The sequence below is a fragment of the Poecile atricapillus genome, chromosome 25 (assembly GCF_030490865.1).
Source record: "Poecile atricapillus isolate bPoeAtr1 chromosome 25, bPoeAtr1.hap1, whole genome shotgun sequence".
NCBI lineage: Eukaryota > Metazoa > Chordata > Aves > Passeriformes > Paridae > Poecile > Poecile atricapillus.
In genome coordinates this window covers 4,219,706-4,357,275 of record NC_081273.1, presented here as the reverse complement: position 1 = coordinate 4,357,275, position 137,570 = coordinate 4,219,706, and the positions used below count along the sequence as shown (strand labels likewise).

General features: G+C 45.9%; 3 long non-coding RNA genes across 3 annotated transcripts; all 3 read right to left on the bottom strand.

Moving 5' to 3' along the window:
• Window positions 1-13,229: 13,229 nt before the first annotated feature.
• On the bottom strand, window positions 13,230-28,609 carry LOC131588376 (uncharacterized). Its single transcript, XR_009279573.1, has 5 exons — window positions 28,449-28,609; window positions 27,910-27,991; window positions 25,819-26,002; window positions 15,889-15,981; window positions 13,230-13,439 (listed from the first exon to the last, which is right to left on the bottom strand). It is a non-coding gene; the product is annotated as an uncharacterized LOC131588376 (long non-coding RNA).
• Window positions 28,610-32,281: 3,672 nt separating this feature from the next.
• LOC131588375 (uncharacterized) lies at window positions 32,282-63,076 on the bottom strand. Its single transcript, XR_009279572.1, has 3 exons — window positions 62,963-63,076; window positions 42,530-42,591; window positions 32,282-33,301 (listed from the first exon to the last, which is right to left on the bottom strand). It is a non-coding gene; the product is annotated as an uncharacterized LOC131588375 (long non-coding RNA).
• An 11,201-nt stretch (window positions 63,077-74,277) lies between these two features.
• On the bottom strand, window positions 74,278-137,286 carry LOC131588280 (uncharacterized). The gene is made up of 5 exons (XR_009279547.1): window positions 137,009-137,286; window positions 133,595-133,644; window positions 101,789-101,980; window positions 74,626-74,697; window positions 74,278-74,382 (listed from the first exon to the last, which is right to left on the bottom strand). It is a non-coding gene; the product is annotated as an uncharacterized LOC131588280 (long non-coding RNA).
• Window positions 137,287-137,570: the final 284 nt, after the last annotated feature.

Below are 137,570 nucleotides of genomic sequence, written 5' to 3'. Positions count from 1 at the left end.
TCCTCTCGCTCTGTCTCCTTCTCTCTCACACACTCTCACTCCTGGAAAGCTTCAGTGTCTGGTTACAGACTCTTTTGGATCCTTCCCCCCCTCCCCAACCTCGCCCTTTGCCAACTATCCTAGAGATTCCTTGCATGCCTACTTAAATCTTTAACAGAATAAGGACCCGTCTCCCCCCTCCGCCAGCCCCGCACACACTCGCGCACTCACACACACACCATTGCCGGTCACCCTTCCCAATAATCTCTTAAGCTGCCGGGAGGAACCCGCCGGAGCATCCCCGCCGCATCCCCGGCCCCGCCGCATCCCCGCCGGGTACCAGCCCCGGGACCCTCCGGGCAGCCGCCCCCCCTCCGCCTTCCTAAGGGGGTGCAGGGGGCTGAAGGGGGAGCAGAGAGGGGGAGCGGAGGGGCTGCAGCCCTTCGCCTCGCATCCCTCCGGCTGGCTGTGGATTTTAAAACAATAAAATCCAGCGCTGGCTCTCGCGGGTGCCCCCCGCTCCCCCCCTCCGCCACGCCGCAGCCGCCCGTGGAAATCGCACGCCCCACGTCTGCAGTGAGGCAGGCAGACTGCCTGGCTCATGCCCGTGATGACTTTAGAGCTGACAACCTCCTCTCCTCGACCCCCCCTTCCCCTCCACACCCACCCCTGCGCTCAATGGCAGCGCTGCTGCCTCTCGCACCAGACTATATTTGCAATATGTGCTAATTTACCAGCTATATGCCCTTGGATTTTAAAATGAACTCATCAGTCAATGTTTCTAGTACCGATGCTCCCTCTCTCCCTCACACACACCCTCCGCTGCAGACATGTTACTCATTCTGCAAGCATTTCCTCCCCGAATGTCCGTCAGACGCATATACACTTCATTGATCAAACCAAATCCCCTGATAACAATAAATAATAATACAGACAGTTAACATCAGCGGGGAGTGGAGCGGGGGGGCGCGGGGGGAGAGACAAAGATGACGACTAAATCTGCATTGTGCTTCGGGAGGCTGAGCCCTGCCTTTCCCAGGGATGCTCCGCACAATGCGGGGAGCAGGTACCCCCAAAAACCGAGCTCACACCTCGTCCCGGGGCCTTCCCCAGACCCCCCACCCCAGGTTTGCCCAAACGCTGAGGATGGTGATGTGTAATACCTGAATCCACACAGCCTTCGGAAGGTGTTTGAGGGAACAGAAGGTGGTTCTGGCTGTGGAGGAGAGGAAGCACCTCACGCAAAACACACAGCGATAAATCCAGGCAGTTTCTTTGTTAGGCTGAGCACTGAACAGACGCTCAGGAATTAAAGGTATCTGGGCTTCCAAAGACACCAGGATTTCCAGAAACACCTTCTCAGCTCCCCCTGAAATCCGTTTCCTTTGTGCTGAAGGCAGGGAGCACCTATGCAAGGAGCCAGGTTGGGAAGAAGGGGCTGTTCACCATCCCTCCGTTACATCTGCTGGGTATCTCAGGGGCTTTTGGGCTGCCCTGGCTTTATTTCCCAGTTTTCTGGGGCTGAAACAGGGGAGGCAGGAGATTGGGATTGCCCCTTGGGATTTTGGCTGGTTAGACAGCTTGTGTGGGTCTGGCAAAGAGAAAGTGGCTGCAGTGTGAGTGTTCGGGAAGTTGGGGAGGGTGGGGCTATCTAGAAATCTTTGACTCACTGGGGTAACTCCCTGAGCACAGGAATCAAATTATTGCTCCAAGCAAACTGCATTTTATGAGCAGCAGCCTCAGAATGACATTCTGCATGCACACAGAGCTGGGGACAGCTAAAATAAACGCATGGAAATAAATATACGGTCCATAATTAAATTATTGGGTGCAATGCAGAAGTCTCTGGGTGATGGAAGAGGTGGGATTATGCAGCAAAATCAGTCTGGGGATCCACGGATACAAATTTTCTTATTTATACCGGCATAATCCTGATTGGCATCAGCCTAGATAGGGGAAGAATCAAACCCTGTGTACGGAAGGATCTAATCTTTGGGAAAAGTAGTCTGGATTAGTGACTGTATCTGCCAACCATCCTTTCACTCCCTTTAGAGTCCCCCACCACCGCTGTAAGACTTTGCCATCACACAGAGCATTTCACATCCATTGTCTCCTTATCTTCCTTCCCAATAAAAAAAAAGGTTTGATTTTTTTTTTCCCAAAGTTTTGTAGCAAACACATAATTTCTTTATACACTTTAGCCAAGCCTTTGGAGGATACTTATTTCAAGCAGTTAACACCTGACCCCAATTTTTGTGGGTAATTAGTGAGCTAGATAACCACACAAAATGGGTAATTATTTAGTACCCAAGGGTACTGTACAAGAGGGTAGAGGCTGGCGGTGTTAACAAAAGCACATCCCTAATTATTGCATCCACCCTGATGTTTTAAGAATAGTTACTTCCACCTAATGATCCATGATAAATCAGTAAACTCTTCTGCTTCCCTTAGCACGGGATAACCAAGGGCAGGATGGGAGGGCAAAGCCAACGGAAGGCACGACTTCAATTTGTGCAAGCTCCAGGAGAAGCCAGAGGAATCCCCTTGGAGAAGGCAGCGAGACTGGAAGTGCCTGATCTGGGACAGCCTGAAAATCACCCCCAACAGCCACCAGGTTGGTTGGGAAAGCTGGAAAAGCCACGTGGGAATTTTGTAGGGAATGCCTCAGGGTCTGCTCCTGGCTTAGGTAACGTGGCTGTGCCGATGGATCCTTGTGTACAACAACAACCTCCATTGGGTTCCAACCAAGCTCAGCCTTCCTCCTGGAAAATCCCTTTAAAGCACAAATGGGGAAGGTCAGAAATTGTGTTTGGGGAAGGTCAGAAGTGCCAGGCAGCTGCACTAGGCGGGGGGAGAAAAAAAAATAATCATATTTGGTGAGTTTCAATTCTCCGTCACTGCCGATATTGATGCCACAATCACATTTCTCCCATGGAAAACGCTGCATCCTCAGCAGGATTGCCCTCAAATTTAAAGAGGAAGAAATGGGAACTGTATTGAAATAGAAACTAAATAAGACTCAGTTGTTAAATCCACACAAATATCCCCTAGGCAGGTGTCAGAGGAGGGTGCCAGACTGGTTTTGGTGACAAGGCGAGGAGCAATGGCCAGAAAGTAAAACTCAAAGAGTTCCACCTCAACCTGAGGAAGAGCTTCTCACAGAGGTGGCAGAGCCCTGGAACAGCTGCCCAGGGAGGTTCTGGATTCTCCAGAAGTCTCTGGAGCCACCCCAGCCCCAGCTGGATGTGTCCCTGTCCCTGCTCCAGGTGAGCCTGCCTGGCCAGGGGGGCTGTTCTGGGTGGGCTCCGGAGCTCCCCTCCCACCCCAAACCCTCTGGGACTCTGTGAGAAAAATAATTTGGTTTTAATCAGCAGCAGCACGTGATAAAGAAGTGTTTGCTGGAAACAGATCCATGACCTGAACACAAGAGCCCCCATCCCCTGACCACTGCTGGAGCACTTCACACTCACTTAAGGACATCCTCCAACCAAGGCATTACGCTCAGAGGAAAAGCACTTTCCTCTTTTAATTGCTTTTATGAATCACCACCGACATCCGGACACTTCATTTACTGGAGTCCAGCAACCCTGTTTTGCAAACACTCAAATTCCAAAATGTTAAAGGCCTCCAGGCTGGCCAAAGGAAAAAAAATAAAAATAAAAAAAAATAAAAATAGAGGTGTCATTCTGTTTGATTTGATCCCAGCTTTGCATTTAACTCAACTGCTCTGGGCCAGGCACTACACAAAAAAAACCAAACCCACAACTGGCAGCATCACCTGGCCCTGTGACCACCAGGAACTCAAAACTTAAATAGAGAAAGTTTGAGGGGTTTCCACAACTTCTCATATTTCTCTATTGTTCTGTGGTTTGTTGGGTTTGGGTTTGGTTTTTCTTTTTTGGAGTGAAATAACCACAACTGAAAGAGGCCTGGAAATTGTTCTCATATTTAAAAAGGGGCCAAGTCTCTACAGTCCATTTATAAATAAATATAAATAAAATTGGTATCCCCTCCACTAATCCTCTCAGGGACATGGTTTGCAGGAAATTCTTGCAGAAATGGAGCGAAAGAAAGTTTGCAGAGAGAAGCTGGAAAACAGAAAGGAAGAATGAATTTAATCATGGACACAAGGTCAAAGGAAGGAGAGACCTTGGTAGGTGCTGTTATAGCAGAAAGTAAATACAAACTATTATGATTTTTATTTTTTTTTTCCTCAGATCAATTGGAATTAGCAATTCAAAAGGGAAGACACACAGGAGAAGGGATGTTCAGCCAGGGAGGAAGCTTTAGGGACTTCAGCATTAACTAAAAAACCTTGAGGCCTTTTTGAGACCAGTCAATAACTTCACTCTGGGCAAAACAGAGAGAGATCATTTAGGAAATATCTTTAAAATAATGGTTACAGCTCAGCTGTAAGGACAGCATATATGAGAATAGTTTCCAAATTAATAAAATGTCTTCAAGGGAGTAAAAAACCCATTAGGTAATAGAAATTAAGAATTGAAATGATGCGAGGAAAGGTAAAATTCAGAGTGTGGGGCACTCTGGAAAGCAAAATGGGCAAAGTTGTCATGATTTGGACATTTCCAGAATGGTGCTCTTGACAACCAAAAACTTCTAGTTTGAGCCTCACTGTTCTGCAGACCAATTCCACACCAAATCACTGAAGAAATCGATATTCTGTAAAAATACAGAACCATCAGGACAACACTTACCACGTCCCTGGAGGGCTGGGAGTCCTTGGAAGAAGCTGCAGTGTCCAGATTGCTTTTGTCACCCTCACCTGATCCTCTGGTACTCAGCAGAGAGGACAGCGTGGTTCAAAATCATCTCAGCCTCATTTCACCACCACTTTTCAGCAACTTTCCCCTCGAAACCAACAGATTTTGTCTCCCACAAGCACTAAAAAGTGATGGTTGGATTTTCCCCCATTCCCCAACAGGTTCTCCTTGAGCTCCAACTCCACTCCTCCCTGGCTAATGGGGAAAAATTGAGATAATAAAGGTGAGAAAGCCATGAAATGGTTGGATTTTAAGGTGGTAAAGCAAGGGAAAAGGAAAATGAGGCAGTGGGAAAGGCCCTGGGACTCTGCACTTACTGAACCCCAGGAGAAAGGGAGAATTCAACAAAAGGTCAGCCAGTGTCACAGAGGGATTTGGAGAGAAGGGAGACAAAGACTGATTCACCCAAAATCAGAGAAGTGGGACCACCATACCCAGAATTTATCTGTGGGGAGCTACCAACCCTCCCTGATCCCAAATTCTCCTAAAACAAAATGGATTCAACCAACTTGAAACTCGAGGTGAAGCTCAAAGTTTTGTGGATGAAGTCACACAAAGAATTATTGCATCCCTCTGGCATGATTTGCCAACTCCATCTCACATCAAGCACCCAAACCCTTCAGATTTCACGTGGGTTTGGGGCCACCAAAAGTTTAAGACTCAATTCATTCAGAACATAAAAAAAGCTCCAAGAACCTCACTCTTATTTCAGATAAATCTGACATGGTTTGGGGATATAATTTCGTAAGAGCTGAGGTTTCACACCAAAATCTGGCAAATTTTGAAATACATCGGTTACTAAGAGATGGAGCTGTATGAATATGTTACCCAACAAAGCTGTCACCAAAAAATGTCTGGTCAACATTTAATGCTTTCTTAAACTTTAACTCAAATTCCAATAGAATCATTGCATGAAAAGGTGGAGTCCCTCAATCAAATATTTCTTTTCTTTTCTTGTTTTTTTCTGAAAAAGCCAGTAAAAATAATACCTGTTGAGGCAACTGCTGAACCTAAATTCAACTTGCAGAAAGTTTAGGGACATTTTGGGAGTCTGAGCTGGCAGGAAAAGTGGAAAAATTAAATTAAAGGTCTATGAGACTGAGAGAAGAGTTAGAATGAATTGCATTTCAGTAGGAAAGGAGTGCTAGGGTCACTACAGAAAATAAAGATTGTAATTCCCAGATTGGAGGGCTGCAGTCCACAGATCCATTCCCATCTCCTCTGTGGAGTATTTTCTATCCTTGATAACATAATTATTGCACCTAAGAAAGGAGCTGGGACCCTGAGCCTTAATTTGTGTCTGGGAAGAGCCCTGAGGGATCAGAGGGACCCGAGGAACCTCAAATTCTTCAACTTCCCCCAGACCTCCTGTCAGACTCCTCACCCTTCCCACCAGCACTGCTTTCTTTTTAAAGAGAGGGTGGAATTACTTAAGAGATGAAACCCAGACATCTTTCCCAGGTTTTCTATTACCACACCTGACACAATTTCAAAAAGAAGAAAATATCCCCAATACATTTCTCACAAAAAAACCCAGAAAAGTCATGTTGCAGCCACTGCTTGAGAATGAAACCCAAGGGTAGGACACCAAAATATTTTCTCCAGCTGGTGGTGGGTGCAAGGCACCGCTCCCTGCACAGGGACAGGCAGGAGCTGGCACAGACCCAGCCCGAGGAATCCCAACCCAGCCCTGAGGATTCCCAGCCTATTCCCAGCCCTGCGGCTCCACACGCTCACTGGGACTCTGAGGCTCTCCATCCCTTCCTCTTCCCTGCCTGCTTTATCCAGCCAGGCTGCCAGCTCCTGGGGAAAGGGGATCTCTCCTCACAGGGGACACCCTGGGGTGCTGAGATATTTGGGTGCTGCTGTCAAGGAAAGGTCCTGGCTCTCCGAGCAGGGAATTCTGTCTGCGGTGGAGCTGGACTTCACACCCCAGCTCGTGTCCAGCCACTGCACTGCTGCTGGGAGCGGATTAAAAACCAGGGAGCCACGTCTGGAGAGGGATGTGACAGACAGAATGAGTGTCAGGACCTACTCTGGGCCCAGCAGACACCGCTCAGTGTCTGCGTGCCAGAAATAGCAGCGGGAGGCAGGCGCTGCTCCCGCTGCCCCTCTGCACTTCTGCATCGCTTCACTGCAGGCTCTGCTCCACCCTAAACTCACAGCTCCTCCTGGTCATAATGCAAAAAGACAGCCTTAACACTTCTAGGACATGCAACGTGAAGAGAACAGGCAGAAAAATCTGAATTGCAGCTTGTTTACTGTGATAATAAATCACGTTAGGTAGGGTTTTTAATGTGCTGTAATAACGTTCTAGAGCCGACAGCATAAAAATAGTTTTGGATGATTAATTTGATCAGTGTTAATTCTGTCAGGCTAAAAAAGGTGTCAGCACAGAGACAGCCCATCAGAAACATTTCTTCCTGGTGTGATCCTTGTAATTCCAACATGAGTGTCTCTGAACAGCTCATTCAGGATCAGTTCCTCTGCCTTTACAACTCCCCTTAGGAGGAACAAGGACCTCTATTTTATAGGCAGGGAATGGAACCAAAGGAAAATAAGTGACTCATCCCAGACCCCACAGGGAGTCCACAGCAGAACTTCTGGGCCTGCACCAAGGGCTTAATAAAGAAAAATAAATGGTTTCACTCAAAAGGTAGAGGCTGTGCAGTCTTTGCCCCATCAATAATAAACCAAGACAAGCCCCATGAGCTGCACAAGAGCAAGGGACAAGATTAAAATGACAACCTTCACCCACCCGGTGTCTGCAGGAAACCCAAACTGAATTCCCAGAGAAAGCCCTCCCAAGGCCACCTGTACCTGGGATAACTCAGTAAAAACCCCTCATTCTCCCTCTTTGACCCACATGGGTGGTCCCTGCTCCTTGCTGGAGCTGCTGGTCCACGTGGAGCCGAGCGCAGCAGCAGCTCCCGAGCGATTGCTTGATCACTTTTCCTGCTTAATTGCCAGTTTTAATTACTCGCATGGCAACAACAAAAAGTCAATCTGGCAACGGAAATCCATTCTTTGAACAACTTCTGCCTCTTCCCTCAGACACAAACTATTGCTCTATAAGCCATTCCTGATTAATAAGGGGCCCTCGTGGGAAAGCCACTGGATTTCATTTCCTTCAGCTGACAGCCCCAAGTCCCTAAAAAGCAAGGGCAAAAGAACCTTTATTTTATCATGGCTAGATGACACTGTTTTTCCCCTTGCCATTTTCCTTCAGGAAGATATATTAGCACTACATTTGCTCCTCCATGTGGTGGGATTTCTTAAATAAAAACGTATGTTCTATACGTCTGAGCTTGGAAGCAGAGCTGCATTAGCCTGTTAACCATCCACGTTTGCTTCAGACTTGGCCAGCCACCTAGAAAACCTGCCAAGACCTCTCTGGCAGCATTTTCCTCACAGTTCCAGGAAAACATGGAATATTCAAAGAATTTCAGGGCCTCCCGGCTTCGTTTGTCACCACTCTCCTTGCCCACTTAGAGCTAAATCACAGGCAAATTGCTCTAATGCCCTATTAAAGATTTAAAAATGGCCTTCTCCAGAGGAGGGGATCTGAGGACAAATCTCTGCTGATATATAATGCAAAAGCCCCGTGTTCAGATGCGATGCAATGTGGCAGGAGGCAGGCAGGGAGCTGCTTTACAATCCTGCAACTTCCCAAGGGAGTTCTGTCCTGTTCGGGGCTTTTAAACCTCCCTCAGCTACCCAGGAGAAGGAGAGGTTGGTTTTGTGCTTGTTTTTATTCCAGAAATGGTTTTAGACTGACACAGGGCAGGGTTAGATGGGATTTTGGGAATAAATCCCTCCCTGTGAGGGTGGGGAGGCTCTGGAATGGATTTCCCAGGGAAGCTGTGGCTGCCCCTGGATCCCTGGCAGTGCCCAAGGCCAGGCTGGACAGGACTCAGAGAAGCCCAGGATAGTGGAAGGGGGTGGAATTAAATGATTTTTAAGTTCCCTTCCAACCCAAACCATGCTGGGATTGTGAACCCATTGAGATCTCAGAGGAAGAAGCAAACAAAAAAGTGAATTTCCAGCAGAGCTCATCACTCCTGGGGCTGAAGGCAGCGCTGCTGAAGACAGGCTGAGTGTCACTGCCACAGCTGGACTGAGGGACACGAAGGTGACACAAATGGCATCGGTTCCATAACCAAAATTCCCAGCAGAATCCATGGGAATGGCACCTGGAAACATTTCCTTTGCAACTGAAGCCAGCAGCCAGCTCCTTCTAAAGAGGAAAATCCTGAGTGAACAAAGTCCCTCCTAACCAAGAGCAAATAGTGGCCCAGAGAAAAAGGATTTAAATAATTTTGAGAGGTTTTTTTTCCTTACAGAGAATAAAACCTCCCTGGGATTTCAGATGTCAAGCAGACTTTTCTTGATTCCCAGCACTAACTTATGGATTAAACATTTAACCCTTGTCTTGAGTATGGATTGAGAGTTCCCTGCTGCTGACAGCTGAGTAATAAACTAAATATAAAAACGGATAGAATATTAAAAATAGTGTATTTATAATATTATACACTATAACCCATATTTTCTTATATTATAAAGTTATTGTGATATATATTTTTAATATAAAAATAAATATGATATTTCTGAGCAGTGACTTCAATCTAGAGCCTCCAACCAGCCCTGATTCAGCAGCCTCACTACATCCCCACTAACATGGAATGCACTGGACACTGACTGCACCTTTTCCATTAACACCTCCCCTGATTAACTCCTCTCTCAATAATTATTCTCACATGCAAATGAAGGCAAGCACGTGACTGAACTATCTCAGGGCTTTTACAAAATCCCTTCCTTTCCCACTTCAGAAGGGAAGGGCGCTCTAAAATCAGCTGTAGATCTGCAGCAGAGAGCAGTGGAGCCTTCCCTTCTTCTTTTTCAATTTTCTTCCTCTTTTCCCTTCTTCCCTTCCAATTTCCTTCCTGGTTTCCCTTCTTCCCTTTCAATTTCCTTCCTGGTTCCCCTTCTTCCCTTTCAATTTCTTTCCTATTTTCCTTTCTTCCCTTCTAGTTTCTTTCCTGCTTTCCTTTCCAATTTCCTTCCTGCTTTTTTTTTTCCTATTTCCTTCCTGTTTTCCCTTCTCTTCCTCGCTCTTTTTTAGAAATCCCAGCCTCCCCATCCTTTGTGAGAGGCAGTGCAGAGCCGAGGGGGCTCTGAGGCACCTGCCAGGCTGCAAACACCACTGGGAGCCACTCTGGGATGCCACGGCTGCTGTTTGTTGTCAGAGGAGATGAGAGGCCACTTCAAACACAAGCAAAACAAACTTCTCACTAAAGCCACATCAGTGCCATTAATCCGGGAATGGGTTTGACCTGCTGCTTGCAGCAATTCCTTAAATCTCACTTAAGCTGAGGAGCACAAAGGGGCTGCCTGCACTCACCAGGAGCTGTGGTGACCCCAAATCTCACACCAACCTGAGCTGCTGCAGCACAAATCCCCAGCCAGGGGGGCTTGGGAGCGACCTCACAGTGAAAGGAGGGTGGGAAAGCAGAGCCAGGTGTGACCCTCACTGCTCCTGAAACTTCTGGGACTCCTGGTAATGCCAGGCTTACAAGAAATCTGTTTCTTGAGGAGGAAAAGGGCCACAGCCCATGTTTAGGGGCAGATCTGTGGCCTGGCTGAGCTGGGGTTTGTGCCCAGCCCTACAGTGATGCTCTGTCTGGCCTTGGATGTCCCTCCCCTCCCTCTGCCAGGAATTCCTTCCTCTGACAGGAATTACCCAGTGCCACACGTTTGGGGCATTGCCCTGGGCACTGCAGCACTCGTGTCCAGCCTGTGAGCCCAAGGGAAGGGAAACATCCACCCCCCCTTGGCTTTGATTTGGGAATTAGGTGGGAAATTGTGCATTCAGTGCTTTGGAGGAGCCATGAGCAGACTGGGCCATGCTCCAGACTTCCCCAGCCTTTTCCCCCAGTAGTGACCAGAATTAGCAGCTTTGGACAGCCCAAATCTGCCCTTCCCACTGGACTTTCCCTGCTCTTTGGTTGCTGCTTTTTATCCCAAATTTGATGGAGTCTAAGCTCAGTTCCAAAGTTATTACAATGAACGCCCATAATTCTGTGTATGGCTATTAAAAACACAAGTATCTGATCTGTTCTAGACTTGCAAAGTTCTCATTAACTTCTAAAAGCAATTAGGTTCCTTTTTCTTTTAATTAAATACTGGTGGAAAAAGAAATGCTTCATAAAACAGTTTCAGTTTGTCAGTATTTAATTTCACTACACATCTCCTTGCACTCACTTTGTGAAACTCAGAGATTCCCAGTCTTCCTCCTCAGCCCTTCTTTTCTTCTTTTTCCTTTTGCTAAAAGTGGCACCTTTTTAGCCACTTTTTGTCCTCTCAGATTTGGTGGAACAGCTCCTGTGCCATTTTAGTGTCTCTGGACCCAAAATTTTCCCTTTAGTGTCAAGCAGAGGTTTATCCACTCCCATTTTATAAGAGGGACGAGACCTAAAATGTCTATAAAAACTAAAATTCATGGCTTGAGTTATAAATCTACTGGACATGAGAAAAACAAGCAGCAAACTCTGGTTGCCCATCAAGAATTCAGTGATTCCTAGAAGGGGTCAGGAGTGGAGGTGATGGGAAGGAGGAGCCACTGCTTGTAAGACAGAAGGAAGAATTTCAACTTCTTTCCATGTCTGCCCCAGAAACCTGATTCTTGAACTTGTTTCACCAGGAAACAGGGCCATGACATTGCACAAAGAGGCCAATTTCACCCTATAGCACGTACAGATCATTTGCTAGGGGAAAATACATTTTATATTTCCAATGTACAAATCTAAATATACGCAAGTGGGACTGCCTGGAGCACCAGCAGAGCCAGGGCAACCAGGAGTTTTTGAGTTTAAAGAGCAAATTAAAAGGAAGGGGGGATGCATTCCCAAATATTTTGGATTTTCCTCTGCTATGGGAAATTTCCAGACATGAGATTTTTTTTCTGTTCCAGTTTGCTTTTATTGCTGAAACCCTGCTAGTCCAGCACTGGAGTTATGGGTTTGTTCCTGACTGAAGCCTGGGTGGACACAGAATTTATCCCAAAAACTCACACCAGAAATGCTGAACTTGGTTTCACACCTAAATCCCCAAGCTGTGAAGAGGGAAAAGTAGGAATGAGAAGGAGAAAGTTGGTTAAAAGAGAGAGATTCCCATCTATGCTGTGGCCTCTGTTCATCTCCAAATATTGAGCTGCTCCACACCAGCTCATCCTTTCGCTGAGAATTGCAATCAATGTCCCCATCTCACTGTGATTAAAATTAGAATTAATTTTTTATTATATTATAATATTATAAATAAATAATATTTATTTATATATATATATTATATTTATATTATTTATTATAAATGAAAATTAGAATTAAAAACAGATTAAAATTTTATACTTTTAAGCTCTGACACATGTACACAGAGAGAGAACTTCCCTCTCCTGGCATCCCCACGGGCGTGAGGAGCAGCCCTTCTGAGCTCTGAGCTCAACTGTCTTATTTTTAACTGTCTGATCAGCTTTCAGGCAGGAGCGTGTCAGGATCCAGATTAATTCATGCAGAACCCCATCATCATCATCATAATTTAGCTCCTAAGGTTGCTGTGCTTGGAATTCCAGTTATGACAGGAATTCTATAGATATTACACAGATTTAGAAATGGCATCAATAGAACACTTAGGGCCTTATTCATTAAACAATGAGTCATTCTGGCATTCCACTCCATCTCATCCCAGTCCTTACAGAACTTTTATGTACAAATCTGACTCTGCTTCGTGCATCTGATTGAGGAGGGTGGCAGCAGAGTTTCAGCTGGGTGTGGAAATAGATGGAATTCACTGGGTAAAAAAAAAAGAGAGAAGGGAAAAATCCCTCTAATGATGGAAGTTTCATCTTCCACAAGCACCAGAGCCATGTGAGAACAGAGAAGCAAGAGAAAATCTGCCATGAGCACTACTGTGAGGATCTTCTTGCTGCCCAGCAAGCCAGAAGAATAAAATATCTCAGAATACAACACTTGGGTAGCAATTCTGGGCAGATAATTTCAGTGGTGCTCTACAAGAGGCTTAAAAGCTTCCCTTAATATGCACTTTACAACTGTGGCGAACTAATGGTGGTGCAAGACCACAAAATATTTCCCAAATCATTTCCCTAATGACCTAAAGCTTTCAGATGGGCTGGCTTTATTTTCTGTGTGAGATTTAAATGAGGATTGAGTTGAAAATTAAAATATTAAGAGCAAGAGCTGTCACCTGTCTCTCAGGAATGCACCTGTATTAGTGCAGAATGCCTACACAGCAAATACAGGTTGATTTTTTGGGTCAATACTGACTTCATCTAGGCAGAGCACATCCAAATATCAGGTTTTACCACGCTCTAGAAGCTGGAATACAAAGTTTTTAGGGATACACTGGTTCCCAGACTGTGGGAGTTCAAACTGCTGTCATTCAGTCCAGGTAAACTGGGATATGCTACAAAATACTCTGAATTTTTTAACAGAGAGATCTCAGCACAAATGACTATTTTACCTTCTCTTTGTCCTTTCCTGGCTGCTGGATGCCTGGCTGGGATTTCTGGGTGTGTGGTTGGGATTTCTGGGTGCATGGCTGGGATTTCTGCAATTCCTGAAAAGCTGGAGCAGAACAGCCTTGGAAGTCACTGCTCTTCTGTCAGGTCTGTTTGGGATTAGAAAAGAGTCTCAGAAGTTGTTGGGAAGAAGGAAGGCACAGACACAACTGTTCATGAGGCAAACGAGCTGTCCTTTCATTGGAAACCATTCCAAGACCTCATAATTCCTTGGATGTTTGCAGTTTCCTTCACTACACGTGGAATTATCAGTGCCTATTTTTGGTCTCCATCCCTAACAAGTCCCAGTCAATTTGGGATCCATCTCACCACATTTCCTTGGGCATCTTCTCCCCCGTGGCAAGGAAAGTTCAACTCCCTCCTCGTGGTCCATGAGGGAGAAGAGGGATGGAAGTGGAGTGTCCCATCTCCTCTCCATGAATTCCCTCCCCAGGCTGTTTCTGGTCCTTCACTTCACGTTCAGGGACCCAAAACAAGGACAAAGTTCACATTTCCCTATCGCAGGACAAACACTTTTCCAGGAGGTGAATTGTTTCTTTCGCATTTCACATTCCAGTGGAAACATTCCCTGAAAAACAGTTGCTATCTCCCTGGCTATCCACAGGCTGAACTGAATAAAAACTGGGAATGGAACCCAAGGAAAACAGGACACTTTTGTGCCTTCACTGCTCGAGCTGAGCGAAAACAAAACCAGCAATTAAAGGGGGCGAGCCACCTTCCTTTTTGCTTCCTCCTCTCCTCATTTACAGCTCCTGAGTTGTTCCTTTCCTCATTGCAAAAGGTCCATAACTGTAACACTGCCACGTTCTCCTGGAAATCTTCTTAAATGGCACATGATGGAAGCCATATGATAGGAGCTTAATTACATAGGGGGCATATGGAAGGCATATGACATAAGGACATATGGAAGGCATATGATGGAAGGGCATCCGAGGACATATGATGGGAGTCTAATTAATTGACAATACATTCCTCTCATCAGGGGGAGAGCTGGAATGCTGTTTTGTTCAGAGGAAAAATATGCACATTGAATTATGCTCACCACTGACCATTCTCCTTTTTAATTATGGTTCCTCGGGTTTTGGAGTGGGATGGAGCTTTTTTTCATTTACATCTCACAGCATTAACATCAAGATGTGTTTGACAGGGTTATGATAAATTAGTTTTGAACCTCCTGAAGTTTTGAGTGTGCAGAGCAAATCTGAAATGTTGTCACCAAAAAAAAATTAAAAAAATAAAAATAAAAGAGCCTGTTCTTATTTGGGATTATTCACAAAGCTGCTCCTAGAGAAGTCCCAAACAGGTTAAAAAAACCCAACCCTCATGGAAAAAAAACTCTGCATTGGATGGGAATCAATGCAGCTGAAAATTTGCACTTCCATCTGCAAAAAGATTTATGGGGGGGAAATAAGGTAGTGCCTAGAATGTGCCAAGAAGATTCCTCATTTTTTAACTACCTGCATGTGTTTGGGGCATGTGCCTTCCTGAAACACAGAAGCAGCCTTGTGTTATCCCAGATCCTTTCCTTGTCCTGAGGAGCTGCAGAGCCATAAACCATGGCAGTGATACCTGGAACCCTTTGGAAAGCAAGATGGGATAAAATCCCATTAATCCACTCTTGGAACAACTCGTAAGTGAGCCCTGAGTAACCCTCACAGCTTCTCTTTGCATTCAGCAAACAGGGATTTGCAGCTATTCAAGTTTTTAAGGGCCATTTTACCAGGAAAAAACCAAACAAAAACAGTTTTCTGTGTTATTTAGATGCCTTGAAATATCATTATCATGTTCACACTTTCAGATTAACCCAGTGAAATTAACCCAGTGCCTGCTCCTTATTTTTATTTGCTAAATGAACAAGTTTAGGAAGAGACAGAGCCTGTTATTTCTGGGAACTCAGAAAACCTTGCCAGAATTACTCAGAGAGAGAGTGAAAAGATCTAAGTTCAGGTCCTGGGCCCTGACCAAGGGTTGTGGCCACCACCTTCACCCAGGCCCCCAGAGGACCTGAACCCTGAGCGCTGCCAGCATCAAAATGTTCACTTTTCTGTTCCAGTTTGGGGAGAGTTTCAAGGCTTGTTCAGGTCTCCAATATTAAAGCAAATAAAACCATGGATTTCAGCAGCAGCTGGGTAAATTGGATGTTGCCAATTCCCTGCATTTTAGACCTGTAAAACACATCAGAAATGGGGGGTTTGTTGGTCCCACAGCTTCTCCACAACGTTTGGGGTGTTCCCCAGCTCCTTCATCCAAAGTGCTGCGAGGGAGAAGCAAACCAGCCCTGCTGGAGGCATCAACCTCTGAAACACCCAACTCTGATGTACAAAACCCCTAAAAATCCCCATTTTAACTGAGTGTATTCCCCTCTGGATAGAGGAGGAGCTCTCCTGAGGGCTCTGTAGATTTAGGTACTTTCACCAAAACCCTCCAAGGCTTTATCAGGAAGCATCAGCCTTGTTTAACTCCCAGTGCAGAATTAACTGAGCCAGACAAAGACTGATGGAAAGGGGGGAAAAAAAAAAGAATACAGGATATTTTTACCTTTGGAGATTCTGCTTGCTGACCACGAAGGCAAGAACACTGAGAGGTTGCCATGGTGCTTTTTGGGAATGTTAACACCACGCTGCTCGAGGGCTAATGAAGGAAGACAAACATCACTGGATTTGCTAAAAACTCAATAACACAGCACCGACAAGTAGAGAAAAAAAAAACAAAAAACGCTGATAAGATGAACATTTTGATAATTCTAACGAGGCAGAAGGAAATATAAAAAGGTTTTTTCCAGCTTGTCTTACCTGCTCTTTCCTGTTCCACGTGTCCAGAGCAAAGAGTGCTGAGGATTTATGGTCGCTCCTGGCGCCGGTGTGTGCAAGACCCAAGGAAAGCTAGGAGGTTGTACAGTTATCTCCCTTGGTGTAATTCTAAACTATACAACCTACTACCTCAACCTGGATGCATGCAGTCAAAAATTCATAATCTCAGGGGCTTCTAGTTACAAAAAAAAAAAAACCAAAAAAAAACACAAAACCCCTCCAAATCCTCAGTGGTTTAATTTAGAGGGAATGAACTGCTGGGGGAAAGACACCGAGCCCAAAGTCAGCTCCCCACAATGGAAATGTGATAAGACACAACAAGCCAGGGCTGTTCCTGCTGGATTTGGAGCAGATCACAGAGGTTTTCCCATGAGATGGAATTTTTTTCCCTGGCTAAAAGAATGGTGCTCCCCTTCCACAGCAGATTCAGAGCATACACAGACATACTTATTTTTTTTTAATAAAAAAAGGCATTTAAAGAAGGTTTAGGGTAAAATTTGTCCTTTCTGAACACACCACACTGAGCCTGGATGTTTGAAGGGTGTGCAGGAATGGGCTTGGGAGAGAAGTGCAGAAATCCTGAGGTGAATTTGACCCTCACCCCAAAGGGTTCATTCTGGAAAAGCACCACGAGCCTCCCTCAGCCACGTTCCCTTCACAAGACACGTTTTTAACTTGCATTAATTCCCAGCTGGGATGTGATCCTTGTGACTCGCCCCAGCACCCACCAAGGTGGTGCTTAAAGCAGCAGGCTGTCTGCTTATTGTTTATTATTATTAGTATTAGTAATAATAACAATAATATTCATTACATCAATAATAGTATCAGTAATACTATTAATAATATTAACAATAATAATTTTAATTTTAATTTTAATTTTAATTTTAATTTTAATTATTTTAATAATTTAATAATAATACTTTTAATAATGATAATGATAATGATAATGATAATGATAATGATAATAATGATAATAATGATGATAATAATAAATTAATAATAATAATAATAATAGTAATAATAATAATAATAATAATAATAATAATAATAATAATAATAATAATAATTCCTCCCCAAATGTGCTGGTGGGGCTGGAGCAGGGCTGGGCTGGTGCCCCTCAGGTGAATCCAGCCCCTGGCACAGCAGCTCCCTGCTGGAAGGGGATTCCAAGGGAATCAAACCCCAGGAATGGGTGCTGAGCTCTGCTCAATGCAGGTGCTGCTCTGTTTTCCCAGGATGAAGCAGAACTTTCTGCTGATGTTGGAAAAGGCACTGCCCTGCCTTCACAGCCCAAGGCTGGCAGGAAATAAAGGAGGAAGATGGGAAAGAGCATCAGAATTCAGCCTGCAACAGCAGGAGAATACACTGGGAAAAAAGGAAAATAACCTCAGTGTGATGTCAGGATGTTGATGGGATCCCGGTTTCTAGTGAGCCCATATTCGGTAAAGTTTACTTGGACCAAGGAGTGGAAATCCAGCATATTTTAGTTAACAGCACACTGCAGAGTCGCTGTAACTGTTTGATGATTAGTTAGAGCAGTGACCAAGGCACAGCTCTGGATAAGGAAATCACGGATTTCTGGCCCTGGACTCCAGCCAGGAGCTTTTTCCTTGTCTAAAAGCATCTCAGACCCAACTCCTTGACATAAAATCATCATCTCTGTGCACTGAACAGCTTTTCTCCAACGTGAAATCCAATTAATTAACTCAAGCAGTTTTATGGGAGGGAGTGAACCTGTGTGCTGAGTCAGGCTGATGAAAAATCCCAAATCCTACCCAATCTCTGGGTCACAGAGCAAATTCCCACTCAGACTGCCAGGAACAACCTGGTTCACATCTTGCAGCTATAAATGAAACCACTGCAGCATCACACAGCTGAACCACTCGTTTTCTACAACTTGCACCTGCAAGTATTTTTCTGCACCTCAGTCTTGTAATACCTAACATTCCATAATTGAAAATTTTGAAGTTATTACCTATATCTGATCAGTTAAATGAGAAGGTGCTGTTAACACTGAGACTGACACAGGCACCCCTTGCACACCAGGCAATTAAAAGCAGAGCAAAAAAACTCAAAAACTCTCCAATAATTTGCTCTAAAATGGAAGGTAGGGAGAGGAAGAGAGTTTTGTTTCAGTCAGATACTCAATTCAGCAAAGATCTTTTCCTGGATAAATTCCTTACTTTAGATTTAGGCCAAATTAACCTAAGTTTTTCTCAGGCTGGCCATTGCTAATGACTCCCTACCTCTCTTTGCTGCTCTTCCATCTCCACAAAGAGTCCTCAAGAACTTTCTTAACACCAGAAAAATGTCTGTCCTAGGGTCTGACACCTAATTCACCCTCTGGGGTCAATTTTTAGGCTCCTCCCCATCCTGTTGTATGAATTATCCTGGCAAATTTCCCCCATTTATGGCACTCACTACAGGTGTTTTGCTCCCTCCAAGCTTGGACAGCTGAAAGTGCATTTGCATCCCAGAGGAACTGCAATTTCCAGCAGGAGAAAAAGTGCCAGGCATTTGAGTCGTGCTGCCAAATTGAATATCTGCTGGTAATAACAATAGGAAGTGCAGAGTTTAGGAATTGAGATCAAATATTCCAACAGGAGCTGCTCTCACTGCCATTATTTGTGTCCCTTCGTGTCCCTGCCCCGGGGCTGGGAGCAGAGCAGAGGCAGGCACAGCTCTCCTGACGCTTCCTCGTGGTGCCACCGAGCTCCCTGTTTGTTTTCTGGTGATTTTTGTCAATTATGTCTTTACCCAATTAGCACAATCATACCTAATTACGCAATTAGGGCGAATCTGTAATCTAATGACAATGTTCAATTGCGATACGTTATCGATGTCGGGAAGTTCCTGTTGAACATGTGGAGCTCTGCGTTCCTAAATCAGCTCATGGGGCCCCAGTGCCTTTTGTCTGGGACCCCTTTTAGGCCTCTTGCTGCTTCAGAATCCCAGAAATGATTTCACACTTCTGGGGACAAAAGGGAATCTCTGGCCTAGCCCAGCCCAGCCTTGTTTTAAAGCTACAGCGTAATTAAAAAATTGTATCTTTTCACTCCGTGTAACTCTGTGATTCCTGGAGGAAATGTGACTCCAGCTGCTGTCCTGCCACAGAAATGCTGGGGTTCACATCCAGGGAATTTTTATTTTCCAAAAGAGAGAGAGAATGCCCCTGGGGCAGCTCTCCTCAGGCTCTCCTGCTCTGAAGCTCCCACCTGCCCATGTCCCTGACCCCAGGGGACACCAGCTCCGAGCTTTAATCTGTACTAAAGGGAACTGTTCACTCCTCGCTGGTTTTATCTCCTCTTCCCTTCACAGGCTTCAGGTGAGAGAAAAATCCACAAACTTCTTCCCCTACCCACATTTCCTGCTGAATTCTCCCAAGAGTGAGGTGAGAATCCCAAGCCAGAGCTGATTTTTGGGAACTGCCTGGTTGGAATATCCCACTCCTTCCAAACATCCTTCAGCCTCCAGCAGCGATTCAGTCCCACAGGGGTGCAGAGGGCAGAATATTCCCAAATAATGACATAAAACAGTGCCTCATGCATTAATCCCCTGCACCACATCACACTTCCTATGCATTTACAGACCCACTGACTTTGGACAGGATTCCAGCAATGGACACTCACTACAGATGGTCAGAAAAGCTGAGTTTTGTCTCGTTATAATCAGGAAAATCATCAGCTGAGGTTCAGCTCTGAACCTGTTGGGCTGGGAACGATGCAGAAGAAGAAGGAAGAACCCACCTTCCCTCTGAGATCCTCCTTGCCAAGGAGGGGGTGGGAGAGCAGCAAATCCTCCCGAAGCAAATGCATTTCCTTAAGTCATTGAGCAAAAAATAAATACAAAAAACCCACAAATGCCATCGTTCCAGCTGGAGGGCTGAGATCCCAATTGCCAAATTTCAGCCTGGACTGACCTTGTATTTTTTTTTTTTTTTTCCTTTTTTTTCCCCAGCTGATTTTCATAAACCTCAGACAGGAGGGGGTCTCACCCTGGAAATGCTGACGTGATTCCTGCCGGTCACGTCACTCCTTCAGCTTTATTTGGTGAAACTTTATCAGAAGTTGGTTGTAATGAGGAGCCTCAAGAGGTTCAAAGGTTTACCCCAGCTCAGAAAGCTCTCCTAGAAGTCTGGCAAACACACTAAAAAGGGCTGGAAGTCCAAGAGGCTGCAAAGTAGGGGAAGAAGCCTCATCTGGGCTCAGCTGAAATACAGAACAAGTAAATATTTTGAAAGCTCTCCAAAATCGTTCAACGCATGACAAAAACCGTGCCTCAGCGTTTAGCCAGGGCTGCTGCAATCTGAAGGTTTGCTCAATAGAACATTTCCATCTCTGGGCCTTTCTAGGGGAAAGGTGGCTCTCACTCCTGAACCAAAATGTGACTTTTGAGAGGAGCTGGAGCATCAGCTCTGTGTGAGACAAAACCTGAACCCCCTGTGCTGCATCTAAATGGGGAAGGTGGCAAAAGTATTGACTCTGAATGACCCCAAATCTTTTTTTTTTGGGATTTTTTGGTTTATCCCAAGCCTGCTTTGTGACTGAAACCCTGCAAGACCTGGACCTGGAGCCGAGGCTGGCTTCACCTGCGTGCTGAAAAATGAAGGAGCTGACAGGAAGCTGAACCAAAACCTGGTGTCAGTTCCAGGGTGGATTTCTGGGGCTGGATTTCACCAGGAACCTGCAAAAAATACAAGCAGAGGCTCCCCAGCCCAGCTGGAGCAGCCCCAGCTCAGGGAATGCCACTCCTGCCATGCTCCTCAGCCATGGAGCATTCCTGGCTCTAGGGCAGGTGCCCAAGCCCTGGATCCCTCCCCTAAAAATCCTCTCCTGATTTTCTCTCTTGTCTCCTCCCTTACTGATTAGAAGCAAATAAACAAAAAGAGAGGGAGGAGAGGGGGGGGGGGGAATCAGATTACTGAAATAACCAGAATAGTGAAATTTATCTGCCTTTTAAGAGTTTAACCAGATTTGATTATCTGAATAAGGGTATTTGGATACGGTTCAAATTCCAGGGTACACAATTCCATTCTGCTTATCACGAATCCCATTTGCCACTGCATATGGTTATTCTAATTACCAGGGTGCTATTGTGTGCTCCTCACCAGGCTGGGAGAGGAGGGGACACACAAATAAATTCCCTTTTCATCCCTCACTGAGGACCACAAGGCATCCTTGTGTGCAGGAGACCTTACAGGTGCTCTCAGGCAGCAACAGGAGGGAGAAATAGCCACGAAATTTTGAGAGAGAAAAAGAAAATTTACCAAATATTAAAATTAAAAAAAAAAAAAAAAGAAAGAAAAAAGAGGAGATAAAGAAAAAAGGGGAAGCTTTGCTTCCTCAGAGAACTTCTGCTGCTTTCAGCTCTAGCTGTGGCCAAAGGAAACAAGCACAGCGAAACCTCCCCAGATGAAGATGCAGCCACACGGGAGGGTTGTTTTGTTACCTCTAAAGCAGCCACTCTGCCCATTTCCAGAGAAAGGAGCTGCATTCATTAAGGGACTGATTTTTGGAGAGGATATTGGAACATTTTGGGGTAATTCCCAGCTCTAAGGTGCTCTGGTTTGATTCCAGCAGTGCTCTCTGTGCATCAGTGACAGATGAAGGGAGCTCTGTGCACTCTGGATGGCAGCTGGATCAAAGCTGCTGCACAAATCCAAAACAGGAGGGGAAAATAATAATAATAATAATAATAATAATAATAATAATAATAATAATAATAATAATAATAATAATAATAATAATAATAATAATAATAATAATAATAATAATAATAATAATTTTTAAATCCTTGTAAGAAATGCACAGGTAGGAGCTGCACAGACTCCAATTATTCCCCTCCATCCTAAAAGGAAGACACATTTCAAGGTCCTTCACATCGCTATGTCAGGCTCCAGTTTCACTCGAGAACTTAATGAAGTGCAGTGGAACACAAGCAGCAGCAAAGAAATACAAATTCAGGCTGAATTTGAGAAACACAATGCAGTGCTTCTCAAAAGGCTGGAAAACAAAGTGGCAGGGGCAGAATATGGGAGGCTGCAGCTAAAAAAGAGCAGGGGGGCAACAAGAGACAAGCTGGAATGCATTTAAAACTCAGCAAGAGCAGGTTTAATTTGGTTTATTTATTAAATATTATATATATACATATATATCTAATAGATATATATAATTAAATAGAATTTATTGTTGTATTTATTTATTTGAATGGGTTTATTTATTCAGGGAAGCTGTGCTGGTGGTGCTGCCCTCCCTGACATCCTCCCTGCACAAGTCAAGAGCCTGCAAGAGGCTTCCTTGAACCAGTCCCACAAAGCTGAGACAAAACTCATCACAAAACTCATCCCCAAACTCACCCCAGAGAACCAGGAGCAATCAGCACCCACTCTCAGCCTCAGAAATAACTCCCAGCTCCTCCTCCCAGCAGCACAGGGCCTGCAGCTCACCCCACTTGTGTTGCCACTTCTCTAAAGTTTCCTTTCTAAGCATCCAGCTGTGTTTAGCCCAAGCTTCTCGCCAAAAGGACGTAAAAAAAAAAAATAATAATAAATCTGATATTGATTAGCAGGTCTCAATGTATTCAGAGAGAAATTGCACTGAAATGTTTTACAGAGAAGAAAAAAATATATATAAAAATAACTGTTTCTTCTTTCCTCTTTCAAGTATTGATTTCCTAATCAAATAAAAATACCAAACCAAATGGTGGTAGCTGGTTTTGGGACAAGGCTGACCCAATTCCCCTGCCAGGGGTCTTTTGGCACTCTCTGAAGAGCCAAAACACCCAGGACAAATCCCAGGCTTTTCTCAGCCCATTCTACCACAAATGGCTTTACAGAGGAGAGATCACCCTACAGAAATGTGGATTTTGTTGGGTTTTACCAGCTCATTTCTCCTTGGAGCTCAGACCAAAGGAGCCCACACTTCCCTTGGAGAATCCAACCTGATAAACATTCACAACATTTAAAAAACCATCCCCAAACCAGCCCAGATTATTCACAGATCTCCTGGGAAAACCAATTTTTTATTGTCACAATCTCCTGCTGCTTCCAGGGTGAGCCCCTGCTCATCCCATCGTGGATGGAGCAACGTCCAAGGAGAGCTCAACTCCAGCTCCCTGTCCTGGCTAAAACCCCACCACAGAACGGTCCAGGAGCAAAAGTTCTGCTGGAAACGACTCCTCAGCTTTTATCCCTTGATTTTCCCATCCAAACTTTTGGGGAATATTGAGGATCAGCTTTTATACCCAACTTTACATCACACAGGACACCAAAATGCAGATTTTTTTCCCTTTTTTTAAACCTAGCTTCAGCTCACAGGGAGAAAGAAGAGTGATTTGACTTCTCTGACTCCATTTTAATATAATAAATAGAAAAACTTCTATAATAAATAGAGAACACATAGAAAACCCTGGAAATTCAGCAAAGAGGGGAAAAAAATAAAAAACTTTTTTGGCCTACAGCAGCATGTGTCAAAGCAGCCAAGTTCAAACCCAGAGAAATTTAAAAGTGGAAATGCAGAGCAAATCGTTGGTGGAATTAACACTGAAAGCTGCTGGAAAGAAATATTCAGACTTTATTTTGAGTTTACAGCCTAATTATTTTCATATAGAATCTGTACATTGGGGTTTTCAAAAATGACTTCTTCAAAAATAATTGTTCCACTCTCCCAACTTTAGAGGTTTCTATTCCACAGCAGGCTTTGCACTGCCTGCTTCCATGGTTTTTCCCTGCCCTACCACTTCTTTTGGACTTTCCAGCATGATTATTTTCTCATAAAAACTATTTGAAAAGACACAAATACCACGAAATTGGGAGGAAAGGGGTTCTATAATAAACTGATTTTTGAGAGAGGAGCTGGAAGGCCTCCTGTGTCAGAGAAGGGATTCCAAGTTCCTGGATATGAAGGAGGAGAAGTGATTGTTCCTCTCACAAATTGCTGGGCTAAGCAAGGAAAGAATAGCTCCGTGTTATTTTATAAATGAAACGATTTCATCTGTTTCAGAACTAACACAAGAACGCTCCCCCATCACCAGAGCAGGGCAGGACATGGGTGGGATTTAATTTCTTCAGCCTGATGCCAGATAAACTCCCCCCATCCCTTTTTCCTCAGCACCAACCAAGCCAGCAGCCCTTTGCAGCAGGGGATTCCAGCAGGGCCCGGAGCTGAAAGCTGAGCTGATAATTGCAGGGTGAGATTTGCAGCTCCACTTTTATATTCCTCTAAATAAATAAATAAATAAAAATAATAAAAAAATAAAAATAAAAGAGGGAGGAGGGGGGGGGGAAAAAAGGAGGAAAGAGAGAAGAATATTTGGAGGTGAAGTGCAGCAGCACCCCAGCGTGCACTTGCCAGCCAGCCACAGACCTATAGATACAAGCTTGTGTGGAATATGAGCACAAGTTCGGATCTACGGGTTTGTGGCAGCAGGCAGGGATTTCTGCTCTCACTGCGAGGCTTTGGGGGTCACTTTTGGGGGGGTTGGAAAGAGGAAAAGCCTTTCTGCAAATGGAATTTTCAAGTTTTAGCCAGGAGACTTCGTTCTCTCAGCACCTTAAAGCACCTCCGTGGAGGGTGGGGGGCAGAGTTGTTGATTTTGTTATGACCTAAAGCCACAGATTCCTGCAGTCCCACGGGAGCCTTAAGAAAAATCAGCAAAATAAAATAAAATTTTCAACCAGCCAAAATAAAGCTGATCTGTGTTTCTTCCTCACAAGCGCTTTGCTGGACAGAATTTCTGGTGATTGCACAGCACTGAGGGTAACAGGAACTGAATTAACAGCATTGGAGGTATAGCACTAAAACAGGGCAAGAAATTATCCAACAGCAAAATTTTGGGATATAAACAGAATTCCAACACACAGCCATCCTCCCACCCTGCAAAGAGCTGTTTCCATTCTGGCAGCCTGGCTGAAGCAGGCAGGAGAAACAACTGCGGGAGAGTTGTTTTAACTTTCAGAGAAGTCATTACTGGGCTGGGGTTCCACTTTAATTCTATTTTTAAAGGCAAAAACCAAAACCCCTGTCACTCTGCTAACCAAGCTGGAAACTCCCCCTAACCCTGCATCTCCTCCACACAGACAAATGTAAAATTTCTTTGGGATTTTTCTAATAAAGCTTGAAAAGCAAAGTTTTGCCACCACAAGCTGGAGGCGTCCCCTCCTTCCCCTGAGGTTTCCAAGTTTCCTTTCCTGCATCAGGGATATTTCCCATTTTATTGGTGGGGAATCAGGCTGGAGAGAGCCTGGCTGTGAGCCCCACATGGAGCTGCTGGAGAAAATCCCCGAGATCAACTCTTGCTCAAAGTGCCACCAATTTTTCACTTCTCTTTCTTCAGGAGACAAACCATATTAATGCAAGTTAATATTATCCTCTGTAAAATCAAACAGGCAGCACTTGGAAAAGAATTTTGCTATTTGGATGCTGTTAGAAAATTCTCCTTTTTTTATGTATATATATATTTTTTTTAATATTTTTTTTGTGCAGGTTCTTAAAATAAATCACTTCAACCTTTCCAGCCTGGTAAATATGCAATTATAAAACACAATTTTCCTTTATTTGGAATCACTGGGTGGCAAGAAATTCCTGTTATAGATGTTAAACTTTCACCATCTGCCCAAAGGTTATCTAAATCCATCCTCCAAGTTTAGATTCCTACTCACCTCAGAAGGGTCCAGCTTTTCCCCAAAGTTTTCAGCAGCCAAAAAAATTCGTGCTGCAGCATCTTTGAAAATCCGGGATGGCTTTGCTGCTGGAATTTTGGGGTGGAGAAAACTCTGTCCCTGCAGTGGTCAAGGCTGGAGCGGGGCAGGGAGCAGAGGGATTGTGCCCTCCTTGGGAACAGAGCTGCAAATGGAACACAACAAATGTTACCCGGCCAAAAATAACCCCAGGCCTCCACTACAAAGCTCATTTATTGCAGGGAACCTGAGGTTAAAACCCAGGTTGTCCAACAGGGCCTAAAGGTAAAATATTGGGGGTCAGCTGTTGCTGGGTGCAGCAGGATTTCTTCCCCTGGCAGGGAATTCTCCCCTCAGTCTCACTGTGTTATTCAAAGCTGCAAAATCAGGCAGAATGTTTTCTTTATGGCCAGTACATTTATTTTAACCCTAATATTCTTTACATTCAGTTCTGTGGATGAAGTGAGCTAATTTCAATGGCTCTGGCAGAGATACACTTGATTTTTTCATGAGAGATGATCTCACTGAAATACCCAAGGTAGGGGGGAGGTTACATTTTCCTCACTTTATCTATTCCCAAAACTTTTATTTCTTTTTTTTTTTTCTCTTTGCCATTAACTCCCAAATCTCCTTTCCCTGGGTTAAATCCTCGAAGGACACCAAGCTGTAATATTCGGGTGTTTTTTGCACGGGACACGAGTGCCCAGCTCTGCCCGCAGGGAACACCCAGAGCCAAACCTGAGCCAGAGCTTCGAGGAGCCCGGCACATGCTCCAGGAAATGTGGGATTTGTTGGGATAAACCCACCCTGCTCTCCCTGCCTAAAGGAGGGCTGATCCCTGCTGCACCTCCCACTCCCCACCTGATTGGCTTCTCCAGCACAAAAGGGAAAAAGGAGACTTGGGATCCATGGCCAGAGGTGGGGGGAAAAAAAGGGGAGAAAAAAGGTGGAAAAGCAGCAAGAGCTATCCCAGGAAAAAGGATATCCCAAATAAATCCCCACTGTAAATCTGATTGTGCATTGCTGAGAGCCCTGGAGGAACAGGGAACAGGGATGGCATTCCATGGAATGGATGGAAATTACAAATATCCAGCTCCTTTCGGGAAACAAACTCATGGACAAGCTTTAAGACAGCAAACTGAGAAATGCAGCAGCAAACCAACAGTTTTGTTTGTTGAAAAATGCAGATTTTTAATTTTTTTTATTAATTAATTTTTTTTTTTTAATGAGCTCTGCTTTTTAAACAGGAATTTCACTTGTATCGAATATATTCAGGGGGATTGAAAGAGAGCCATGGATTTGCCAAGATGTGGGGTTGGAAACGTTTTCCCCCCATTGCTTGATCCCACAGCTCTTGTGAAAACCTGATGAACATACAGACAGTGGCAGAAAATCCATCAGAGGCAAACAAATCAATTGGCATCAGCCTGTATTTGCCTCAGACTCTAAGATTACAAATAAAAAGTTTCAACCTGTGCATTAAGGTATTTATATTTAGGGTTTTTTGATATCCTTGTACTGAGCATACTCATTTTTAATTTTACTCTATCAGTGATCACAGGATCAACAAGGCTTTGGTACGTGGCACAGCCGAAAATACAGAATATTTTTGTCAGCAACAACCTAACAGAAAACTGATATTTTAGAGATTTATAGCCAAAGGAATACAGAGGGAAATATGGAGAAATAAAATCTCTGAAGAGCTAACATTGGGGTTTGGTCTGTGGGTGGTTTTCTTGCAAACCACAAAGCAGAAATGCCCTGTCCAGGAAAATCGATCACTACGGAATGCATTGTGTGCCTGAGCAAAAAGCTGTTTGCAGCCATTTCGTCCCGAAATTCAGGCAAATAAGAAACACAACTGTGAAATAATTCCCATTCTTTTCCCCACAGTTTTAACCCCAATGTAATTAGGCCTATAAAAATATATATATATATAATATATATACATACAAACACGCACTCTTATCCTAGCTTTAAAGAGAAACTCTAAGGATTTCTGTGCTGGACTTGATTTTAAGGAATTAGAAGGGAAAGCAGAAGGAAAAGGCAGATACTGAGAATCCAAATTACCTCAGCAGCAGCAGCATTCTGCAGGATTTCCTATGGAACGTGCGCTGCCATATTGCTAGGCCCAACTCCTCTGGAACGTTTTCTGGAAGACAAAATATTTATGGATATTTTCATGGCATATTTTCAAGGAATGGATGCTGTTTTCCTACACCCAGAGGCTACAGCTTTAGGAGCAAAAGGAACAGCCAAGCTCCTACGAGATAAATTACTCCCCCCTCCCAATATCCTCATTTTAAATTGGATTTTTTTGGATGATTATTCCCCGTGTTCCACCTTGGATCGACCCACTCGCGCTCTGCCCCCCAGGCGAGGAGTTCAACCCGTGGAAATAAAACATTCCTTGGAGCACAACCACTCCAGAAGTTTGCCAGTCCTATTCCCACCAAACCCATCCAGGAAAAGAAAGAAACGGGGAGGCAAACGCCTTCCCTGGCAGTCAGTAACGCGCACCAACTCCTGAAAGTGATTAATTCTCATCTCCAGAGCCTTAAACCCAAAGTCCAGCTGGAGAAAGCAGAATGGAAGCGGAGCATCGTTACCTGCTCTGGAGGAGGTTCACCAAGCAAGCTTTTTTTAAGCTTGTTGACTCTTTTAACACTGATACAAGGAATAATTATTTCTCTGTGCCGACGCGATTGTTAAAAGAGGAGAAGCCCCGGATTGTGGTGGCTCCGTGGATGCTATTCTTTTTGCACCACAGCAGGATTCTTGGCTGCCAGTCCAAGCTGCTTTCACTTGCCAAGTTTTAAGATGCCGGTTTTGCCTTTCATTTTATTGTTCCTTTCGCAACGTTAAAGAGCGACTTAAAAAAAAAACCACAACAAAAAAAAACCCCCCCATGCACAGCTGCTATCGGGGAGGGGGGGAATTATTTGAATTTTGCACAAGAATGGAGATGAGGAAGGAGAGAGCTGTGATGTAACCACAACGACACCCACAGAAATATTCCCAATATTGGGGGGGACGGGCCGGCTCCCGATCCTGGCGTTTCCCCACCGCCAGGAAAGCGGGGAAGAGGAAAACCTAAAAGCAGCCAGACCCACGAGCAAGCACGGCAGAGCTGCTGCTTCTCCCCCCTCTCAGCACCACCACCTCGATTCTTAATCCACTCCAGGCTCTTCCTCCCCTGCCAGGGTTTCATCCAGGGGGTGCAGGCGTGGAGAGGTTGGGGAGCAGCTCCTGACAAAAGGATTCCCCCCCTGCACACGTCCTCCCACCCACCCTTCTTCCGTGACAGGATTCACCCATTCCCAAACATCCCGGCCTTTCTTGGATGCGATGCCACCGGGAAGAAGCTCCATGGAAAAACCTCCTGTCCCAGCTCCCTGCGGGGTCCTCCTCCAAACACATTCCTCCAGCGTAAGGAATTCCATTTTAACCATTTTTTTATATAATTTGCCAATAGATCAATTTTATTTTTTTTTCTGTTTTTATTTTCCTTTTTAAAATTTTTTTTTAAATTTTATTTAGATTTTTAAAATTTTTTATTTTTTTTTTTTTAACCATTATTATTTTTTCAATCCCCAGCTTCACCACCGAGGAGTTGATTTATTTCATTTTCCTTGACGTAGCTACAAAACTCCCGGGACTGGTGCCAAAGCTCGAGCGCATTTAAAATGAACAAACAGCAACAACAACAAAAAAAAAAAAATTAAGAAAAAAATAAAAAAATTGTTTGTGATCCTTCTCGGGCCGGAATATTAAAAGCATGATGGGGGCTATGCTCTGTGTACACTACAAAGTGCAGCACAATGGAACTCTGAGCAACCACTTGGTGCTGCAGATGTTGGAGGGACACAAACTCCAGATGTGGGCAGGGAAAATCCCCGCTCGGTTCCTCGGCTTCCCTGCGCAGCCGGACACAAAACCCCGCTGGACACAGCTCCTTTCCCACTGCAGAGGTGCTCGATTATCCCAAAAATGGGAGCTGCTCCCAGCCCACAACATCCCAGGTGCAAACAGCAGCTGCTGGGTGTGCAGAGCTTCTCGCAAGCAGGAGATGAAGCCACCCCCCAATTTCATATTTGAAGGGAAAACCCAGCCCGACTCCAAAGTTTCCACCGAGTCTCGGAGAAAAGCAGCAGTGAATTAATAAAAGGGGGAAAGAAAAACAGAAGCTTTGTTCTAAAGTGGAAGCAGAAGATGTGAAATTTCAAAATCAGATGGCTCGGGCTGTGATTTCTTTCATTTAAATGAATTGATCTGTTGCTAAACTGCTGCTCTGGTGCCAAGAAAACTTTTAACTCCTTCGGCTCAAAGCCTGCAGCGTTTTGCTGTTCCCTCTCTCCTCCCAGCCAGGCAGAGATTAAATCAGAGAAGTGAAAAAGGGAGTGGGGAAGAAAAAAAATGGGATAAAAAGGATGGGGGGATGAAACCCACATGCAGAGCACAAAGGAGCCCCGGTGCTTCGGGAGAACTTCTGGACAAACAAGGAGGTTCTGCCTCCTGCAGCGTTCCTGAGCCTTGGAGAGGAGGCAGAAAGGCCTTCGAGCTCCAGAACTCCGGGGTGAAACCACCAGGAGCAGGACCAGCAGCAAGGAAAACCCCAAAAATCCCTGAAATCCCTGAAATCCCTGATCTGACTCGTGGCAAACGTTCACTTACCGAGAACGCCAAAGCGCTTCCAACAGAACCCCCTTCCCTACACGTGTGAAAAAGAAAGACAAAAAAAAATGCTCTCAAAACCAGCCCCTCCCCCCCCAAAAAAATAGCTGCTTTGGTAAAATTTGGGTGAAAGTCCCTACTGCTTTTCCATTTGGTTTTGGGGTTGTTTTTCCAGCTTAAAAAAATAATAATAAAAAAACAAAATGGAATTAAAAAAAATTTGAAGAGAGACGCGCTGTAATTAGAGGTAATTCCAGGGGAAAAATATTTATGTGTTGAACAAAAAAAAAACCAAACACAAAAAACCCAAAAAAACCAAAACAACAAGGAAAAAAAAAAAACACCAAAGAGAGGGAAAAGAAAAAGATATTTCTATATCTTTATATCTCCCACTTTCTGCTGCAGTTTCCCCCTAAACTGCTGCTGCTTGCTCCAATCTGCTGCCTGCTTAACAACGGAATGACAGGCAACATCTGTTTGTATAGAAGCCAAGATCAAGCCTTCAAAATGTTTTTTGGCTCAGTTTATTTTTTTTTTCCCCCTTTTCTACCCCCTCCCCTTGAAAGAAAAAAAAAATATAGAAGCAAAAGAAAAAGTAAAAGCGCCCAGGAAGATTTTGAAACAACTCAAGTGAGGCTGCAACTCTTTTCTCCTTGAGTTATTTCAAGGTACAGGACTTGGAGGAGAACTCTGCTTTTCTCCACCCTCCTCCCCTGCTCTCCCCACCCTTCAGCCTGTCGCTTGCCCCATGCTATTAATAAAGTATCACACAAACTGGGGGGAAAAAAAAAATATAATCCAACGTACCTTGATCCCTAAAAGGCCACTCCCTCCTATGGGAGGGAGGGGGTTCTTCAGGAGGCAACTAAAAAAAATTGCACAGGGAGGGGAAAATGGGATTCAGGGACAGGCTTGCCCCAGTCCTCTCACCCTGGTGGGTTTTTTGTTTGGGTTTTTTTTTTTCCTCCTCTCCTCCATTTTATAGACAGTTAAATATATTGTTTGCAAAATCAAAGGGGTTGTGATGAAATTTAAGAAAAAAAAAAAATGTGGGTGATTAAAAGAAATTAAAAAAGAAAAAAAAAAATTAAAAAAAAAATAATAATCAGCCCAGCTCCAAATGCAATTCCAATGAGTAACAATGTCAGGCTACTGCCAATTCTGTGGCAAATCGGGAGAAAGCACAATAATTCCACATGCTGAGATGTGAACAACTGGACAGGAACCAACTCTCGGGAAGTCACAATGAAAACTGTCCCAGCGCCCCCACCCCCAGCCCCTCTGCCGTCCTTTTCGGAGGGTACAGGGGGGATTCTCTCCAGGGGGAGGGAAAAAAAAGATTAAAAAAAAAAATGGAGCCACTAATTTAACAAAAGGAAAAGGCAAAACAACACCGAGACCATCGGTGGAAGCGGTTTAAAAACTCAGGGAATGTTTTATTCGCTGGAGATTTGGGACAAGGCTGCTGCATGCACATGTATGAAAAAAAAAAGGAAAAAAAAAAAATGAAAATAATCAGACAAGTTGCTAAGGAGACTTGTGTAAACTGGGAATCCAGGCACATTTCTGGCCTTTCCCCCCATATTCCATCTCGTATTCCGATCACGCACCACTGCGGCACGATTGCACCAATGCACTGCATTAATCTTGGCCTTAAACGGGGCTGCCTGGCAGAGCAGAGCCTGTGTATGGATCATCTTTCAAACTTAACAAGTTAAAGGCAGCCAGGGTGGCGGTGGGTGGGGAGGGCTGGGGGGGCGGGGACCTCGCTGCTGAATATAAAATATAGGAGCCCAGCTTAGTAAGGGAATTTTAAAGAGGAAGCGTTATCCGGGCTGATACAGAACGCTGCGAGGCTCTCGCTGCCTCTCTCCCTCTCTCCCTCTCTCTCTCTCTCCCACTTCTCCTGACAAAATCCCCGTTCCCTGGCAGATGTCTGACTCCCTGCCAGATCTAACAGTGTCTGACCCACTCGCTGCCACCAGACACTGGGCTTGGTTCTCCCAGCACGCCGGGGTCATCTGTCCCCATGGAACACCCTCTCCTTCCTCCCCCTTCGGTGCCCGTGCCCAAAGCAGGCACTTGGATGTAATATTTTCACCTTCCACTTTTAGGAAGGGGCAGATGGAATCAAAGCCTGAGCTATTTGTGTGTGGTGCCTGCTGGCCTTGTCTGGGACAGGATTAAACTTGGTGGGGTTTTCTGGTTTTTTTTGTTGCTCCTTGGTTTGGGTGCAGGAAATCCATCTCTCTTTAATCCTTCCCTCTCTTCCCCATCCCAACTCCTCTCCTGCTGAGGGACAGCTCAGTGGGAGTGTTCAGCACCTGCTTCTCCTGCTCCTTCTGTGCCCTGCTTTGGGGGAGATGAGGATTTCCATCCTCACACAAGAATCCAGGAATCTGCAAAACCAACAGCAGCGCACACGGGAAAAAACAATTTCATGGGCTGTGCCTTGGAGCCTCATCCCACTGCCAGCTCCAAGGAAAAGTCTTCCCATGGCAGGGACCGGAATGAGGCGGGTTTTAAAGTCCCATCAAACCCGAGACCTTTCTGGGATTCTCTGAGTGAGGGGTGGTCCTGAGGGCAGCACATTCCAAAACAGGAACCCAAAGTTCCCTAAGGAGCGTCATCCTTGCTTTCTACCCGGGACAAAAGCACAGGAGAGGGAATTCCCTGTGCTCAGCCTCAGGGGGTTCCCTGTGGATGTCACCCCAGCCAGGAGAAGCATTCCATGAGGGGATCCATGTTTGACTCACCTGACTGCTTGTCTTGGTTTGGGAGAAACCACCTAAAGGAAAGATACCAAACCAACAAGTTAAAACTGTTCGTTTGAGATTTGCCTTTTGCCCTAATGGTTAAGGAAAAAGCAGAAATCATCGCAAAAACATGATTTCCGAGTGCTTCTCTGAGTTAAAGCACACAAAAGAAACATTCCCCCTTTCCTCAGCTTGCTCAGTTCCTTTGTACAGGTTGGTGTTTCTGTCCCAAACCCAAAATGTGGGGCTGAGGCACCTCCCTTGAGGTCCACACACTTAGAAACAGCTGGAATGAGGTTCAAGGGGTTGTTGAAGAAGGGTTTCCCTTCCACAGCAGAGGAGAGGGATGAAGCAACAGCTCCTCATGTCCACGAAAAACCATTTATTTTAACTTAAAATCAGTGAAATTGGTACCTAAGTGGGCTCTGAGCTGGGCTGGGGCTGCCCACACCCCCCTGTCTCCTGGGGGAGCTGCCTGCAGACCTTCAACCAGCCCAGGAGAGCAGGGAAAACATTCCTTGCCTTTGCCTCTAGCCAGCCACCTGCAGCTCTCCTTTGAAAGCCTCACCCTGCAAAGCAGAAACCTCCAGCTCTGCTGGGGCTGGCTCAGCCCTTCCGAGCCCTGGAAAAGCACCGAGCCCTGAGCAGCCCCAAAAAGGAGCCCAGGGCAAAGCTCCCGACTGCAGAGAGCTTGAAAGGCACCACTATGGAGAGAAAGCTGAGAAACAGCAAGAAAATTCACTTTGAGCTGACAGAGAGGAGGTTTAGTTGGGAAATTGGGATGGAATTGTTCCCTGGGAGGGTGGCAGGCCCTGGCACAGGGTGCCCAGAGCAGCTGGGGCTGCCCCTGGATCCCTGGAAGTGCCCAAGGCCAGGCTGGACGGGGCTTGGAGCAGCCTGGGACAGTGGGGGGTGTCAGGATGGAACTGGATGAGCTTCAATGTCCTTCCCAAACCATTCCACGATTCTCTGACAAAAAGCAGAAGAGGTAAAAAGATGCTAAACCCCCCTGCAGGTGCAGCACCAGGTGCTTTTCACACCTTCCCACTTCGGGCCCTGAGGTTTTCAGAGGAATTTCTGCTGCTGAGGTTGACTGAGCGGGGCTACATTTCTGTTTTGGTTGCCAATTGGAAGCCACTATTTTTATCCACAAGTCCCCCAAAGCATCTGTTTCCCTGGAGCTATTTAAGATTTCCTTTTATAAGACCCACTTAGAGGTGTATCATTATTTTTAAACGTTACTCCATGCAGCCACACTCCCATTTTATCATCATTACAAGTGTCATTATCCGTGCATTTGAACTGGGTAATTTAAAGGAGAGATAAAATCCTTGCAGGGGGGCTGAGAGTTGCTTCCCCTCCAGCAAATATTTTGGGATGATAGCTGCCACTTGGAACAAGCTGGTGCATCCCAATGAAAGGAAAAGCAATTCCAAGTTTTCTAGGAAAAAAATCAACAACTGGAGGCATCCATGGAGTAGAGAAATCCCCAGAAAAAAAAGGAGAAAACCCCACTTAAGTGTTCCTATAATGTGATATAAATGGAGCTCAGGTTATTTAATTTAGGGAGCTTTTTCCCTTCTGCATTTTCCCTCTCGGATCCACCTTGCTGCTGCTGATGGCCATGGGGGTTTTTATTGCCTCATCACCAAGAAAATGAGATTTTATCCAATCTCTTCTTTACAGCAGGCAAAATACACTTTTTTTTTTGTTTTTTTTTTTTGTTATAGGTACCACATTTTGGGCAAAGAAGCACAAGATCCAAACTCTGGGTTCAACCTGAGGCAGAGCAGGAGCGATGCCTGAAACTGTAAATACTCAGGTGAGCCATGAAACACCACCAGGATATGCAGAATTCCCATTCCTGACAAGCAATAGCCCAAATTTGACCTAAGACTGCTGATATTTGGAATAAAAGCTGACTCATTGTCCCAGAGCAGGTTAAATGCATCAAGTGGTGAAGAGAATCACGTGTTATGAATGGTTTGGATTAAATTTTTCACACCTGTCAAGGCTTTCTAGCAAGAAATTTTGACCTCTATATGCCCTGTTCTAGAAATTCCACAGAGAAAATAAAATTTACCTTCTTGCAGCTTGAAGTTAAAGCTGTGACAAAGAAACCAAAGGCAAATTTTAACACCAAAACGGGGCAGCTGATCCTGTAAACTCTTCTAGACACACAAACCTTCAAGTACAAATTAATTTAGCAGAAGATAGATGTTGACACACCTAAAGAAAGCGTCCAGAAATTGTCTTTCCTTCTTCCCTTCCCTCCTGACATGTCAGGGACCAGGAGGACAAACCTTCATCAATCAGATTGTGACTCTGGCAAAGAACTTCTTCAATTAAGTGTATTTCAATGACCAGAACTTACTAAATACAGCTTTGGAGGTACAGAATTATCTCTTCTTGGCGCTGATCCTTTCAGCATTGCTCGTGGATGCTCATTCCTTGGGAATCTCACCAAAGCCAGGGAAAAATGGACCCTGCCTTCATTTCCTGGCCTTGCCACCCCTCACTCACCGGTCCTGGCTGTTCCTCACTGTTGCTGAGGGAAGGATTAATTCACTTCCTTCAAACTTTCAGAGATTTCTGTCCTTCATTTCCAACTTTAAGCTGTTTCCACCTCGTAGGCACACGGGGATGGAACAAAATTTTAACCCTAAATGTAAGGGTTTCAGAAAATTATCTGGATTGTCAGTTCAGTTCACTGCTGGAAGGGTCACAGGAGGAGGATGGGAGCAAGGGGAGCAGCAGAGATTTCCAGGACAGAGGAAGTGAACAGCAGAGCCTGGAATTTATCTCACATCTCTTGGTTCCAGTCCAAATGCTTAAACCACAACATCATCCTTCAGGCCTGGGACACCAAAAAACCTTTAACCCTCGTGCTGGAACCTCCTGAAGCATTTTCCATCATTTTTACAGCAGAGGTGGCCTCCAGGCTGGGGCAGGATCCTGATCTGGCTGCTCAGGGTTGGAGGAACCCAGCCCAGTTTGGGATCTCAGCCCATGCTGGGTTTAATTTCAGATTTGGGCATTTCATGACAGAGTTCTCCACGTATTTCTGCCTCAGCTGGGCTAGGGCAGTTTGCTGGGAGCTGAAAATGGGGAGGGAGAACTTTCCAGCTGCAATTTCTCACTGGGTGAGCATCCCCTGCCATTCCCTTCCAACTGGGGAAAATATTCAGGAAAACTCGATAGTAGTGAGAATAATTTTAAAATAATCTTTAAGCACAAGCAGACAAATTTTCATGGGGAGGAAAGAGGGAGGTCTTCTACTGTCCAGAACATTGTTTTAGTAGGCATAAAACCACTGCCAGCCCAGTGCCCTTCAACACTGACCCAGTCAAAGAATTAAGTTCAATATATGTTGATTATCACAGCGAGAGTGAAGGCTGGGGGGGAAAGAAGGAGGAGGAAGAGAATGTCCATTTTCTCAAGCTAGGTCACATCAGTCTGTGGCTGTGCTGCCAGGGATACCTCCATGATTCCCCAAGGTTTGGAGCACGTCAGCAGCGATTTTGGGAATGTTAAAGAGCTGACAGCACCCAGTGAATGAATGGAGGGGGCTCCTTATAGCCCAGTCACCACAGGGGATGGATCACCAGCCTTGGGGATGATTCACTCACAACCAAAAGCCAGAAAAACTCATCTCCTGGGCTGCTGGACACAGCCAGAGCAGAGCCCATGGTTCCTCCCCACCATCCTGGCTACAAAACCCGTCTGTGGTGAGAGGGAACGGGCTGGACCAGGCTGGGGAAGCGCTTCACACGCTGCTGCCAAACTTCCTGCAGGTACCCCGAGGTGTCTCTTTGCAGATCTAAGAGCAGCACGACTGAATTGAAAACATAAAAGCTGGAATCAGCCCTCTCAGCTGAAAATGAAGTTTTTTTTCTCTTTCCTTGCTCTTGTGGGATTGTCCCTTAGAGGCCCTAAAGGCTGAACACGTAGAAGTCGGTCCTGTTTGTCAGAGCAGCATCCATTGCTGCAAACCGGGAGAGGGAGAAGTGCTCCAGCCCTGCTTTAGATTAGGAAGAGACAGGAGAAATAAAAAGAGCATCTGACACCAAAATAAAACTGTTTTGGTCACTGCCATCTCTCTTATTCTAAATGAAGCAATTGTGGGCTCCGTTTGTTTTGCATTCTTAATTAGCAGACGGAACAGATGGCAAAGGCGTCACTTAAAGCCACACGTCCGACAAAATAACCCAGGCTGCCAGTGCTGGTTTTCTCTGGGAAAAAGGAATACTTTCCCCTCTTCTTCCCATTGAAAGGCATCCTGAAGAGAGGAGCCAGCAAATGTCTGCGTGGAGCAGGGGATTCACCGCAGAAAGGAACCCATTGTGTTGGGAGTGTGCCGAGGGAGGGAGGGCAGGGCGGCAGCAAATGGGTTGCAGAGGGAACAGAAAACAGGGATGGAAACGAGCAGAGCGCTGCCAGGAACACAACGAGGGGCTCAAAGAAACATTGAGTCCCTCCTGCCCTCAGTTCTGGGCTTCAGGACGAGGCTGGAAGGTCTGGGTTACAGCTCAAAGACGGCTGGATGGGAGATGTTCTCCACGAAGGTGTTGTCCCATACCTGACTCATCCTCTCCACACCTGGAAAAATCCCTGAGAAACTCCTCAGAGCACAGCTCCCCATCCCTGGAAGTCCTCAAGGCCGTGTTGGGCCAGGCTTGGAGCAGCCTGGGAGAGTGGAAGGTGTCAGGGTGGAACTGGGTGAGCCTTAAGGTCCCTTCCCACCCAAACCATTCCGGGATTCTCTAAAACAAGCAAAGCACAAAGCTTCAGGCACCAGCCACTGCATGAGGATTGTTCAGAGCTACAACCAGGACACAGTATTTTCCCAAAAATCATAAACCACGTGTGGTACTCACATCCTATTTCCTCTGCCTCGAGCACAGGGAAGGAATGGGATAAAAAAACCCAAAAGAAACCACACAGAACTTGCTGAAAACAGGTCTTGGTCTCTGGGTAGTGCTGTACTCGTGACCCAGAACACAGGGATGTGGCATCTCAGAGGGAGAACTTCCCTGAGGAATCTCCTGGCAGCTCTAAGTCCCTTTATTCAGTCCTCCACCTCCTACAAAGCAATTTAATCCCTGTGAGCATCCCCTGCTTCTTGGAAAGGAGAAGGAGCCACAGAGGCTGATGATGGAGTTTTGTTCCTTTCACAGCCTGGTGAGGTGCTCTGACAGCCCTGCTGATGGGCTACAAGAGGATTTTGGCATGGCATTCCACGGATAAGCTGTTCCCAGCATGGATGAGTGAGCAGGATCAGGGCACGGCCTGATGGGCCAAATAACAAACATCAGGAGCCTCACCTCGCTCCTGCTGCAACGTGCCAGCAATCCCCAGCTCCCTCAGCCACTGTGGGCTCCAAAGCTCCTCTCTGGTGCCATGAAAATGCCAAAAATGGTGAGTCCTGCCCAGCTCCTGCAGCCAGGGCTCCATGCTCCCAGCGTGGTGTGTGCTCTGCCCCTCTGATGTTGTAAAGAGATCAGCAGTGATGCTCAGGACCTGCTCAGCTGAGCCTCAGCCATGGAGCAGAGCCTGGAGAAAGAGCTTGGGTCTCCAGGGAACAGCACAGGCTGAGGGGAAAAGGAGAGGGGCTTTGGGAAGAGCACAGAGCTGGAGGAAGAGAGGTAAATCCCTAGGGAAGGAGGGACAGGCAGGACCCAGAGCTGCTGTTTCCACCTCTCCCTCCTGGTCAAAGACCCCTCTGAAAAGCTAAAACCTCTCTGGGCTGGAACACACTGACTAAACCCCATCTATGTGTGGGACATCATCTTCCTCCACCGGCTGGTTCCAAACATTTTGGACACTTTGCTCCTCATTCCTCTCTGTTTTCACTTCATTCCTGGCTTTGTTTTCACTTCTCTCTGCAGCTCCCTGACCTTACACGAGCTGAGGGCACTGTGCTCTCCCCAAGCATCCCTGTGCCATGCCCCTGCCTCAGATGACATTTGTTACCTCCACTGGCTTTAATCTCCCTGCTTTTCCCAGCTGCTCCATTATCCAGGAGAAACACCCTCCCCATGCCAAGGCACCAGGACAGGAGCCCAGGGCCGCAGCTTAATGCCCTCCAAATTTAGAGCTGGACATTGGCACAACATTTCAACATCCAGCAGCTGCTCTAAATTCAGAAACTGCTCCACAAATGCTCTTTTCCCTCAGCTGGGAATTCCCTTTGGATGTGGAGGAGAGAGAATTGCTGTCAGAGCACTGCCCTCGCCTTTTCTGGGGCTCACAAGGTCCATAAACACCTCACAGGGGCTGCACCTCCTGCAGGTAAAATTCACACCCTGAGAAATCTGCCTCAGCCATCTCAGCTCGCTCCACAACACGGTTCAGGATTCCTTACACAGAAATTTGGGGATCTGAGGTGCCCAAAGTGTCAGACTCAATTCCAGCCCCCAGCCCTGTGCATAAAACGCAGTGACCATGGCAAATCACACAGAAAGTCCTAGAGAAAAAATCCATCTCTGCACCAGGGCAGTGGGAAAAGACCAAGGAAACAGAGAAGGATGTGCTGCCCATCCAGTTTTAAACACCCAGCTGCCAGCTGCTTCCTCATGTCCTGACTCACACAGCTCCTGCTGAAGTTGTGGGGAAAGAAAGATGGAATTTTTATGTTTTCAGTGGAAAAAAAAAATGGATTCAGTGCAGTGAAAATTTCTCACTGTTGTGCTGCCTTTGGCACTCACCTGGCAAAGGGGAAACCTGGGCTCTGCTCCCTGCTCCTGCATTAAAGAATCAGCAATTAAAATGCACAATGAGCCCTCAAGGCTATAATGTCATTAAAAATAAGGGCTGAAATTAAGCAATTCACCAGTCCAAGTCTTCCTAGGGCCACTGGAGGAAGCAGGAAGGGGAATACCTGCAGTAAGACTCTGCCTCTGTCAATACTTGGTTATTCATGCAAAGCAGGGCAGCATTAATGCAGGCTGGAGTTGAGCACACATTCCTGCAGGCTGGATGGGGTTCAGATTTCCTGGAGGAAGGGAGGGAACCAGAGCAGCCTGTCCCACATCTGAGGTGACCACATGGAATGCTGAGACAGGCCAGGGAAAGGAGCTGCTCCTGCTGCCTCCCACTCCTCCCTCATCCTGCCAAACCCAGCCCTGAGAGCTCTGAATTTCCATAAAATCCCAGAATGGCTGGGCTTGGAAGGGAGCTCAAAGCTCCTCTAATTCCATGCCATGGGCAGGGACACCTTCCACCATCCCAGGCTGCTCCAAGCCCCAGTATCCAACCTGGCCTTGGACATTTCCAGGGATCCAGGGGCAGCCACAGCTTCTCTGGGAAATCTATTCCATCCATTCACCACCCTCACAGGGAAGAATTCCTTCCTAACATCCCAACTAAACCCCCTGTCAGTTTAAAGCCATTCCCCCTTGCCTTGTCACTCTCCTATTTCACTTTGGGAAGGCTCAAGGCAAAGATTTTATGTATGAAGGAAAAAAAGATGGGGTGAGGGGAAAAGATTCCCTTTTGGGGAAGATTTTTATCTCTGAACTTCCCAATTCTCCCACGGATCCCTCTTCCTCCCCCTCCTTAAAACACCTCCAGGAACAGATTAACCCCACTGAAGTCAAGGGAAGTTTTAAGACTTCTGAAAATTGGGGAGCTTCTAATTTGGGCTGAGTTCAGCAGATTAACAGGGGGCAATATATCCATGCCCAGGGCTTAATCAAGGCCAAAAAAAAAGGCATTTGCAGCTGGATTTGAGCAGGACAAAGCTGGGATGGTAATTCCAGGAGCACACATGGCTCACAGGATCATCTCCATGGTGTGACTCACTGAATATTTAACTTGGGGACATCTCTTAGACCTGTGCCACCTCTCTTAGGACATCCAGGAGTGAGGAAGGAGGGACAGAGCTGGATCTCAGTGCTCACACAGAACATAAAATCTTCACCTTGATCCTTCCCAAAGCGAAACAGGACAGCCCTGGCTCAAGGGGGAACGGCTTCAAACTGAGAGTGGGTTTCTATCAGATATTAGGAATAAACTCTTCCCTCGCAGTTTCAAACCCCCCAAAGTGAAGCCCTTTACAAAAGGATTGCCTGGGTTGTTCACCTTTGTGCATGGAGCTCCTGGAATTCTCCAGATTTTCCTGCTGAGTGGTGTCCTCCCATTTCTTCCCTGGGATGTGCAGCACCTCTCCCGTGCACGGCATTAATTCCTGCCCACAGGCAGGGCTCTCACAAGTGCCATGAAATATGCACTTACCTCACTCCTCATCATGATCTCAGGAGAATGAGGTAACCCAGCTCACCCACCAATAAACTCATCATCACTCTCCAACTCGAGTTTCCCCCCTTTTTTTATCATTATTAAATTAAACTTATTCACATCCCTGCTCCTGCATTAATGCATTTATGGCAATTTGAATAACGATCCCTTTGCTCTGAATTCCATCTTGAATTCCAAATATCCCACTCTGACTTGGGAGGAGATATCTGCCTCCTCTTCCCAGCTCCAAAAACAAAGGGGATGTGCACCAGTACCAAACTCCTGGAAACTTCCACATTGGAAGTGCCCCAGGTTTGTTTTTCCCACAACTTTTCCAAGCTCAGACAAGGAGACTGAGCTTAGGAATAGCTGAGCCATTCCCACAGCCCCTGGAAAATCAAGCTTTTTATTGATTTTTGCATCTCTGAGGATGCTGGAAAGCCTCAGAACTCCGTATTTCCAGTGATTTTGACAATGACTCTCTGATATTGCTTGGGGCTTGAAGAATATAGATATAGAAGTACCCTGATCTCAATATTAAGACATATTTTCTGATAACAAGTTGAAGGTTCCTTTGCCCTTCTCTCCTCCTGTTCCTCTAAATTCCTGCCCAATTTTCTCAGGAGGGCAGAACTCGAATCCCTTCAAATGTACCCATGCAGCAACAAATAAAATAAAAATTAATAAGTGGCTCAGATAAAGGCTTTCCATCTCAAGGCAGAGGAAAGTATTAGCTAATTAATCATCAAGTTGGCATTAACTTATCTTTTGGCACCCCCAAGAAAATGTAAATCTGAAACGAGTTGGGGGTGGTGGTTTGTGGAAACAAAGGAATAAGAAGCCAACAATAGTTTTGGAAATGGATGACAAAATCCAAATGTTCTGCCTGACTGCTGCTAAATTAAGCTCTGTGTTATCAGTGCAAAGATTAGGGAAAGAGAGATTTTCCTCTGAACCTTAAGTCACACTTTGGAGCTGCACAGGACACGGCAGCAGGAGCGGAGACAAGAGGATTCACTCACCCTGAAAATGAGTGGAAATAAAAGAGGATCTGCTCAGTTCTTGGTTTGCCCCAAACACGGTTCTGTGGAGGAAAAGAGGAAAGAAGGGAGTTAATTTTTTGTGTAGGAGATGAAGAAGTGATGGCCACCCTCCCTCCCATCCCAGGCTCCATCCAACCCACCTTTGCCTTCAGCCTTTTTTGCCCTTTTTGCCCAAACTGCCCTTTTTCCCCCCACTTTTAAGTGGGAAAGGTTCCAGTGCGATCCTACCTTGAGCCAAACGCTGTTCTGGGAATTATTTCAGTGCTAAAACAATGAGGAAAATTTGTTCTCCCACCTTTCACCAGAGGCTCCCAGCTGCTGACCAAAGATGGAACATCATCAGATGGAATTGTGTTTTCTCCAATTGATTTTTTTTTTTTTTTGGCTTCCTTTGAGCAAAACTTCCCCTTTTCAGGGCGAGGTCAGCTCCACAAACACAGCGCAGCCCTCGATGGATGCACCAATTACTGCTTTGTCAAATTCTGCTCGAATTAAAACCATCCCAGCTGGCACTTTTACCCCAAACCCAGACGAGAAGCAGCGAGGGAAATGATTCCACACGTTCCTTCCTAAACTCCAATTAATAAATATTCAGCTCAGCTCCAGTGGCAAAACGTTTTGCAACCACCTGTGGGTGTTTAATGGGATCAAAGGAGCTGCATTCCTTCCTGCCCAGGCACAGATCCCTTCCCTGCCTGCTGCAGGAGGCAGAGGGATGGTTGGGCACGTTGCTCCTCCAAAAAGCCATTTTATTCCCAAAGGACTGGGAATAAGGGAAGGTGGAAAGGTTCCCTCGAAGTATTTTTGCCTTTAATTCAATATATCCTAACCAACACTGGCCTCCAACAACCTCCCAGGAGTCATCCAAGTCTGTGCACCAGAAGGGGTGAAGGCACCTGGCACAGGGCAGCTCCAGGAAATCATAATATTCCACAAATCCTGCTTCAATACCCCCAAAAATCAATATATTCCTAATCAATGAGCCTGCTCAGGCACAGCAGAGAGCCCACAGAGCCTCTGCAATCCATCCAAACCCAAACTTACTCCTTCCTAACACTCTCTTCCCTTCTGTTCTCTTTCTGCCCCCAAAATGACGCGAAATCCAACAATTCACCATGTGCTGATCAAATGCACAAAAAGTCACCAGGACCTGCCTTTAGCTGCATCAAAGTCCAGCAGGGGCTGCATTTTCTCCCCCAACTCATCCCACCCCAAAGAGTTACAAACACGTCAAAGGGAGGTAAAAGGCTTTTGGATTCCTACAGAAAGAGAAGATGCAGCTTTAGGTGTTGCAGGATTATTTTTTTTTCCCGCTAAATCATTCATCCATTAATTTCAAGAATGAAGTCAAGATTTTTTTTTTTCCCTTTTTCCCCTTCTTTTCTTTTTTTTTTTCTTTTTTTTTTATTTTTTTTTTTTTTTTGTGAACGTGGCTGGTTATTTGACGAGTGAAGCATTAGATTTGCGAGTTGTTCTTGCAAGCCAAAACACGCTCCCTTTTCATTCATAACACTGAGCTGCTCGGCGTTAAACAGCCGATTATCATGAATGAAGTGGGTGTAACTTCCTTGAAATCCTCCAAAGACCTGTCAAAGCACAGCTACCGCAGCTCGCTTTTCTCCTTCAAGCACACACATCATCGCTTTAATTGTTCCCGATCCCCCCAATGCGCTCCGCTCAAAGCCAGCCTTGGGTTGGGGTTTTTTGGGGGGATGAAGAAGAAGGGGAAGGGTGGGGAATGGTGCCTCGGGATAGGAGAGGGAAAGTGAGGCTGTGTCTCCACCGTCCCATTTGGATTTTCGTGTGGGGATCTAAATTAGGCTTCATCCGTTTAAAAGTGTGGCAGACAAAACCTTACAAATCAAAGCCCCGGCCTGTTTTGCATGGATAATCAAGAGCCTCTGGCTCTCCTATGAGGAAACATTTAACCCTGAAGAGAAGAGGACTTGTGGTTAAAGGAAAATTTAAATTTGGCTCCAGCTCTGCCATTCTCCACCTCCTTCCCAAGATTTTTTTTGCCCCAGCGTTGCCACTTTGCTGCTGTTTGCAAACTGGGATGGTCTTTGAGCCGAGCGGCTGAAAAACCGCTCTGATAAACACACATTCCATCGAGGAACTGGTTTAATCACAGATCTTTCCAAGGATGACCATTATCCCAGAGAAAGACCTGCAGCATCTCAGCCATTCCTCTTATCCCACTTCAGGATACCGATCTTGGCCAGCAATAAATTGTGATCTCACCGCTGACCCACCAAATATTTCATCCTCTTGCCTAAACACTTTTACAGCCTGGAAAGCTACAAAAAAACCACTAAAACAACCCCAAACCCACAAGGATTAACACACTTAACAAGGTTTAGTCTCAAGAAACACTGGGGAAAGTGAAACCAGGGAAAAATATTAAAATTTTCATATTTCAGCTCAGATTCTCGGCTAAATCTCATTATCTCGCCCACAACCAAAACATCAACAACAGATCTTGATGGTGCTTTCACGACAACAGCTTTTTCACATCCCTTAACAGCTCTAACACTAACAAAGGCTGATGTTTGGGGGAAAAAAACCCATAAATATTTGTCCAGCAATTTGGAAAACTCCAAACTCGCAATGCATTCATCCCAGTCCGGAGACAGCAGCGCTTCCCACCTGCTCCCGATTTTTATCACAAAGGGGTGATGCCCACCTGGGAGCATCCACTGGACACTGGATCCCACCCAAAATTCCAGGGAAAATACCGGATCCTCCAACTCCATCTTATAAAAATGCACATCTCTCCCTTATCAGCAAAGGGAAATCACAAATCCCGAGGGATTTCCCTGCTCCCATGGAAGCCAGAGGGAATTTTGACACTGGTTTCAAACGCAGCAAGAGCTGGCTGACACACGAGCAGATCTGACAGGTTGCATTTCCATTCTGCTGACTCTGATGGGCACGAGGATTCACTCCTGTTTATCTTTGGCTGATACTCAGCTCTGGTTCCAGCTGCCTCTGTGGCTGCATTGCTGTGAAATGCATTGCTGTGAAATGCATGGCTCGCTCTGACTCACCCTGCAAAGGACACGTTTGTAAACTGACCCACCAGTGACAAAATCCTCTCTTTCTTCACTTGGAGGAGGCGAGATGAGGCATAGGTTCCTCGTCTGATTCATTTCCTGGGGAAATTTTTACTCCCTGCATCCTTTTTTCAGTCCTTATTCAGGCAGCGAGTAGTGAAGTGATTAATACAAAATCCATGCTTGACACAGAGTAGAAGGATTCATTCAAATTCTTTTAAAATCAGTGCTTAATTAATCGCTTAGAAAAACAACCCATTGCCAAAAATGTGGGGGGTTGGTTTTGCTTTTTTTTTTTCCCCTTTCCTTTCCTTTTTTTTTTTTTTTTTTCCAGTTGAGAAAGCTTTTTCAGTTAAGAAACTAATTACAGGCAACGGCACACAGCAAAATGCATGAAGGACAAAACCTGGCACCTTTTTGATATTCAGCCCCTCGGAAGGAAGAAATAGGAACCTGGACAGAGCTCCAGGGCAGCTCCAGCTCTGCTGCTTCTCCACTTCCATCCAGCCCTGATCCTTCCTCCCAGCCCTGCAAAAATCCTGTGAGGATCAGGCACGACCACAGTGAACAGGAAATTCAAACTGCCAGAAATAAAAGCTAAGGCAAAGAGAGCCCTGTGGAAACTGCTGTAAGTTTCTTGACAATTTTTTATCTCCCTGATTATTCATACCAAGGCAGTACTAACCAAGTCCAGATCGGGATGGGGATGGGAACAATCCCTGGGGCTTGCAAGGCTCTGCAGGGCTTGGCATTCGGGATCAGCCTCATTTCTCCATCCTGCCAAGGTGGACAAGCTTAGCCTACAAGGTTCAGGAGAAAAACGAGCGTGTCCTTTCCCTTCATTTCTTCTCTCTGTCCCTCTCCCTCTCTCCACATTCTTCTCCTCTCGCCTTTTTCACGGCGAGCACTGAATGATGGGATTTTTGACATCAGAGGAAAGTCATCCCTTCTCCACTCCCCCAGCTCCTGGCCGTTTCCTCCTCAGCCTCTCTGCTCGTTCGTGTGCTCCATCCTCACTCACAGCCCGGGATCAGCTGATCCTCCACGGCAGCACCTCCCTGAGCATCCCAAATCCTGCCTGAGCACCACAGCATCTCCCTGAGCATCCCAAATCCTGCCTGAACACCACAGCATCTCCCTGAGCATCCCAAATCCTGCCTGAACACCACAGCATCTCCCTGAGCATCCCAAATCCTGCCTGAGCACCACAGCATCTCTCTGAGCATCCCAAATCCTGCCTGAGCACCACAGCATCTCCCTGAGCATCCCAAATCCTGCCTGAACACCCCCACAGCATCTCCCTGAGCATCCCAAATCCTGCCTGAGCACCCCCACAGCATCTCCCTGAGCATCCCAAATCCTGCCTGAGCACCACAGCATCTCCCTGAGCATCCCAAATCCTGCCCAGACACCACAGCATCTCCCTGAGCATCCCAAATCCTGCCCAAGCACCACAGCATCTCCCTGAGCATCCCAAATCCTGCCCGAGCACCACAGCACCTCCCTGAGCATCCCAAATCCTGCCTGAGCACCACAGCATCTCCCTGAGCATCCCAAATCCTGACCGAGCACCACACTGAGCATCCTAAATCCTGCCCGAGCACCCCCACAGCATCTCCCTGAGCATCCCAAATCCTGCCTGAGCACCACAGCATCTCCCTGAGCATCCCAAATCCTGCCTGAGCACCACAGCATCTCCCTGAGCATCCCAAATCCTGCCCAGGCACTCCAGACTGACTGATCCACTCTCCCTGGCAGCCCCGCTCCCAAGCAGCCTTCAAAGCTCGTCCTGGCTGCTCCGGAGCTGGCAGCCACTATAGCAAAGTCATTGTTTAGGCAAGGTAAAGTGACCTCTGTTTACTCGGACAGCTCAGCCGCCTGCAGGGAATAACTGGCTCGGAGATAAGTGAAAATGTGGCTGGGAAAGCTTCGCGTTCTCTGCCACAATGAGCTGAATGTTCGGGCAGTTCATGCCCTCTCTCCTGCAGTTTCTCCAGCCCTTTGATTTATTATCTGCAGCCAGACAGCCAATGACCCCATCCCGCCGCAGCGAGCCAAGGACAGATGAGAGACTTGTTCAGCTCAGCGTATTTTCTGATCCCAATAAATACCCCGTTAATTATCATAAGCTGCCAGGCACCTGCCATAAGTTGTTTATTAAAGAATAGCATTAACCAAATCGGGCCTTTTTTTTGGTTTGTTTTTTTTTTTTTTTTTTTTTTTCCACCACGCATTTCCTCCTCCAGTAAGGCCAGTGAGTTCCAGCTGGACCCGGGGAATGGTGAGCAGGGCTCGGCAGGGTCAGGAGCGGAGCGCAGGAACCGCGGCCGCGGTGACTCAGGAGCGGCTCTGAGTCACGGAGCTGCTCCGGCTTCCTCCGTGCTCCGGGGGGGTGGAGGTCGGAATTTCCTGCTGGCCCTTGGCCTTGTAAATCACCACGTCCTGTTGGAGCAGCGCTGCTGGAAGGTCAGGGAGCGGGAGAGCTGCGGCTGCTGCCCAGTCCACCTGCTCGGGAGAGGAGAGGTGGGAACGCGCTCCCGGTACCGCGGCAGCGCCCCGGCTCTTCTTGCTCCGCACAAAATTCATAATTCAGTGTGCCCGGACACCTTCAGATTCCTGACAACCTCACTGGAGCCACACATTGCCCGTCCAGCAACGCACAGACCCAAATCTCCTCCTACATGAAGCGACAGAGCCCCAGGTGATTTCTCTGCCTTCCTTCAAGACAATCCCGAAAATGAGGAGCCCTAAAAGCCAGCGTGGCATCAATTACACATATGGATTTCAAGGTGAAAACCAAAATGTTGGGTGGAGGTCCTGGGATAAATCCAACCCTGGGAAAGTCTTCTCAGCTGAATTTAATTTGAGTTGTGGCTGGAAAGATTTCACTGTCCCAAAGAACTCATGGATGAGCGGTGCCACAATGAGCGAGAAAAGCCAGTGGGTAACTGAGACAATGGACCACGGATAATCAGGAAGGGAATGAAGCTTTCTAGCCATGTGAAGATCACCTTGCAGAGCAAACCCAACTGGCCAAAACCAGTGTTTGAGGTAGGAGGCTGAATGCTGAAAAGGAAAAGAAGGATGCTGATGGTGCTGAGCAGAATTCCTGGTCATCCCCCAGGGATGGTGACAAGTTTATTTTACACCAAAAGCATGTCCAGGAGGGAGAACAAGCTCAGCACACCTTGGCTTTTCTTCCTTCAGACTCCACAAAAAGACAGATTTACTCCCAGGCTCACCTGGCCATGTTGAACAGCTTTAATCACTCCACTCAGAGGAATTGTTAAATATTACACAGTGACAAAGAATCTTACACAGCAACATAACAGCCCCTACCACCACGGGGTTATAATCCCTTGCCAACAAGTGGGTGGGACTTTTAAACCTTTATTTTCAGCCCTGCACCTTCACACTGCTTTCATTTCATCCCTTCTAGCTGAATTTGCTTTAATTATTCAAGGAAAATTGTCCCAGTGTCCAGCCAATGGAGACACAGAGATCCCCAGCCCAGCCCAGGACTGCTAAAAGCATTTGTGACACTGATACTGCCTGGGGAGTTTGTGGATGGTCAGACCTGAATGGATTTTGACACATCCTAAAAATATTATGGTTTTTGAGAGAGATCAGCTGGTTCCCATCAGACTTTCACATCTTATCTGGGAGATGATGGCTCTTGGAGCATATTTTGGAGCATAGCATTATCCAAGGGCATCAAAGACTTGTACAAAACATTTCCATGAGAAATACAGACAGGTAGAACCACAAGGAGATTAAACCTGAGTAGGTTTTGACCAAAACCAAGACACTCATCTTTATCAGCCAAAGGCAATTCCCCCCTGCAGGCGCTCCTGAAGGACAGTGGGTGGATTTCCATCACTCAACGTTTCAAAATCAAGGCTGGGTATTTTTCATCCAGCCAGGGAAGTCTATTGGCCAGCAGTGCCCAGAAGGTCGGAGCAGGCTGTGCTGAGGATCCTGGCTGGCTCCAGGACCTCCCCAGAGCTCACCTACAGCAGCACTTGTTGTTCACAGCCAGCCTGTTTCCCCACGGATGACCAGACCTGACCCTGCTTAGATTACAGAAGTTAAAGGGTCCAGAAGTGAGGAAAACAGGAAATCCAAACAGTGAAAATCTCAGCAATAACGTTTCCTAACAAAGACCTTCAGATCTCGCTCCGGGCCAGCAGCTGTGTCTTGGTGACGTCCAGAAAGGGCCATGTTCAGCCTGGTCTTTCTGCCATTTCTTTTTACCCTGTTTATTTTTCTATACTGTGACATTTTCCTCCTTTTTTTAAAGGTTTGGTCATAAACCAGGGCTCTAATCCAGACCTAAGAAAACAGACATGAATGCACGTACCCCATGTGCTTCCATGGCATGGAATTTTCCCTACAGAAAATCGAGCCTGTGCACCACTTAAATCCCCTTTTGGGGCCACAAAATTGGGATTGGATCCTTCAGGAATCTGAAATGAGATGATCCACAGCTTAATTTATTGCACCACAACCTCCAGGGCTGCAAAGCAACTCCAAACATGATCCTGGTGAGGAATTATGAGCTTCATTTTGAAGAATAATATCATGTTTGTTTGTTTTGGTGCTTCTGCATTTTCGACCTCGCCCAAATCTCCTGACCAAATATTCTGTACAAGTTTGGCTGTGGTACAGCTGTGGGCCAAATCTGTGGGTGGCACAAATTGGCATCACTCCTGTGCCACTGGGTCATCAGTGAAGAACCTGTCTTGGTTCTTCCCAGAGCCCGTTGTGGGAATTTCAAGAGACTGGAGAGGAATTTTTAAGGTCTGGTTGTTTTGTGTTCAAATCTTAAGTTTCCTGCCGGGTGGTTTTGGGGGTGAAATGAGCCTTTTCCTCCCCGGCAGGGCAGGGTTTTTGCCATTACACTGCCATCTAGTGCTGCGAGCTCGCAAGGGAAAAGAGCCCAGAGCTGGAGGGGCCACCACCAGCAAGAGCCAAGCTCGGAAAAGGGGGTCCAGCAGCAATTGAAACCCAATTAAATAAACACAATCACCAAGTGCACAGCCAGTGGTGGCCCTCAGCCATGGTAAAATAACGAAACACTTCCAACAGAAGGAATTGCATAGAAGCTCTTCCATTATCCAGTTGTTCTCCATGCCTGGGGACATTCATTTGGAACAAAAAGTCTCCAAATCCAGCTGCTCACCTGGTACCAGGTGTTCTTCCTGCCACCAAGAAAAAGGATTTTTTTCATGAGAAGAACCCTCCTGAAACCCCTGAATGCTTCCAGCCATGTATTTTCCAGCTTTCCTGGATCTCCTCCTCAGCCCAACTCCCTCCTGCCTTCAGCTCAGTTGTATCACAACATCTGGGCCAAATTTATTCTCTTTGTAATTGATTTCAGTGGTTTCCACCATGGGCTTTTTGCAGTCCCTCTCCACAGCCATCAGTGTGATCAGCATCCAGAAAGGATTTTCTAAACCAGCACTTCACAGCACTCAAAACCCTCCCCACGCTCAAGGACCGGGCAGCAAAGTTCAAACTCAACATCTGAGCACTCCCAGAGTGACCTTTACGAGTTAAAAAACCTCAATCCTGAGGTTTTACTCACGCAGAGGATATTTGTCCTCAGTGGAATGTGTGTCAGAGGGCGTGAAAGTGAGAGTGTCTTGAGGTTACTGATTGTTCAGCCTCATAGTGGATGAATCATATGATAACACCACAGCAACATCCTGCAGCATTGTCGGGAGCCTCTATTTCTGGCACCGTGTCCCTGCTCTGCCTCGTGAGCAAATGTTATTTGTGCTCTGCCACAGAAAACCCAAACCAGGCATGCTGGACGCTCCTCCTGCAGGCACCAGCCCAAATCCCAAGCGCCTCACTGAGCCTCCAGACACCCTCTGGGGTGATGGGTGGTGCTAACGGGGCTGGGATGGGGACCTGAGGAACAATATTTGTGTTTCCTTGGCCACAGCTGAGCTCAGTGGGAATATCAGGGATCTTGGGAGGCACTGGGTGCTGAGGGAACGAGCTCAGCAGTGCAGGTCAGATTTATCTTTGCCCGTTTTCCCTTCTGGATGACCACGAGAAAATAATTTCAGCTTTTTTCCCTCCTTTTTGTCTCTCCAGAGCCGCAATCCACGGCTCTGCTGCTCTTTGAGCACACTCAACTTCCTTTGCCAACCTAAACAGGGAATGAAGATCTTTTAGGTCTTTTCCAGCCCAAACCACTCCACGATTCCACCTGTGGGAAGCCAAACACGGCGTGGCACAGCAAAGCGGATTTTGGGATTGCAGGAAAAAAAAAGACCAAGGATCTGCAGGATGAAAATCCAGCTGGGATCCCAGGTTGGAATTTCAAGCACACATTTCCAGCTCCTAAACACCACAGGTGGGGCTCCAGGGGTACAGACATGAGATCTGGCTGCTTTGGGGTGCAGATCCAGCTGCTCCATGCATCCCTTCCTTGGGAAAGGTTTGCTGTAGGAATTCTTGGAATTGCCACACTTAGGGCAGAGGCCCTTCCCGAGGTGATGGCAGGATTTTGGCCTCTGGTTTGGGATTCTGGTCCCAAAACATCAACAAATGGAGCTCATATTTCAGCCATAATCCCACAAGATTCCAGGGAACCGTGATGGAAACACCCTGGGAAAAATCAGGATAAGGGTGCAACAACATTTTTGTGGGGAATGACACCAGGAAAAACCTTTATATCCTGTAAAACTCCATTAAAAAATTTTCAAACAAATGTTTTATCTCTCATTAGAAATTACTTTTTGTGTTTTACTTCTGCGTAGTTTTCATATTTTTTCATATATTAAAGAAAAATCCAATGTCAACACAGAACCCTTTTAATCCATCCCTTGTGAATATACATTGCCTTTTAAAAACTGTCAATATTTTGATGAAATGGCAAATTCTGATCAAATCTATTTTTTCAGGAAGAGGAAAACCTTCCTTCAGAGAAAGTCTGGGCCTGTTTCTGAAAAGAGCTAAATTTGAAATATTTTGCAGGAATTATCTTCTGTTTAACTCTAAAACCAACAAATTTCTCAAACACCACTAAATGATCACCATTATTTTTTTTCCATCTCCACTGGAAACACTTGCAGGGTTTCAAGCACTACTTGCAGTAGGAATTTCCAGGATATTCCCCCTAATAGGAAGGAGGTTTTTTAAAAATCTAGGGGATTAGCCACACATCTTCCATTAAAACTAAAGCACCCTTGACTGCTTTACAATCTCATGAGATTAATTTGAAGAAAATCTATTTAAAATGAATGTAAAAGTGGGCCAATATTAAAATGTGGGAGCTGAATCCCTTTTCAGTGCAGTGAGATCGGATGGGAATTTCCACACGTGCAGCACCCTAAAGGTGCTGCTCTGGATTCTGAACAGAATTAAAATGATTCCATTTTAATTGAAATCATTTAGCTCCACGTCAAACGCTGAAACCAAAACCATCCCCAAAAAGAAAAAAAAAATTGGTTTAAAGTCAAACAAGCAAATGAGGACGTCAGCAAGGGAAAGCAGAGACTCTTTATGAGGTCATGTTTACTATTTTGGCTTCGAATCTTTGGATCATTTGATCCCATTTTTCTGCTTTCACATCCCAAACCTTAACCCGGCTCTGACACAAGCCCAGAGTCCAACACGACCCCAAAATCCAGCAGCACCTCCTTGGCTTCCAGCACCCCCCTGAGCATTCCTTGCTCCGAAGAGAGGAAAAAAAAAAAAATCCTGTCAAATTCAAAAAATATCTTCAGTGCTGCCTCCTCCTCATTTCCTGACTGCAGGCAGAGCGGAAATAGCTACATTTCCTGAGCAGGGCTGTTCTCCAGGGCATGGCAGGCTGTCTGTCTGTCTGTCTGTCTGTCTGTCTGTCTGTCTGCAGCAGCAGGGGCTGGGGCTGGGCTGGGCTCAGGAGAATCCCTGCGTTTCCAGAGGAGCTGGGATAAAGGCACTGAGGTGCAAGGGATACCCAGGGTGCTGAGGAGGCAGGAAAGGGAGGGGATGGGAGGATAAAAATGTGTTTGAAAGGGGAAAATAGGGGAGAGAGAGTGAGACAGAGGAGAGTTACCAACACCCAAACTGCAAAGCCCCCCAGATTTGTCTGTGCTCTGTATATCCTTAGGCTACACTCCAGATAAAGGGAATCTCTTTGGTCCTAATTCCTTTGAAGGTTTATAGATCCTTATTCCATATTCTGTATTTAGGGAACCTATTTGGCCCCAATTCCTCTGACAGGGGTGTTTATATAACCTTATTCTTTATCTTTATTCCATATTCTGTATGTAGGGGATCCATTTGGTCCCAGCTCCTCTGAATGGGGTGTTCATATTATTCCATACCCTTAGTCTGTCTTCTTTACACAGGAAATCTTTGTGGTCCCAATTCTTCTGAAGGGGGTACAGGTACATCCTTATTCTATACCTTGATTCCAAATTTTGGATATAGGGAATCTATTTTGCCTCAATTTCTCTGAAGGGGGTGTTTATATACCCCCTATATATTTTATATATAGGTGTTTATATGATATGTTTTATTTTATATCCTTATATTCTTTATGTAGGGAACTATTTGGTCCCAATTCCTTTGAGGGAGCTGTTTACATACCCTTATTTTATATCTTTTGTCTATATTCCATATATAGGAATCCATTTTGGCCAATTCCTTTGAAAATAGTGTTTCTATATCCTTATTCTACATCTTTATTCCATATTCTGTATATTGGGAACCCATTTGGCCCCAATTCCTTTGAGAGGGGTGTTTATACATCCTCATTTTTTATCTTTATTCCACATTCTGTATATAGAGAATCCATTTGGTCCAAATTCCTTTGAAAAGGGATGTTCATACACCCTTATTTTATATCCTTATTCTAAATTCTTTATTTAGGGAATCTTTTTGATCCCAATTCCTCTGAAGGGGGTGTTTCCATACCCTTATTCCAATTCTGTATTTAGGGAATCCATTTGCTCTCAACTCCTTTGAAGGGAGATTGTTTTCCTGCAAACCTCAGTCACATTCAACAACAAAAAAGCAATTTATAAAGACAACATAAAAGCTTGGTTGTAGCAGGATGGGAAAGGATTTAATAGCCCAGAGGGAGGGGGGAAGATGGATGAACCCAGATAACTCCTGAGAAACTCTGCAAAGAGCAAGGCACAATCCAATAAAGCCCGCAGGGAGAGCCTGATCTTCCCTCCCCTCATTGGAAATCCATCCTGCCTCGGCTCCTCGTGGCCAGGAGAGTCTCTGATTATCCAGGGGAGTGTCCAAAAGAGCCCAAACACCTTTCAGGGAGTGATCCTGCTCTGCTCTACTCAACAGCATTTGGGGTTTTTTTCCCTACTTTATTGTTGCAATGTCTACAGAAAAAGGGGCCGAGAGCTTGAACCTGATTCATCTTTCAGCTGTAATCTCCCAAAAACTGGGTCCTAAAGGTTGGGTTTCCCAAAAGTTGAGTCCTAAAAGCTGGGTTTCCCAAAATTTGGGTTTCCCAAAAGTTGAGTCCTAAGAGCTGGGTTTCTCAAAAGTTTGGTTTCCCAAAAGTTGGGTTGCCCAAAAGTTGGGTTTTCTAAAAGTTGAGTCCTAAAAGTTGGGTTTCCCAAAAGTCTGGTTTCCCAAAAGCTGGGTCCTAAAAGTTGAGTTTTCTAAAAGTTGAGTCCCAAAAGTTGGGCTTCCCAAAAGGGGATTTTCCATTCTCAACTCTTTGTTTTGGTGCTTTAAATCCCAAATAATGAGATTTAGGCAGACCTTGGGGTAAATCAACCAACCCTAAAGTAGAGGAAATGATGGACACTTCCAGTCTCAACCCTGGATTTTAAATTATTTAAATTAGCCAAGAAAATCTCATTCACAGACGCAGTTTGAGGAAAAATAATAAAAAATTACAGGTATAAGAGCCTAACTTCTATTCTAATTAAGAAATAATCTCCAAAAATGGCCCTCAGTGACCTGAGGTCACCCCATGGCTTTGCCTGGTGGGAAACTGGTTTGGACTTGAGCCCTGCATCATCTCTCAGAGAGGATGCCAGCTGAAAAAACTGATAAAAAAGAAGTTTACTTGCTGAAAACATCACCTCAACCCAACCAGCATCAAACCCAATCAATCTGCTGAGCTGCCCCATTTTTCACCCACAAAACATCTTTGCTGTGGTAATTATCAATCACCCTTCTGCAGAAAGGTTCCTCCAATGTTTTTTTTTTTTAACTACTCAATCCTTGGAGAGACAGATGAATTTTAATGATTTAGATTATTAACCTAAAGGTTGATCCAGACTGGGAGGAACAGAATAATTTGTTTAATCATTATTATTATTTATAATTATTTAACATAGGGGAGAAAAATATCACCTTAAATGTCATCATGATGCTTTTTTAATTGCCTCGGATGAAATTCAGAATAATCATTACTCTGTAAATGTATACAGATCTAATTTTAAATACCCTAAGATGCTGGATATTTCTATGGAAAATGCAGGGGATGCATATTCATTACCGAGGAGGGAATTGCAAAGACAGAAAAGAATTGATCAACCAGTTATTGAAAATTAATTCTTTTCCCAATTCACAGCTGGGCTGTTATTTGACATGAGGAAGAAAAAGAAGCTGAGCCAGGTAATTTTTCTTTTTCTCTCATTCCAGAACTTTAGGATGTGCCCTTTAGGAGGGAGGATGATTTGTGGATTCCTACAAACGTGCTTTTAATTTGTAATATTTGTATTGTGGACTTATCTGCACTAAGAGTGGTCACCCTGAGGGATGCCCAGCACAAGGAAAACTTCCATCTGTGAGGAATATTGGAGCCCAGCCCCACATGGGGTGTGCAAACACACAAAATTCAGTAATTTCAAAGGAATTATTGCTGCTTTAGTTTGGTCTGGTGTTTGTTGGGTTTGTTTTTTTTTTTAATTCATGCTGCTTCTTTTTGGAGATGAACAGCATAAAAAGAAATGTTTTGGGATGGAATAGATTTCCCAGAGCAGCTGTGGCTGCCCCATCCCTGGAAGTGTCCAGGGTCAGGATGGGGCAGCCTGGGGCTGTGGAAGGTGTCCCTGTCCCTGGCAGGGGTGGAAGGAGAAGAAATTTAATGTCCTGTCCAACCCAAACCGTTCTGGGGTTCAATGAAGGACAATCCTGTGCAGGACCAGCATCTCCAGGGAATGAACAGCAGAAAAATGGGATAAGGGGCTGCAATCCTTTCCTGTGCCCCTACAAACACTCCCTAAACCAGGTTCAGTCCAATGGAGTGAAATGGATTCATTGCTATCCAGAGGAGTGAAATGGGAGCTGGGCCCACCAGAGCCCATCCCCGCACGTTCTGGGAGTCTGGGATCAGTTGAAGAGCTCAATTTTCCAATAACACCCACCAGCACCGCCCAAGGGGCTGCAGGGATGTCCAGGGCACGATCCTGACAGGAAAACTGCACAGATAAACCAAAATCTGGAAAGAGAAAAGCCAAGGATCCCCCAGCCCAGTGCCAGGCAATGCAAAGCTCCTGAGTTTGCTGGACTTGCAGCAGGCAACCCTGCATTTCTCCCTGCTCACATTTGATTTTCCAAAGCCCTTAGCAGGTAACCCTGCATTTCTCCCTGCTCACATTTGATTTTCCAAAGCCCTTAGCAGGTAACCCTGCATTTCTCCCTGCTCACATTTGATTTTCCAAAGCCCTTAGCAGGTAACCCTGCATTTCTCCCTGCTCACATTTGATTTTCCAAAGCCCTTTGTCCCCCAGAGCTGAGTTAGGGCAAGGCCTGCTCGTTTCCCAGCCCGTCCCTGTGTCCGTGCTGGGGACAGGCCCCACGAGCCCGGGCTCAGGGAAACATTTAAACATTTGCATTTTCATTGGCACAGGTACAGCATTCAGAATTCTTTCAGGCCAGGCCAATTAAAACAAGCTGAAAACTGCTGAGTGAAGCAGTTTCAGGCAGGATCTGCTTACATTCCCCCTCAGAGAAAAGCGGGGGGCCCACTCGCTGTAACTCTCTCCCTCTCTGCACAGCGTGGGTTTTGCGCTTTTTTTCCCCTTTTTTTTTTTCCCTTTTCTTTTTAAGGTGGAATAACTTGTGCCCTTTACACAGGGCCTCTAAGAGATGGGTGGCAGGACTTGAGAATGTGGCTTCGTTTTCAAACCAGGCTGTAAAACCAAATCGAGGCATGGGAAATTTTTTTTTTAAAAAAATACAAGGGGGAAAAAAATAAAGAAAAAAACCACCAACCCCAAAATTGGTAACTCTGCACAGATTAACACACTTTACCTCCTTCACAAACCTTGCATGGTATTTTCTTAAAAAGGAATAAAGCCACATAATTAGCAATCAGTTGAAGCCTAAGGCTTTTCTGCCACCACAGAGACTATTCAATGCCTACTGGCTCCCCTAACACACTCCTATTACTCTTGGGTTTCATTTTGGACAGCCTCTTTCAAACCTCAGCTGTGTTGTAAATGCAAACTGACAGGTTAAAAGATACCATTTTTAAACCCCTGAGCAAATAAAAGAAAATAAAATTAAAAAGCCCGTCCTACCAGGGCTGCTTTATTTTACAGTGATAATCCTCCAGCGCTGCAAGAAGGTTGGAGGAATGATGAAGGGTCCCAGGGATGGAAGGATATGTGGTCCAAAGGGTCAGGATTCTGCATCCATTCTTTTATCCTGAAAAAACCCCTTTTATTGGCAGTGCCCTTTCCAGAGTGGCTCTTCCAAACCCCTGCATGCCAGGGCTGCCACAGAGAAAACACCTGCACATGCCCCTGCATCGATCCGGGGGGAAAATGGGCTAATCCAGCAGAACAAACCACGGCACAGGGATTTGCATTTGTTTTCATGGCTCTGAATGAGGCTGTGTCACTCCTGGGCTCGGGCTGAATGGGGGGGAATGTGTATTGCATGTAAAATTTGGGTCCGTTTGGGGTCGAGCTGTGGTTTCAAGCGGTGACAGAAGCCAGAGGGGTCCGAATCCAAATTTCTTTTCACCTTGATGAAGCAGCACTGGGCTCATACAAACACCAACAGTTCCCATCAATGCCTGAGCACCCAGAGCAACCAGAAACTAAATCATAAACCTGCCACGTCATCCCTCACCTAATTGTCACCAAGATGTTAATGAGAGGCACAGGAGGAACAAAACAGGTGACAGCTGGAGCGAACAGAAAGGATTTGAGACAGCAGAAACACCAGATTCCTTAGATCATCCCTGAGAGGAGACAATTCTCTTCTCTTTGCTTTCAGAGCCCTGCTCTAGGAACAAGCTGGCCCTAGGGACTGGGAAAGTAGGACATGAGGACTATTCTGGATCAAAATCCTTTTCTTTTTCAAAGGCTGCCGGTGCCCTGCTGAACGACCTCGAGCAGCTCAGCTCGTCACCTGCCACACAGGTGCCTACAAAGGCATTTATTGATTCCATCAGGGCAGACAAAGAACAGACAGCACCAATCCCTGAAGCACACAGAACGTGCCATGAGCATCCTGTGATCCCAGCTCTGCCTGCACAGAGAGCGTGGGGTTATTGATCTCTGAAAGGGTGAGTGGATCCCCAAATTTAATCATAGAGGGCAGTGTGTGACATTCACGTGGGGACTTTGATGCTGCAGTGTGAGGCACTTGAAAGGACACAGCTGATCACCTCCCCTTCCTGCCCTGCTCCACAGCCCCACCTCCTCTCTCAAACAACGCCTCCCATCCCTCTCATCCAGAAGCAATAATGTCTTTTATCTGTCAGAAATTTTTCCTGCTGTCTTCCCCTCACCGAGGAACCTCATTTAGTGTCCACCTGGATTCACCTCTCCACAGTAAAAAACAAACAATGAACAAAAAACATCCTGCAGGCAGAGATCTCCTCTCTGGGTGTAGGCAAGGATTGGACTGAGCAGGTGATGGTCAGTGGAAATCCAGGTAAAAAAGGAAAGAATAACAAGAAAATCTTTGCAATGGGCTACCTTGAGGTGGATCAAGGTTCCACCTACCTGGGACACTTTCTAGTGACATTTGCCAAGCTCATCCCCCAAGCTGGGATTCCCTCAGCCAAGCCCTACTAGGCAGCTTTTCCTCCTGGTCTTCAAGAGGGAATAAAAAAGAGGCAAAAAATAAAAGAGAGGATCAGGAAACACTCACTTGGCCACGTCCTGAGCAATTCCCAAGACGTGAGCGAGCCCAGGTTTCCTGCTGTCCCCTCAAAGATGGTATTTTCCACTCCCACCTTTCTCCCTCCTACTTATCTCCCTCCCCCTGGCCCCCTGAGCCTGCCTGAGTCCAGCAGTGCAGATTAGATGCCGAGCAATGCACGGAGCCCTGACTCCCCCAGACAGCCCAGAGAGATAAAAGCAGCCAAACACTGTCCAGAGACAGCGAGGGCAGAGCCGGGCTGCCAGCGGCTCCCTCTGGGTGATGTCTGGAACTGGGGACACTCCAGCAAGCTGTCCTGTGAGTCCTAGGAGCAGAAACACTTCTTTCTGCTCCCTGTGCTTAAATATTAATCAAATTTCCCAAAATATCCAATGGAAACCTTCTTTGAGCATCAAGGGGTGCAAAGGAGCAGCCACTGCCAACCTGCAGGAGCTTCACACACCTCAAATGAGCCAACAGCACCTCGTGGCATTATTAGGGTTCGTCCCATCTGTGTCCCCACAGCTGAACCCAAGAGCAGAGGCCCAGCAAAGCTGTCCCCTCTGTCCCTCTCTGGCTGTGCTGGCAGAGCTGGGGGTGGCACAGCGATATAAACACGAGTGACACGGCGGGGACGCGCTGGGCACCGCAGTGCCCGGGGGATTCTGTCACATTTGTCTTGGAGCCATCAGGCAGAGCACACAAAAGGACCATTCAGGGCAACCCAGCACCAGAAACAAAGCAGATGCTTCGGGGAAGTTTGCAAAGGCCCCGGCACAGAAGGTTGGCAAAGCTCCTCTCCCAAATCAGGGCCCATCTCCTTGGCAGCACCCAGAGCCCTGGAGCAGCCCCGTGCCAGTGGCACTGTTCGGAGGAAGGGCAGCCTGGGGGACAAAGCCTGGCAGGGAGCAGGGCTGCAGAACTAAACCAATGCCCAGAGGCCACCAGAGCTTTTAAACTCTTCCACCACGTTTGGCTGGTGAGGTCTATTTGGTGCTTTTGGTTTTTTTCCCCCCTCGCTGTTTTGGCAGATTAAGGAGTGGAAAGGGACAGCAAAACCTTCCATCTGACCTGCTGGGAGCTTTGCTCTTGGTGAAACACCCGAGAGGTCAAGGTGCAGAGAATGTGTATTAGAGGTGAGGTTTCAGAGGCTGCAGGGTGGCACTGAGTGGTTTTGAAGCTCTCCTAAAAGAGGATGCAATAAATCAGGTCTAAAACCAGGGACTGGTCCAAGCAAGGTCAGTTTTCTATCTGGAAAGCATAAGGGAAGATTCAAAAGCTTTAAATGAGGAAAAAAAAAAACAAACCAACCAACAAAAACCAGTTTGTAATGATCTTCCTACTTATTTAAAGACCAATCCAAGCTGCTTTTTTGCTCCTAGCTGGTATTTCAGGAATGAGCCTGACCAAAGGCACCTGGTCTGGTTTTACAGACGGAACCGCTTTTGGAAAGGAGTCAGATGGGATTTGGACAAAAACAACGGAGGCCCAGACACAGAGGCTGCCCTGGGAGAGCAGTACCAGCTGTCTGCTCAGCCTCAAACCTCTCATCATGTGCTTGCAGGGAAGGCAGGGGGACCTGTTAGGGGTGGCTCAGCTCCGTGCTCGGGGCCAGCGGGCGTCGGAGCGGCTCCATCGCCTCGGACGGAAAACCCTGGCTCCGGGGAAACTGCAGACTCTGAGCAGAGACTGTAAACAGCAGCATGGGCAAAGATGGATGTTGGAACTCGGGAGAGCAGCAGGAGGAAGCTTGGCAGGGCCTGGATGGCCAAAGCACCTGCTGGCCCTGAACTGGGAGGTTTGCAGTGTGTCCCAGTGGTGTCCAGTATAAACCAGCCCTGCCCTCACCACCAGCCTGGCACAGCCCCATCCAATGCTGCCATGTGCAGGATGGGGAACACAGCGATCCAGCACTGCCTCAAAGCAAAACAAATCCTGGAAAGAAACGTGTGAAAAACTACTGCAGGGCCCTCCTTGAACTCTTGAAACCCTCAGCCCTGCTCTCAGACAATCCAGCAGGATTTAGGAGCTGGCAGACTGCAATGCCTGCTCTCTGTGCATCAGTTCTGAGAGCCTGGGGTTCTCAGGGCTGTCCTTCATTGAATGCCAGGATGGTTTAGGTTGGAAGGAACCTTAAAACTCATCCAATTCCACCCCTAGGACACCTTCCACTGTCCCAGGTGGCTCCAAGACCCGTCCAGCCTGGCCTTGGGCACTTCCAGGGATCCAGGGGTTCTCTGGGCACCCTGTGCCAGGGTCTCCCCAGCCTCTGATCATCTCCCTAAAATCTCATCTAAACCTCTCCTCTTGTCATTTAAAATTAACAACATTTAGTTCTAAGATGAGCAGCACCTCCTGTTCATCACCCCATCCACTCTGGGAGCTTTGTGCAGTGAATTCACTCAGGCTCATGCACGGGAGGCTCTGATCTCCACACAGGGCCTCTTGCTGCTGCCACGAAGCAGGAAAATGCCAAACATGGCTCATACCAATCCCACCTCTCACTAATCTGTTTTGTCAGCTCATCAGAATCTTGAAAGCAACCTTTAAGTGCTGGGAGGCATCCTGGTTTCTAATTAGGCTCAGTCAGATTTTGTGGTTTAGTCAAGCCAACCTGGCTCACTGCTGCAGCTTCAAACATGTGCACTTGAAATCAGTTTTTCCACTCAGAAAAAGATAAGGTCCCCAGTTTCCTCCCCTCAGATAAGCTGAAGGAGAAAGGAACATGAAGTCATGTCCCTGCCAGCCCAAATCCGTGTGGTTCTGTGTCCCATCTCCACAGCCCCAGCTGTGCTTTACTGGCATCCAAAGCCAGAAATGGAAGCACAGGATACTCCAAGGGGTGGAGAATAAAAGAATCCAGGGATTTCCAAGCCATCAGAAAAGGTTTGATAAGCTACTGTTCACTGCCACTATTATTTGTATTTTCAGAAGTGTCACAGTGTTCTCAGCACTTTGTAAACAACAAGCCAGAACTCACAGATTTCTCCAACCAGCTACAAAATGCAAAAAAAGCAGAAAATACAGTACTGACTCGCTCTGCCTGATTATCAAGCACTTTCTGAAACTTTTCATCAGCCATTTGCTTCCTATAAGAAAAAAACCTGATCAAATACAATTTAGTGAATCATTTCAGCCTTGCAGCTATGTAATTCCTGATACCAGGGAATTTCCACTGTGCCATTTTGATCACCCTTAGAGCCATCTGCAGAGCCTGAGCGATCAGGGATGCTCCTCAGAGCTCTGGCAGCGAGTCCAGGGAGAAGGCACTGACCTGGTGTAGAGGTGCCACACAGAACTCGTGTTCCCTTGGAAAACATCTTGAACCTTGGTAATCCCTCCTTGGCAATCCCTCCTTGGCCATGGCACTCCCTTCCCATCCAGCTGCCAAAAGGAGATCTGAAATGAAAATAATTAACGTCAATCACTCATGGTTTTGTTGTTTGGTTGGGGTTTCTTTTTTGCCTGCTAAGCATCCAAACCCATATCTTAGATAAACAAACAAAACAAAGCGTTTGGCCCCAACCAAAGCCTGCCTCTGAACAAATCTGGGTAAGATCCCCGTGGCTGGGCTCTGCTGTGTGGAATCCTGTGAATTCATTCACCTCAGACGTGCTCATTATTCTGGTATCCAGACCCCAAACCCCGACTGTTCCCATGGACATGCCCTGAGGCTTGGACACATCTCACTTACCTTTAGGGGCTGCCTGAGGAAGCTGAAGGTGAGGGGCGTCCCCAGAGCCCTCCCACAATGACACAGGGCCTCCTCTGGAGGCTCCATCTCTCAGCATTAGCCACAGTGCCTCGGGGCAAGGCAAACCAACTGCTGGGAGCCAGCCAGATCCAGCTTTTCCTGTGCTCCCCCATCCTGGCTGCTCCTTGGCTCCCACCCAAGACTGATCCCAGCCAGGAGAGCCCCAGCCCAGCCCCAGCTGAGGGGGCACAGGGGGCTGCCATCCCATCTTCCCAAACTTCCAGCAATTCCAGGGAACTGCTGTCCATGCGGGGCTTAAGGGCAAGCCAGCACTAAAACCCACCAGGGTGAGAAGCTGCAGAGCTCTGCCTTGTCTTTGCAGCTCCAATTTTGCCGAAAGGGGATTAATTAATGAAGAGTGGACAAGCCCCCAGCGATTCCCTGGCAGCTCTGTCACTATGGAGATGCAGCACTCCAGGGCTGGTCCCACACGTTCTCCTGGCAGGAACCCACAGCGAGGCAGGATCCCACATCCCGCTCTGGTGGAGCTCCGCCAGGGTTACCCCGGAGCCACGGGGAGGAGAGAGCTCCATCCTGGCGTGCAGATGGTTCCCCCTCTCCTTTGGAGAGCCTGAATGACTTTGCAAACCTTTGATTCCTGATGTATTCACTTCAGGAGACACAAAAGTACAAAATCTCAGCATGGATTGACTCCCTCACTTGCTTTATTTAATTTTTTTTTATTTTCCTTCCCACACTCCCCCACCCCTTGTCTTTTCTTTCCTTTTCTTCTCTCCCTGGACAGTTTTATAATTTTGGCCCGTGGCCAGAAAGTCTGTCCTGATTAGACTGGGCTGGCTGTGAAACACCTGCAGCCCATTAGAGCAGGAGGAGGGGAAAAAATCTCTTGTCATAGGTGAAGTAATGACCACTTCTTCCTTTGTTTTAACACTAAAAGGACAGTCAGGAGGAGAACCAAAAAAACCACGGCTCTACCACCTCACCTGCCATTGACTGGTCTGAGCTGCAGCCACTGGGTCACTTTTGTCTGCAAGTGACTCCAATAATTCGTTGTCACTTCACCCCGGTGAGATTTACGGGTTATTAAATACAGCATGCACTTGCTGCACTTCAACTGTGCCCCCTGCACCTTATTTTGTGTCTTTGTGAGGAGCTGACCAGGAAGAAGCTTCCCTCTGGGCAGGTTACAACTGCATTGGCTTCTGGAATGTTCCTCCAGTGTCCCAGCTGGTGCTGCCTGCAGCCACTGCCAGGGCCAGCAGAGCCTCCAGAGTGGCAAAAGGCTCCAGGAGGGGACAGACATGAGTCCCATGGCCCCAGAAGGGTGACCAGGGCATTGCAGAGATGCAGAAGTGGCTCTCCAGGTACGGCTGAAGCTCCTGGCCCTGGCACAGCACAATATTTTTTATAATAAACACAGAAAGTGCCATGGTCGGGGTACACGGTGACACTTGGGGACAGTGAGAGGTGACAACTCCCAGCTCAGCTCAAAGCCCAGCTCACTGAACCCCTGCAGGACTCTCCACCTGCAGAGGAGCCCCACTTCTGATCCCAAAACCCTTCCAGAGGTGTGTTTGTGCATCAGGATGGCCATTCCTCCAAAGAGGGGCTTGGTGCCTGCTGAGATGTGGCAGCAAAGAGATCAAAACATCCCTCAGATCCCTCCTGTTCAACGGGACCACAACTAAAACACAGCTGGGCTGCAGGAAAGGACACAGTGAGACCCCAAAACACACCTGGGCTGCAGGGAAGGACACAGTGAGACCCCAAAACAGACCTGGGCTGACAGGAAGGTCACAGTGAGACCCCAAAACACACCTGGGCTGACAGGAAAGGTCACAGTGAGACCCCAAAACAGACCTGGGCTGACAGGAAGGTCACAGTGAGACCCCAAAACACACCTGGGCTGCAGGAAAGGTCACAGTGAGACCCCAAAACACACCTGGGCTGACAGGAAAGGTCACAGTGAGACCCCAAAACACACCTGGGCTGACAGGAAGGTCACAGTGAGACCCCAAAACACACCTGGGCTGCAGGGAAGGACACAGTGAGACCCCAAAACACACCTGGGCTGACAGGAAGGTCACAGTGAGACCCCAAAACACACCTGGGCTGCAGGAAAGGTCACAGTGAGACCCCAAAACAGACCTGGGCTGCAGGAAAGGTCACAGTGAGACCCCAAAACACACCTGGGCTGACAGGAAGGTCACAGTGAGACCCCAGAACAGACCTGGGCTGACAGGAAGGTCACAGTGAGACCCCAAAACACATCTGGGCTGACAGGAAGGTCACAGTGAGACCCCAGAACAGACCTGGGCTGACAGGAAGGTCACAGTGAGACCCCAGAACAGACCTGGGCTGACAGGAAGGTCACAGTGAGACCCCAAAACACACCTGGGCTGACAGGAAGGTCACAGTGAGACCCCAGAACAGACCTGGGCTGACAGGAAGGTCACAGTGAGACCTCCTGGGCTGGGGACACCCCTCTGAAAAGCCCTGCCTGCCACAGGGCGCGCTGGGGACAGGAGCTGAGGGGACAGCAGAGGTACAAACACTTCATCCTGCTTCACACCTTGAACTATGACAACAAAGTGGGAGCTTAAAGGCAGCTCCAAGAGTTCTGCTGCTGGGAGCCCCTCTGAGGACTGGATGGTATTTCAATCCCAACAGCCCATCCAGCCAAAATGCCGCTGCCAGGATGTCAAAAAACCCAGAGTTCCTCCCCAAACTTGCTGTGTTTTAATCAAAGTTTTTTATGTAGCTGCAAGGCACTGGAGACATTTACACCCCAGCAGCTGAATTTTTTTAGTTCTGCATCCAGTGGAGTTCAGCCATCAATAAAAAAGGGAAAAGAAAAACTTGTGACCACAAGGGGCTCTGTCAAATATTCCCATTGCTGTCCTGGAGCATGGAAAAGCAACTCTGCTGCTGCACACAGGTCTGACTATTTGCATTTTTAATAATTCAAGAGTTTAATTAGTATCATGCCCTTAATCAGAGGCTGAAAATACAGCTGAAGTCATCAGAGCTTAATTAGTTTAAGAAAAAAAAAATAAAAAAATTCTGCAGTGAAAATGTCTCGACCAACGTGGAGCTCTGTCCTCAGCTTTGGGCTTCAGAAGAGCTTTTACCTGTTGCTTCTGATTTTCAGTTCCAGCCCACCTCAGAATAACTTAAAATCCTCAAACAAATCAGTTCACTTCCCTGTTTATCCCTATGAACTCTTCCACAGCTTTCTTGAACTGGACTCAGGAAAAAAAAACCAAAAATTGACAGTTTGAACATAATAAATTTAATTAAACCCCAAAGGTGTATCCCATAAACAGCATGTGAAATTCCCCTCTGCAGGAAATAAAACAGGTTTTAGAACATCCATAAGTGTCTCTGGGTCTTCAGTCAAGTCAGCAGGAACACATTCCTGAGGGGGATCGCTGCATGGCCAGAAAAATCCCCTTTTAGTGGGATCTCAGACTGGTCCCAGTTGGTCACTGGGTGCAGACTGGGAGGTTTGGTCCTGCCTCCCTTCTCGGGTGCTCTCAGAGGAGTTATCCCAGTCTGGGGTGAGCAAACCCAGAACCCAGGCAGGAGCCAGCCCTTCCCTCCCTGGCAGGTCCATGGTGCTGTACAGGACATCCTGGATGGGCTTTCCCAACAATATTTCATTTAAAATGCTGGGATTCGTCACTAGGCCGTGGAGACTGAATGCATAACCAGGTTCCAAAATGGATTAGTGAAATTCATGGAAATTAGGCCAATCCCCGGCAATTAAATATGCTAATCCGGATGCAACTTCCAGTTCAGGAAGTCAGGCAGCCTCGTGCCCTTCCACCTCTGATTTACTTGGAAAAAGGAAGCCAGAAAAAGTCCTCCCCATGCCAAAACTGTCCTTTGGCTCTGAGCATTAGTGAGAATCGCAGTAAATCCTTTTTTTTTTCTGGCAGGGGGAGTGGGGTACATTTTCCTCCAGTAATGATATCACAGGCTGCTGTTTCTTTCCCTCTGCTGCTCCTGAACCTCTGGGTAACCTCCCAGCTCGCTGTCCCCTCAGGAATATCCCAAATAAATTAGTGAAACCTACTGGAAGGTGATAGCAATCACAGATAGCACTAAATTCCATTTAGCATGGAATTAAGAATCCAATCACTTAGGTACCTAGGAAAGGTCTGCCTGGCTCAAACTGTAAAAAATTGGTTTTTGGGAGCACTGGGCCAGAGGAAGATGCTGAAAATTCAAGATGGAAAAACGGAGGTTGTTTTGTCCACAAGGAAAGTTTTCTGTAGCCTCAGGACAGTTTGATTTATTCCTGACACTCCAGTGGGAGTTTATATATATAAATAAATAAATATAAAATTGCTTTATACATATAAATAAATTTAAAATAAATAGATTTCCGTTCCCTTTGAACCCTGCTCAGCTCCTGACCCAAGGAGCAGCTTTTGGCATGGATTTTCTGCTCCCTGCTCCCCTCACCTGCCGCATGAATTTCCCCCTCTGCCTGCTCCTGAAGGTGTTCAGGGGCTTTGCTGCAGAGCAGAGGACAAGATGACAAATGAGCCAGCACACAGCACAGGAATGTAAGTGAGTCTCAGCTATTTTTAATTAAGAAGCGATGACAGCTGACTAAATTCCCTGACACTGCAGTGAAAGGCTCCCTGACCCAGACATTATTGGGCACCCTGCGAAGGCCGATACCCATCGGTCCCGACGGTGCTGCTATTATTGTCCCCACTGTCTGCACACACGCAGGGCTCACCAAAGCCAGGCTGCCAGCAGCGTGCAGATCCTGGGAGAGACCTGGGGATGCTGGGCTGGAGGCAGCAGGTGAGGGGAGGACAGCGAAGGTCACCGTGCTGGAAGTGCCAGCGCTCGTCTCCAATAAATGTTCCCGAGGTTTGGACAAATTCAGCTGCCATTTTCCTTTTTAAAGCAGTGATAGATTGAGCAGGGGAGAGGCAGAGAGACAGAAAGAGCAGTTCCTGCTGTAAGGCAGAGAAGGGGCACGGCAGGATGGGCTTTTCTCAGCCCACAGGTCACGGGGAGAGTTTAACTGAGAAAGAGCAAAGTGACCTGGATTGTGAAAGGCAGGGATTCACCTGGCTTCATGTAAGGACTCTTTAGCAGAGATGGGAACACAGTCCAGGTGTCCAGCTCCCACTGGCACAAAAGTGGCTGTTTGAGCAGCAGACAGCCCTGGAAAGGCATCAAGAGGAAGACACCAACCACAAAGAGAGAATACGAAACTCCCTTTTTGTTCTCAGGGCTCCCACAGCACCGAATCCAGCAGCTGATCTCTTTACCTTGAGCTCACTTGTTGGTTTTAGCAGGAGAGATAAAGAAAAGATTCCCTTCTAGCCTTTCCAGAGGGCCACAGGGAAGAGGGATGAAGCGGCAAAGTCACCCAGATCACGTACGAACTTGGCATGAGCGAGACAAATACATTAAGGGACATCATCAGGAACTTTCCAGCCTGCTTGCAGGCTGGGAGGGGGCAGAGCTGCTCTCTGCTGTTGCTAAGACAGCCCCCCCAGCCCTGCTCTCTCCCAGCCCAATCCACGGCTTCCTCCTCCCATTGGCTCTGCAGCCGCATCGAACGATCGTGACAGGTTTTCCTCCTCCTCCTCCTCCTCCTCCTCCTCACCCTGCTGCCTTCTGCCTATGGCCTATTACCAGGGGAGAGCCAGCCAGACACGGAATCAATAGTTTGTGAGAGGGAACGGGGCTGTGCAGGGCAGCATTTGCATTCCAGCCCTGTCTGGCCGTGTCTCTGCGCTCCCAGCAGGGAAGGAGCCGTGCCCACAGAGGCCAGGATGGGTGGCAGGTTGGTACCTGCAGTGCCACAGCCTGCAGGGCTCAAGGACCATCAGATCCTGCCTGGGCACTGATCAGAGCCAGCTTCTTCCCAGCAGCCTGGCTGAACTGGTGTCTGCTGGAAATCAGGGAAAGTGTCCTGAAAAATATAAAGTATCACAGCTCCTAAGTGATGCCCTCTCCAGTGAGATTTTAGGAAGTTTCTCGGTCTGAAGGGACCTGGGAGCCGCCTGGGGCAGGCAGAGAGTGTGGGAAAACACCCCAAAGCCAGAGAAAGCTTCCCTGGCTGGACCAGGATGGCTGGTGACTGTCAGTGCTGCTTGGGCACGGCAGAAATTCGGGACCAGTGGCTCCTTCATCCAGTGAAACCCTGGTGGTGGGCAGTGAAACACAGCAGCACTGGGACAACTCATCCCAGAGCAGGCCAGGATCTGGGAGCAGGCACAGAGGAGTTGGGACAGGTTTGCAGCTCCCAGCAAAACAGGCTGGAATTGACACTGGGCATCAATGGAACACCAACACCAAACACCCAAATATTGCTCCTGGCTTTGGAACAAACGGAGAGAAAGGACTTACTCAGGGGTGACAGAGACCTGGGGCACCAAGAGAGGGCTGAGTAACTCAAAAAGCAAAGCCAAACTGTCCCCAGGCACACTGGGACACCAGTGAAACTCCAGCCTTGTGGCTGTTTTCTTTCCCCACTCAGGTGAGTCAGCATCCGGACTAAGGAAGAAAAACTGGAATTTCCTTTTCTGTCCAGGACAGCAAGAGGTCAATGAACCCAGCAGAGCCATCCATTGGATGGACACTGTCCCCTAAATACCAGATTTTCCCATCCTGGACATTCCCCTTGCTCTCTGTCCTTTGTATTACACAGTTAGGCAGAGTTCTAACCCGCACTGCTATAAAATAACACAAACTGTTGATCAAGACAGAAAAATTTCCTCAGGAAATTTCCACTGCTAAACCTATTTATTTGTTTCAGGGGTGGGGGTGGCTGGACACAAAACACCAGGTCAGCTAAAAAAAAATTGTCTGACCTGAATGAAACATTTTTATGAAATCCCCAGGGATGGTTTCTTTAATATAAGATGGAACTTGGAGTTGAAAGGAGGAGAGAGAGAAGAAAAGAGCGTCCATAAAAATCAGGTTCAAATCCCTGCTTGGCCTCACTCGGCAAAGAACTCTGAATTAGGTCTACAGTCACTTAAACAGCTTCAAATATTTTTTGGGATCTCTGTGCAGTTCCTGTGATCTAAGTTTCATCCTGAGGCAGAGCAGCAAGAATGTTCAGAGTTCCCAAAACCAGCCACGACTTTGGACAAATGCGTTAAACCCAGCCTGGAAACAAACCCGCTCTGGTTTGGAGCTGTGATCCCTCCCAGTTGTGTGCTCAGACTCCTGCAGAGCTCCGTGGAAGAGAATTCATGGGCTGGAAGGAAAGCTACACTGATTTTTCTGTCTCTGCACCATGTGAGGCTTTCCCTGTTACCTTTAAGAGAAGCATGAAATTAAGCAAAACCCAGGATGATAAAATGAACTCGAATAAGAACTTCTACCATGAGTTAAACCTGTTGTAGCTACCCAAGACAGAGCCTCTGAGAGAAGCTTTTTTGATCAATAAAAGTATTTTAAATAAAATGAAAGCTCTCAGAGTAATTTTAGGATGGAAAAGCTTCCATCTCTGACAGCCTGGCTCCAAATTTTTCTCCTTCCTGTTACTTCCTACAGGAACATTTACATGGACATGTTAGATTTGCTGTAGTTGGAAAAAATAATCAGATTCTTACCAGGAATATGGAAAGATCCAGCAGAAGTCAGAGCTGAGATGGAGTGCCTGGAGTAACAGCAAGAAGAGAAATACGAAATATGAGGAATAATATGATGGATCTGCCAATATCCATCCTCTCTGAGGATACCTGACAGGAATCCCCAACCCAGCAGAGGGAAAATCGTGCCCATGGCTCTGTTTTCCTTACCAGGATGGAGCTGCCTCTAGCCCAGGATTGCAGGATTCCACTCCCCACCTGCCTGGCACAGCTGATGGAGAACAAGGAGCCAAGAAACCTGAGAGCCATTCCCGAGCCAAGGACTGTTCCCAGATCCCTTCTGCTTTCAGGTTCCCAGTTCAAAAGATAAAATCCCCACTGTATCCCTTTTTAGATCTTCCTTGCCTCAAAAGCCGTTGAAGTATCAGCTGTCTTGTCTTTTTTGTTCTAAGAAATGGTTTTCCATGTGCATTTTGGAATTTTTGACAGGAAAAATCAAGCCAGGGCTGGAGCCCTCCTTGCTTTGTTGTATAACTGCCTGTGAAGGGATTTGATCCCTGCCTCTCTGCTCCTGGTTTGCTTCCCAGCCCCATTCCAGGGATACAATTCCTCCAGAAGCTGGGACCTTTAATAAAGCCAAACCACAGGAATAGCTCTCATAACTGCTCTGATCTGTTCCTCTGATGCCAAAAGCTCTCCAGACTTCAATTTCATCTTGAAATAGTTCAGGGCAAGGTAACTCAGCGTTACAATCCCGCTTTGCTGTTAAACAGAGGCGCAGCAGAGTGCTAAGGATTGTCCCAGGCCACAAAAACAGCAGGAAAAAGACAACCAAACCCCTGATTCCTGATCCACAGCCACTTGCTCCATCCCAGTGGACAACATTCTTTCCTAGGATGACTAAAAATATTGGGATCTTCTGCAAAATCGAGTGGGATGCCTAATTTTGGAGGTGAAACAAGCAGCCCAGCATGGGAAACTGTAAAAGGGGATATAATATCCCAACTTCCTGAGCTCTGGTCCCATAAACAGCTTCACAGCTTGTTTCCCACACAGGCACCTGTATTTTGGGGGCAGACAAGAAGTGACATGTGTTTGTGCAGGGTCCTGTTTTCCCTTTCTCTGGCTGCACTCCTGTACATCCAGATGTGAGCAGAATATAAAATCCAGGCGTATAAATATCCATGTGCATTTCAAAGGTATTAAAATTAGAAAGGACTTTGATGTTGGACTCGGAAAAATGCTCCTGACACCACGTAGAGCTGTGGGAATGAGCTGCCTGCTCAGAAATCCAAGGATTTGGAGGACAGACCTTTCCCTCAAGGTGCTTCTTCCCACCCATCACCTCTTCAGGAAAATAAAATTCCCATGGTTAAGCCTTGACCCCTTTCCCTGGGTTTGTGCCACCCCACCAAACTGTCCCAATATCACCACAACACCTCAGAATAATTAGAATTTTGGTAATTAGTGACATATCTGAATTAGCCAGGCTAGATGCCCTTGGTACCAAACCAATTCTCTCACAAATAACCCTTAAAGCAAAAAAAAATCCAAAATAATAAGCAAATTAACAACTCCCTGCACTCATTTCTTTAGGATGACAGATCAACAAGCACAGGCATCTTATTTATTTTGTTGGGGGTTTTTTTCCCCAAACAGCTTTTTATATCTCCTGACCCAAAATAAGCCCAGCCCCAGCTGTGGTGCCTTGTCAAACAGTAATTACTCTATAAAAGGCTGACCAAATGGGGATGATGGTGGGCCAGAGGCATGGAATTATTTTAGGACTCGCACAAACTTTCTCTGGGAGTGGTGAGAGGAGCTGTGGGCACTGTGGTGCACCTAAGAAATGAGCAAACACCAGAGGGGTTTGGTTTTTTTTCCTGCTGGTTCCAAGCCTCACCACCTGATGTGAAATGACTTTCCCAAATTTCAGCTCGAGGGAAAAGGGAAAAAAAAAATAGGTAGAAGCGAGATTTGTTTCCTCCTCCGTAAGAGAGGCTTTGCTCTGTGACAGGTTTGGAGATTTTCTCCCCAGGAATTGCTGCTGAACCACACCAAAACATGTAGCAGTAAGACCCTGGGCATATTTCATTATGCTGGGAGGAAGCAAAAAATAATTAAAAAATAAATCAGGCATCATAAAATTCCCAGAATGAGTTGGAGGAGACCCTAAAGCTCATCCAGTTCCATGGACTGGAACACCTTCCACTGTCCTGGGTTGTTCAGTGCTTCATCCAGCTCAAGGATGCGCTTGCACTTCTGATATTTTTGCAATATTTGGCAATATTTTGACAATATTTAGGCTCCCTGAACCCCTCCTGCCGAGCCTAAAGGAGCAGCAGCCCCTAAATCCCAACTCCCTCATCTTCTCAAACCTTCAGGAACCTGAATCCTTTCCCCTGGGTCCTGCCCTGCCTGGTAGGAGGATGGGGAAGCTCTGTGGGGAACCCTGGAGTGGTTCAGAGTTTGAGGGTGGCAGTGCTCGGTTCAGAAACCCTGCAGGAAATGGTGGCACTTTTCCAGCTTCCAAAATATCCCTCCTCCTCCTCCTCCTCCTCCTCCTCCTCCTCCTCCTGCTGCCACGAGGAAACAGGGCGAAAAAGGAAAGTGGTTTAGCAAGTAGGAACACAGCAAATTCAAAATAGAACCAGAGGGGATTAAAGCAAATAGCCAGACTGTCCCAGCCTGTGTTTACTGCCCAAATCCTGTGGCAATTCCTGGTGTTTTCAGGGGGTTCTTCCTGTGCTGTAACTTTGGGATTAAACTTGGCCCTGTGCATCATCAGGTCCCAGGAGGGAGATGCTTCTCAAAGCCATCCTCCAATCTCAGAGCCCAAGGCACCAAAATGCACGTGGATTTTTGCTGGAAGGGCTGGGAGAAAGTGACAGCATCTGCCTGACATGAAATTCCCATCCTTAATTAGGGATTTCAAATAGAAATCCAGTTTTCCGAGCAGCGTGGTGGGTGTCAAATAAAATAAAGGGAGGTTTTAATGATCTCCGTGAGAGTCAAGGCTGTTTTCCACTTAGCATGTGTTTTTGCACCCAGGAATTTCAGAGAATCATGGAATTATTGGAGTTGGAAGAGTTCTTAAAGCTCACCCTTTTCCAATCCGTAATTTCAAGTTAAAAATGTGTGGCAGCAATGGGTCTGTGTGATACATCACAGCAGAAATACACAAATAAATCCGAGTTTAGCATTTTCCTGAGCTCTCAATTCTCGGTGCAATTCCCAACTGGCACAAGGAAAAAAGGCTCATCCCTCCAGGTGACAGGATGGAACATCTCACCTGTAAACAGCTCCTCCTCAGGCTGCTGCCAGGGGGAAGGAGCAGCTGGATTTGGGATGGCAGATTTTCCGTGTGCTTCCCAAAAGAGACTTCACCAGCACTGGCAGACCCTGGAAAAGAAGGGAATTCATGGTGGAATTAGAAATTATCTCCAGATTTTTCTCTGCTGCTGAGTGCTGGAGAGCCCAGCTCTGGTCACGTGCTGGGAGTGGCCTCAATGTGAATATTTCCCTTAATTTCTTCCTCTTTGGATATCCCTGATTCTGAAACATTCCTCTGAATATAACTGGGGTAAGCATAACACAGAAATGGCAGGATAATTAAAGAAAGCCATGGAAAATAAATCTACATACCCTCTGTTCCACGGGGTGGCTTTAAAATGCTGGGGTTTATTCCTTCTCTCTCAATCTGCCGCCAGCACTCGGCTACATGGGAGAAAAGGGATTGAAATTAAATTAAATTCAATTAAATATTGTGTCTAGTTCGGTATTAACACCTCCTAAACAGTTCTGAACCTCTCACTTTGTGCCATCACCCAGATTTCAGGGACTATAAAGCACTGGCAGCAGGCTCAGACCTGGGCTAAATTCTGAATTAAGCCATAAAAACAGCGACCAAAACCCCAATTTCTGTAAAAGCTGCCCCAGCCCCAAACGCTCCTGGCAGACTTTAAAGGTGAGGGATGTGACAGATGGCTGCTCCTGCAGCACAAGTGATGCAGCACCTCTGTACAAATATTGTACTGTGCAAATATTCATCAGCTCATTGCTGCCACAACCGTGTCAGGTGAGATCATTAACACCACCCCTAATTTCCCTGATAAGTAGGCTGAGACAGGAGGGTGGAGAGCATTGTCTAAACTCAAGCAGTGAGTAACAAAGAGAACTCTGAGCCATCCTCCCCTCTCACAGTCCATGCAGGGCTTTTTTTTTTTAATTTTTTTTTTTTGGTTGTTGTTTAATTCAGAAAATGAAATCTTTGGGACAGTTTGATCCCGTGCCAGCTCAAAAAAAGCAAACAAACAATGGATTTCAGCTCACACCAGAACTAATGAAGCATTGATGTTACACTGAAATGGGGCTTAGCTTAAGTATCCATTTTTAACTCTCAGCTGAAGTGAAAACATTAATTCATGCAAATCAATGTTCCCTAAACAATAATTTTCCTCTAGAACATTTCTTCTTTTTTAACATAAACTCTTATCTAACAGAACCCATTTAAAGGATTATATCTGCAGAGTTCAGCAATTAGCTCTGTAAATTGTTTTCCTTGAGTGTAGGGAAGGTTCCATTACACAGTGAAATATAAAGTGTATGCTATAGTCCATGAAAACCTCTCTTGGAACGATGATTATCCTTCAAAAAGGCTGGGATGGGGGCCAGATTACCAGAAAGAACTCAAGTTGTATTTGTACACCCAAATTCCTGCTTTATTTCATACAAGTATCCACTTTCAGCCCATCTTCAGGGGTTTTGAAAGGTAATTGTTTCTGTGGAATGCCCACAGGTGGAGTTTTCCCTAAAACACAGCCCTAAAAATCCACTCAGGGGGATAAACAAGGAAACAGGAAAGGGGTGCACAGAAACAGGGGAGGGATGTGCATCAAACAGCCAAAAAAGGGTGGGAAATGGCACTGAGGGCACTTCAGGTGCTGCTGGAAGTGAGGATGAGGATGGAGAGGCTCATCCTCACCTGACTGCAAATCCAGAGAATCTCAGGAGAGCCACAGAGGTTTGTAGAAGAAAAGTGCAGGGGGTGTAAAAGACGGCTGGAAGTCACCTGAACCATCACTCAGATCGTGGCTGAATTAAAAATGGAATCTGCTGGTGTCCACACGAGCTCTGAAGATCTTTAGGATTGCAGATGCCACAGCCTCACTGAGCTGCACCACCCTCCCAGCTCTGGGGCTCCTCCTCTCCTTAAATCCAACCAGAATTTCTCCTGGAGTCACAGCAGGGCGTTTTCCTGTGGTCTGAAGGCAGCTTTATTCAATCAGGTCACCCACAGTGACACCACCACGACACCCTGCCCGCTCTGCTCCTGAGCCACAGGATCCTCCTTGGCACAAAACACAGCCCCTTCTCCTTGTTCTCCACGGATGCCTTTGTCAAAGAGTTGTATCCATCCATCCATCATCCATACATCCATCCATCATCCATCATCCATCCATCCATCCATCATCCATCCATCATCCATCCATCCATCATCCATACATCCATCCATCCATCATCCATCCATCCATCCATCATCCATCCATCATCCATCCATCCATCATCCATCATCCATCCATCATCCATCATCCATCCATCCATCATCCATCCATCCATCATCCATCCATCATCCATCCATCCATCCATCCATCCATCATCCATCCATCCATCCATCCATCCATCATCCATCATCCATCCATCATCCATCCATCATCCATCCATCATCCATCATCCATCCATCCATCCATCATCCATCCATCATCCATCCATCATCCATCCATCCATCCATCCATCCATCATCCATCATCCATCCATCATCCATCCATCATCCATCCATCCATCCATCATCCATCCATCATCCATCCATCCATCCATCATCCATCCATCATCCATCCATCCATCCATCATCCATCCATCATCCATCCATCCATCCATCATCCATCCATCCATCCATCATCCATCCATCCATCCATCATCCATCCATCATCCATCCATCCATCATCCATCATCCATCCATCATCCATCATCCATCCATCCATCATCCATCCATCCATCATCCATCCATCATCCATCCATCCATCCATCCATCCATCATCCATCCATCCATCCATCCATCATCCATCCATCCATCCATCATCCATCCATCCATCCATCCATCATCCATCCATCATCCATAATCCATCCATCCATCCATCCATCCATCCATCCATCCATCCATCCATCCATCATCCATCCATCATCCATCCATCATCCATCATCCATCCATCCATCCATCATCCATCCATCCATCCATCATCCATCATCCATCCATCCATCCATCATCCATCCATCCATCATCCATCCATCATCCATCATCCATCATCCATCCATCATCCATCCATCATCCATCATCCATCATCCATCATCCATCCATCCATCCATCATCCATCCATCCATCCATCCATCCATCATCCATCCATCATCCATCCATCATCCATCCATCCATCCATCCATCCATCCATCATTCATCATCCATCATCCATCCATCATCCATCATCCATCATCCATCCATCATCCATCATCCATCCATCCATCCATCATCCATCATCCATCCATCCATCCATCCATCATCCATCATCCATCCATCATTCATCATCCATCCATCCATCATTCATCATCCATCCATCATCCATCATCCATCATCCATCCATCATCCATCATCCATCCATCCATCATTCATCATCCATCCATCATCCATCCATCATCCATCCATCCATCCATCATCCATCCATCCATCCATCATCCATCCATCCATCCATCATCCATCATCCATCCATCCATCATCCATCCATCATCCATCATCCATCCATCCATCATCCATCCATCCATCCATCATCCATCCATCATCCATCCATCCATCCATCCATCCATCCATCCATCCATCCATCCATCATCCATCCATCATCCATCCATCATCCATCATCCATCCATCCATCCATCATCCATCCATCCATCCATCATCCATCATCCATCCATCCATCCATCATCCATCCATCCATCATCCATCCATCCATCATCCATCCATCCATCCATCATCCATCCATCCATCCATCATCCATCATCCATCCATCCATCATCCATCCATCATCCATCATCCATCCATCCATCATCCATCCATCCATCCATCATCCATCCATCATCCATCCATCCATCCATCCATCCATCCATCCATCCATCCATCATCCATCCATCATCCATCCATCATCCATCATCCATCCATCCATCCATCATCCATCCATCCATCCATCATCCATCATCCATCCATCCATCCATCATCCATCCATCCATCCATCCATCCATCCATCCATCCATCCATCCATCCATCATCCATCCATCATCCATCCATCCATCCTCCATCCATCTATCCATCATCCATCCATCCATCCATCCATCATCCATCCATCATCCATCATCCATCCATCATCCATCCATCATCCATCCATCATCCATCATCCATCCATCCATCCATCATCCATCCATCCATCCATCCATCCATCCATCCATCCATCCATCATCCATCCATCCATCCATCCATCATCCATCCATCATCCATCCATCATCCATCATCCATCCATCCATCCATCCGTCATCCATCCATCATCCATCCATCCATCATCCATCCATCCATCCATCCATCATCCATCCATCCATCATCCATCATCCATCCATCCGTCATCCATCCATCCATCCATCCATCCATCATCCATCCATCCATCATCCATCATCCATCCATCATCCATCCATCATCCATCATCCATCCATCCATCCATCATCCATCCATCATCCATCATCCATCATCCATCCATCATCCATCATCCATCCATCATCCATCATCCATCCATCCCAGCAATCCAGAGTGAACACCCTTCCAGCAAACCCTGATCCAAGTCCTAAATCCTGAGACACCAATTAAATCCAGGTCCTGGGACACACACAGGTGGCGCCAGGAGCACAGAGAGGGGAAATTTCCCAGAAGAAAATACAGGAACCCAAATTTCCCATGTTCCCTATTACCCGTGAGACCAAACACCTTTTTGTGACGCCGCAGGGGACAAAGAGAGAAGCAAAGCTCCTCACACAGAGCAGTCCCACGGGGTCTCAGCTCAGCTGATCAAATTTGGTGACCCCCAGAGCTCCCACCCTTTCCCCCTCACATAGCGAAAGCCAGCTCGCAGCAGCTACGAAATACAACCCTGATTTATTCCAAAAACATCCTATTTAACGCTGTCACTTCTCTTTTCCATGCCAACATGCACACGCTCAGGAGACAGACACATTTCCATGCTCTCAGCTGGGAATCGTGTTCCTGCAAGGCTGGTGGATGATGCACAAACTGTCTCTATTTGTGTCCCCCCTTTCAGATGGCAGGGTGCCCACCAAACAAGCTGATTAGCACTTGCCCTGGGCTATCAAGGCAAGGCAATGGTATGTTTAGATCAGCAAACTGCATAACAATATAAATGTCATCTATTCCACAAGAAGCTTTGGCAGGATTTTGCATCTTGTTCCTCTTTGCGGGGATGTGCCAAAAAAGAAACACGAAGGCTCGCAGGAGGAAAGGCGGGCACGGGGTTTGCCACCCCTTCCTGGTTGCCAAAACACGTTGTGCTGCGCTGGGTGCCTCGCTAGCATCCCCCAGGAGCACCCCAAGGTGTCAGATTATCCATGAACACCCCTGGGACAGATATAAATATACAGAGAGAGCTCCTTTTCTTGTTCAGCCAGGCTGACGTGAAGAAACGAGGCACAACCGGCGTGTCTGGCACAGCTCAGGACACGATCTGTGCCCCTGGCCAGAAAGGATGGCACCAGCCCGAGGAGAAGAGCCCTGGGTGGGCACTGCCTGGGCAACATCTCTGCTGCCAGGACCAGGCTGCAGCAATGCCCAGCAGCTCCGGTGGAGAATGGGCTCAGGATGCTGGGATTGGGACATTCCCATGGAAAATGGGCTCAGGACACTAGGATTGGGACATTCCCATGGAAAATGGGCTCAGGATGCTGGGATTGGGACATTCCCATGGAAAATGGGCTCAGGATGCTGGGATTGGGACATTCCCATGGAGAATGGGCTCAGGATGCTGGGATTGGGACATTCCCATGGAGAATGGGCTCAGGATGCTGGGATTGGGACATTCCCATGGAGAATGGGCTCAGGATGCTGGGATTGGGACATTCCCATGGAAAATGGGCTCAGGATGCTGGGATTGGGACATTCCCATGGAGAATGGGCTCAGGATGCTGGTATTGGGACATTCCCATGGAGAATGGGCTCAGGATGCTGGGATTGGGACATTCCCATGGAAAATGGGCTCAGGATGCTGGGATTGGGACATTGCAGCTGGCCTGGCACTCTTTAGGATCTGATTCCTACTGGACACCTGTGTGATGTGGAATGAGGGCTGGGGGCAGCTCCTGGTGGAGGAATGTCACCATTCTCATGGAGAGCATCCAGCCCTGAGGGCTTGGAGAGGGAGCTGAAGGGGTAAAAAGCTGATCCATGGCTCATTGCCAGCCTGGGGACTTCCAAGACACGGCTGGGGACAACCAGGAGGGTTCTGAAATTTTGTCCGGACACGTCATAGTTAAATCCTCAGCAGGAGACTGACATCTCCCATAGCCCAGGGTGCTCAGAGCTCCACCCAGCCTGGCCTTGGACATTCCCAGGGATGGGGCAGAGAAAAAGAGCAGGAAAGATGCACCAAAAAAGAGAAAAAAGTAGGAAAGAGTAACCAGAAAACCATCCTGGCATGGTGTGCTCAGGGCAGCAGCAAACCCAGATCACCACACACAGAAACTGCATCGTGAGTTCACACCTGAGCAGGACACTGACAAATTCCAGGAGTTTTTATGGATTTCACAGGTCTTTCTCTCCAGTTTATGTTTTGTTCCCACACCAGGAACCAAGAGCACGTCACAGGTAAATTTTCTGTGCCAATTATCCCCAGAGGGTAAAGCAAAGCTCGCAGCAATCTTCCAACACTTTCCTCCTAGAGCAAACCCAAGAGTTTTCAGCACAGTTTAAATAAATTCACAACAAAATCCTTTATCCTGGCTACTTATTAATGACTCTCATTTCCTTGATTGAAGTTTGATTTTCACAGCAGACACTCAAACCTCTTGAATGAACTCTCCCAGCCCATTCCTGAGCAAGGTTCCTTCTCTGAGATGCTCCTCACTGCTCTGTACAACCTCCCTGCATCTCAATTTCTTCATTCAAGCCTTGGGTCAATGCTCTGGAACCACATACAGAAAAACTCCAGAGGGCCTCTCCTAAGGAGATTATGCAAAATGTCACTTAGCATAAATTCCTATTTGAAAATGGAAACTTTTTTTTTTTTCCTTCATTATGCTAATGAAAAATCAGAAAAGATATTTTGTATTTCTGATATTGAAGAGAAGCCCTGAACTTTTCTTAGTCATGCCCTTCTGCTATTGCATATTCCTCATAAATTCATATTTACAATACCTTCTGTTACCAATTTCTTTTATTTCTGAGAACAGAAATGGCTCTGAAATGCTTTTGTTTGCTTAGCAATATCCAGAAGCATTAAACTTCTCTTACATAAGAGGATTTGTACTTTACATTAAAGTTTTCAGGGGAGAGATATTTAAAAGATTATGAAATATGCTTGCAAAAAGAATAAAAAAAAATAATTAAAAAAAAAAAAAGAATGTTGGAACATATCCATCAATATTTCAGTATAAATTGTTGAAGCACCAGAATTACACGGTGCAATTATCTTGCAGAATGTATAGCTCCTAGCACTGATCTTTATGTTCAACAGAAAAAACGGTTTAATACATCACAAATGAATGTTCATTAAGTTGTTGGGGAGAATTCTGTCATAATTGAATAATGAAATGACTGCACCTTGAGCATCTGCTTAAAAACTCTGCTGCTCTGACTGGATCCAGCACAAGGGGACTTTTATGGGATATTTCTGCCAACACCAAGGTTTGGATGAAGCCAGATTTTTTTCTGGTTATTGAGCACAGATTTGGACTCTCCCTGTGAGCAGTTCAGAATATTGAACAAATCAGTGGCAATTCTGATCCTTGGGGGTCCCTCCCAACTCAGGATATTCCAGGATACCTCAGATGAGGCAGACAACAGGCTCCAAGGAAAAAATTGTGTAAAAGGGCTTGGATTTCTCTCAGATTTGTTTTTTTTAAAAACAAAAGAAATCAGTGAAAATTGTATTAATATAATAGATAGTATATATAGTATATATATAATATATACTAATAGTATATATAATTATAGTATTAATATAACAGTATTAATATAATAATAATAATAATAATTACATAGTCTAATATTATTAATATAATTATTATTGTTATTGTTGTTGTTGTTGTTGTTGTTACTAGTCTCCCAGTGAGCAGTGCCACGCTGCACATGGAATATTGAACAAAATCAGTGAAAATTCTGATCCTTGGGGTTGCAACTCAGGATATTCCAGGATACCACAGATGAGCTGGACAACTGGGTCGAAGAAAATATTTGGATTTCTCCCAAATTTGGGGGGTTTTAAAAGAAATGAGTGACAATTCTGTTGATACATCGCAGAGTCTTTTTTCAGTATTATTGGGATGATGATGATGATGATGATGATGAATATTATTATTATTTTCCACTATATTCTGCCTTTGAAGCAACAGCTCCCATCCCCTGACCCTCCCACTCCCCAAAGTGTTTGGTGGCTCAGCCTGGGCTGGGACCCCCCACCCTGGGCCCATTTTTTTGCCAAAGAGGGGCAGATTTTGGGCTGAGGGGGGACACGAGGAGAACCCGGCCAAACCCCCCAGTGCCAGTTTGAGCTGCTGTGGATGTGCAGCAGGGCCCAGGACGGCTGTTCCCTGGCAGTAAATATTCCAAGTTCCCCCCTGGCACACAAAGGGAGCAGTTTTCCGCTGCTGTAGATCACGGGCCGTGGATAATCAGCCCGCTATTCACTTCCCCGGCGCTGCGGAAGCGCAATCAGGAAAGCATTATGAGCAAAAACCTGCCCTGCAGGGATAGACTTGCTTTAATAATGTTTATGACTTGTCCATATTGTATTTATGTCTGGAAGTTGATTCCTTGGGTTTTCCCACCCTTCCCCCCCGCAACTGCCAGCCCCCAAAAGACAATTTGCAAGCTGGATGCTCCGCCAGGAGAAAAAGGGGGAAGTGCTGATGGACACTCTCCTCCCTCCAGGCTCAAGATCCCAGCCAGAAATAACACTTGATTTTATTTTATTTTCTTCCTAACCTCACCTTTTCCTGGACTGCCTGGTTCAAAACCAAGCCCATGTTTCACACATTAACAGGTTTGGCCTCAAGAAGTGCAGCACTTTGGGCAGGTGCTGCCCTCCTGTCCTGAAAACCAGCCAGGATTGATGCCACAAGCAGCAATAATGGGAGAAAATGATTGGAGATTTCCCCCAGTATATCGTAATTTTCACTGAGTTCTTTTCAAGCCATCCATCTCAGTCACCCAAATCCATCCCAGGAAACAAATCCCAGAGAGGAGCCAATCTGCAGATAAATTGCAGGGACACGGGCTGGGAGAAAACCCAAGCAGAGAATTCCTTCCTCTCCACACTCCCAGGCAGGTTCTGCAGCAGGAATCTGCTGTGTTTGCTCTCCCTGGGTTATTCCAATTGGATTCCACCTCTCCCTCCTGCAAAATCTGCCCCAAACTTCCCAATTTTCCAAGGTTTTCAAGTCACCAAGCGCTGAAGCTTTGGCTTAATTGTGGCAATGTGATTGTGATGTGATGGCAAAGGCACACACACAAACTGAATCTCCAGGGAGGAGGGTACACGAGAATTCCTCAATTCCAGGGATTTCCTGGGTGTTTTGCTGCATTTCCCTTTTGTCCAAGCGCTCTCACTCTGCTGGGAGGCAGGAAAATCCCCAGGCACCTCTGACTTTGTGGATCCAGAGCTGGATGCAGGGATGGCTCAGATCTTCAGGCACAAAACCTTCCAGACACATCCCCTGGCTGAGGGACGCCTGCCCTGGCAAACCATCCCCTCCCCAGAACAAAGCACAGCCAGTTTTGGCACAAACACCCCAAAATGAGGTAAAACCAGTTAGATAATTTTAGAAGCCAACAAGAAGGAGTGTCTGGGCTCCCCAAACTCCGGCAGATCCTCCCAAGCCCCGGAGCAGGGCTGGGTTGAACAGAGAGCAGGCGAAGCTGAGCCTGGGGGAGCCCTGAGAGCACAGAGGTCACCACCAAAAGGAGAAATACGGATTTTACCCCTGCCCTGGGGGCTCTCCCTGGGGAGATGGAGAGGAGGAATCACTTGCAAAGGCTCTGCTGACCTCTCCCTGGCAGCCTGGGCACGCAGTCAGGGCAGGTGGAGGTGAGCATCTGTGGCTCCTGTGCCTCGCAGCTGCCCTGCGCTCAAAGCTTTGTTCTGTTCTACAGCACTAAAAGACAAAATAAACAAGTCAGTCATGACTTCACTCTCCTGTGTGCCTGTATTTGCCTACAAGAAAAGCCCCCAGAAGCCACAAGGTTTCCTTTTTATTTACCTCTTTTATCTTTGCTTATTTTCTCTGGTGAAAAGTAACCCAACCTTGGCTCGGTATAAACCCAGGCAGAAACAAAAACCCTCTTGAATTCCTCTTCATTATAAATGGATTGTCAATGTGTTAAATAAATCAGTGAAAATGGAAATCCAAAAATAAATAGCCATCCTGCTGTTGCCATGACAACTCAAATTTTTTACCTGGACAGAGATTTTCTGTTTCACAGTTTGTAATCGCTGAAAAGGAGGGTCACATTTATTTTATTTTTTTTTTTAATCCTGGCACATTTCACCACCTACCCCCAACATAAAAAAAAAAGGGGGGGGGATTATTTTTGGTTACTTTTTAGCAAATGAGGGGAAGATCAAAGAGAGAAGCTATTTTTCACTGCAGACAGGAGAAAGGAGACACATTCCATTTACAACAGCAGAGCTCAGAGCATCGACTCAGCCCAGAAAGGACAGAGAGCACGAAAAAATTCAGGATTTCAAGACTTTCATGTGGCCCTGCCATGCAAAAGGCAGGGCACATATAGAGCAAGATTAGCATATCTTAAAAACATATTTTGGCTCATTGATCAAGGCAGTTTTACCATGGGGAAAAAGCAACCTCGCCTCAGAACATCAATAAATGTTTTGCAGCTTGTGTCACTGTTGATGTCAGTGAAATGTGTGCTTAAATGACCCAGACTGCAAAATTCATGCACTTCCTGGTCCTTAAAAATGGGAGAAATCAACCCAATTCACCCCAAATCCATGTGGGAAAGGTCAAAGCACTGAAAAATCCCATTTTGCAGTGGAATTATCTCCTGATCTACCCCAGATGCGAGAGCAAGGAACATTCTGGGGTGGGAAATTGAGGGGAATTCACCAAGAGCTACCCCAGCTGTCACCTGGGACTGCCTGGCCAAGGCCAGCAAAGTCACACCAAGGTCTTTTATTCCATTTTACCTGCTTTAAATAATCTATTTGGTATCTGCTTGTCTGGAGCCTGGTGGGTGGATGATTCACAGATCAGAGAACACCTTCATCTCTTGGCTGGCAGACAGGCAAGAAGCCTTTCCTTCACCCCAAGAGGTAACAAAAAAAGAAAAAAAACCACAGCCAAAAAATACTTTAAAAGTTCAGAAATTCAAAAAGGCAGCTAAAGAAATCCCAATTGAAAATAGCATCACTTTGGTTTGCTTCCATTGGCCAATGGGAGCGATTTCTTCGTTAAATAACAAATTTCTTTGTTAAATAAAATGAATTTTCAAAATGGAGCCTTGACCAAAATATTTTCTTCAGGTTGAAACTTAGTGACTTGTTAAAAAAACAAACAAAAAAACCAAATAAAAACAAACAAAAAAAACCAAATTCAAACAAACAAACAAGCCCTGAAACATTCTGAGTTGGGGATAGGGAGGAAGCAGCACAGAAGGAAAATGCTCCCAGTGAAGAATCTCCACAAATTGGCCTTTTCCACCAAAAAAATACCTTTTGTCACAAAATGTCTCGACTTGCATTCAATGGAATGAATTAATCTTGGTCAAAATCCAGCCCAATGGCAACAAAATGCTAAATACACCCCCAAAAAAATCAGAGAATCCAGTGAGAAATTCTCATGGAATCATAGCCAGGATAAAGAGCTTCTGCACTGAAATGTAGTTTTGTTATTAATATATGTTCCTCCCATTTGCTGGGATTTTTATGGCTCTCTACACACACATATGCAACACACACAGGGATTGGGAAAGTGCTCCAAACAAATCTGGGTGTTTGCATCCTGCCTTGCCCGAAAAGCAAAGCAGACTGTTCAAGCAGCAGCCGCTGAAAGCAAGCATTCAATTCTCCTCAGAGGCTCGTTTTCCTCTAAATGGGCCTCTCAGACTCGGTGACAACTCTTAGCTGCCTGAGAAAAAAAAAAAAAAAAACTGGAATAGAGAAAAAAAAAAAGAGGAAAAAAAAAAAAAGGAAAAAAAAAAAAAAAGAACCTATTTTCCAGTGCAAAGTAATCCCTGCTCCATTGCCATGGCACCAGACATCCGTCTCTTTCTTTCATTGACCAGACGAGGTCCTCCTCAGCCTCTAGCTCCTTTTTTTTTAAAAAAAAAAATAGATTTTTTTTTTTTGTTCATGCATGTGTGTGTGTGTGTGTGTGTGTGTACGCTCCTGAATTTGTTTCCTTGGTAGGAAAAGGAGTCATTAAAGTATTAGTTGGGGTTGATTGATTCTTCAGGGAGGGGAGAGGGGTTTGTGGGGTCTTTGTCATGATCTCAAAACAGAGGTGCAAGGTTGGGATAAGAAAAGGAAGATGCGGCTTCGCCCCTTGGAAAGCCCAAGAGCCCCCTTTGCAGGCTGGAAGTTGAATCCTCTCCAAAAAAACTCGCTGATTTCTTCAAGGTATTGTGAGCATCCGTGAAATAAAGGAGGAGGACAGCGTAATCTCTTTTTTGCTTTTAACTTCAGAGCAGTTTACATGACTGTGCCATGGCTGAGGAGCTGCCTACAGACTGCAGCAAAAATATAAAAAGGGGAGAAAAACAAAAAGCAGCAACTGAGACAGATTAAAATGAATAAAAAAATAAGAGAAAAACAATCAAAAAGAAATATATACGTATACATATATACACTCAAAAACAAAGCAGTGCTGGAAATCATACAGAGGTTACCAAAACCACCTTAAATCTGCTCCCCCCTTATTTTTTTTTCCATGCCCTCCCATCCTCTCCTGCTTCCCTGGTTAAGGAAATCCAACCCAGTTGCAGCTTTTTGGGGTGAGCACGGTGCTGTAAAAGTGCTGCCTGATGACTCAGCATCTGTTGCTTTTCTTTTCCTCCCTGGGAAGCTGGAATTGTCTCCGTGTGGGATGGGGGATGTTGCAGGTGCCCCATTTTTTGGGGAATGGCTCAGCACCTTGGGGGATGTGGCTCTTGGCTGGCTGGAAAACGCCAGCAGCACATGTGCAGCTCTGATTTCTCCATCAGGGCAACAGAACCTGATGGGTTTTGTAGGGAAAACAAAGGAAATTTTCCCTCACGCAGAGGAAGAACATCCTCAGCGCAGTTTCTGTGGATTTTTGCTAATGAACAACCCCAAACACCCACCCCAGCCTCCAACAGGAGCCCTGACGAGACAGACAGCTCCGAGCTGCCTAACGCCACACCTTTGGATTTCATAAAAAATCCATTTGCAGTGGCCAGGGCAGAGGAGGGAGCAGGGCCAGGGGACAGATGGATGCTCAGGGCACACCCTGTGCCCACGGTGGACGCGTCTCCAGCGCGCTCCCGACGCCCGATTGATCCCCCCTGGCTCCTGCAGTCCGATCAATTCTGCATTCAGCGCAGAGCCAGAGGGAATTTATGACTCCTCGGAAAGTTCCCAGCAGAAAGGGAGGTGGATCTGCGGGGCAGAGCCCAGGGCTGCAGAGGTTTTTCACTCGCCCCTTCCCACGCTGCTTCCCCAGAAGGTGTCGAGCGCCTGATTTAGGAGCAGCAGGTCCAGCTCTGAGGGTGACACGAGTGCTCCTGGCACGGTGGCATCTCCCAGAGGCACCATTTGGCCCAGATTTCGTTATTTAGATCGCTGGGCACGGAAAGGGGAAGGGGGAAGGAGGAGCAGAGGGGTGAGGTGATTTCAAACACGCTCATGACATCATCTCATCACCCTGAGTCCAAACCATTTATCAACCTGGAGCTGATTCCTCCCAGCCAAGGCCAAGGGGACGCTTTTGTTGGGCACAGGGGACAAGGTTACCTTGCAGTGCTCTGGATGCTTTGGCACTCACACATCTCAAAAATCATCTCCCATTGCATTAAGGAAAACGTGTCTCCCCCAGTTGGCACAACTGTGAAACCCACTCCTGTCTGACACCTCCCTGAGCGCCAGGAGCAGCCTCCTTCCATCCCCATTTCAGGGTCAGCCTTTCCTGAAGCCCTGATAAACAGAGACTCCTCTATTCCAGAAGAATCTGGACTCCAGGAAGATTCCCTGGCTTGTTTTATACTCAGAATATTCTGATTATATCAGAATGTGGGTCCAGCACCCACATTCAATCTCTAGCAGCAGGAACTGCAGGAAATTGAGCCCAGGAAGGACAAAAGAAGAGAGGAAACTTCAGCTCATGGCTCTCCCTGGAAAGGATGGATAGCAGTAAGGGAAGGCTGCTTCCTTAAGCTGGGAAGAGAGGGAATGATGAGATTTTAGTTCTCTCTTCCATCCAACCCCAGTTTGTAATTTAACACCTTCCCCAGAATATTCTCCTGCCTCCTCTAAAACATCTGGGCAGAGGTTATGAACTCCAGCGTGGCTCCTGCTGCAAAAAGGAAGGGAATACCAGGGAGCAAGATGGCAAATGTTGGACAATGAGTCAGGAACACGTTTGTGCTTAATGACCTTTATGATCCGGCTCAGTTTCTGGAAGATAGAGCTGGGACATGGATATAAATATGGCTTTGAAATTGCTTGCAAATAAAATCTCCGTTCCTACACCCAGAAAAATACAGCAATAATTCCAGCCCAGAGGTTCCAAACCTGATTCCTCACCCCGCATTCCAAATTCTTATCCACAGCACCTGACGGGATTTTTGTTCTTGCTTATTTTGCTACTCCTGCCTCACACAGCCCCTCCTGAGGGTGTGCTGGGATTGGCTCTAAAACTGCCTCCTTCCCACCAGGATTTTTATGCAGACAAATAAAACGTAAAGCAGGACCAAAGCACGCGGGCAGCATTTCACATTTCACATTTCACATTTCACATTTCACATTTCACATTTCACATTTCACGCCTTGACCTCTCCCAGGCACAAACCAGTCCCCCCCCAGCTGCAAGAGACGCTAAAAATAGAGTCAGGTCAAATATAGCTGGGACATCTCACACAGAGCACATCTCACACCGGGCTGAGTCCAAAACACAGCAAATTCACATCCTGCTCCCTCATTCCCAGCAGCAAAATGAAAATGATGGGATTCGCCCAAATCCCATTGTCTGTGCTCGTCTCCACTTCCCTCCGCATCCAATTCCGCAGACAGCCAGAAGAGGGGGATCACATACAGGACTGACCAAAAGGTGACTTCAGCACCAGCAGTTCTCCTTCAACAGATTTTTTTATTATTTCAAATTTGCCCTTTCTCCATTCCAATTCCCACTGGTGACAGGGGGAAAAAAAAAATTTCCCCTCCTCTCCAAGAATCCCATGTGAACAAAGCTGCAGTCAGTGAGGCAAGGTGGTAACAGAGTAATTTATGGTGGTTTTAGAAGGAAAAGTGTGGGTTTAAGTGAAACCACACTAAATTAAAAAGGAAAAAAAGTTTAGTTCCTGAGAAAAAGAAATGCTGGAACAACAAGGAATAATAATGGAGAATAATGGGCCTCTGAGCAGCTCTTGTGGACCTGATTCGGGTTCCACAAGTTCCAATAAAGCAGCAAAACGCTGACAAACAGCCTGGCTGGGGGGGCTGGTGCAGAAATCACACCCATTCCTATTTTTCTTAATTTTGGAGAGAGAAACAACAACGCAGCACACAGAGAGAACAGGGCAGAAACTTTCCCAGTCCTTCCTCAAGCGGGGGAGAAGCCGAGCCCTGGACTGGCCTGGATTTCACGTACCCCACAAGGAGCAGAAATCTCAAATTATCCTGCCAAAATCTTGGAATTCAAGGGAAAACCTTGAACTCTGAAGTCATTGGGAGACAATTAAGAATTGATCAGCTTTCCCTGCCCCAGGCTGCAGCCTCACAAGTCATCCTTCTCTCTCTGCTGCCCAGCACCTGCCCCTGCACCCATTTTCCTCGCTCTGACATTCCAGGACACCCTGGAGCTGCCAGATCCCTGCTTTTCCAGCATCCCCCAATCCTCACTTGCACCTCCAAAATCCCCCAATGCCCTAAAGGCCACAAAAGAGTGCAATTCCTGGTTTAGAGGGATTTGTCTTTCTGGATTTGAATGCTGAATTCAGCAGATTCAGGCAGCAGAGAGAAGTGGATCAGGCACCCAAATCCTGTAGGCTGCCACACAAATCCTTGTCATTGTCCCTCAATTTTTCCCCCATCCCTTCTGGCAGGTTGATGCAATGCATTACCACACAGCAAATAAAAGAAATAAAAATAAATAAATGCTCCTCCAAAAAAAAGACAATTTATTTAGATGTTGTGGGCCAGATTTACACCAAAACCGAGGAGGGATTGATGCCGATTTAGCCAAGGTGGGACCCAGGTGCTGCCCAAGAAACCCCTCCAAAAAAATTAAATCTATTTTCCCCTGGCTTACTTTCACAGAAGAAAGAAACCAGCTTCAGAAATAATCCAGCCAGACCCCTGGGGAGAAGGAGGAGGAATAAAAAATAAATAAAAAAAAAAAGCCCAAAGTAAAGCAGGCTCCTTCTGGTGTTCCCAGACTGGGGGAAGGAGGGGCAGAGTCTGGCGGGGAAGGGGGAGCCGGGGCGGGACGGGGCACACCCGCTAACCCCGGACAATCGGATGAGCAATCTTTGTCAGGAACAAAAGACATCTGCTGAGCGCACCAGGAATTGCCTGGGAGCAAGGACAAAGGCAGGGAGCATCACACGGCGGGCCGGGCTGCTCCGGCCAGGCGCCAGGGTCAAGGCAAGCCCCGCTCCCCATCGCTCCGCAGGATCGAAAATGCTAAAGAACCCCTCGGATCATCTCCCGATGGAGCAAATCCCTGCCAAGCCGCTTCCAGAGGGATGGAAAGGCCATTCCTCCCGATGGAAACCCCCGGCTGGCCAGGCTGAGCGCGGCTGGGGGCGATCCGGATTTCTTTAGGTGCTGGAAAATCGGGAGGAGAGCGAGGAGAGCCCAGCCCGGGTTTTGGGAAGCACACAGGCGGTGCCCACGCACAGAGGATGTTTAATAACAAACCCCGCTTCCCAAAACGCCCCCATCGGCATCGCAGCCTATTCCAGCTCCTAAATGTGCATTTCCCTGCGTGCGCTCCCCACCACCCAAATTATCCATCAATAACCAGGGATAATCCGGGTGCTGGAAGAACAAATGGCTGTGCCACCAGGGATTTGAGCCTCAAATTTGGAATGCTCCTCCTTCAAGCTTTGTTCATCCTTTTTCAGGCCACCTCTCCCCTCCGTGCCTCAGTTTCCCTTTGGTGAGGCAGGATTTATGCATCCTGTGAGAGGAAAACACCTGGAAAATAGGACAGCCCCTGATATTCCAGTAAATAGGGCAGGCAAGAACCTACATTTCCATGGGAAGAATTGGTTTAACCCAATTATTAATACACCATTTACTCAGAATTAGCTACAATTGAAAAGCAGCAAACTCCTAATAAGTGATATTTCAACAGGTCCTCCTTTTCCTCCAGGACAGACTCAGCCTGGGGTTGGTTTTACAAATCATCTCTACTCAAAATGGTTCAGTTATTTCAAACTCTCATTCCAAATTGGCATTATCTTTTGGGATGATATTTGGGATAAGAACAAATCTCCCCTTCTTATTTCAGATTCAAAGTCAGGTTATGCCCCTCAGCTCGTCCCTTTGCAACTTGTGTGACCACCTGTATTTCAGCACATCATGGAAAAAAAAAAACAATTCTTTTTTTCCTACAGAAGCTATGGAAAGATCCCCTGCCCCTCAGAAACATTCTAAAATTCATTATGTTTCACACTTTCGGGTTAATTTTTTTTAACTAGATCTTCCTCCTGAAAACCACTGGCTCCACCTGAGAAAATTCACAAAATATATATATTTCAAAGTTTCATTTTCTACTTTTTAACTCCACATCTTTCATTCCTAAAGACTCCTATGTGCATCTTTCTGTGCATGTTCAAGCATTCAGTCCATCTTGACAATTCCTGGAATTATAACGTGGATTTTTCTGTTCGATGGCACAGCACTACAGGGAAAACAACCATTTCAAATCCATCAATGAATTCCAACCAATTAAGCCCAAGAAATCCAGGAAAGGGAGGCAATGCAGAGGGAGGCACTACTCAGCAATCCCCATCTCAGGAATTAAATGAATAAAAGCAATCTGAAGCAAAGAGGAACAAAATAGCAGAGCACACATTTCCACTTCCCCTGGCATCTCCCTCTCAATCATCTAAATGGTTCATTTAACCTGTTCCTAAGTGCCCCTGTGGAAAAAAAAAATGCAAATTTTCATCCAAGTAAAAATGACTCATCACTTAAACAGGAGGATCTTCACCCAAGTCAGCAAAGAAGTGCAAAGTGAAATTGGGGATGTAGATAAGCCACAAAGCCACGAGCAAAAGCTGAGTCTACATCAAAGAGCAGCAGAGAAAACCCAGCTTAAAAAATGGTTACGAGTGCCAGAAAGTCATGTCATGGCCTGAGAGATTCTACACTTCAACACCAAAGCATCACCAAGCCCAGATTTCTGCGACCTGCAGCAAAATCCCTCCTGTGGGAGCCGGGCTGTGTGGGGTGGATAAGGAAGGCAATGTTGGGATTTCCCCTGTTTGATTTCCTGTTTCCCTGTCCCAGACTGGTTTGGGTTGGAAAGGACTTTAAATCTCATCCCACCTGCCAAGGGCTGGACCACCTTCCATGGGTGCTCCAGCCCGGCCCCGACATTCCCAGCCTTGCTCATCCATCCCCATTCCTCTGCCCTACAAGCAGCTGAAATCCAGGCCTTTTTTGGCTAGAGAAAGGCAGATGAGAGCTGCTCTCCCCTCCAGACACAATAAAGCCCAAAACACCACGCAGAGGCTTTTAGAGAGCCAGGAGGAGAGAAGGAATTAAGAAATCCAACACCAAAGAGGCCCCAGCAGCACTCGGAGCCGGGTGAAGCCTTTCAGGCCGAGCAGGCCCGAGCACAGATATTATTGTTATTATTTATTACATAACACCCAGGATTGCTGCATTTTCCCTTCACCCACAGCCACCTCCTGGAGCACTCACACTGTCACTGTCCCCATGCTGGCCTGCTTTCCTCTATCCAGGTAAATACAGAGGCCCCATCTCAGAGGCAGCTGAGTACCTATTATGCCCTGCTGTTTCTCCCTCGCACTTATCTTATTATGCCATTACAGCTGCTGTAGGGTCGGGTGTTTTCTATTTTGTGACATAATATTGTGGGCTCCCCCCTCCCCGTGCCCAGCACACGAGGAGTGCTGCTAAAGAGCCCTTCAGGTGGCAGCAGGCAGGGCCACAAATGTGTCACCAACAGGATCCAGGAGCTGCTCGTCCCCACAGATGCTGCAGTGCCTCCCATTTATCCACAAATTACCCCTGGGGAAATAAGAAAAGGCAGCACCGACCCAAAATAACAGCCAACAGCAAATAAAGGCGCTTCAAATGTGCAAATAGAGACAACTTGGGGGCCTAGCAGGATGGATAAGCTCTCCCTGCCTTTTAAACAGAGGGAAATAGCATTTCAGGGCTTGTATTCTCTGTTCTTTCCACCTCCTGCAGCTGAAGGCACCTGAGCAGCAAAGTGGGAAGTGGGTGCTGCCAGGGACAGAGGGGTCTTTCCCTTCCCCTGGGCTCTCTGTGTGCAGGGGAACTTTGGTGATTTTTTTGTCCTTGAAATCCCCCCTGATGTTTTTGTTGCTGGAGAAAAGTCCAAGTGGGCTCTGCCGTGGCCACTGTGTCCAGCAGGAGCTTCCTGTGCCACTCTGAGCCACTGACCTTGAGAGTTCTGAGCCTTTTGGGCACCTGAAGCTGGGACAAATTCCAGTTTACAGCCAGCCCAGGACACGGTGGATGGAGAGGAGCTCAGCAGGAGGAGCTCCCAACCAAACTAAAACAGGACAACAGGGCAGAAGGACTGGACAGACACCCAGGAGCTGGGACAGGGAGAGCTCCAGCCTTCCACCTCTGCCTGAACAAAACACCCCAGGGAATGAATGTGACCTGCAGAATGATCACACAGTCCCTGGGACCCATCCCATAACCATCCAAGCCTTTTTATTTCTATTCCCATAACTATCCAAGGCTTTTTATTTCTATTTCTACATGTGTAGAAGGCATCAAGCACAACCAGGGGGTGATTTACTCAACCAGGGGGTGATTTACTCAACCAGGGGGTGATTTACTCAACCAGGGGGTGATTCAGCATCAACAAAGAGTAAGAAACTCTGAAAGCCATGGAAATTAACTGCCTCCAATTCATGCCATCTTCTGAGCTGAAGCATTGTGTTATTTTTAAGGACAGGTCCCTGAATCTCTGTTTTGAAATTGCTGTTTTAAGGCCACAGAGGAGGAACACTGCAGTGCCACCACATCCAGATCCCAGCTGCTCCAATCCCAACCCTTGGCAACAAGTGCAGAACTCCAGGATCAGCGCTGAGACCATGGCCAAGGGAAAACAAACACATTTCTACCCTATTTTAAACCACAAAATTACTGCCAAACAGTTTAATTATCAAATAATCAGGGCTTTTTGCAATTTTTTTAAAAATAAGAATATAAATTATATCTTAACTGTTATGTTGTATCCATATCTGCTGTTCTGGTTATAGCTGAGCTGCTTATCAGAGCAAAGAAAGAGATATTCAAGTTGATGAAGAGCAAATTCTGCTTTTTCAGCTCCTTCTCCAACTTTATAAAAGCAGGCTGCACTAATCTCTAAATAAATCAACAAAGCTAATTCTTAATTCTGAAGAATATGGAAGATCCCGAGCCAAGGGGAAGCAGAAGAGCATGAGGAGAAATTGCAAAGGGGAAGGAAGGGTGTTTGTGCTTCTCAAATCTTCCCCATCCCTGAGCTCACTGCACTCAGTAAACTCAATAAAAGAATGAGAAAGTTTTTCTCCATTTCAGCTGAGTGTTGAGTGAGTTCCCCCCATCTGTCAGGGCCACTCTGGCTCAGGGATGGGCTGAGGTGTTCCTGACGCTCCTGCTGTGAGTGCTCCTGCAGGCTGAAGCAGAATGTGACTCAGCTCTCCAGGAAAGCTCAATAGGAAATGAAAGCTGTTGACCTGACAGGGCCTTTCCTGGCTCAGCTCAGGCTGGGAGCACGCAGAGCACGGGATCCCTTTGCTGACAGCAACTGCCCCGACTTTGGAGAGTTTTAAAATACTGAGGCTGCCACGGGGAGCTCACTTTGTACCATTTAAGGGCTGAGTTGTGCCAGCAGCTTCTTGTTTAGAGGGGTGAAAACCCCACTGGCAATAAGCTGAGGTGGGATAATCTGTGTGTTGGGAAGAGTTTGACCCAAAAATCCATTTTGGAGCTCCCTGAAAGACCAGTTTGTTGGCTGTTAAATCAGCTTCCAGTCCAGGACCCAGCTCGGCATTCCTATTGTGAATTTTCCCCACAAACTATTTAATTCTATTTAAACATCCCAGCTTAAATTGTACCTGACAGAGATCCTGACACAAATTTCCTCATCTCTGTTTCTGGTTTGCACATGCTGCCAGTGTCTGTCAGTCTTTTCCTAAAGCCAGAACCCCGTCCCAAGATCTGCACTTCACTGAAATCCATGCAGAAATCACCAAGAACAGACTCACAACTTACAGTCATTCCATAATTTTCCATAAAATCATACATTCCTTTGCAACCACTGTAATATCTCTGTTCTAGAGCCTGTGGTGAAGCATCCCACTGAACTGAACTGATGTACAATGATCAATAAAGCAGCGAGAGATGAGAATTTGGGTTATTGTTTCTATTCCTCTTGTAAAAAAACCCAGTGAGCACCATCATCAATGCCCCTCTTTAGGGTGTTTTAGTTCATGAAGATGTCTGAAGTCACCTCCTCTTAAAATCATCCTGGAATGTCACAAAAATGAAATTATTTCAGTAGTTCCTAAGGTTTTTATCTCCCAGTGTGCAGCCCAGGGTATTTTAAGTTTGTCACAGCAGCTTTGTTGCTGTCCCAGGGCTGGTCCCTGGACCTCCAGAGTTAAACCAACAATTCCTTCCAGCCTGAGAGCCAAGACAGAGCCAGCTCCTCTGGGATTTGGGCACTCCAGTGATGATGGAATCATTAAGGTTGGATAAAACCTCCAAGATCATCCAGTCCAAGCTGTGACCCATCCCCACCAGAGCCTTGAGTGCCAGGGCATTCCTTGGGCACCTCCAGGGATGGGCACTCCGGACCTCCCTGGGCAGTTCCAGTGCCTGAGCTCCCTTTCCATGGGGAAATTCCTGCTGCTGTTCACCCTGAGCCTCTCCTGGCCCAGCCTGAGGCCGTTCCCTCTCCTCCTGTCCCTGTTCCTGGGAACAGATCCCAAATCCCCCCGGCTGTCCCCTCCTGCCAGGGACTTGTGCAGAGCCAGAAATTCCCCCTGAGCCTCCTTTTCTCCAGGCTGAGCCCCTTTCCCAGCTCCCTCAGCTCCTCCTGGGGCTCCAGTCCCTTCCCCACCTCCTTTTCTTTCCCTGGACACTCTCCAGCCCCTCCAGGACCTGTTTCAGGCTCAGACTGGACACAGCACTCGAGGTGTGAGCTCACAGAGGGCAACACCCTCCCTGCTCAGCACTGCTCCATGGAGACAGCTAATTAACCTGGCATCATTAACCTCTGCATCCATGCCAGCCCTGCTCTGAGCATCCCAACCAACCCATTTCCAGCTGGTTCCCCCAGTTCAGAGCCCCCCAGCCAGTGGGGCTGAGCTCAGGGCAGTCAGACCCAGCTCAGCACGCAGAAAATGCTGTCCCTGGGGAGGCTGGAGGAGAGACAGGACACAAATCCCTGGTTCTGTGCAGGAAAGGGCAGGACACAGCCCAGCAGCACTGCCAGGAAAAGGGGACACACATCAGGCACATTCCAGAGGGTTCCACAGGCAGCTGAACTCACACAGAGCTCTGAGACTTCAGCTGGACCTTCCAGACCACCACAGACACGTGTGGCAGGAGTATTGGTGAGATTATGGCTCAATCAGAGAGCAAAAATCTATTTATGTGGATAGATACGTATTGATTAAATAGATAAATGGAGGTATTTGATAGATATATCTATACAATTAAAATATATAATATTATATATGTATATAAATACATATTTTTTACAAATCAGCACATCCAGCCCACATATGATCTGTACATCCAGGGAAAGCTCAGCCTGAGATTCTGTTCCAAATTAAAAGCAGCCCTGCTGCAATTAATCACAGCCTGCTTGATGAAGCACACACTGAAAGGACAACAAGAATTCTGGGAAGCTCAGCCTGTCATCTGCAGCCACAACAAGTTTGGTTTAAACCTCAGGACAATGAGGATTTGTCACCCAGCCCCTGGTCTGAGCTGCTCTGAACACTGTCCCCAAACCAGATGGCTCAGAAGATCCCAAAATATCATTTACAAAAGTTTAGATGATCACAAAATGAAATAACATCCGTCCAAAGTGGCTTTGAACACTGAACTCTCACTTCTTTTATTTACCATGATTTTATTAATTACTGAATTCAACTATAAACTGGATTATTTACTTCCTTCCCTCTAATTCCTTCCATTCTCTGTCTCCCCATCCCCATTCTCCCCTTTACACCCTACAAAAGTTGAGTCACCCCTGGAAAGTTTACAAAGCTCTGGGATCATCCTAAATCACGTGAGATGACACACAAGTATTCGTGCTTCTTCCAGCAATTCTGAAAACTCCAGCAGAACTGAACTCTTCCTTCATTTCTTTGCAAGGAGATATTAAAAAACCTCTCCCAGGATTTAACTCACTGAGCTATTACAGTTTTCAATAGAAAAATGTCTTAGTGAAAAACTCCTCATCAGCTTTTGCTTTAAATTAAGGGCTTAGATTTTATCTGAGGCTGAATCCGCTGCTAAACAAGACTTTTCTCCTGGCTCCCAGCTCCTACAGATGTAAAATAAAAATCAAAAAAATAAGAATAAAAAGGTTATAAATATGTTCTAAGGGCAGCCCTTACAATGAAGAAATGTTCCATGATCCAGATGTCTCTCCTAAAGCTCCTAAAGCCTCAGAGGGGTGATATTTGCAGAGTGAAATTCTCCCAAAAAGCCAAATCTGAGCATTTTGCACCAAGAAGCAGAGGCTGAAGAGCCAAGGTTGAGTTGCCTCATTTCTACCAGTCACAAATTAAAAAAAAAAAGACAACCTGCCAGATTTAATCTCATTTTGGGATCCCTTCTTGCCCATCACTGTGTGTGGAAAGAGAACAATAATCCCACCAGCCAAAAAAAAAATGAAAATAAAAAAGTGGGCAGAAGGCAGTGGTTGGGATTTTGGTAGGAATGTCTAAAATAAATCAGGGTAAGAGAAAATTTGGGCAAATTTCTTCCTGGAGGAGCCCCAAACCTACAGCTTGTCCTATAGGGTCTATTTCAGAGGTTCTTTGAGACATTTAGGGTTTGGTAGAACATTTCTGCTGCCTGGTATTATTATTATTATTATTATTATTATTATTATTATTATTATTATTATTATTATTATTATTATTACTACTATTACTATTACTATTACTATTATTATTGTCATTATCTGTTGCCCAATAATTCAAAGAGGGAACAAAAGCAGTAACTAATAAGAAAAAAAAAAACAGCTCCTACTAAAAGATAATAGATGCAAATAGAAAAATGCATATTTATCAAACAAGCAGACAGCAGCAGTGTGACATTTGCAGATTTCAGGACCTTTAAACACAGGAATACTGTCCAAAGAGAAAAAATGAAATTAATTTAATCAGTTCTGTGACTCCACTCTGAGCCAAACCAGAACCTGAAAGGACCTCAGAAGGTCTCTGGTGCAACTTCCTGGGATCCAACCAAAGTATTTTGGGTTTTATCCCATTCCTCATCCACCCTGTGCCTTCCAGCAAGAGAAAATCCTCCACTGGTGTTTATGAAATTGCTGAAAGGTGGGGAAGAACCTTAAAATCCATCAAATTCCAGGGTCACCTCAACCAGAGCAGCTGCTGTGGGTAATCACCACCACCACTGGATTTTCCATTTTTTTTTTCAGGGCAGCAGATTGCACCCTTGAATCCATTTAATTTCTTGTTTAATCACCCATTATTTATACAGAATTCTAAAAGGCATCCCAAGAATAACTAAAATCCCTTGACATGATGCCTTGACTCAAGCTTATTTCACAACAAATCCAGAAATGAGGAGAAAGAACCATGGTTACAGTGAAAATTCCACCCAGTTCCTTCAGAGATGGCTCATCTCTCCACAGCCCTGACAGAAACGCAGATATTTCAGAGGAATAAATCATTTCATGTGGTCAATACTGAAGAAGGGAGGTTTTAGGGGGGATTTGCATGTTGAAAAGGTGATGACTTGGCAGAAAGCTGGCAGGATTTTCTATGCCAGAGGTGGAAATCAGGGTGGTTATCAACAGCAACAGGGGGAGGGAGAACCAGAAACAAAGGCTGGGGTAAATTCTGGAGGAAGAGGAACATGACTTTACCTGGTTTATTGCTCTTAAAGCCAACACTGGCACATTCCTGAGGGGCTTGGGTCCCACCTGTGCTCAGATCAGTTAATCCTACCCAGAATATTATTTGTAATTTATTATTTGTATCTCATTCTTATTCTTTATCTCATTCCTGAGTGGTTTTGCCACGTAAAGCAGGATGAAGCTGGACAAGAAAATGAAAAGCTGGGAAGGATGGGAAAACTACCATCAGTTCAGAGCTCATTTTGATTTTGATAAAGGCCTGAACAGGCCTCTTAAACTTACAGAAATCATGGAATGGTTTGGGTTGGAAGGGACCCTAAATCCCATCCCATGGCAGGGACACCTTCCCCTGTCCCAGGCTGCTCCCAGCCCCATCCAGCCTGGCCTTGGGCACTTCCAGGGATCCAGGGGCAGCTCCAGCTGCTCTGGGCACCCTGTGCCAGGGTCTCCCCACCCTCTGAGCCAGGAATTCCTTCCCAAAACCTCATCTAAAACTCTCTAAATTCCTCTAAATCCTGCAGCAACTGAAAAAGCAACCAGGCCCTAAAAGGTGACACCAGACACGAATGTCCCTTCTTCAAACCACAGACAAAAAATTACAACCAAAAGAACAGGTGGAAACACAATCTGTGAAATTCCATTTTTTAAACCTATAACTCACAGCCAGGTTGAGTCTTTTGTAGTCAAAACAAATGTAAAGAAACAAAACAATGCCCACAATTCTCAGGACATGCCCAAAGTTTCCACACCGACCACCCTGGCTCAGGAAAATCCATTCCTGTCCATAGAAGTGGGAATTCCATGCAGAGCTTGATGAAAGCAATAGAGCAGGTTGCAGGTGTATAAATACAAGTGAAGTTGTTCCACACATCGTTTTCCCACCCAAATCACCTTGTGGCAAAGGGAAATAATGTTCTGAAATGTGAATTAAGGCAGCTTTGAGCACACGAGGCACTTCTGACACGACACCAAAACAGAGCAATTGATCCGAGTTGGAAAGAAAGCAACAATCATGAAAAAACTCTTCTTTCTCTTTCTTGCCAATATTGTCACGTGAAAGTTTCCTGCTGAACTTCCAAAGTTCTGGTTTGGTTAAACTCTGGCCCATGTTTTGAAGAAGGAGGAGTGAAATCTGCCAGCACAAAACTGCCAGAACTCAGGGAAGTCAGGACAGACCCCTGACATTCCCACACAAGAATTCCTGCCTCGCCCCCTGTTCCTGAAGCATCCAACTGATGCTGTGACAGTTTCCATCAGATCAGGGGCTGTCCGTGCACACCCCCTGCATTCAGAACCTTTCCAGCACTCAGAGTTAACCACAAATTTGCCCTGATTTCCTGAAAACCAACATCATCTCACCCATTAGGACAATAATTGCCTGGCTGGTCTCTCACTGCACACTTCTCCCACAGCTTCCCCTGCCTGAATGAGTCTCTCCAAGCAGGCTTTTCCCAGTGGAAGATAAAAAGTTCTTTCATTCCTTATTTCAGACTCTTCCACTTTTAAAGAATCTCTTTTCTACCTGCCAGGCTTTGCTCCTATTGAGTGATAAATTCCATAAAGAAGGAGGAAAGCAGTGCCAGTCCCCTGGGAAGGTGCTGCCCATGGCATGCAGAGCCCACCTGGACACCAAATCCATGGTGGTGGCTCAGTTCTGGGGGTTTGCACACCCCAAAATCCTGAAAAGGCAGAGGGTTGTCTAATCAGTGATTTAAAGTGGAATGGATTTGGGATCAGCCAAAGGTTCATAATCCAAGGGTTCAGCTTTTCCTGGCACAACTCTGGGGTAGCTCTTGTTGCATTCTGGACTCTATAAACCCTCCACAAGTGTGCAGTGACACGCTGGCCACTGGCAGGGGACAAGAACCCTGATTAATGCACCAAATTCTCATCAAATCTGAACGAAATAAAACTTTGCTGACACAATTTCTGCATGTGAGAGCTCACAAGGACTCACCAGGGAAGCTCCAAGCAGGGGAGGTGGTGCTTGCCTGAAGCTCCAGGTGTGATGGAGCCTCTGCAGAGCTCAGATCTTCTTCCTGTGCCTTGGGCAGGTCTTTCCTGGAGATTTCCAGCCCTGGCTCCCAGCTCCAGAAGAATCCAGGTGATCCTTTCTCTTTTTCATGAGCAATTCCCACTGAAGTTAGTCCTAGGAGAAGGGGGGAAAAAAAGAGATATATTTCTTTCTTTGCAGAACAGAACTGTAAGAGTTGCTCACTGAAATCCCACGAGAAAGAGTGAAATAGGTGCCTGGGACTTGAGCTGACACCACACAGAGAACTTCAGAATACAAGAATGGAATCTGGGGCAAAAAAAAGCATTTTTATATGCTCATATTAAAAGCAGCGTGAACACAAGTTGTTTTGATTAATAAGGAGATAAAATCATTTAAAAAAATTAAACAGAGTGAAGCTTTCCCTTCTCCACCTGAAACAGATCAGACTGGAACACCTCTCCCCCTGCATCACCCTTTTTACAGCAAAATTCATCTCTGGGCCCAAATGTTTCTGCCTTTGCTCTAAAAAAACTTCTTTTTCCCCCCTGGCAAACCACCACATTCCCCTGGCACTCTGGACTGGCCAGACACACCAAATTCTCCCTCAGCTCTAAGATTTCCCTACCTAAAGAGAACACCTCAAGCAATTCAAAGATTTACTCCTAGATTTGGGAGGTCAGAGTGGAGAAGGAGGAGGGAGGAGCAGGACTGGGGGTTGGTGGAGTCACTCAGTGGGCATCTCTCACCAGGAGTGCAAACCCAGAGCTGTGCATGCAGGAAGCTCTGCCAGATAAACCCACAGCCTCAAAAAGCCAAGAAACGAGCCAGGCCTGATCCTGATTCATCAGTATTCAGCCGTGGATTCAGCGGGACAGCTCGGAATTTACACTGGAATAAGGAAAAATCAGGATTAGGCACCATCTGTCTCAGAGAGTGAAGCGACCAGAATTGCTCTGCACATTTGAATCCTCTTCCCCCATTTCTTTAATCTCTTGCACATTCCAGGTTTTCCATTCAGCTCCGGTGACAAAAGATTTTACAAAATGACAGTCCAGATTGAGAGAAAAAGAAATTACAACCTCTGACAAAAGAGATGCCAAACTTTTTATCAACGATAAGTGCTCCTTCCACGCAGACCCGGGGCTGCAATGGTAAATATAAGGCAGATGTCGAATGGAAATTAAACATTGTGCTCCCAGGGTGGCCTCAGCTGCATTCAGAGCTTGATTTAAAACAAGGCCAGAGTTCTTTCATCATTTCTTCAAAAAAAAAGTTTCAAACATAAAGATATTCCAAACAGGCGCATACTTGACCTAGAACTTGGCGGTGCAGGACAATAAATGAGTGTAAAAAGCACCAGCACGGGGGAGAAAAGGCAAAGTGAGCTGTCTGCAGGATGGACTGGGAGAATTTGGTCCTCAAACCACTTCTATTTCGGCATCCTGAGAGTTAAGAGGGAATCCAGGTGAAATATCTTGGCCCCCTTTCTAAATCTCCACCAAAACCTCTCATTTGGGAGGCTCGGCCAGCTCGATATTCTGCAACAGAACCAAAACCAAGCCCAAGGACCCAGCAGTTTGAGGAGTATTTCCCTGCCAGCTTCTTTAGGACTTAAACCATATTTACATCTGTGCAAGCACTGGTATTATTAGACATGATAAAATAGCACGAGACGTTTGCAATGGCTCAGATATTCAGCCTCAAGCAGCAGATATTTGAACGGTCTGCAGTGTTTGCTTTTAATAATTTCTGATCATGTAACAGCTCAGCCAAAAGAACATAATAATAGGCTTGCAAAAATTAAACCCCCAGACTGTTAAATATCCTGCACACTGAGGGCAGAGAGAAGAAATTTAAGGATTGAAAGGATGATGCTCATATTTATAGAAACAGATAAAAGCACAAACCAAATTGCATTTGCTTCAGTTTCACTTTGCTAGATTTTTTTTTTTTAAGTCAAGTTAAAAAAAAAAATAATAATGAAAGTGAAATGAGTGAAATATTTGCATCTTGAACACATAAATATGTTTGCACTCTTCTGGGCAGCTCCCTTTTAGGAATAATTTGCTCCTCGCAGCAATATCACCTCAAACGCAGTAAAACAAAAAAAACTTTTGAGGCCATGACTTTGTAACCTCCCTGAAGTTTTGAGCACGGGCAGAACCGGCCTGTGCACACAAGACAATCAAACACACACTTAAACATCAAGTAAACTCCTGCCTATATTCATTTATTTTCGCCCTCCACCAAAGGAAGAAATTGTGGCAAGGTTTTACTTTGAATGCCCTGACAAAGCAGCACTTTCTGGCACGAGCAGGACACTCATCCCCCCTTCATCTCCCAGCACAAGATTCAATCAGCTGAAACACAAACCTCATTCTGCACTGAGAGATTTTTATTTATTTTTTTTTTCCCCCCCCCAAATAAAACCAACTCGCAAACAGCCTCCCTGGCCTTTTTAAAACCCCGTTTTCAATTGCTTTAAAACATAAAATAGAGATGGATGGATGGATGAATGGATGGACAGCTAGAGAAATGCTTTCAGTCATGCTTCCTCCCCCCCCACAACACCTTTAAAATTGAAAAGCATCAGTATCCAAATAGCAACAGGAAATTTTTACCTTGTGGCTAAATAGCTCACTGTTCACTTTGCAGCTGCCTCTATTTTTTGCTGGGCAAAAAAAAAAAACCAACCAAAAAACAAAAAAAAAGCCAACAAAAAAACCCCCAAAAAACACCAATACAAAAGTCTTTCCTAAGAAAACCAAGCTTTTGACATAAGGGCAGCGCCAAACGCAAACCTACAAAGAAATTTCTTTTTTCCCCCCGTCCCGTCGTTATAATTCCTAATTTTGTGGGATGTATTGCTGGGGCTGTTTATCATAACAGTGTGCAATAAAAAGGACGACTAACTCTTGCAATTTTCTCCCTACTCCTCCCCTTGACAGGGGCCACTGATAGGGAAAGAGGCTCGGAAAAGCAGAGCAGTGAAAGGCTAAGAAACAATAGGCAACCATGGCTTTGACAATGCAGCCCTGAACCCTTTTTGCTCCCGCTGTGACACTTGCATTCAAGAGCAAGGGCGGCTGCCATCATAAGAATGGACAATGGCATGAGGAATACAAGGGAGAAGGGGGGGGGATAGATATATATATATATATATATATTAAAAAAAAAAGGGGGGAAATCAGATGAATTCAGAGCTAAGATGGCAGAGCTCTCACCTTTTCCGCTTTTTTCGAGTAATCTGGATGGAGACGTCCCGCAGAGAAGAGATAAAAAGGGTTGTGCTGAACTGTTGGATGGTTCTGAAGACTTCTGCATTTGCAAACGCATTTTAGAACTATTTGTAGGGGTATATATGCTGCATGCCATCTCTCTGTCTCTGTCTCTCTCTCTCTCCCTGTGTCTCTCTCTCTTCTGTTTTATGTCCTGCTATCTCCATCACACACCTCTAATAGTATGAAGACTTTCTGCCCGTGTAAGTAAGTGAGAGTGTGTGTGTTCCTTAATGTTTGAATCAAGACACACGTCTGCATGCATTTCTAATCTAAGGAGCCTATAGCAGTTACTACAACTATCAATTAGTCAGCAATAGCTCCAGATCCCCATGTGTCTGGGTGAACAAAGGTGAGAAACACATGCAAATAGTCCTCCAGCACCTGGGTCACGTACAGTAACTTAGCCAGCAACAAATAATTGCATCTGTTTCTGCCTTTTTTTCCGTGCTCCTCGCTCGCTGGGATGCAAAGTTCCAGGTTATTAATGTGGAATAGCAGCACAATTAGGCATGGCACTGTCTATTTTCAGCCCAACGACACAATAAAAGGGAATTAAGCTGAGCTGGGATGGGAATAAACGGGGGACTTTAAAGGGTTTAAAGTCAAAGATGCTCTGAGCTGTTGCAGTGCTTCCATTTTATTTTATTTTTTTATTTTTTGGAGCAATTGTTTTGAGTTAAAGGATGCGAATGATGTAAGATGTATTTGGTCGTTTCGTATCTGTTAGATAAGAAACTGATTATTGCAGAGGAGACACAGTGGATGCCTAATTTCCTGAAGTTAAGTCCATAAAGAGGGTAAGCTAAATCTGTTACTATTTTTTTATTAATTAAGAGACTGTTACTTCTAAGATCATTTTAAGGGTGTTTTTTTCAGATGTTTTAGACTTAAGCCAAACAATTAAGAAGAAAGATACGGTACCTTTTACTCTCTCCTTCTTCTTAACCTCACAAAAAAATGAGCCTCACCTTTAAAAACTGTCAGAATCAAAACAGGCTAAAGAAATACCCCAAAAAACCCTAAAATAAATTAAATTAAAAAAATAATAATAAAAAAAAATAAAATAAAGCCCTGAACAAAATCAAAAGCAATAAAATGCAAAAAGCTCCGAAATCCAGCACCACCCTGACTCCACCACAAGAAAAGACAGAGCTAGGCTGCGATCCAGAGAGCATTTCAGAGGTGACAACACAGGCTGGGGACAATGTTATTTACACAGATTTGATCAGAGCGGCCACGGGCTCCAAACTCTAATTGAATTTGCAGAAATTATCCAGCCCGCATTTCGGAGTGCGGGGAACTCCGAAAACCAAGCGGTTCCACAGAGTTTGGGGATGAGAATAAGCATCATTTTTTTTTCCCCCCCCTCCTGTAAAATAAGCTCAGAGTCCTGCAAGGCTGCACAAACTCTCTCGTTATCTCCCTTTCTCCTGATCTCAGCTTCCGTGGGAGGCTAATTAGTGACACCAAAGGCAAAATATCCTCGCTGCTTTTGGGCTCGGAGGAACTGAGTTTATTTAGCTTGAGACAGCATAAAGGTAAAAAAAAAAATAAAAAAAAATAAATAAATAAAAAAAATAAATTAAATTAAATCATCTTCAATTTCAAATAACTGATGAAAGCAACCCCTCCCCAGCTCCCTCACCTTTTAGGAACAGCCAGTGGCTGGAAGGTTGGAGCTGCTAACGACACTGAAGGTGCTCAAGATTAAAGGAGAGCTGCAGGAACAGCTTTGCCCCGAGAAGCCCTGGCTGGGAGCATCCCAGAGCTGAGCCTGAAAATAAAGCTGGAAAAACCCCGCTGCTGGGTGGGTGTTGTGCTCTGACCCACCATCCACTCCCAAACTTGGGAATTGCAGGAGAACTGGAGATTCCCAGTCAGGAGCAGCACCTGCAGCGCCCGGGCTCTGCATCCCCGGCTGGACCAGTCCAGCTCCCAGGGCAGGGAAAACCCTCCCAAAAAACTCCCCCCCCAAAAAAACCCACTAAAATAATCTCAACCCTCTCCATGAACAATGAGACCTTCTAAAATCCACGTTCGGGAGGGTATTCCGTGCAGATCGGCAGGGGGAGGGGGCGGGGGATGAGGATAACATTTCCCATCAATGCCGTTTATTCCTCAGTCTCGGGAAAAAAAGGCTTTTCCCCACTTTAGTGGGAATTTCTCATCTCGTTCCTCGGGCCAGGCTCACTGCAAATGTCCAGCTCAGGTGGGAAGGGACATTTGTTTAGGGGGTCAGGCAGAAAGTGATGCCTTTCTGGGGGTGAAAAGTGGTTAAATAATGGTAAAAAATGTCATTTCTCTGGTGATCACTTGGGCATGCAGATCCAGGGATGGGAAAGGAGCTGAGGGAGGAAGGTGGCTAAAACAGAGAGCTGCCTATTCCCAACACTATTTTACATCCAATTCTTCCAGCTTTCAGCTTTCTCACCACAGCCCATTCCCATAAAATAAGCCAGCTTTCTTTAAGATTAAAAAAAGCCCCACACAGATGAATAGACAGCACTAATCAGATGTAATGTAATCGAATACTCTTCTTCATCTAATCTGCCTGCTCTGTGTAATCTCGCTATTCTCCCAGCTCCAGCATTTGTAACAGGCATGACATTGATTCCCATCTCGGATAATGTTATTTCAGTGTTTTATTCTTAAATGAGCCTACAAGTTGGGTGGCTGCTTGGCATTCCAAACTCTTCATCAACTTTGCACAGCGATCTGGGGGTGTAAAGAGGAGCGGGGCTGCTCCTCTCTGCTGCTTTTCAATGGTTTCATCTCCCAGCCCTCAGAGCCTGGCACGAATTTTTATACAGACAAAAGAATTTAACCACAGAACTGCCTGGGATCAACAGCAAAAAAATAAAATAAAAAATTAAAATAAACCCAAATCCCACCAAAGCTCATTTGATAAGATCTGCCCGCAGCCAGCAGCTGGGAAAAGCTGAAATCTTTGCACAGAGAGCTGCTGGGGTTTGTTGTTGTTTGGTTGTTTTTTTTTTAATATTTTCTAAAATGCAGAATGATTTCCTTGAATAAACATTTCGGCAGAGTCCACCTAGGTTTTCCCCGAAGAGAAGGGAAAGCCTGGTGTAATTTTCCAGGACGAGCAGGATTCCCAGCTAATCGGACAAATCGTTCTGCTGGGGGAATGACAGCAGTGGGGAGAACAAACAAACCCTCTCAGACAAACAAATATATTTGAATGTAATAAAAATGTTGACAACCGTTATGTGATTAAAGCAATTGTTTTATTCATTTAAGGCCTCACCATCGGAATAATTTAAAATTAAGTGAGAAACATCAGCCCCTTGGGTTTTGCAGAAGATATTTAATTTGGAGGAATAGTTGTGGGGTTGTCTTTTTTTTTTTTTAAACATAGCTATTTTCAACGTTGCAAGATAAAGCTCTCTCTCTTTTTTTTTTTTTCTAATTTTATTTTAAGAATAGACCCCATTTAGGATTTCACATTGTAAATCTCCCTATGTCTGAATGCTGTTACAAGGTTTGACAATGAAAGAATAATTCATGTCAGACAAAAAGAGCCCTTCAATCAGCTTCATGCAGCTTTTCTCCTGCAGGGCTATGCCAAAACGAATGTGGAATCCTGAACTGAACCATCCATCACATTTCCCGAGTCTTTCAATTAATGACACTGCAATCAGATCGATGGCGTGTAATAAGAAAAGAGCTTTGCATTTCTATACCTATTAATTCGCTGAGTAACTCCAGTGGTAAAACGTGACCAGAAAGGGAAGAGAAAAGAAAATTTCATCCTCCTGGCGAGATTTTGGGGGATGTTGAAGCCACTCTGGACAAGGCTGGGGGTCACCCCAAGCCCTGCTCAGAGCAGAAATAACACAGGTTTGGGTTTTTTGCTGTTTGAAAGCAGCACAGCCTCTCTCTTGCAGACAGGTATTTTCTGCTGCTAACCAAGGGTTTTCTAGGGAGAAACTCTAAAGAGGAGCTTGTTTTTCTTGCAGGCCGGTCAGGGGTGTCCCAGGGCAGGATGTGCAGCCTGTTTTGCAGGCAGAGGCAGTAATTAGCCACCAAATTCCCAGATCACAACACACGCCGAGGATGGAGCTACCTCACGCAGCGACTGAACCTCCAACAAAACGAGCTGGGGAGGGGGTGAGGGCGGTCAGGACACACACACACACCAAAAAAAAAACTCTACCAGCAGCCCTGGGATGAAATTAGGGTGACCTCACGTCGGTGAAGTGGCATAAGATATTTTGGATCGATGACAAAAAATTATCGAGGCTTTGCAGAAGGGAGCTGCCAAGCACATTTCAATTCCCTTCCTGCAGGCGTTGGGGGATTGTTTGGAGAAGCAGAGAGCTGCAGGCAAGGGAAAAGTGCAGCTCACCAGAACACAGGCATGATTAAAAGGAGATAATTTGAAATTTTTTCCTTTTAAAAGGTAGATTTTGTGCCTTAAAATGCCCAGCTTATGAAATACTGCCTCTGAAAACCGAATTCAAACCAAGGGGTTTCTCCACTCTGGAGGAAAGGAGAGATTTGGAGGAGACAAGGGTGGATCACCGGTGGTGAGAGACAAATTTTGGCTCCAGAAGGATCCCCTTGTGTTGCCCTGGACAGGAAACCGGAGGTGAAGTGTCCCCACCAACCCCAGCCCCTCCTCTGGGTTGGATAATTCTTCAACCTCCAGCACTGCCATGAATTTCAGCAGCTTTGGCTTCACCTCAAAGGAAAAGGAGCTGCAGCTGGGACAGGAGATGGACCTGGGTCAAAACCTTCAGAAAAACCTTCTTTTGGGAGCAATAGACTTTCAGGGAGGTTGTGTACTCTGCAAGTCTTCAGAAAAGGGAAAAAAACCCCAAAACCAAACAACTTTATGAGAGAAAACAAGGAATGGAACAACAGGAAACAAGGGAGGTTTTCAAGGTTCACTTGCCCAAATATCAAAGAGTGCCCTTAAAGGATCATTTCTGGCTTTTCCTCTTGACATCTTTTATGGTTAGGTTTCAGCAATTTCAAATTTCAGCAATTTCAAGTTTCAGCAGCCTCTTAAAAAAAATTAAAAAATAAAAAGAAAATAAAAGAAAAGAAGAAAAGAAGAAAAGAAGAAAAGAAAAGCAGAAGAAAAGAAGAAAGCTTTGTGAGTGCTGCAGCTGAATGTGCCCATCCATGCCACACACAGGGAGCCAGACACAGGCTGAGCACCCAGGATGGGAACTGAAAACTCCAGCGAAATGGGACGGTGCCCATGAGCTGACTTGCAAAATAACTGCAACTCAAGCACAGTCTGAGGTGCCCAGACAAAGAACAATAAATAAATAAATCATGTCGAAGCAGAGACAATCCCTCTGCAGTAAAGCAGGAGAGCTGAATGCCGGCTAAAGAAATCTGAAAAAATGAAATGTGGGATGAGGAGGGGCGAGGCTGAAAGGGACTTGGAATAGGAAGGAAAATGCAAAATATTTATAGTGCACATCACCACATCTCGTCCTCTGCTGTAGGGGACACAAAGACACAGCTGTAGGTGTGTCAGAATCCCTCAATATTTTGGAGGAGCAGGTTTTGGACCTCAGTGACCCCCAAGGAACAGCCACACCACCTCTCCTGACCCACAGCAAAACAACCCTGAGTGGTTTGAGGGTGTCAGCAGCTCCACACAGGGAGGTGTCCTCAATCCCAGGGGCTGGGGGGCTGCTCCTGCCCTTACAGGATTCCCACAGCTCATCCATGCCCGGAGATCTCCAGCTCTGGGCAGTGCCCTGTCCACTGCAGGGCACAGTTTGTGCTCCGTGCCTCAAAAAAGCACAAATGTACAATAAAGTACAAATGTACAATAAAGTACAAATGTACAATAAAGCACAAATGTCAGCGAGCAGCTCAGGCAGAGAGGAGAGAAGGGTGCTGCTGCCTCCAGCCATGATTTCAGCCCTGGCTGCCTTCCAGGAGCTCACAGAGCTTCACAAGGCATGGGCAGCCTTGCTTGCATCTGCTTCCCTCTGCTGTAGCTGCAGACAGACTTGCACACTGCTATTTTCTAAATTTTTTTTTCTGCTTTTAAAATAGGTTTGGATAAGATTTTGGGAGGCTTTCTCAGGCTCCTTCTCCTCCTCTCTCTCCAAGGAGCTTGGGGACCGATCACTGGAAATGAATTTGATGAAGAGAAGGCTTCTCTAACTGCTTGCCTTGCTCAGGGCTGGGGCAAAGGCAGCATCTGGGCTGGTGGGGGAGCATCTGTCTGCAAAAATCATGGGGCCCCTGCCAGCAGAGCCAGGTACCTCCCTGTTTCTGGACAGACAGGCAAAAAATCCCCACCTGGACTGCCCAAATCCATGGCCAAACCCAAGCTTTGGGAGCCAGCCCTGGGAATTCGGCTGCCAAGGTGCAATCCCAGCATTGCAATAGTCATTATTCCTTTTTTCGACTAAAAATTTTCCTTTCATTTTCCTTTCCTTCCACTAAAACGGCATTTTCTCCACGCTCCTGGTGCTCCTGCCCGTGATTAATACAACAATTACAGGTCATCATTAAAGCAATCAATGCAACAAGGGCGCTGCTCCTCAGCCAGCACCTGTAAAATGTCCCTGGTGCCTCCTTATCTGGGAATCCAACCTCAGCTTGCTCCAAACCCAGAGTGCTGCAATCATCCCTTTCCATCCAAACAGAAGTATTCCAATATCTGCCTTTTGCAAATAATTATCTGGCAGCACCAATGTTATTGAAAGGTAGATGAGAAAATGAGAGGGGAAAACTGAAGGTGGGTGAGATCACAGAATTAAAGGATGGGTTGGGTTGAAAGGGACCTTCAGAATCATCCAGGTGCTAAAATATTTGGAGGATGTGCATGGAATTACAAGGCTGGAAGTGGCTGGACATGGTTTAAGTTCTCAAATAAAGAGAGGAACATATATTAGGACAATTCTGTATTTTTAGGCACTCCAATGAAACAGGGGGACCCTTTAAAAAGGACAATTTGTGCACTGAGGATTCAAAGCCCAGGGTGGGGTAGGGGTGATCCCAGCTTCCCATTCCTCACCATGACATGCCACGAAATAAAAAAAATCCCATAAATTCTGGTCTGGGCTCTCTCCACAGCCTGCCCTCACCCTCTGATAAAACAATGGAATCACACCCACCAATATTGGCAGCTCCCAGGTTTGTCTTTCCCAGCAGGCCCGAAGGATCTCTGGGGGCCACTTCTGCTCCCAGTTTATACCAAAATGCAGCTCCCAGCCTGGAACACCCTGCCCTGAGCTGCTCCAGGACACTCTCAGCTCATCCCAGCCTGGAACACCCTCCCCTGAGCTGTTCCAGGACACTCTCAGCTCATCCCAGCCTGGAACACCCTGCCCTGAGCTGCTCCAGGACACTCTCACTCATCCCAGCCTGGAACACCCTGCCCTGAGCTGTCCCAGGACACTCTCAGCTCTCCAGCCTGGAACACCCTGCCCTGAGCTGCTCCAGGACACTCTCAGCTCATCCCAGCCTGGAACACCCTGCCCTGAGCTGCTCCAGGTCACTCTCAGCTCCTCAGGCCCATCTGGAACGGGATAAGGACACACTCAAGGGGAGGGAGAGGCTCAGGAAGGAGTTCATTAATTTCCCTCTCTCAATCTCCCTGCTGGGATCTCTGCTCAGAGCCACAGGGCTTGGGGTGGATGATAATCCAGTGGATTTATTTCTCCTTCTGGAGGTGTGGAAAACTGACCCATAGCAGGATTCCAAATGAAATTTGGAGGCTGCTCCAGAGCTGAGAGCAGGAACCAAAGCCCTGCACAGCCCTCAGAGCCCATCACCAGCCAGACAGCACCAATTAGCTCCTGTTCCCTCATCAGCAGTGTGCCCTCAGTCACTTAATTAACAAAAATATTTTAGTGGTGTCAACTTGGTTTCAAAAAGAATCTTTTTACTTTTTATTTTTTGCTTTCAAGAGTTGTGCCTAGAGATGCTGTAAAGATTTTCAGAATGATGGGCTCTGATCAAAAACACACAAAAATCCCCAATCAACTTCTGGGTCTTTATCTGCACCTTCCAACTGCTAAACCTTTAAATTCTGAGCATCACATGTTTAGGGCTGACACTGTGCCCGTGATTTTTGAGGCAAAATTAGTGAAGGAGTCTCCCTACACAAATGGAAACACTTCCAAGAAACTCATTTCTCAGTTCAGATCGTTCCACCTCCAGCCTTGCCCCCTTCTCTTCACTGGTTAAAGAGATCCTGGCTGCAGCATTCCTCACTTTTAATTAATTTCAACTTTTTTATTTACATCTAGACCTCTCCAAGTGTGCAGCCCTTGGATGAGGAACATTAGGATTTCCTACAGGGCTGTGGCAGCCCAAAACTGATAAAACTTTTTGAATTTCCTCTGATGTTTGAAAGTAATCAATTTCCAAAGCCTTGGCCAGAATTTTAACATTTTTTTGCTGATCAGTTTTGTGAGTTCATTGAATTTCCCAGGAGTGTGAGCTTGGGAGACAGTGCTCATGGACAATGTTATTTGTGCTAGATAAGCAAATATCTCATTAATTCAAGTGTGTAATGATTTCCTTCTCATTTTTACCTTGGTTCTCACCCTCTCATTGTTCTTCTCCCTCTCCCACACTTTTAAACGTAACACACAAATAGATTTGCTCTTGGCGGATATGGTGATAACTCCCAGAAAAAAGGAGCTTAATCTTAAATAATGCTGGGATACAGGACTGAAACCAATCTATTCACATTCCTGTGGGCTAGAAAATAAATTTTATTCACTCCAAAGCTGAGAAATGGCATAATTGGGCCCTATCAGATGCTTATCAGATTGATGCCAGTGGTTAGTGAGCCTTAACTGCAAACACAGACACATCTGTGCTCTTTTTCGAGGGAAGTCACCTCTCCTCCAAGGGTACATTAGTCACAGGGAAACTGTTGAACCTCGAGAAATAAAACTTTCCTGGTGGTCACAGTAGTTGCCTGGTGGAAGAGTTTATTACCCTGACACCAGGCTGTAAAATTACCATTATTATTGAACTCTGAAGTGAGCGCTGCTTTTCAGCAGTGGATTACAACTGGCTGAGCGTGCTCTGGGAGGGATTCAGAGCTCCAGAGGCAGAAGATGAGGAATTCAAACTGTCTGGGCTCTCTGGAGGATGTGCAGGAGCTTCAGCACCTGTGTAGCAGAGGCCAAGATTTTTTGGTCGCCCATCAAAATATTCCCAGATCAACCCTATTTAAGGCTTTTATCAAAACCTTATATTTAGTAAAAATCCAATGAAAATAACATCCTCTAAACACTTCTTGTAATCTGAAAACCCAGAATAGATGATCCAACAGAGGGTCTGAGCTCTTGTGTTCGCCCTGAGCCCTTCCTCAGGGAGCAGAGGCCAAGGGCATTGGGGCTCCCTCGTGTCCTGGGCACTCCAGCTCTTTTCCAGCACCACTGGGATATTTCCCAAGATTTTCAATCCAGTTTCTATCAGGAACTCACCTTCAGGAAGAGGTTTGGGAAGAAACAGCTTTGACACCTCATAACTCTCGTTACCTGTGGGCTTGGTGAAAACAGAAAAATGCCTGGAGAGGCCCTTGAGAGGGAAATTTAGCTTGGTTTGAGTAGGTGGGGTCAGCAGTGAGGGTTTAACCCATTTATCCCATTTTTCCCATTGGAAATGTGGCCCAATGAATGCAGCAGAACTGAAAAAACAGCCATCCACAAACCGTGATCAGAGGCTGAGGTTTCTAAACCGTATTGAGGTTGCAAAAACAAATTGACATCAACATATGGGGGAAGTCTGAAGTTGCAGCAAACATTCGCAAATGTGAGAAACTTTGGCATGCAAGAGTCCCCATTAAATTCAAATACACAATGCACAAGATTAAAGTTATTCAGAGGCATTAATGTTTGCAAGATCAGACCCCTGAGATGTCTCTGTGTAGTAACAGTTACTTTAGGTTTAATCTGTTATTGCATTAATATCTATAAAGAGCATATATAAATACAAATCAGATGGCAGCTGCAGTCTTGCTGAAGAAAAAGATTGAAGGGCCTGGGGGGAACTAAAATTTCCACGATGGGAATTTCCAGTGCCACGTATTTTGGGGATTCTTATCCTGCTCAAACCGAAGTTATTTTATGTTTTTTACACAATGCAGACACACAGATACGTGAGAACAAAAAAAAAGGCAGAGAAAATAATTAGGGAAAGAAGAGAAGGACAATAAAAATAGTTTTCAAGTGGACAGATTGCCCTTGCACAGGAGCAAGTGATGGACTAAAGCATGGCAGCCCCCCTCAGATTTCTGTGAAAAGCCTGATGTGCTCTACTTAACACTTAAGAAAATTCACTGGGGAATAATGACCTCTAATTTATTTTGGCTACAGTGATGTTGGTCTGTGCTCCTGTTAATCTCGCTCTGAAGATTTCAGGGGACTTTTGAACTGGAGCCTGGCTCATTCTCCAGCGCCTGGTAGTTAATCTGCTGGGATATTTCCCCAAATAACCATCTGCTCCACCTTGTATTTGTTTCACTCCCCGACTATCTCAGCTCTTGGTCCGTCCTGCTGGCTTATTCAGCACTCTTTAAATTTCTCCTCTGGCCTTATGTCTGGTTGCTTATGTTTTGGACAGACAATAGAGGTGATACAGGCCATTATTCATGAGAAGCTTCAAGTGTAACGTGAGAAACATCTCATCTCCTGACCCCTGTTAGCATAAGAATCGCTGATAAAATTCTGGACTGAAAGAGAAGAATCTTCTGGGAAAAATATCGGCAAAAGTTTCACTTGAGATGGGTTTTGTAAGAATAATCCAGATTAATTCTCTGCCTAAGGACCAGATCTAACTCCTGGTGCAGTCACCAGGACTCTGGAGAGGCGCTGTGGGAGAGGCCTTAGAGGCCTGTGGAATTTTAAAGAGAATATTCTTTAGTGCTCCCACAGCCTGTGCTCGTGCATTTTATATTTTTAATCCAGGGATCACAAAGTGATTTCCACACTTGAGTGAATTCAGCCTCCAAACACTCCCAGAGAGGGTGTAAAGATTGATTCCACATCTGGATCCCCTGAAATAATGATTGGGGAGATCTCCTTGGATCAAGCATCATCAGGTCACCAAGTTTTAACCAGTTTCTACTTATTTTAGCAGAGTTACATCTGAAAGAAGTTTAAGTGAAGCAGTGGGAAAATCCCAATCTGTCAAAAATCCTCACACACTAAACTGAGAGCTCACCTGACCAAGGAAAGCGAATTTTGGCCACAGTTTCTTCTTTTTCCTTGTATCAGCCCCAAGCAGACTCACAAGCAAGGTATTGATGCTGTTTGTGCCTCCAGTGGGATTTATTTCCCACCAAATTTGGCATCAACGGGGTTGATTTAGCAGGAGCAGAGCCCTGAGCCTGCTAAACACAAACTAACTCAATACCCCTTTAGGGGAAAACGTTAAATAAATGGCAAACAAACCAATTAATACCCTTGGATGGATTAATGGAAACAAAAAAAATCTCCACGCTCAAAATATCCCAAACCCAAATCGAAACCTGCCCAGGAATGTTTATGGATGCTCCAACTGCTAATGGCATGCAGAGCCTTATCCTTCAAATATCACAGGTCAATGGAACAGGAATATGTGCATTTCCAAATGCTCCTTGCTTGGCTGATTCATCAATATGATAACTAATACATACTTAAACTCCTCGATGGACTCCCTGAAATTAAAACAACTGGAGAGCACAGAAAAAGCTTAAATAACCATTACCAATGGATTTCAGATAAAAGTCAAGGAATAATTCCACAAAGATCACCCAGCACAATCAAAGGAAGCAGCTTTGGAGATGGCTGAGGGAAGTGGAAAATGGAACCAATTTCATATGCAGAGGCAGCTCAGCAAAAAGTCTGCCCAGATTAAAAGCCTGACAAAGTTGGGCCAAGCTGCTCTCCTTGAGAAAAAAAACATCAGTAAATGAACAATTTTCTCCTTCCAACAGTGACAGAGAGGATGTTTGCTCAGAGACAGGGTTTGGGGACAGGATGCACCTTTTCTCTCCCTGTTTTGGGAAATCCAGAGTGGCTGCTCATGTTGAGCATGGCCTGGGACATCCCTGTGGTCACTTGGGGTCACTTGTCCTGGCTCCCAGCTCCCTGGTTAGTGGGGTGAGGTGCAAAAAAAGGGCTCTGTGCAAGCCCTGCTCAGCTGGAACTAAAACATCCCTGTGTTATCAGCACTGTTGTCAGCACAAATCCAAAACACAGCCCCGTGCTGGCTTCTGTGGGGGAAATTAACTCTAATGCAGCCAAAATTTTAATTTTAGCATCACACGGGGGTTTCAGCTGAAATTAAGGCACCTCAACGCTACAGACACACTCCCCTCTCACTCTACAATCCAGGTCCTCAAGGAAAATATCAAATATTGCTCAATTCACCATAAAAACAGGCAGCTGAGGAGCCTTGGAAGAACAATCTCAGCCGTGAGTCCAAGGGAGAGCGTCTCCAACACAAAGCAACTGAAACATGGGTCGGGTTTAAGGCTGAGCTCACACAAATCTGAGAGGAAAAGTGCTCCTCTCCAGGCATCTCCTCCTGTAAATCCTGGTCTGGGGCTGTCTCTCGGGCTCTCCTCTCTCCTGGGTGGAGCCCTGCAGCTCTTTGATGTCCCTGCATATTTGCAGCTGTTTTTTTTGTCATCCCTTGACCCTTCCCAAACTCAGATGTTTTCCTCTTGGAGCTGCAGGAGCATTATCTGTGCTTATCAATATATCAGCCCACAACTGGATTATTCTTAAGGCTTTCAGGGTCTCCAGGATCTTTTTGAGAGGTTGGGGAAACCAGGAGGAGAGATGGGAGTCATTTCCCCCCAAATTTCAGCCTTTATTTTCCTTTCCCCTCCATGTAGAGCCAGAAAAATAACATCCCATCAATTTCTGGTTGTGGAGCCATTCCTTGGAGAACAGGGGAGCAGGAAAATCACATCCAAAATTGTCCAAATCTCCACTTCCTGCTCTCCTCTCCCATCCACACCCAGAGTCTCTTCTAAAAAGAGGATAAAATATGAAGTTTGTGGATTGTGAAGCTTGGCTGCTTTAAAAAACCAGAGAGACCCAATCACCTGAGCCCAAATCAAACTCCAGGAGATGGTCAGAGGAACCCAACCCTCACAGCTGCACTAAACCTTGGTACCCCCACACTTCATTTGGAGTTCTCTGACCTCCTTTAGCCTCTTCTGCCACACAAAATTTGACTCCTGTATGTGTAGGTTGCATTTGGGGGTTTAATATTGTAGGTGGGGGCTGGAGGAACATAAATTAGTCCTAAACATCTTGGATTTTCCAAGAAGAAATCCTTCCAGGAACAAATGAAGGAAACAGGCTCCCAGGGCCCCTCATAAACTCTGGCCAGGAGAGGCCTGTGCTCCCACAGAGGACATTTCAGAACAACATTTCCCGAGGCATTTCTGAATGCTGTGGATTTACAGGCAGAGGTGATGGCTGCTAAAGGCCTGCCCAACAAAGGTGGGAGAACAATGCAGCAAGAAACAAATAAAACCTTTTTTTCCCTTCATTTCACTAAAAGAAACTAGGCCTGATTCCCTTTGTTTGACACCAGTAGGGCACCATTCAGTGCCCAGGAGTTAATCCTGATTTACTGCAGCACATCCCAGCACAGGAGCCACTCCGAGTTCCCTCAGACAGGGAATCCAGCACAGCGCTCCCACATCTGCAGCAAACTCAAATTTTCCTAATCACCCACCTCCTCTCCAAGCATTTTGTTGACCATGAAGGCAATCACATGAATTTGTAAGTCTGAGATGGGGGAGCAGTGTGAGCCTCCATGGTTGGGTTTCTATGGAAACAATTCCCCCGGCATCCTCAGTCCACATTCGGTATTCCTGTCTGGCTGCCTCCTTCTCACACTCAAAATCCCTGTTCTCCAAACACTCTTCTCAGGAGGGTGATGTCTGCTGCTCCCTCCTGCTCACCCAGTGAGCTGGGCAGAGCTGGGATGAGCAGGAATGGGGCAGCCACTGCTCCCCAATTCTGGGATGAGCAGGAATGGGGCAGCCACTGCTCCCCAATTCTGGGATGAGCAGGAATGGGGCAGCCACTGCTCCTCAATTCTGGGATGAGCAGGAATGGGGCAGTCACTGCTCCTCACTGAGCTGGGATGAGCAGGAATGGGGCAGTCACTGCTCCCCAATTCTGGGATGAGCAGGAATGGGGCACTCACTGCTCCCCAATTCTGGGATGAGCAGGAATGGGGCACTCACTGCTCCCCAATTCTGGGATGAGCAGGAATGGGGCAGCCACTGCTCCCCAATTCTGGGATGAGCAGGAATGGGGCAGTCACTGCTTCCCACTCCTGGGATGAGCAGGAATGGGGAACTCACTGCTCCCACTCCTGGGATGAGCAGGAATGGGGCAGCCACTGCTCCTCAATTCTGGGATGAGCAGGAATGGGGCACTCACTGCTCCCCAGTTCTGGGATGAGCAGGAATGGGGCAGCCACTGCTCCCTCCTGGGATGAGCAGGAATGGGGCAGTCACTGCTCCCCAATTCTGGGATGAGCAGGAATGGGGCAGCCACTGCTCCCCACTCCTGACCCAGAGGAATCAGGATGGCAACACAATCTCTTTAGGGTTTTGCTGTTTTGGTGCAAGAATCAAAATTAGTCCTAATCATAATCATCTGGCCCCTTTCACCCCTCTGTGAAAACCATGACTTACAAAGGAAACTGATATTTATAGCAACTTCCACGCAGAAGCTGCCACTGTTCCATCTCCTCTTTCTGCTCCCTGGCAGCTTCACCCATCCCATAAAAGCAATTACTTATGGGAAAGGTGGCAGCTTCTCAACTCCCCGTGCAGCCAAGCACACCAGGGATGGAATCACTCCCTGCCCAGCTGGAACAGGGAGCAGGCCAGGGAGCCAGGAATGAACCTCTCGCTTAAAATTTGGCCACGATGCTTCAATTAACACCCCATCCTCAGGACAAGTCCCACTTCCCAAGCACCAGGGCCTCCATCAGCTCCCTTCCGAGGTTGGTTCACAATCCAACGGGCTTCACACTCCATTTTCCTCAGAGCCAGCGCAGGTTTTTCATCGCTCAGCCCCACCGAAACTCAATCCCTGCACCCCACGGGGAACAATCCGTGCCTTGTGCCTGCAGAGCAGCCACCAGCCCCATCCCCTGAGGGAGGACACAACTCAGGGCTTCTGGGGATGGAAATCTGCTGTGCCTGCCCCAGCCAGCTCCACTCAGCTCCTGGGCTCCTCATGGACTGCTCCTCTGGGCAGGTGCCACACACACGCAGGGCTGGGTCACACCTGCAGCCCCTCACAACTTCCCATCCCATCCCATCCCATCCCATCCCACATTTTCTGCCACTGCTCCAGACTTTGCTGGTTCAAAAGCTGCATTTCTGCAAGAGCACGTGAAGAACAAGGTCACAGAAATGCCCTCTCTGTCCATTACTTGCCAATATTCAGCTGAGGAATTCAACATTTTAAGCTTGGTGTCTCCTGCCAGCGTTTTGCAGAGGTGCTATAGAAGGAAGATGTCCAAAAATCTTCCCCATTTAACCACTCTTTGCTCTGGATACACCAGGAATTACCTTGCAGGAGTTAAAACACCAGTTGCCTCCCTAAACTACCACTTCCACCCCTGCTGTGCCAGTTTTAAAAGAGTGCAAGGGCCACATTTTTAGACAGTATAATTTGGCCCAGATCCCCCGGCTCCATTGTTTTCACTGGCACTGGGGTAAGCTACACCAGATGAGGATATTGCTCGGAAAAGATTTTCCTTTAAAACAAACACACAAACAAAACCATGTTCAGACAAGACCAGGGGTTTTGAAGCCGCATTCCTGTCTCCAGAAACTTCCAATGACTCGCAGTAGTCTCTGCTTCACCAAGCCGCAAATTTGTAACGCTTTAATCTTTCCATGTAAGTCAGTTCCTCTCCTCCCTTAATTGTTTTTGTTGCTCTTCTCTGAATTCCGTCCAATTTACCACACAGTGCAGACTCCATTACATCCGAAAGGCCAGAAGGATGGTGTACAGAAGCTCATTTTCCAATTCTATGACCTCAATTCTTGGGAGGATTTCAGAGCCCAGACACCAGGCTATAAATGAAGAATGTGTGCCCGTATAGCTGGGTAATTTAAATGCATTTTCTGTGAATAAATCTACTCGGTACTTTCTTGATCTGTACAATCTTCTGCCATAGGGGCCTAACATAAAAATACTTCAAAGGCTCCAACAAATTCCCTCAAGATGTGATCTTCAGCATTTCAAAAGCTGAAAGACATAGACAAGGTTTAAAGTGATCATGATATATTTTCAAGGTAACCCTCTTCAGCAACTCCTGTTCACCCATTTCTTGAAAGTGAAATTCTATCACCTCTCTCTGTATAGATCTTTTTCACTTATTGACTCACTTATGAGCGAGGCAAAGATGAAGTGAATTTGACTTTTTGGTTAGGTTTTATTAGACCTCATTATCTTTAAATGAAGCACAGCAACGCTTCCTTCCTTCAAATACCTACTAGAGAGGGCCAAGTGGAAATCCTGCAGCCACAGACCCCTCACCACTTCCCTTCGCCTCTTGCAGCACCAAGAAAGTTTAGATTTGGATTCAAGTTTCAGCCTCCATCTCCCTCCCCGTTTCAAGCTGAAACACGACCCTGCGCAGTAACACTCCGCTGAAAGATTATTTTTATGTCACACCTCAGTCTCATCTCTGATATTAATTATACACTTCGAGCCTGGAGTCAAAAGAGATTTTAAAACTGGTGCTCTGGGCTGAAACCAAGATTCCTCCTGCCTGCCTTCCGAGCAGTTCCGTAACAACCTCCCCGAGACTGCGGCATATTTAATGAGAATGCAGATGATCAATTGCAGCCCGCCTTGCACGGTTAACTCAATCAACAAACTACTAATGACTCCAGCATGTTACAGCTTTTTTTGGCTAATGAGAACCGCATTGACCAGATTTTTCCCCTTCTCCCAGGATCAAACGCCAATATGGAACGAGTTCTGCTACAACTGTAACTTTAGCCTGCGAGCAAAACGCTGCCCGGCCAGGGGACAAAGCCTGAGTGTCATTAGGGAGCAAAAAAGAGCCCCCAGAGCCGTGGGCCAGCCTTCCCAAGGATGTGTCTGGATGGTGAAACCAAACTCCTGAGAAACGCAGAGCTCCCACCTTGGTGCATTTCGAGGCAGAAAAGCCTTTTGTTCCTGCACCATCCCACTCCTCCTCCTCCTCCTCCTCCTCCCTGCTTTCTGCTGCAGGGTAATTTGTAGCAGGTGAGAAGTAAATACCTTCTGCTTCCTCTCTCTTTCACTTTTGTTGCTGCAATTTACCTCAATTTCTTTCTTGCCTCCTCCTCCAAACAGAAGTCAATCGACCTTGTGAAAGAATTCAGGGGTTTATAGAGTTTATAGAGTTTAACACAGAGTTAAAAAATGGGAGTCATCACCAGCAGTGTTCATCACCAACAGGGACTGTTTTCCATAGGGGAATGCAAGAGCTGACTGTGCTCTAAGTGAGGAGTATTTATTGCAGAGCTTGAGATGGGAAACAGCTCCTGGGGTGTTGTCCTGCCTTTACCAACCACTGTTAAACAAGAATTCCAGTGACTCCAGTCACCTTTGGATCAACACTTTGTCTCTTTACCAAATAACCTTCATTTTCTCATGTACAAAATGGCCAATTTCTGGAGCAGATTTTCCATCCTGTACCCTGGAGAAAACACAAAGTCTCACCAATTCCTCAATCAAGAGAAGACCTTGCTTTCATTTTTGGCTAAACCATCATTTTGCTGGGTGAGCTCCTTTCCCCAGTGCTCCACTCTGTTCTGTCAGCCAGGGATAACACAGAAGGTTTGGTCCTCTAGGAAATAAAACTGCTCCAGGAAAACCCAAACCAGGCATTACTTTGCTTCTGATCACTCTCTGCCATCCTTGACTGCCACAAAACCAAGCAAAAAGTGGAGAGAAGGAGCAATTAGGGCTTGAGAATCAACTGGAAAGCATCGATCCAGATGGGTTTTTTCAGCCTAAGCTGATCTGCTGGGATCACTCTGAACAGAAGTCACGGAGGATGCAGAGTCCATCACTGGGGACTCTGCTCCTTCCTCTTCAAGAGCTGCTCCTGCACAGTTCCCTCCACTTCTAAAGGTTAAAATATTAAATATCAGCCCAAGTGATGGTGGGGGCCCACGCTTCACTTCATTCCTCCCTTCCTTTCCTGCCAGACTCTGCTCTTCCCACAGCTCCACGAGGTTCTCCTGCCTTATCCTTGGGATCCAGCCTTCCTCACACACCCCATGGGAGCGGCTTCCTCCTCCCCCTGACTTCAGCTCTCACCCTGCAATGCCAAAACCCTTCTTCCCCCTTTTCCTACCCCAATTTCCATATCTTCTGTACCAACATCCTCTCCCAAGACCCACAGATCACTCTGTTACGGTGACCTGTCCCAGTAAAGGTAGTTTTTTATTTGTGTTTAATTCTGAAGGGATTAATTTTTAACAGTTCACCAGGCACTCCTCACACAAATTCAGCTTTTCAAGAATTCCAGTGACTTGTGAGCTGGAGTTTCACATCCACAAGGTTTCCACAGCATGCTGAGAGTCCTGCACAAGCACCAATCATGTTTATCTTCTCTAAACAATAAATTTTACACAGAAAAAAATCAGAATTAGGTCAAAAATGGTGAGATTTAAGCCCATTCTTGTCCACCTCAAGCAGATAATAGAAGAGAATCGTGAAGGCTGGAAAAGCCCATGGAGTCCAATCATTAATCCAGGTAGGAGCCATTCTCTCCCAGCCTGGTTTAAGGGATGTCAAAGTCTCTTTATTCTCCTGGGCATCAAGAAGCCAGGCCTTGAAATGTGTGTCTGGCAACTCCTATGGAAAGTAAACTCAAGTTACTGTAAAAATAACTTTACCAATGCTCATTTGTAAATGGAGCAGGGCTTTAGCACAGCCAGGTTTTTGTGCTACTTCCTCAGATTGCTTTTAGGTTCATTAAACTCCAACTTCAGGAAGAAAATGGTAGCATTTGATTTATGGGTACGGGGGAAGAAGGATGAAATGAGCAATAAATCTCCCAACTGTGGTGTTCCTCCAGCTCTCTGCAAGCCAGAGCAAGGAGCTCCCAGATTCCAGCCCAGGATTAACACCTGATGTCCAGGAGAAAAAAAAATCCCCCTGCTCTGTGCCTCAGTTTCCCTGATCAGAATAAGGTGATGCCAACTCTGAGGCCGAATTCGGTGACATTTAAATAGGAAACTGCTGACTTAAAATGGGTTATTTGTGGCTCCTGAAGCAAATATGAGAAAATGAATGGATTTTCTGCCTGCTTTTTGCCTCTTTTTATTGCCTTCAAGGAGCAGGGAGGAATGACCAGGAGGTTTTCTGGACAGATCAATGAAGGTAACACCCAAGAAATGACCTTTCCTCGGTGTCTCATAAGTACCTGTCAACTTCTGGAGTGCCACCACCCTCGAATGGAGAGATTTAAAGCCAGACTATTCATTAGAGAGCAAACTATTATTCCAGAGGTTTAAATGAATTGGCCAGTGGCCAGCCTTCCTCACTGCTTAGGGACTACTGGGACAAGGGAAAGTGGCTGCTGTTGGGTTTGCAAAAAAAAGCAAAAAAAATAGGATTTAAAGAGCAACAAGAACCAGGCTGTGCAAGTGGTGATGGCCTGACACTCTCAGGAGGTGGCACGAGGGGTAAGAAGATTTAAGCACCATCAGGGAACCACAAAAACAGGTCTGTAAGTACCAGAGATTACATTTGCATCCTATCTTATGGCATCACTAAATCAACCAGCTAAGCTGACTCTGAGGACTGGCATCAAAAGGTGAAGAGGTTTGGAGAGCACCTCAAAACCCCAATTTTTTCCTGCAGTAGATACCACTTGCCACTGAATTAAAAGCTAAATATTCTTTTCTGGTATAACTCAGATTTGCATTCAACCTCGAAGCAAGAGTTACAAACCTCACCTGAAATTTGCTTACCCTGCTGAGGAAGCCTAAGTTGGTTCTGGGTTACTCTATTCTGCAAATACACCAGAATATTGCAATTTTATTCTTCGTGCTGGCAGCAATTAAAATTATTCAAGTGGGTTTTCCATCAAAAACTGCACTGCAGCAGCACCAGATTTTGTGTTGGGTTAAAGCTGCCTCCAGTGCTTGTTGACAGCCCTGGGGGAAATATTTTACCACAAACTCAGCTTCTGTCTCACTGGTGGTGAGGATGGTGACCTTCATCAGGTCATGGAATCTTCCAGGGACACCTTCCTCTAGCCCAGGGTGCTCCAAGCCCTGCCCAACCCAGCCTTGGCTATTTTGGGTGTCCAGAACTTCTCTGGGCATCCTGTGCCAGGGCCTCACCACCCTCACAGAGCAGAATTTCTTCCTGAATATCCAATCTCAACCTTTTCTCGCTCAGTTTTGAAGCTTTTCCACCCTGCCCTCGCAGATAATCTCTCCTGTGAGTCCAACACACAGAAATCACACACAAAATCCTCAGGCTGTCCCACACCTCCCAAAAAGTTTGTGTTTATTTTACAAGATAACCTCTTTTTGCAAGGTTTGAAAGATGAAACTTCATCACCACCTCCCTGCAGACTTTCCCAGACGCTCAGCCCCACCCCAGCACCGATCTGCTAAAATACATCCAAGGTGGTTTTGCTACCCCACATTTAATTTTAATTAAAACTCAAATACAGAGATTTCCTTACGTTTCCATGCCCTGTTTCCTCACCAGTGACACAGCAGCTGGGTGTTCCTGCTGCAGGGATTCTGCAGCTCACAAAATGCTCTGCTGCTGCTGGGAGTGCCTCAAGTCCTGCCCTCCGCGTTCCTCGCGCTGGCCTCGCCTGATTTTGGGCAGCGTTACCCCAGCACAGGCGCGTCACCACTTCAGCTGCCTGGAGAATCTTCTCCTTTTTGCTTTTCCAAGAGGTTTCTGCTCCATCCCACCTCTCCTGTTTACCTCGAGCCCGTTTCAGAGCTCAGCCCCTTGGAGGAAACCCGCGGTGAGCGGAGGCTCCCCAGGAGGAAGGCTCGACACGCCACACGGCCAAACAGCCTCACCACGTGCAAAAATAAGATTATACCACACAAAGCTGGCCTCCAAGTGGCCCAGCTTTGCCACAGATAAGGCAGATGGAGGAGGCTCAGCATGCAAATCAAGAACTTTTTCTTCAAAAAAGAATAAAACATCTCCCCGGCTGCTGAAGTTGCAAAAGGCAGAGTTTTAGGACAAGCTTCATGGTTCAATTTGTTTCCATCACACTCTGCTTATGATGATTTAGCTGAGTGGATCCAGAATCTCTTCGAGTAAAACAGGTCAGGGTGGGAATGGGAAAAGATATTTCCATTCTTCAAAGGCAGAAAAACAATTTTTTCATCTTTTCTGACTGGATACAGTTAAAGAAGATTACAACTGGTATGATTGCTTTTGGCAGCCTCGTGTTTGACCCATCATTCTATAAAAATATAACTAACCCTCCATATATTGACTGTCAGGAATTTTCCCCCACGTGCTTTTTGTTCTCCTCCCTCTACTTTATATGGAAAATTTACCCTATAGATCTGCATTTAAAGCCTCCTTGGCCTATTTCATGAGCAGACAGAAGAGATTAAAGTGAACAGAACATAAGCACAGCTCAGAACTCTGTCTGCTCACAGAATCCTGCCATGGTTTGGGCTGGAAAGGACCTTGAAGCTCATCTGATGCCTTGGGCAGGGACATCTTCCACTAAGCCAGGTTGTCCAAGCCCTGTCCAGCACGGCCAGGACACTTAGATTAGCTCAAATTCAACATTAAAGTTCAGCTTAGCTGCTCCAGGTGCAGCTCATGCTTTAGGAAGTCCCTAAAACCCAGTTTGCCAAGAGCTGGGATGACCTAAAAATATAAAAATATATATAAATATATAAAAAAATATATAAATATATATATAAATATATAAATACAAAAATTTATAACTAGTTTTTTTCTCTCACCCCTGCCAGCCACCAGGCACAGGGCAAAGCCCAGGTGTGACAACTCTTTCCTTCGCTGCCATCACACCCAGTGAGCCAAAAAAACCACTCTGAGCATCTCAGCTCTGCCAGGTCCCTGCTTTCTCCATCACCAGGGGAAAATCCCCCCAGATTTCCTCCACAGGCCTCTGCTCACATGCAGAGCACCCCCAGCTCATGCCCACACAGGGATTTCCTTGGGATTTTTGTTGATGCCCAAGATCTTGGATCTGGAAAATCCAGATGAATGCAGCCAAGCACAGGCCCCGTGCAGCTCCCTCCTTGCTGCTTTAAGTTTAACTTCCCCTGTTTACCTTTTAATTTAATGTATTCCTTTGATCTCTCTTCCTCTCCTTTCTCTTGTCTCCCCGAGTTTGCTGACACAGGAGAAGCATGACAAGCTCAGACAGGCCTAACCTACTTTTTTCCCTTTTCTCTGGTACATGTGAACGCTCCCACTCTCCTTCCCAGCATATGAAAGCACATTCCAAGGATCACTGTAATGATATTTCCAGTCCCCTGTGAAGCAATTCCCCCACTGACACGTGAGGAAACTGAGACACAGAGCTCTTCAATTACTTGTCCCCCAAAATTGCAGCAGCGCAAGGGGAAATAAAACCCACCAGGCTTTCCTCGGTCCCAATCTCTATAAAATCATCATTCCTCAACCCATCTCAGGTTTGGGAAATGCCTCCACTCCTAAAACAGAGGAACAGCAAAATTTTAGGTGTCCACCACAGGGGTTTGCACATTTCTGGGGTTTAATTGCAGCTGAGGAGCTCTGGTCACTCTGTCCTGGGAGCCTCCAGGCTGTGCTGGCACCTGAGAGCTGCAGAGGGACAAGGGATGGAGGGACAGGACACAGGGAATGGCTCCCAGTGCCAGAGGGCAGGGCTGGATGGGATCCTGGGCAGGAATTGTTCCCTGTCAGGGTGCCCAGAGCAGCTGGAGCTGCCCCTGGATCCCTGGAAGTGCCCAAGGCCAGGCTGGACAGGGCTGGGAGCAGCCTGGGATGGTGGGAGGTGTCCCTGGAATGGGACTGGATGAGCTTTAAGGTCCCTCCCAACCCATCCTGCCATTCTTTGTTTCATTCTCACCATGGATATCCCTCAGCCAGGCAGTTTTCCCTCCCTGGATGGGATAATCCAGTGCTAAGCCACGAGCTCGACTTTACAGAAATCAGATTCCCGGTTATGACACCAACTAAAATTCCATCACTGCCTCCAGGGCACAGAACAAACCCCAGCATTGACAAATCTCAACTTTCAAAAGCAAGAACGCCTTTAAAATCAGCCTAAAATTACCTGAATTCAGATATTGACACCTTTGGGGTTCATACTCTCAAAGATGTTCTCTCTAACACTTTTTTTTTTCTTGTGAAAGCTGAAATTAGCACATTATCTTGGAGTCTGAAGAGCAAAAAACCCAAATACTGCAAGGAGTGAATGATAAAATCAAAAGTGGACTTTGAGCATCTGCACCAGAGCACTCAAGATAATTAAACTAAATCCATTTTTGAGGTGAGTTAGTTGAGCACTGCTTAAAACCCTGTTTAGCCTTCATACCTGACAATCAGAGTGGCTTGAGTTTGGTTTCACTAAATTTAGTTTGGAACCAAATCAAGTTTCCATGAGATCACTTCCACCAAGAACAGGAGCGACCACAAAGGGGCTCAGTGCCCTTTAATGCCCTTGATCTGCACATCACCACTTTGATAAAAATAACATTTAAATACATCAAATTATAATAAAAATTAATAAAAATCAGTTTCTGCCCACCCTTTTGCAGACAACCCCACAGTTCTTTACACCTAGAGGTGCAATAATGCTCCTTTTTCAGTTCTGTTCTGCTTCAGTTTTAATGTTTAATTATCTCCAACGCAGCAACAGCCACTCCAGAAAGAAATCAATGCTCCCTTTGCTCCCAGCTCTAAATGCATGTATTCCACAATCCTCACAGAACAGACATTTGGGACTGCACATCTGGGGAGCACATGAGAGACCACCTCAGCTATTAAATTATTTTGCAACCATCCCTCTCAGACCCAGCTCTGGGTGGTTTTTTTTTTTCTCCTTCATTTCGCTACCAAAAGAAAAAAAAAAGAGAGAGATGTTTTGAGTTTATAAGATATTCATTAATAAAATCTCAGCTGCATTACTGGGATGTTTTTCAGTCCCAAAAATCCCCCACTACACCTTAGGTATCTTATCTAGAGGGTTTTGATGTGCTGGTGCTCTCTGTTCCTGCCATCAGCCCTGGGACTCTCAGCTGCCTCTGGGGTTAACCTGAGCACTCAAACACCTTTCCAGGACACCCAGGAAAGGAGGAAAAAAATCCCCAAACCAGGAAAGGAGAAAAAACAATCCCCAAACCTCCAGAAGAGCAAGGAAACATGAACTGGATTCACATCTTCAGTGCTGACAGCTGTGGGGGATCTGCAGGAGGAGAATTCCCACTGCACAGGAGCTCCTGGGGAGAGCTCTGGGGCTCCTTTGAGGGTGTCAAACATTTTAATTATTCTGGTTTTCCTTCCTGAATTCCCAAAGCTGCCCAGTGGATGCAGGGAGGAAAATACCAATGAAATGGAAGGCCAGGATGATGTGGAGATGAAGCTGAGTCTCAGAAGGAGCCAAAGTGGGCAGAGCAGAAACTTTCCCCCTGTCCCACACCACCCTCTCCACAGGAGCTGAAACCTCTGCCAAAACCTGGATTTCAGGGAGGGAATCACAAAAATCACCGAGCTGCAAAATTCAATTCATAAGCAAAGAACAAAAGCTTTTTGGTAGAGGTGGCACAAGAGAGGGAGAAACACTGAGAACTTCAGGTTCCATTCCAGCTTATCAACTGCCCATTATTTTCCCACTTCAACTAAAAATTTCCCTCCAGTTAAAATCAGGGAAATAACATTTTGGGCAACTTTTCTGCAGTGAAATGCTCCCAAAAAACCCCATGGGGTGGGTTCTAGCCAGAACTGAGCCTGGGTGTTTCAGAGAGCTGTTGAAGCCCCAGCCCTGAGCTGATGCCATGTATCAGATCAGGATTTATATTTCTCCCTCTTTCTTTCAGGTTTTCCTTGGAAGTCTGAAAAATCCCTCCCAGAAGCACCCAGGGCATTTTCTGTGCTGGAGCTGCCTCTCATTCCCTCCCTCCCTCCCTCTGTTTTAGGAGAGTGGAAATGCTCTGAAAAGGCCGGATCTTGGCTGATTTTATTGCTGCTGGGGGCCAAGTGAAAAGGGTGAGACCCATAAACACAAAGATGCCAAGAGGATACCTGGAGGCTGCAGCTCTGCCTGCTTTATTCCCTAGGAATAATCAATATATTGGCAGAGATCGTCTGTAAATACATATGAGGAAAGTGAAGGTGCAAAAAAATACTCTTTAATTTCCTATTATATCCCTGTGCCCCTTCCATAAATCCTAAACCTTCTCTTTATTCACGCTTCTTTTTTATTATTTATTACATTTTACATAATATATATTTATATTTATATATTTATATAGTATATTGATATATGTATACACTATATTTATATATTTATATATTATATTTATATATTATTATTTATATTTACATTTACATTTATGTTTATATTTACATTTATTTATATTATACATATATATTATATCATATTATATTATATTATATTATATTATATTATATTATATTATATTATATTATATTATATTATATTATATTATATTATATTATATTATATTATATTATATTATATTATATTATATTATATTATATTATATTATATTATATTATATTATATTATATTAGATTATATTATATTATATTATGTTATGTTATATTATGTTATATTATATATTTATATTATTATTACTATTATTATTACTATTATTATTATTATTATTTATCACCTACTTTCAATTCACATTTCCACTATGAGTTGACACCTCCTGTTCTGCTTTTTTCCCTCTACAGGTGCTACCAAAATATTTCTGCACAAAACCTTTGGGGTAAGAAAACCAAACATTTACAGCTGTGGGACACAGACCCACTCGAACCCAAATCCCACAGAAATTAACCAGATTTAACTACAAACTTTAAATCCAGGCCAGGGTGGATGAAGTTTCACTACATTCAGCTATCCCAGGCTAATTTAGTGCTTTCTGTGGCAGCAGCTCTGAGAAAATCACCTGGAAATTAAATATTGGTAGCTGCAGAGCTTTGTGCATCCCTGTGAATCCTGACCCTCCCTGCTGGCCCCTCTGCCCTGGGCCACTGCAGAAACCCCAGGGCAGCGACTCCTGGCTCAGCCAGGATGAAGGATGAGCCCAACATTTCCAGGGAAGGCGCTAAATTGGAATTATGTGCACTCATGTTTTGATAAAGGCGCTCCTGTGCTGCAGAGCTCTGACCTGAGCGGTCTCAAGTGCAGGAAATCACCCCAAAATCGCCAGGCTGGGGAGCCAGGAGTGACTGAATTCATCCAAAAGCTCGAGCCAGGGGGGAGGAGGGATCACTGCAGCCATCCCAGCGCTCCCTGCATCCCAAATGTCGTGGTTTTAAAGCAGTAACTAAAAAAAATTACTTATTTCTTGTTGTGAGATATGGATTAGAACAAGAGCAAAACAGGCTTAAGAAACAAGAAATAAGTAATTTTTTTAGTTACTGCTTTGAAACCACGACACCAAAAGGTACCGAGCTTTCCAGCAGAGCTCTCCTCCAAGGAAACTCGGGAGCAACAAGTTTTTCCCTGGAGAATTCCTGGGGCAGGAGGGAAAGGCTGCAGGGCACCAGAACAAACCCCACAGAGCCCCAGAGAATAATGACAGGGGCCAGGTGCTTCAGCTCAGCACTTGCAGAGTTTAAACCTCATTTAAAGTTATATTTAAGTCTATAAAAAAGCTGAACAGGAAGGTAAATGTGATACACTGTAAGATAAAATTAAATTAAAAAATAATCCATCACCCTGCCCACCAAAATGAGTTTTCAGCACAAAACCAAGCCCTTTGCCCATCCACAACACAAATTTCCAGTGCTGAGCTCTAAAAACACTCCTAGGCCATCAAGGTGAGGCTTTTTCATTCAGGTTCCCAAACTAAGATGTCATTGTAAGTGGTTTAGAAGCCCAGCAAATTTTAATATCCATGCCAGCGTGTGTGACCAAAGGGATTACCCACAATGGCTCACCTGATTAGTTATACAAATGCCTGCCTTTTTTTTTTTTTTCCTTCTTTTTTTTTCTTTTTTTTCTTTCCCCCTTTTTAATCCAAGACCGTGCAGAATGCCAGGAGGGAGAATGGCCTATGTGCTGGAATGTCTGAGGGCTACAGCCTTGGGATTTATATTCCATGTTGAATTCATTGTTCTCCCTCCTACCCCTGCTGCCCTCTAAAATATGCTGCAGCCATGACAGAAATAAATTAGCCTGAGGTACAGGTCACACCTTCAAGGGCAGGCAGAACTCTGGGTAAAATCAATAGAGGAGATGGGAGTCTCTAACAGCTGAAGCAGAAAGAATGACGCATTGAGGGCTTTACACATCCCCAGACAAAGGCACTTTGGAGAAACCCCGGTCCCTGCTGCCTCGGGAACACAAAGCTCGTTTTTTCAACCACCTGAACCCCAAGAGCAGCTCAGAAAAGCCCCATTTCTATGGAGAATTTGCATCTCGATTTCTTTGCACCTCTGCCCGGGGAAGGGGATTCAGATGCTGAACTCTGGCCCAGGTTGCAACTCTGAAGGCTTTTTTTTTTTTTTTTTTTGAACTTCAGCTTAAATTTTTCAGCACTCTCCAACCTCTCAGGGGATTGCCTCAAACCAAAAAACCAAAAAACCAAAAACTCCCCTGAACTTTGGTGAACTCCAAAACGAGGCACCAACAGCTGCAGAAATACGTGTTGCACTCATTATTTTAATTTGTGACTTGAAAGCAATGGATAATACATTCAAAACTCAGAATTTCTGAATGCCAGTTCCTCTGAAATCAGGAGACAGAAGATTTACAAGGATTTGGATATGGGAAGATTGAGGCAGGAGTCAAGTGGGTTTTGCTAATGTCCCTGTGGTGGGTTAAGTATTAACTCTCAGAGTGAGGCTCAGAACCTGTTCAGACACTCCACACATCCCACGGGGTTCCCACCTGCCTTTCCAGGTTCCTAAAAGCTTTGAAGCCTGATTTAAGCTCCCACAATACTTCTAAAAATAGGAGTTAAACTTCTCAGTCCCGCAGGAGTTTCTGAAATTGCTGCCCAGGAGGTTTCTCCATAGACAGAGCTAAAAGCTTTTCTCCTCTCCTGTCCCTCCCAGACTTCTCCAGAGACAATTCTGGCCCAAATGCAGCTGGATCTAAATCCAAATGAACCCTGATTTTCTGCAAAGCCAGCAGGAAAATGTCAAATAAGTAACTTTCCCCTGACCTCCTTGTTTGTTTGCTTTTTTAGAAGCCCCACACAACGTTAACACGTGTCTTGTGCTTTCATCGTTAGACTCACGCTTCCACCTATGGCAAAATAAATTGTATTTGTACTTACATGTGTGGAGCCTGTGTGGGAAATAGAATTGCTTTCATTTCCACTGCTACCTGCAAAAATAAAGGGAGGAATTCACCATTAACACCAGGAATTGTCTTTTGCTCACAGTCTTTTGCTCACGTGTCTCAAATGATGCAGCAACACCTGCAACACCTCTCTGTCTTTTAGGAAAAATCAGGGTCAGTTCAACACCTTGAGGGAAAAGGTTTTATTATGAACTTGTAAAGAAGTTTCCAACTCCTCCATGGCTCTTTCCCTGCAGCAACTTCCATGTGCTCGTCCTGGGGACAGGGAAAGTGGGGAAAGAAGAACATTCTGGATGTTCCCAGGGGTGTTTACAGCCGCAGGATCCTGGGCAAACATCAGGCAGAAGAGCCCCCAGTGCCTTGTCCTGCTGTTCCCTGGTTCTTCTCAAGCACAAGAGGGAGATGATAATGCACATTTCTGCCTGAGATACCTCAAACACTGCCTGAGGCACCATTTGCAGTTTTCCCCTTACACTTCTGCACTAGACATGAAAAAACACCGTTTTTAATGCCTCCTCCAAAGAGATTCCATGTCCTCATCTAGTGCAGCTTCCTCGAAAATAAATCATGCCTTGTTTCCCACTTCCCTGTGCTCTCCCATATGGAGAGTGGTGTCTATAAAGGGTCCTTTATCTGCACAGATCCCATTTAGGAATGTGATCTTTCCTAAATCACATTTAGCAATGACCCATCAGCGATACCCCCATGTGGGGGCTGCTTCCCTCATCCCAGCTGCCTCTCTTTCCCAAGGGATTTAGCCAGGGTGTTTCAGATGGATCTTGACATCCTGATCCTCAAAATGCTCAGAGAAATCCCCATCTTCAAAAGAAAAAAGGATGTGTGAGCACTGGGAGGTGCCTGAAGTGCTCCAGAATTCCAAGAGCACGAAATTCCTGCTCTGCTCATCCCCACAGCTCAAGGGGATGGGATCCAGCCCATTCCTCTCCTCCTGCTTCCTCCATCCAAATTTCACCTCTGCCTCTTGATTTTGGCTGGATTCAGATGGAGACATCTCCACTTCAAAGAGCAAAACCATACATGGAACTTCAGAGAGACACATTAAGGTTTCCCCCCCCCCCCCCTATTTAAATTGTTCAAAAAAAAACCAGGATTCAGCACAAAAATGGAAGACAGAAAATGAGGTTAAGCACATTTGCAATGGTTTGCTCCACTCTGGAGGTAAATGAAAGCTTAGAAATGGGTAAATGAAACCTTAGAAAGACCTGGGCCTTTCCAGGAACTGTGGAATTCCCCTCCCTTGGTTTGGAAATAAAGAAAGATTTAAATGCAACCAACAAACAGGAGCAGACTTGCCTTGGGAATACCTGGGTAGGTGGAGGAAGAAATCTATCAGTATTTAAGGATGGAAACAAAGAAGGACAGGAAACCAAATGGTTTATTGGCCAAAATCTGGCTGATCCTCATTTAATGGATCTGAGTATTCCACATCACAGGTGAAGGTCTGGACTCCGTGGACCAAGAGTTTTTTCCACTTTCAACTTTTTCAAACCTACAAATTGCAAAATTTCAACCCTAGGGAGGGAAATTAAATAACTGCAAGATATTTCCTGTCCCAAATGATAATTTTACCGATGAAGTGGGTTTCTACAAGCTGGATTTGTGCACTTTGGATACCTGCAAAGGAACAATGGGGGAGGCCACGTTGTTTGTGCCTGGATGAGGACAATGCTTTGCCTCTCCACGGCCACTGGATCTGGGATAAATCTCAGGCACCAAAAGTCCGTGTTCAAAAGTCAGACGAGGATGTGCAGCTTTGCAGCCTGCCTTTATTCATCTCTCAAAGCACAAGGCATTTCTTTCTCCCATAAATATGCAAAGTGTCTCGCCAAAGACCCTCCCCATTTCCCAGGAAATGGAGGGCTGGAATGCACAGGGGGGAGAGAGCCCCGTGGCCACACCGTGTCCATCTGCAGCACCACCATCCCCAGCAGGCCCCCAAATCAAAAGGCAAAGAGATTTCCCCAGCCTTTCCTCGCCAAAACCCCCTCGGATCTCAGGGGTGAACCTGGGGAAAGATCAGAGAGCTGCAGCTTTGGGTGTCTGCAGATTCCTTCTGCCTGGTCTGGGCAGGGGGCAGGTAATCCCAGTGGGAATCCAGCAAAACCCACTCCTCCTCTCCCCCTCTGCACAGAGGAGGTTGTGCAGAGCTTTTTTAGCAAAATTCGTGGAGTTTGCAAAGGTATTTTCCACTCCTAATCCTCCAGCTAAGAGTTATTCATCATACCTGCTATCCCATTTTTCCCTCCTGGGATCCTCTGCATTGGATAACTCCCAGTTTAGAACAGCCAAATAATAAACACACAGCTTTTGAACACAAGGATTTCACATTTGCACGTGTTTAAGTCATTTTGTCAATTTCTACAGCTCAATTATCCAAGGCTGTAGCCACTCCTCAAACACACAAACTTAAACCCCAACTTTTGATAAGCCACATAACTATTCCCAAGTATATCCGAGGACAAAATTTAACACCAGAAGCTGCCAAATGTTTCTGGCCCACTTCAAACAATCATTAACTACAGGCAGTTTCTAATTATTTAAGTCCATTTCTCTTCTTGTTCAGTGGTCATTTTGTTCCTTGGCCATTTGGCGTATGCTGAGAAAAAATCTCTATTAGGCAGCACAAAGTCTCACAAAAAGAAGAAAAATTCTCTTTCCCACTTCTAAGGTTGGGAATATTTTGAATCCTTGAGAGACAGGAGTTCTAAGTATGCTTTTAAAAGCAAAAAGTAAAAAGCACATAAAAATAGAAAAGCTTAAAAATTCAGCCACTGGGTAAAATTTAGTTATCAACTAAAATTGCTTTCTCTCACCTCTCTGCTAGCAGTTTTGCAATTCCTTTTCCAGAAAGAACTGGAAAATGTATTAAAGGCAAAAAAAACATCGATGCTGGGACTGGGAACAATCACATGAACAAGCCACAAGATTTGCTTGATAACACAGAGTTTATTATTCAAGAACGAGTCTCATTTTCAGCTCTGAGGCAGAGGGCGGGGAGAGAAAGGGGGGAACAGACTTTTAAAGCACACGCTGGAAGCCCAGGATTGCATTTGTAGGAAAAAGAAGAAAGAGAAGAAAAAGTAAAGAAAAGAAATCTCTAGCAGCAAGTCAACTTTGCAAAAGTTAAGCTCAGCTCCCAGCAAATTCAGTCTGTTTTCATTTAAACCGAGTTTACCTTCAGCAGAGAGAATGAACAAGCAGAGAACTGCTGAACTTTTTTTTTTTTTCTTTTTTTTTTTTCTTTTTTTTTTTCCCCCAAAAGTCCAGCTCTGCTCAAGATGGGAAGGGATAGAGGAGAGCAGAAACAGGGGAGTTCAAAAGTCACAAAAGCTGCTCGCAAAGTTCCTCTGCGCCCCCTCGTACTGACCTAAGCAGTCTTCGTTTCACAGGTAGCAAAGTTTTGTCTCCTTCTCCAGGGCGAGATTCCCACTGGCAGGAAAGCATCAAAAGAACATTATTTGCACTCCGAGGAGGAGGAGGAGGGAAGGGAAAAGCGCAGCCCAGCCAGGTGCTGTTTCTTCCTGAAAAGTAAATCCGGCATTCTGGAACGAGTTCAAACCTCAGGCTTGACAGGCAGGGGAGCGAAGCTTTTTGCACTGAGCATGCTTCGTCCTGCACTGCCTGCACACTTAATGAACATTACTTCCTTCCCAGTGGTTACTCCTAGCAGAAATCCACACCCCCTCTTTGAGAAGTGAGGAATGCAGCTGAAACCAAAGTCCAGAAAACATGCCCGGCACCCAGACAAGGCCCCACGGATCAATAAACTCAGGTTGTGACCCGCAGGTCAGTTTGTCAAACAGGACATCAGGCTGAGTTTTTTCTACACTTGCTGGAGTTTGCTTTATGCCTCAGCTAATGCTGCTCGCTCCCCAGAGAAAATAAAACTGCGCTGGCTTTTAGAGAATGATTAAATGCTCCAATAACAG